The sequence below is a fragment of the Urtica dioica genome, chromosome 10, assembly GCF_054948205.1.
Source record: "Urtica dioica subsp. dioica isolate 48M chromosome 10, U.dioica_male_clone48M_v1_H2, whole genome shotgun sequence".
NCBI classification, from domain to species: domain Eukaryota; kingdom Viridiplantae; phylum Streptophyta; class Magnoliopsida; order Rosales; family Urticaceae; genus Urtica; species Urtica dioica.
The window spans coordinates 22,505,171-22,649,349 of NC_142765.1; the positions used below are offsets into that span (position 1 = coordinate 22,505,171).

Genomic DNA, 144,179 nt, shown 5'->3' on the forward strand with positions numbered 1-144,179 from the left:
TTTATCCCAAACAATTTTATTAACTTAAACAATTATATATATGTAGATTGAAAAGCTCTCGATTATGGCATGAGTTAGGGGGAGTCTTTAATATATATATATATATATATATATATATATATATATATATATATATATATATATATATATATATATATATATATATATAAAATATTTATGATGTGTATTTTTATCACTACAAATGTTTTGGATATATAGATCAATTATTGGTTGTTTACCTTCTCAGGGATAAATAACATTGTTATGTTTTACATTTTTGCCTAAATAGAAATGTGTACAAGCTTTGTTATTGTATGTTTGACATGCTTGCATAATCAAAGTATATAATGTACTTCAAAGAATGCAGTCTATTTTCAGACACTGGGTCAGTGGAAAAAAAAAAGTCTAAACCTGAGTCCAAAAAAAAATCCAGAATCTTTGTTACGAGGTCAGCCTAATCGTAGTCTAGTCTTAAGTTTGATCAGCTCTGTATTTTGGTCGAGATTTCTAAAGAGCTATCTTTGACTGACTTTTTTTTTTTCTTTTCAAAATTTTATACCGAGTATATATTTCCTGCCACCAAATAAAAAAAAATAAAAAAAAATAAAAAATTCAACAACACCAAGTTTAGTATTGGTAATATCAAACAAGACTCAGTCGACGTAGTAAAGGGAAAACTATTTGCTAGAAAAAGAGAAGTCACGAAGATAATGCCGTTTTCTTTTTTAAATTATTTTAAAATGTGCTCCCTTGGTGTCTATGGTCTCAAATCTCAATATTCAGAATTTTGACGTACAAACCAATAATTAAGCACTTCATTTTCGTTGACTTCCATTTTATAGTTCTTTAAAAATAAAAAGCTACGTATGTCCTGTTCTTGCTGAGCTTTGCAAGTTATTTATTTTTAATTTATGTTATTTTTCCACTAAAAAAATTGTCGGCTTATTTGACCTTTGAGCTCAATCTTTGAATTCATAGATTAGATTAGAATATGGTGAAGATGCATTTATGAAAGAACTGACCCAACCTGAGAGTCAAAGTATTTGTGGAACTTAACTTAGTAGCGCCTTTAACGCAACGCAAAGGTCAGTTCAATTCTTTGCTAAAAAGTATTTCGTGGCTTTCAAAAAAGATGACGTGGCATGACTCAATTGTATAGTAGATGAGAGATAGTATATTCATATCATGGGACATTTAGAATTCTATGGAAATGAATCATATGGCCTTAATAAACTTACGAAATCAATTCAAATAAAGTTTTACTTTCGGAACGGTGCTCTAATTTTATTCAAATCGGAACAATTTCATTCAAATCGGAATGCAACATTCTATTTTTGGTAGTTATCGAACTGCTCCTGAATAATAAAAAATTTAAGTAAAAATAAAATTTATTATTAAAAAAAAAAGTAAAAAAGAAATCATTGAACAGTATTGGAGCAATATCAGGATTATCTGTTTTGTGAATAATTCTGGAACAATATCGAAATTCTCTATTCTGTGAGTAGTTTTGAAAAATTCCGGCATCATTTTTAGGCTGAAACAAAACAAAATTTTGATTTTGTTATGTTTCAAATGCACATGATTATTTGTGACCTATAAGGATTTAGTGTTTGGTATTTATAATATCCAATCACGAAGTGTGAGGAACGATCTTTGATAACAAAAATAAATAAATAAACAGAAAAATGTCATGCGTATCCATTGAGTTTATTGAAATGATGCACGCATATTTTTGGTTTTCACAAATATCACGTTTATTTGATTTGTTTACTTTTTATTTAAATTTTGACCTTTTTTTTTTTTACTTTTGATTAAAAAAAATCCCCGAAAATCCTAATAATACACTTATGTATGTTCTAGGTTATTTGAATAATTTAAAGGATACAAAAAAAAAGACTAAATGATAGCGCATTTTAAATAATGTCATATGGTGCGATCAGAGATGAGAGGGAATGCACCATACTATAAGAAAGGAATTGCCTCTCATCACATCATATTGCAGCATAAACTTCGAGTTGGCGGGTCTATTCCTTAGTGTTCGTCTGCCCCAACGTCTATACAAAAGATTACGTATGGAAAATATTGAAACTCGCCTTTCCAGTAGTATCACTGCTATCTTTTTTGCGGCTTTTGTAGTTGCCGTAACTATGTGGTATGGCTCAACAACGATCCGGATTGAATTATTCGGTCAATGTACTTCCACACCACCAATAGAACCAATCTCTCCACCACTACCAACAATCTCCACCACCACTCTCTACCGCCTCTCCTACCAACAACTTTTTGGTTAAGAGGTTGTGAACGAGCATCAGAGAGAGACAAAAAGGGTTCCTTCAACTTCCAACGATGTCGCTCATCTTTTGGTTGCGAAACATAATCTCTTCCACGCCAATAGGATTCTGACATGAAAAGAGAGGAATTCCTTGACGTACGGGGTGAGATTTTGGCCGATCCGCGGTGGAGAAGGAGGAGAATTCGTTCATGTTCGATTTGAGGTAGTGGAAGTACCGTCGAGCTTTTTGAAAATCTTATCGAGGTCGATATTCGTGGATCAACGACATTGATAAGCTTGTAAAACGGCTTCCTTTCTTCTCCTTTTTCGTGCTCTTCATTGTTGCACTTTTGAATTTACATACAGAAACATAAACGCTTCATTTTAATTATTGTATGTGTCATGCGTCAACTATTCACGAAACCACATGTCAAGCCATTAACAAAGTTAGAACTTAGAAGTGATTTAGCTAGTTATTAGATAGAGCAATGCTATTTGGCACGGTTCACGACCTCTGACGATCCACTCAGAGGTTGACACGTGGATGTTTAATGCCACGTGTCAACCTCTGAGTGGATCGTCAGAGGTCGTGAACCGTGCCAAAAAGGATTCCCGTATTAGATATGTTGTGGATATATATTATCAATGATAGTTGCTTCGAAAGAAACACTCAATAGTCATTAACATTCATGTAAAGGCTCCTACTAACTTTGACGAGAAATACATCATTCTTTATTGGAATTACTTCAAAAGTATAATTAAATGGAAGAAATTTTCTCATTATTCATTAATAAAGTTTTTTTTTCCACTTTTAGACCACACATGTCATTAAAAATTGGATTTAATAATAAATATGTTACCGAAAAATTATTTTTATTGACTGTTATAGTTATAAAAGCGAAATAAAGTCATATTAGATAGTGAATAATGAAATAAATGTATTCAATAATAGTAAAGAAAAACTGAAAATATGTATTCTAATTAGTCATACAATAATTTCGTTACCCTCTACATGCTAAAACTTAGAAGTGTTCTAAGAATATCGCCAATCTCTTTTTCTTAAAAAAAAGGGTTATTTAGTTATATAGCCACACGGATATAGTGGATTGAGATATAGCACACCTTTGGTTAATTTCTTGTAAATAACCAAGTAAACTTATTAACAAATTAATAAAAGCCTTATTTAACACAACCAAACATATATTTTAGGTAGTTAATAGGCTGCCACGTATGCAAGTTGGCTATTTACAAATTATTTACCAAAAGTTGGCTAATTTACAATTCATATAGTTTAGGTGGCTTACGTAGCCAATTTTTTGTAAAAAAAATACATAATGAGATTCGATCTGATCTATTTGTTCAGCTATTTATTTATGGGTCCTGTGGCTATCTAGTCATATGAAACGTTAGAAATTTCGAAATAGTCAACGTTTCGTTAATTTTTTGTAAATAACCACGTAAATCTATTTACGCATCAAAATAATAAAAATCGTAGAGTAAATTTCTAGTAAATACGACAATTTACAAAATATTTACAATAGTTTTTGGTTATTTACAAAAAATTTACAAAACGTTGGCTAAAACACAAACACTTATGTGTACATGGCTTATATCGCTAAATTTTTGTTTATTTATTCCACATTGACCCAGCCAAAAACTTAAATATGGTTAATACGCAAAAGAAAGTTTAGAAGAGGATAATTTGTAAAATTTTAGGATAAATAAAATAAAAATAAAAAAATTGGCAAAAATGTAAAAATAAAAAATAAAAATAAAAAACAAAAAAAATGTATTTACTGTTACTTGATGTCTCGATGTTTTTAATAAGTTATGTAACACCACTTAATTTACCAAATTAATGAATAATGACAACTGTAAATAACGAGACAAAAAATTGGTAAAGTAGTTCGGCAAATCGTGCTTACAAAATCTATACATACATATATATATATATACATACATACATATATATATACATACATATATATATATACATACATACATATATATATACATACATATATATATATATATATATATATATGTGTGTGTGTGTATATGTAGTGGAGAACGATTTGAATCCCACTTTCAATACTTTCGCAGGGAGTTTGAGAGCTTGTCCATATAGAATTACAGATAGCCACTTGGAAGGTTACATAAATTAATTCAGAAACTAAAAATATCCTATATTGTCCCACTTTACGTGGACGTAGATTTGTAACATAAAGCTGTAAGATAAAGCACTAGAATTGTTGTTTTTAATACGTGTGGTAATGATGGTGGTTCTAAAAGGCATTTTTCTTAAAAAATTTAGAACAAGCACGCAACTTATTGGATGTACAAAGGCAAGCAATTCAACTGTGGGTATATGACAACAGAACAAAAAGACCATATTGGTTCAAAAACTCTAGAGTGGTCGGAAGAAAAAAAATATAGAGTTTTGATTTTTAGCGCCGTCATCTTTTTTAGGTAATGGGATTCTAATTTTTGGTCTAGTATTTTTCTCTCTGTTTTATTGATATTTGTTGAGGTCGTCGTCAATATTAGAGATTTTTCGACAGTTTGCGATTGTTGTCCAAAGCTCAAAAACATCACCATCCTCACCACTGAGAGCTCATCTTTGTTCTCAGATTTACAGATAAAAAAAAAAAGCTTTACATATTTGTTCTCATTATCACCCTCTCTAAATCGGAGTTGATCTGACTTTTTTGGAAGATGGTCTTTACCAAGTAGTGAATGGCATTGTAGTTCCTTGAAAACTTGAGCATAAAAGCATAGATTGCATATTGGAGGGGCTAGCTAAAGAGAGAGCAACGGCTAGGTAGTCTTCAATTTCACCTTAAAAGAAGGCCAATTTAAAGAGAAATTAAAATAAATTGAGAAATCATATTTAGCTTGGTGTTCAAGATCGTGAAAAACTAATGTCATTCCTACACACATCATCATCTTTTTTTGTACGTTAAACTACATTGGACATAATAATAAGTTAAGTTTATGTACGCTCGAAGAAGATCGGGTTTGTGTCCTTAATTGCTCGCTCGAGTACTGTGTGATCAGGGACTCTTTAGCTCGCAAGACTCAGATAATTTCCCATTATAAGGCAACATCTAAATTCTATTTGCCTTGTCATGCTGAGACTTGGTGTGGTTAGTGATATTTCTAGATATATTCATTAGAAAACAACTAAATATACACCAATTAAGTATTTACTTATACGACAAACAAACATATAATTTTTCCGTGATATAAATTTGATTAATTAATCTTTTACATATCAAAAGTATTTAAATTTATATATATTTGTATTTTACTCTCATAAAGTCCAAGAGCAATGGGTTGGCACTCCGATCATTAATATAATATCTTTACACGTACCGTATCAATAAACTAATTCATGTTTGTTATCATATACATTATATAGATATCAGACATAATTAATTAATTAATAAAACAATATAGGGGCGGTTAAAGATACTTAAGCCTTAAATATACATGTGAAACGTAAGGGGAAAAATCTTATTGATGTAGCCTTTTAGGTATCAACCTGATTGATTAAATTAATTATATGAAAAATGTAGCACTGACTTCATTAAATATTAACTTGTAAAATGTAGCAAAGATCAACTTGTAAAGTGTTGCAACTTGAATAACGTCAGGAACTCATTGAAAAAAATATTAGTAACCTGTCATGAACCATTAATTAATATTTAAAAATAAATTAAAATATTGAAAAACTCATGCATTAGTTAATAATTTGACTTGCACTAGTTTTTTTTTTTTTTTCTCGCGTCATGAAAAAAGGTATCTAAATGACTTGCATTTTCTTTTCTCTTCCTTTACTCATTAAAGCCAAAAATAGTTTTTTTTTTCCTTCCCCCAATTTCTTGAGCTTCAACATCTCAAAGGAAAAGAAGTAGAAGGCAAGAATATATATCTAAAGAAATATTTGCGAAGTTTCCATATCGTATCGTAAGGTATGGATTTTGAATTTTTTCCATGTTCTCACTACTAGTTGATAATGAACAGAATGTGAAACACAAGTTAGACAATTAAACCCAAAAAATGGACCAATATGTAAACTGTAACTGAAAATACAGTAAAAGAATTTTTTATTTATTTTTTATGTTTTAATCATTTTCTTGATGTATCAAATGAATTAACCTTGAATTAGAATTGAGTTTTGATACCCGGAAAATATTTATTACTTAGATTATTATAAAAAAAAATTGAAATAATAATTTTTTTTTGGACAAATAAAAAAAATAACAACTAGAACTAGAAAACAATAATAAGTTTGAAGTTATGCTAACTAAATTTTCCTCAATAGAAAACGAGTACTCTATAGATTTTGGAAGCTTTTCTCTATCAGATACGGAAGTTAACACTACTTGATAGTTTTTTTGTTTTTGTTTTGAAGCACACAACTTGATAGTTCAAAGTCCAAACAGAAAAATTTCAAAACTCTCTCTCAAATATTTAATATATAAAAAATCAAAAGTAAAGTGCGTATGCATAAGTAATGTATTGTCAGTTTGATAGTTTTGTTTTCTAAACAAATAATACTCCTAAAGAAGTTTCGTTGATTTAATTTATACTAAATATGTTTTTTCAGAGAATTTGGAATCAACTGTAACAATAAATTACAATATATCATTAAATACCAAAACTATTAGTACTGCGTTTCCCTGGCATGTATTATGAATCATCTTAAAACATAATTAATTATAGCGTGGAATTCTTTAGTGATACGTACGAAATCACCATCCACAACCACAAGTGGCCAAGAATATTTCCATTTCACACTCAAACCCAACCACACATACAATTCCCTCACAAGTCAGCAGAAGATTCACACCAAAAAAGTCTCACATTCCTTATTTCTCTATTAAAATTAAAATAATACCACAGAATATTATATACATATAATTGTAATACGTGTACGTACATTTATCAAAACTACAATTAAAGTTTAACAAAATCAACACAAGACCGTAAATCAAAAGCGGGAAGCCACCACGTCAACAACGACTCGGTCGCCCACCCAATCACATCACGCCACGTCGCAATCAAAACTGGAACCTTGAAGAAGAAAACGGAAAAAAGGAGCGAATCCTGGTGCGTGACCCGCGGGTGAGGATAGCAAAGACGGTCACTCAATTCCTGACTCGGTCGAGGTAACTCGGCAGAGGACTCGCTCTGGGCGAGCGAATCGGGAGCTCCCTCATCTGCTTCCCGTCGGAATCGTAGTAGATCACGCCGGAGAAATCCAACGGCTGACACTTGTCGCCCATCAGGATCGACCTCTGCCAGACGCCTCCGTCGCCGAAATCCTCCTCCGCCGCCACGTCATCGTCGTCGGACCTCCTCTTCCCGTGGACGAGCGTGATGGCCTTGTTGCTGATGGTGGAGAAGAGCTTCTTCGGCGACTGAGGGAGCTTGAAGTTGTTGCTGTTTTCCTCTTTCAGGAGCGCGATCCGCTTCGGCTTCGGCTCAGACGGCTTGAGCTTCTTGGAGACTCGGCTCGCTTGCTTCGAGCACTTGCTCGCGAACGCCATCACGGACGTCACGACGGCGCTGGTCATGCGCTTCCCGGCGTTTATTTGGCGCTCAGGCGTTTTCGGAGCAAACGTCATGGGTGAGAGAGAAAGATGAGAATTCTGTTTGGTTGTTTGTTTGTTTGGCGAGAAAGGAAAGGAAAGAAAATGAAATGAATTTGGCGGGGAACGAAAACTCTGTGCCTTACAAAGAAAATGAACTCTCTCTCTCTCTCTCAATGAAAGATGAAAGAGAGTAAAGGCTTGGTAACGTGTATATATAGAGAGGGACTCGGACCTCGGTACGGGTGACCGGTAATTTCATTTTCATCCAGTATCAATAAATTTATAATTAAAAAAAAAAAGAGAGAGAGAGAGAGAAAAGAATATGAGATATAGTAAAAAGGTATTGTTTTCTTTTTCTTTTCTTTTTTTGGTAATTTTTTTTCCTTATGGGTTGAAGTCTCTGAAACACGAAGTAAGCATGATATGATACTGTATTGTTTATCGTGTCTTTCTCTCATTACGTTGATGTTTCTAACTAGAGAAATACAATAGATGTCGATGACTAACTGAAAAATAATATTAAATTGAATTTCTAGGTCAATTACCATAATCCCAATGAATGTTAGCTAGCCTACATTATGCTATGCGGCATAAGTTTTTATTTATTTTATAAATCAAATTAAACTGTTAAAATTATCCAAAGCATTATTTTTGTTATTGAAATTTAGTTAAAAGTAATCATTCGATTAGTTATAATTGACTAATTATCGGTTAATTAAGCTTAACTTAGATATTATGGCTGATAAAATAAAGAGAATATATATTTATTTATAAAATTACATTAAGTAATTAAATTTTAATTATAACCAACAATATATTGAAAACGTCATATTTAATTAACTCTAAATTTATAAAAAGGCTATTTTCAAAATTATAAAAATTAATTATATTGATTTTCGTTAATTAAAACAGGATACCTTATATTCCAAAATAAATTTGTCAATGAAGCACGATTTAAATAATAAAATTTAAAAGTCGCATATATGAGATGTCATCCGAAAATTTAACGGTGATAATTATATATATATATATATATATATATATATATATATAGGGATAGCTTTAACTTAAAAAGATATATCTACATGAGTATGCGTAGACATGGAATATCCTTCAACTTCCATTCGAATGTGCCTTCCAAAGCTGGTTTCCGGTTTGGAGTAAAAAAAAAACTCACTTTTAACACTGACATTCAACGTAAAAAAATAAATAAAATAATTCAGTAATTCTTTATGAAAAACATGTAAAAAAAAAAAAATCGAAAGTTCCGACTACTTCCATCCTATTTACAGAACCAAAAGTATAGGTATCAAAACTTCAGTGGAAGTTACAACGGGTATGGTTCAAACTAAAATTTTTGGTTCCTTCTGATTTCAACGCCCAAATTTAAGTATGAGTAGTCCATTTGCAAAATTTAAAAACCAATAATGAAGATGAAAAAAAAAAGTAATTTGCCAAAGTGATGATGTTGCCATAGCTAAGTGCAATAAAAACAGAGATAAGAGATAAGTTTTGGGAAGATTGAGAGAGAATTTCTCAGTGTATTTTCATTGATTCTGAATGTATATGTTATTGCTTAAATACATTGATTTGATACTAACTGGTAACTACCACTAACAGCTTTGCTAACAACCTAACAGTCTAATTAACTCGCCAATGGTCACATGCTATCTTCGTGTTCATTGGCTGATGATTTTGTTGACTTGACTGCTGACGTGGCTTATGCTAATATTCCTATTAATAAGGAAATGTTTACTGAATAACAAGGAAACGAAAATACTTTTGGGTGGATATATGATGTGATCATAGATACCCAAATGGTATGAGATCTATGTAATTCGGGTGCATAACCTACGAATCTTCTTATCCTAGCTTTATTAAATTATTTTATTCATTCAGCTTATGTGATTCTAGTGGTTTTCTAGCAAAAATCATATTGGTTCTGACCTTTTAAGTCATTTAATGAACGACGATAAGTATTACGCGTCATCCTATATGTGTGGGAAAAGATAGAGAAGTTAGGGACGTTACAAATAAAAGTTCAACGGCACAAAGCGAACGATGGTCCAAACAATTGTGTGGTGGTTAATAATTTGATTACAGAATTAATAGATAAACAATGGGTTTTAGAATATATCATATAAAGTTGATAACAATAAGAATATATCTTATAAAGTTCTTAGTTTTTTATTAAATGACATAATTTCCTTACATGCTTTTGCTTTATAACGCAAAAATACACCCTCAATAACTTTTTTTTTGTAATATAACTATATAATCTGAATATTGTTGGTTTTTAGAATCCAAAAAATATGTGTATAACAATAAATATTATTAATGGTAAAATAATTGTTTTCGTTAATAAATAAAGACTTGAATACAAAGGTTTTTAAATCACAAACATATAAGACTCGGAGAGTTTTTTTTACATAGAGCGTAAAACACAGCGAGAATTGTATCTTTCAGTAAAATAAACTGAGGTTGTTTTATGATATAGTTCAAAAGACAAAGTAATATTCACATGATTAAAAGTCGGGTTAATTTGGTGATATATTATTTTTTTACATAACATTGAAAGTAGTGCTAGATAGTAGTATTGATGTTTCACCACTAAATGGGTTAATATTAAAAAAAAATTATATTTTTACATAATTCAAAATTTACATATATAATTAAAAACATTGAATTAGAGCATACCCACTACACTGTTACTATCATTACAACTTATGGATTTCATACACGCTAAACATATGTAAAAGGAAAAATTTTGGTGGCTAATTCTTTCCATTTAAAAGACAGGCAAAAGGACAACTTAACGTAGTCCGATTATTAGTAATATAATATTGATATAATAGTGAACCAGTAAGAATTTGCCGTAGTTGATCTACAATCATATTATCATAGAACAAAGCTAATGGGCAGCAAAACATGAAACGAATTAAAACTCTATAACATTGGTCCACCTACGTTTCTATCGTAATGGGATTAGTGCTACTAATAAGAAATCAGCGTATAACCTTATTCATAAAATTAAAGAGTGGGTTAGTAGCTATCCCGAAAGAAAACAAAAAAGAAAAAAAAAAAAAAAAAACTTTATTAGCCGGCCAAGTAGAAATAAGAAGGAAATGCATGTAAACTTGAATTAGTAACTTACTATCTAACTTATTAGTCGCTAGAAAACTAAAACGTGTTTATGACCAGATTTGCCGTGAAACCTACCTCAGTGGGCTGCGCCTCCACTTTTTTTTTTTAGGAGGACTTGATTTACTTCAATTGACCCAACCCCCATAATTATTATTACTATTTAAAAAAAATGGGAGTTTTAAAAATTACGTACAATAGTGCATGAAGTTTAATTTAAAAAAAAATTATTTTCAGAAATATAAAAACAAGGGATAAAAGGTGTGCATTTTGACCAAATCCTTCCTCTAGTTGACCATAGTGTTGTTGCGGTTGTTTGCCGTCAACTATTACTAATTTAGAAGTTTTAAGGTTAAAATTCTTTCATTTGGAAACTATATGACTAAGGGAATTTAAATAAAACTTCATATATATTTCGGATTTTAACTTTTGACACATATAAATCGAATTAAATTAACTATTCGACATAGATTTCAAAATTTCCCAAACATAACTACCATTATTATATATAACAATATCATCACCATTGTGTATAAGATATGGTAGAACGGAAGGTTATAATTATTACAGTTTTCAGTCAAAACAACCCAAATCTTTTATGGCTCATCCATAGGGGATCACTCGTTTGAGCTTCGACTTTCCAAGACATGGCATTATTTTCGTTTTTATTCCATATATGTTTGCTAGGGTGGGTGACTAGGGTTTGAAAAAAAAAAAGTTGCCAAGTTCAATGTTTTTATCTTTCTTGTAAAATAGTGTAATGAGAGAGATTGGGTCACCGTAACTGGAACCGAGTTTATCAACGATATTAGTAATTTGTAATTGGAGTCGGAGCCGGAGTCACCTTGAGCCCAGAAGGGACAAATGTTCCCCTGAATTTTTAGAAATTGTAATTTTTACCTTAAAATTTTTAGCATTTTTTACAATCTTGGTCCAATTTGCCACATAGGTAGCAATTATCTTCTTTTTTTCACTAAATACTTGTATAATACCTATGGGGTAATCAATTTGCATGTAAAATCCTAAGGTAACTCAAGCCTCCATTTAAACCGTTATTTTCTCATCTTCTTAACTACGTAAATGGCAATGTTAACATACGCGGGGCATAAATAATTAATAAAAACACATGGGTCTATTTGGCACAATATTCAAACAGGTCATTTCATTCAAACTGTCTCCATTTAAAATGACTACAAAATTGACCATTCAAAATAGCATTTTAAATTAATGTTCGGGACCATTCAAACAGAAAATAAAATAATTCACGTTTGGTAGCAACCATTTAACCGGTATAAAATGCATTCATATTCACAATTTTTAAACATTTTATCAATATCATTATTTTCAAGAAAAATGTTAAGTTAGAAATATAATAAAATAAATTATCATACATAAAAACTTAACTAATATGTTATAAAGATCGTAAAACCCTCTAAATGTAATTTTTTGAGATCTAATATATATAGTTCTTCGATAATTTGTTTTAAGCATCACTGTTATATTTACTTATTTCTAATAATTAATATCTTCTATTTGTAAAAGTTAAAAAATCAATATGTATGGATGATATTTTAGTAAACTAGAAGTCCTATTTTTTTTTTACTTGTTGATAAAAGAAAATGGTTTTTATTTATTTAGCACTACGATTAATAATCAATTTATTCTAACCTATAGTTCTTCAGCTTATATTAAAATTGAGTAGTTACATATAATTCATATATATATTCAAATGAACAACGATAAACTAATATATTTGAAATGGTGGACATTATAAATGAGTTTAATTCACCTATCTATTAGAATAAAAAAATAATGTTCAAAATCCCATTTGAGCCCACTTTTAATGGCTTGAATGATTTTTAATTTTTTTTGCTTAAAAACATAAAATCATTTAATCAATTTATTTTAATGATAATGGCCCATTAATATCATGCCAAACACCCTAATAACCTATAAAAAATAGAATGTCCAAACACGTTCTTATAGAAATCTGTTTGCAAACAATTAAATTTATACATTTGTTAGCTTTTGTGTCTATGACCACGTAAGTAAAAAGAGGGAATATATTTACCATCAAAATAATATGTCATGTTCTTCACTGAAAGTGACAGCTTGACAACATGGAAAGAACGGGATACCAGTCCGTTAAATACCCCGAGAACTCACTCGGAGCGATTTTCTTCTTGTTCAAGCTAAATCTCAGATACAATGTCACTCTGCTCCAACCAAATAATGACTCCGAAATTCTACACAAGGTGAACTCACTAAGAAATACATCACTATAGATCATAAGAATTTTCAAGCTACCGGTTAATAAGACATCGTAAAACACACAGCAACGGACCAAAAGAAGACACCAAAACACGGAAATAAAACAAGCAAAAAATTCATATAAATATCTGTCTTCTTCAAAGAGTATTTTGATCAGCAAAATACACGTAATTGTACCCCTGAATTGACGGTCAAGATACAATACTGAACTTTTTAACGATCAATCTCCGCTCGCACAGCCCTTGCAGCCACAGTGAACACACTCGATGACCTTCTCTTGTCTCAAATGCTTAGGAACACGACACACACAAGTGGTAGCGAAGTTATGGTCTCGGGGCTGCATGCATCTTAAGCAGCACAGGCGTTCATAACCGGGCTGGAATTCAAACACAAAAAGTAAAAAAACATTCGTGAGTTTATATTGAAATATATATATATATATATATAGGAGTTGATCTAAACACGAACTGTTCACGGTTTCTTTTTTCTTGATGCTATTTCACTTGTATTTATATCATTTGCAAGGCAATAAAGAATTTGTGACGTTTAACTTCATGTTATATAAGTTAGAAAACAGCCCCCACTAGTTTATCTGAACACCAAACTATTATCGATATCATTGAACATATATGTAGCACCGTAAAAGCACACTGTTCTTTTTTTTTTTCACTGCAATGTTTATAACCCAAAGTTCAGATTAGGCTTTTTATTACTTACAGATTGCTTCAGTATAGCTTAAAGTTTTACATACATAGTGCCAACGAAAAAAGAAGTAGATTTCGGGCGGGACTAACCTTTTTCCATTTTGCGATGAGATTACGGTCAGCATAACCTTGGTCCAGACAGTACTCAAACAGCTCCTTTGATATTTCTTTCCGGCGATGGTAGAGATCGAATATGTAACGGCTCTTCTGATGGGCTATCTTGAATATAGGCCACAAAGCCTCGCACTTTCTCTTACCGTCATGAGGGTCATTCTCAGCTGCCAATGAAAAAAAAATAGAGATAATCAAAAACATTAGTCCTGCCAAAAGGGAGAGAAACTACAAAATCAGTAGGAACTAGGAAAAAAAAAAAAAAACCTTCTCTCATCTTTGCTTGTAGCTCCCGGAGAGTAGGCTCAATCAATTCCCATCCTTCTGGGGTTTTAACACGATTCGTCTTCACTTTCGGCATTCTTTTCAATTACAAACAAACTGTCCAAAACAAACTGTCCAAATCAAACTGAAAATCGTAAATTTCCAGCAAAAAATCGAAAAAAAATAATTAGTTATAATATGGCAAAAGCCTAGCAGACTCAATCAATATTTTCGATTTTGTATTTTCAGGGAAAATTCCATTAATCTAGTGGTCATAATACTTCAGTACGGTGATTCACATTATAGAAAATCCCCAATTTGTCAGACGAAATTTTCGGAACCCTAGAATAATTTTCAAGTGAAGATTCGGACCCGAACACATCAAAATCAAGAGAGGAAATCAAAATAAAGAAGCTACTCTACCATCAATCAAAACCCTAGAATTTCCACACTTGGATTTCGAATAGAAAAAGTATGAATCCGAAAACGAGACACTGGTTTATGCTCAGTGGATATTCTTCGACCAAGGGGAAGAAGAAGGCCCTAAAATCCTTACCTTGGATGAGAGACGTACACGCGAGCACCTTCTTCTTCTTCGTTTCTTCTTCGATCGCTCTTTCTCGCTCTCTATCTATTTCTTTCTTTCTTTTTCTGTTCGAAGCTCGAATGAGCAAAAGGGTCTTAAGTGAGTTTTTTTCCCTTGATATTTGGATAGTAAGTCCGCCTACAAATATTTCTCTAGTTTTTCCAAAATAATTTTGCTTTCAATAAATTAGGTAAATAACCGATTAAAACGTTTGAAATTATTATATAATCAATGTTTCGTAAATCTTAGATAAATAGTCATAAAGATGACGTGACTTAATGAATGAAAATAGTTATTTATCTAAGATTTACTTCTGTAAATATATAAAAGTTATTATTTACTTAAAATTTACGAAACGTTACCTATTTAACAATGTCAAATTGTAAATGTGATTATTTATCTAATAGACCCCCTTTTTTGAAGAACCTCTAGTTTTTATAACTTAAAAACACGCCTTTTACGATTTTGCCTCTTAAATTTTAAAAGAATTTGGTCCAATATTTCTAATAAATTTAATCCAAAACTATTATTTTCACCCTAATTAACACGTCTATGTAGTATATTTTTTTAATAAACTAGTAAAAATACACTACAATAAATTTTAAAATATATATTGGGTTCTCTAGAGTCTAGATACATAGCCATATATAAACATTAAAATTACTATATAATCATTTTTTATTTTAAGTAAATAGTCATTTCATTTTATTAACACATTGACGTTAATGTCATAAAATGAGTAAATAATTGTTAATTGTTAATATGTATAATTAATTGTAGGTTTTTTTTTTTTTACGAAATAATCAATTCAAACTAAGTGTTATCAAAAAAGTCAAGGTTTCATTAGTTAGTGCATTCTAACCACTTATAATATAAAAATACTAATATGCCATTAATGTTTCGATGAACCCTTTTTTTTAGGATTTCAAAATAATTAATCTAGGTTTCAAAAATTTTAATCCACAATTTTTTAATGCACTTTTATATATATATATATATATATCAAATAGTTTCAAAATTAATTTCATCGTCAAAACTAGGTAATAATTTTGTGTTCTCTAGTAATCAAATTTCTAAGATTGTTGTTTTTATTTTTTATTTATTTTAAATAAATAAATATAAGGCTATAAGACACTAATGAATAAGTATAAAACGAGGTGTACATATAAATAGGTTGAAATAGAGTCAATATCAATAAAAAGTTAATAAAAAAAATTATGACTATGTTAAAGTAAAATTTCGTCATTTTAATTAAACATAGAGTAAAAACTCCGATAAAATTAGACGGACTAGCCAAATTCAAACGTTGAGATTGCATTTTAGCCAACATTTACATTTATTTTGATAAATAGCCAATTTCGCTGATGTGGCGTTCAAGCCAATATTTTGCTTCCAGTTTTGCCCTTTTTAATTTAAAAAAAATATAATTAAAGAAAATCAAAATTGATTGCTAACATATTTATGATTTGATTGCCAAGATATTCTATTTTGATTGCTAACATATTTATGTTTATATGATAAATATGCTAACATATTATATTTCCTTACACGTCTCTCTCTCTCTCTCTCTCTCTCTCTCTCTCTCTCTCTCTCTCTCTCTCTCTCTCTCTCTCTCTCTCTCTCTCTCTCTCTTTCTCTCCACTAGAGCAGCCATGGAAGCCGCGCAGAGATCGCTCCTCCTCGAATCCTCTAAGCTTTTCCCTCTCCTGCCCAACTTCACGCCGTCGTACGGCACGTCGGGATCCCGCGCCGACACGTCGCTGCTCCGATCGACGGTCTTCCGCTCCGGGAATACTTGCCTCGCTGAGGGCGCTCAAGACACGATCCGTGATCGGGATCGCCATCACGGCGTAGCACAACCAGGTCTCTGACAACGGCATCACGATCGCTTATCCCTCCGGCGGGATGCTCGACCAGGCATGGGAGCCCTTCGCCGACTCCCTCGCCGCCGCTCCGAGCTCCGATCGAGTCGTCGAGTTCGTTGCCGAGTTCGCGGAGTCGGAGGTCGGATTTCGTCTCAGGTAATTAGTCTTTGAATTTTCCATATCTTTTTCGAATTTCAGAGTGTGAAATTCTTTGTTTTCAATCATGTTAATTTCTGTTAATTCTTGTTAATTGCTGTTTGACGATCTGGTGTTAATTCTTGTTTAATTTCTGTTAATTCTTGTTAATTTATGTTAATTCTTGTTTTCAATCCTGTTAATTCTTGTTTTCAATCCTGTTAATACTTGTTTTCAATCCTGTTAAAGATCTTGTTTTCAATCATGTTAATTTCTGTTAATTCTTGTTTTCAATCCTGTTAATTTATGTTAATTCTTGTTAATTGCCGTTTGACGATCTGGTGTTAATTCTTGTTTAATTTCTATTAATTCTTGTTAATTTCTGTTAATTCTTGTTTTCAATCCTGTTAATTCTTGTTTTCAATCCTGTTAAAGATCTTGTTTTCAATCATGATAATTTCTGTTAATTCTTGTTTTCAATCCTGTTAATTTCTGTTAATATCTGTTAATTTCAATCGCCGGTCTCGCTTCAAATTTTTTTGTCTGACTTTGTTTTTGAATTTTTTTCTCGTGCGGTGTAGGTTTGGTTGCGTGTTTGAAATATAAGCATTTATCACGGTGGATTTGTTAGATATGCATTTATCACGGTGGATCTGTTTTAGTTGGCATTTATTCACGCGATTCCAATTTCATTTCTTTCTTTTTTGGACGCGGAATCTTCCAAATATTTTGATTTGATATTATTTAAATGAAGGGCAAATTTGTATTTTTTACCGTTAATGTGGTATATTTAAATAAACCAAAAGTTGGCTATTTTGACAATTACAACGTTTGACTTTGCTATTTTGCTCGGGCTCCCTTTTTTAAAATCAAATATTAAACTAGAAATTTCATTTAAAGATAAGATATATGCACGTCATTTTTCCACAATTATATACATATATTGATATACGTGTACATTTATCAAAACCACAAATAAAATTTTAACAAAATTAAAACAAGACATGTATCAAAAGCCTGAAGCCACCACGTCAACAACGACTCAGTCATCCGTCCAATTACATCACGCCACGTTCATCTAAAAATAAAAACTTGAAGAAGAAGAGCGAATCCTGGTGCGTGACCCGCGGGTGAGGATAGCAAAGACGGTCACTCAATTCCTGACTCGGTCGAGGTAACTCGGCAGAGGACTCGCTCGGGGCGAGCGAATCGGGAGCTCCCTCATCTGCTTCCCGTCGGAATCGTAGTAGATCACGCCGGAGAAATCCAACGGCTGACACTTGTCGCCCATCAGGATCGACCTCTGCCAGACGCCTCCGTCGCCGAAATCCTCCTCCGCCGCCACGTCATCATCGTCGGACCTCCTCTTCCTGTGGACGAGCGTGATGGCCTTGTTGCTGATGGTGGAGAAGAGCTTCTTCGGCGACTGAGGGAGCTTGAAGTTGTTGCTGTTTTGCTCTTTCAGGAGAGCGATCCGCTTCGGCTTCGGCTTCGGCTCAGACGGCTTGAGCTTCTTGGAGACTCGGCTCGCTTGCTTCGAGCACTTGCTCGCGAACGCCATCACGGACGTCACGACGGCGCTGGTCATGCGCTTCCCGGCGTTTATTTGGCGCTCAGGCGTTTTCGGAGCGATGGCCATGTCTGTGAGAGAGAGAGAGAGAGATCAGAACTCTGTTTGTTTGTTTGGCGAGAAAGGAAAGGAAATGAATTTGGCGGGTATCGAAAACTCTGTGCCTTACAAAGAAAGCGAATGAATTCACTCTCACTATATATAAAATAGAGACACGGACAGGGACTCGGTACGGGTGACCGGTAATTACCTTTTTTTTTTTTTTTTTTAAAGAATTATTTATTTTGAGTTTGTTTATTAAACGATAGGTAAATGGCAAAATCTTTTCGTATAGTTTTATATTTACTGGACTCTTTTTTTAGGAAATAGTAAAATATTAAAACACATATTTTATTGGGCAAACTAGCAACGTAGCCTTTTTAAAACGTGATATTTAAGATCTAGCTCACGTTTGGTAAATTTTGTAATCTAGCAATTTATTGAAATTTACGACTATAAAATATCGAATACAATATACATTTGTGTGGTTTAAATGAGTGAAAATAAAACAGTAGTCAACGTTTGAGTCCTACTAATAAGAAAGTCAACAACATCATCAGACTTAGTACACGCTTGGATTCAAATTTGAATATTTAAAAGGAAAATCATTAATGAATATAATATAATAAACAAATTAAATATTGATTAAAATAAGTAACTTGTGAATCGTCAATAATTTTTTTTAATTTTTATTTATGCGTGTAATAAATAAACGAAAATAAATCAAAATAAATAGGCGAGATATTCGGCCGACTTTTAAACAAAAGATAAACATGTAAATTGTTAAATGACTAATAAAAATCACGTCATCAATTGTGGTTATGTTTGAAACTTAGCTGAAACGTGGAAATTGCGTTGACTATATTGAAATTTCCACGTTTCAAGTGGCTTAGTCTATATATAATTTTTCTATTTTATTTTTATTAAATTCTTACTTTATAATCAATGTATAATATCATAAGTTACTACTTCGTTTGTTTGTTGTGGCGCGAACTCATCTCCTCGTTGAGATTGTAGAGATGTGTACAATTGAACTAATCGCTCTTATCATTTTATCATTTGATATCTCAATTTATAACCAATAATCGCGTCAATTATCATATAGCATATCTTTACAAACAACTAGGATATTATTGCATAAAGTATTATAGTTGTTGAGTCAACGCAAGTAAGTCAACTGGAATTCCTCAAAAAAAAAAAAAACTGAGTGGGGCTATAGAGGTAGGTTTCATGGCAGATATGAAATTTCCAAAGTCTACGATGTGGTTGCGTTTTTGGCAAGTCTAAATCTGGTCATAAACACGTTTTAGCTTTTAAGGGATTAGCAAGTTAGATAGTAAGTTACTAGTTCAAGTTTATATGCATTTCCTTCTTATTTCTACTTGGCCGGCTAATAAAGTTTTCTTTTTCTTTTTCTTTTTCTTTTTCTTTTCCTTTGGGATAGCTACGAACCCACTCTTTACTTTTATAAATAAGACTATATGCTTAATTCTTATTAGTAGTACTAATCCCATTACGATAGACAACGTAGGTGGACCAATGTTATAGAGTTTTAATTCGTGTCGTGTTTTGCAGCCCATTAACTTGGTCTTTGATAATATGATAGTAGATCAACTAAGGCAAATTCTTATTGGTTCACTACTATTGTCCTTTTGGTTATCTTCTTAATTGAAAGGATTAGCCGCAAAAATTTTACCTTTTACATATATTTATCGTGTGTGAAATCCATATGTTGTAATGATAGTGGATCTGTTCTAATATAATTTGTTTTAATAAAATCTAAAGTTTCCACTAATAAAAAAAATATATTACTCTTTTCTCCTTTAGTAGTGAAATATAAATATAAATAGGTGGTACCAAGTTCTATTTTTTTTGTGTAAACATAACAAAAAAAAAAAACAATGTCATAGTTCATCTCTGAACTTTTACTTGCAACTTCTCTATCTTTTCTTATTCAACTAGTTGAACAACGAGAGAGAGAGAGAGAGAGAGAGAAGAAAAAAAAACATAAGAATTTAAATAAAAAAACAAAAATATTCACGTGTCACCGACTCACAAAATTATGTGGCACTATCTAGATGAAAGTTGAAAATGTGTTAGCTCTTTATCATCTATGTATAGATATATAAATGACGAGATGTAATACTTAACATTGCATTCATTAAACAATGCCAGATTAAGAGAAATAGCCACTGTGTTTTTTTCTAGAAAACCACCACTAGAATCGCAAAGGAATATAAATAACATAGTTGAGAATATAATATAAATATTCGGAGGTTGTGTACCCAATTCAATCTAAACTCAATTCTCAAAAGTCTTTTGATGTTTGTGATCACATCATAATGTTTAGTTTTTTTTATAATCAAGGAAATTTCATTCAAACTAAAAAAAACTACTAATGAACGAATTACAAAGAAATTGGAATTCTAGAATACTAAACCGACTAAATCAGTTAGAAGTGGTGTCGACTAAAAACCACTTAGACCTAAGCGCATGATTAAACCTACTCGAAATTTGCCAAAATATCTCAAAATTGGAGATAAACTCTTACAAGCCCAAAGACGGCAACGTGAAACGTCACTCAAGCAACAACGAGCCAATAACTGACTTCCAAAAGAAAGACCACCTCCCCAAGTCCGACTCTTGCAGATTAAGCAAAAATTTGCGACAAACACGCAAAAACATGAGTTCAACGAACAACCCACAATCTTCTTCTTGAGAATTGTGTGCTTGAGGATTCAAAACATCCTCAGTGCTGGATGCCGACGGAGGATGCGGGACCGAGCAGAGGATGTTGTTAAATACTTCAACGAAGACATATCAGATAGGACGCAGTCTCCAATTTGCGACATATCAGAGGATGTCGGAGCCCACTGGAGATCGGTGTCTCCATTCCTTAGGGGGAGAGCCGCGTTAGCTGCACAAAGAGAAAAACTAGAGTTTTAAAGATTTTTAAAATGTTGGCTATTTTAAAATCTCAATGTTTCAAGGGCCTAATTCATATAAATTTTCATTTAAGTGGAATGGCTAATTATATATATATATATATATATATATATATATATATATATATATAAACTCAAGTTGATAAGAAAGTCATATAAAATGTCACATTCTTACAATATATGTCAGTTTGTATATATGTAGTTATGACTTATGAGTACGTATATATATGTAGTTATGGCTTATGAGTACTTTCGCAACCGGTTGCCATTAAATAATGCCGCATAATTTGGGCTAGCTAACATTCTCTCGGATTATGTAATTGACCTAGAAATTCTATTTAATATTATTTTCAGTTAGACATCCACATCTGTTGTATTTCTGTATTTAGATACATCCACATAATGAGAAAGACACCATCAAAATTGCAGCACCATATCATATGCTAATTCGTTTTCAGAGGCTACAAAGCACAAGCAAAACAAAGTTACAAAAATGGAATTTTTCTATTTCACTTGTTTAATGTTTTTTTACAAATTTTTCAATGCTCCATGAAATTTTCAATATATAAAATTTATTTAGAATATGTATATAATATATATATATATATATATATATATATATATATCCTTTTATTTAAATTTATACAAAAGTACTTAAGAAACCTAATATGTGTTTTGGTGATGAAACATTCCAAAACTGTAAAACTATGCTTGATCTATAATTAAAGAATCTTTATCTGAAAAAAAAAAACCTCTTTCTTTTAGTATTAGTATATGTTATAACTATGCTTTTTTTTTTAATTTTGTTTCTTAAACATTTATTATAATTAATTTTCTTAAAAAGATGGACAAATTAAGTGACTTGTAGGTGGAAAAACCTCATAAAACGAGGCTTAAAATACCATGGGACATGTAGTTCACTTAATATCCCCACTATAGTCTATAATCAACAATCCCTCAAATATCATTTAGAGGCCTAAAATCATCAAGATCAACAATCAAATATGAAAATAATAGAAAAATAGGAAAAAGCAAATTCATAGCCCTTTATTCGTCGCAACTTCGACCAGTGTTGCCAAAATCAAGTTTGGTCACCCATCCACCGGTGTATCATCGTGAAATTTAAACATAATGTGTGTGACATAAAAATATATATTCTCAACTTTGAGATGTGATTTTGAGCTTTTTAACTATGTGTTTTAAGTGAAGAATAAAAATATATATTTGTGCTTCTTTTTTGTTAAAATGCTTCTAGATTCTAGTGGTTGTTGATTCACAGTGTTAATGTATACCCACTAAGAGCATCTCCAACCATGATGCAAAATTTTGATCTAAAATGCATCTTTGCATCGGTGAACAGTGTTTTTCACTCTAACTCATCTCTATTTTACATATCTTTAGAGAATATTTTGGGTATATTCTTTCTTACTTGAATTTTCTTAAAATTACAGTTTTAAACCTATAATACTTTTATATTTAACAAATTTGCCCAAAATAATTATTCTTTTCATATCACCAAATTTGTATATGTGATTTAATTTTATGTATAAAAACACATGAAATAAAATTTGGATCTATTACATCAAACATACCAAGTTATTAATTGATAAGAAAGTACATAAACCAAATCATTACATTTATTAATTGATTGTAGTAGGGTTTTTTTTAATTCATTTGTTATATTTATTTCAATTGTCTATGTAGTATTGTGGGTTAATTGTAGTATTTTTTGTTAATGTATGAGTTGTATTTAAATTGAAGTATTTTAGAATATATATATTTTATAATCTAAATTGTTTTATTAAAATATATACATAAGGGATAAAATTTTAACTACAAATTCAAATAGGGTCAATAATAGAATTATTAAAAGTTTTGTTATTAAATTTTTTTTATGTATCTATGAATAGTGGTGATCTATATTTGGATCACCACTATTGAAATAAGATGCAAATATAGAGAATGCATCAAATTATAGATCATGATTGGAGTGAAATCTCTAAATGTTGATGCAAAATGCATCACCATTGGAGATGGTCTAAAGCGAGGAGTAAAACCACAGAGTCATATGCCACTTAATATCTCCCCTTTTATCAACAATGGGTGTAATTAAGGTTCTCTCTAGTAACATTTAGAGATGTATCAACGTCATCAAGATCAACAATCAATCTCGAAATGCAACAAGAATCAAAAAGACATTTCAACCAGAAACACAAATTTACAATTTTGTCCTTGACTCAAGAGAAAGGCATTGGAAGCTAAAAACTACATATTTACCGTTCAAAACGTACTCTGTCTATCACGAAGGCTCTATTTAACTTTATAACGGTCATGCGTTGGAAGGTTGCCCATATCAAATTTTGACGGTGCTAGTCAGACCTGTTGCGAATCAAGGGGCCATGAGAATTTAGTTATTCTATTTTCTCTATTGATTTATGATATTTGAGATTTGGACAGATCTATTAGTGGTTTCAATGTTTTTGATCAAACTCAACTAAATTATAATTTAGACACTTCTATTAGTATGTCCAATATGCAATATCTATTTTAACCTTTAAATTAAATTTCTTCTGTGGTACCTAGGTTAGCCTAGTGGTAATTCCACACCACCTCCTGTGTGGAGGTCGTGGGTTCAATCCCCACTGCAGCAAAGCTGCCTTAAAAAAAAAAAAAAAATTCTTCTCAATATTTTCCTTTTTTTTCTTTTCTCTCTATTCTCTTTCTCTCTCTTCTCTCATCTTCAACACCGATCCCCACCTCCCTCAGCGTTCTCTCTCGACCAGCGATGTCGCCACCGCGGCGGCTCTCGGCCGCGATGCCGTGGCGTGGAGGCACTGTGATTGGGGTTAGTCCGCGATTGGAAACACGAGGACCTTCTCAAGGTAACATTAAAAAAGAAGAGACGATTAAAGAGGACCGAATGGAACTGATGAATGATTGTGAGAGTAATGATTTACAGAGGAGGCTTTGCCGGCGAAAGTCTACTTCACGGCAGCGTAGTGCGGACCTTGCATATTGATTTCTTCAATTTTGGAAACTCTTATCGAGCGCCATCATCGGAAAGTGATGGTTATGAAGCTTGTAAGATTCTCCATGCTCTTACCTTCAAAGCTGTATTACATTTATTTAATGAAATTATTTAGTAAGTTGCATAAAAACGCTGCTTACCTAAATCATTATCAATCATAGGTCAAAGTTTATGTAATTGTAGACATACAAAGTCTACAAATTGCTTTTTTTTTTTAGCTCATATCAATAGTATGTCTATAATTTTATATAATTGTATATATATATATGTTAATAATTTTGATAGTATTTTTGTAATTATAGATATGTACATCTGTAATTTCAATAATTGTAGACATGTATGTGTACAAATATCTAATCTGAATTTCAATAATGGTAGACATGTATATCGACACATTTATGTACTTGTAGACATATATGTCTACATTATTTGTAACTCAGTGTGAAAAAATACGAAATCGCGGCTGGTGACAGTGGAGGCAGGACCAGACGAACCTAAAGGAGAGGGTCTGCGTCGAGGTGGCTGCCGTGGCGGAACTGGTGACGGAGGAGAGGACGCCGAGGGAGGTGGAACGGCGTTGAAGATGAGAGAATAGAGAGAAAAATGAAAAAAAGAGGAAAAAAAATAAATTTAAAAAATAACATGGACATTGCACATTGAGTCTACTTATAGAAATGTCATAAATTATAATTTGGTTTGTTTTGATAAAAAAAAAAAAAAAAAAAAAAAAAAAACATTAAAACCACTAGTAGATTTGGTCCAAATCCCATGATAAATTACAATATTTCTCTCATTGTTGATCTAATAATATACAAAGGGATGGGTCTCAATGACATGCATTTGGGCCTCTCCCAATAGAAGGATGGCCCAACACATTTACAATTGCATAATAGAAATGTTGATGATAATTAGCCAGAAGAATTTAACTTAATGTTGGTTGATGAACATATCTTGGCTAACTAACAAAATGTCAGTTAAAATACCTCAACATGGCATTTCTCTTTTGTCCTTGCATGTTAAGAACGATAATTCATTGATAGCACGTAAAGTGTATATACGAAATCAGCTGATAAATTCGATGTGTTTTTTTTTTCTATCAGTCCTATTGGCGTAATATTTTGAGTTTACTTAGATTTTGTTAATGGTTGGTGTCCTGGTCACATATGAACAAGTGAGGATTGGACTTTTTATTTTATTTTTTATGGGCAAGCTTGTCTTCATGTCTTATTCAATATCCAAAATCAATAAGATAAAAACATCGATGCAAAAGTAGGCTACACTTAATTTCAGTGCTTGTTCAAAATTCCGGTCATGTAATGTTTCAAGGGCCAGGTTATATATATATATATATATATATATATATATATATATATATATATATATATATATATATATATAAGGGCCGGCCCTAATGATAGGCCACTTAAGCAAAGGCTTAAGGTCCCAAATTTTTTGTGAAAAAGGTTTTAAAAAAAGGTCTCATATTTTTGAAAAAAAGGCCTCGAATTTTTTATAAAATAAACTATGTGAAATTTGTTGTCATTAGCCCATTTTACACTTCTTGTTTGGGGAATAACCTAAGTTTCCTTTAATTAAGGAAATAGCCCATTTTTTCTTGAGAAATTGCCCCATTTGCCACCAATTTCATAACATTTTCTCACTTTCCACAAAAAGACTAAGTTTTCCCAAAATGCCACCATCTACGTCAACAATGTTGACATCTATTTTTGTCCTTCACTATGAGATGTCAACATTGTTGACATAGATGTCAACAATGTTGACATCTCGGTGGCATTTTGGGAAAAAATAGTCTTTTGGTGGAAAATGGGAAAATGTTATGAAATTGGTGGCAAATGGGGCAATTTCTCTTTTTTCTTAGCAGACAATTATACCCTTCGCGAATCAGTTAATTAATTAACAGACTGAATTGAGTTACGCTAATTAATTAACTAAATGTTTGGATTGGAAATTCACAAAAAATTTACAAAAATCAGAACTTAAGTTAATTCATATTCAAAGCATTCAAATTTCTATTCAAAGCATTCAATTAATTAACCTAATTCCTATTTCAGTCAGTTAGTAAATTAACTTTACTCACAAAAAAAAATCTGAACCTAAGCTAATTCTTAATTCAACCAATCAGTTAATTAATTATTCTAACTCAATTCAGTTAGTTAATTAATTAACCGATTCGCGAATTAGCACTGATTCAACAAAATAGCTCAACAATTCAACAAACCGATCGATCGATGGTAGATAGAGCCGTAACGGAGTCAACAGCCCATGGGTGGGAGATCAGAGGCGACTTTCTCGGTATTGCCGTTCCGGAAAGACGAGTACCGAAAATCACGAACCCAAAGACATTTTCTCTTTTTTTTTTCCTTTTAATTTAAGAAGACAATGTTAAAAATTGCTGTTAAAAAAGTCATACTATTACTTTTGAATTTTATATTTATTTATTTTTGTAAGGCCTCATTTTAATGTTTCGCTTAAGGCCTCAACAATCATTGGGCCGGCCATATATATATATATATATATATATATATATATGGCCGTAATCCTGGACGTGAATAATAAAAAAGAAATAAGGTTTATATATATATGTATATATATATATACACACATATATATAGTTCTATTTTGGGTGAATAATGGTACCTTTTTTATTTTAGTACTGTGCACGAAACGTAATTTTTGGTACCCTTCTGATACAATCCACAATATTTTGTTCAAATATTAAAGTATATTCTAGGTTTTTAATACATGAATAGTATCAAAATTAACCAGAAGATAGTGTTCTGTATCGGTTTTCCTGAAATTTTGGTATAATGTTCGGACTGGGATATTCCGATCCATTTGGAGGTAAAGGCCTGGAAGGTATTCCATGTAATTCCAAAGCCCAATGGTATGCCTTAATGCCTTGCATTTGATGCAAATCAAGTAGTTCATAATCATGCCAAATGGAAGGCGGTGCAAACAGATTTCGTGATCCGTTTACGATCACAATTCTAGTCTGCAATCTGCCTAGACCGGACCATTTAAATTTGTTTGAAAAAATTGAGACTATAAGGGACCAAATAAGAAGAAAAAAATTAATCTGAACTAAATTGTTGTAGATTGGTCCAGCTTAAATCGTTTAAGATAAAATGTTTATCAGTTTTACGAATTCAACTGAGATATTAAAACAAATAAAGTATTTGGGGTCTTTGGTTGGCCATTACCTCACCAATGTTTCTCACAAATGGAGTATCGTTATTTTACTTGGCAAGTAAAAAGTGTTTCCCAGATCTCATCGCACTCTTCACACCCCTATCAGTCGCTTTTGTACGGAGAGAAAAAGGAAAGTTTCGCCATTTTTTGGAATTTATTTTTTTGACATTTTGTACATGAGTACTTTTATTTGTTTTGCTCTTTTTTTTTTCTTTTTTTTTATTTGTTTGTCATTTTTTTTATTAGTTTTTAAGTTTTCATTTATCAGATTTAAAATAAAATTGAGAAATTAAATGATTGTTAAATCTGGACCGTTGATTTGAAGTATGTAGTAACGGTGGAACTATAACCTAACATTAAGAATTTTCGCCGACCAAAAAAAGAATAGGTAGCTAAGTGTATCTAACCCAAATCATTATGAATTTTTGCCATCATTTCCTCCAAGTTGAAATATAAACATACTACAAATTAATATATTGTCACTCAAACTTAATATATTCAATTGAGACTAAAAAAAATGCACTATAGTTATATAGGAAACAAAGGAAAAAGTTTTTGAACCAACCTGGTCTGGTCAAAACCACGGTTTTAATATTTTAACCAGACTGGACCAGACCATTTTGAGTTTTAACCACGGGTCCACTTTCAAAGCGGGCTAAAGGCTCGCTTGCAAGTATCCTGAATATTTGTTAAGTGTGTATAAAGTTATTTTGAAAATAGATTGAAAAAATTATTCAATTAATCGCTCAATCTAGCCGTTTAAGATCGGATATGACTATGACGCAATCCACTCGCCAAATTCTAGTCGAGCCGTTTTCCGGGCCCATGTCTAATAGACCAACCAAAAACTTGGCCGAGCCTCCAAAATCACTTAAACTCATATTGAAACTCAATTTGTCATATTAAATTTTAAAGCCATGTATTATGGTTAATTTTAACATAATATTATCAGGTGTGTGTTTGAATCACCAAATATAGTGAGTCCGTTACATATTTTTCCATGTAAAGTGTGAACTTTGTTCAAAGTCAAACACAAACCAACCGCAACTAAAAGTTCACATGCAACGTCTGATGAAGGTATTGATAAAATGTAAAGATTTAATAAATTAATTTTCTGAAGCACAAAATCGTATTCAAATTTTAAACTAAAGTTTCAATTAATGTTTTGCTAATGTAAATAATCTGAGTTCTTAGGTTAGTGACATTATGTGTCTAAAACTAGTTTTATTAATAGAATAATATGAAACTGTTGATTTTTAGTCCATTCTTATATATACTAGACTTAAATGTTAGATTTTATAAGTTTAATATTTTTATAATTAACACTTTCATATAAGTTTCGATTTCAAAAATTTAAATAATGAACGCAGCACATATTATTTGTGATCGTTGACTTTTGTTTTATCTTCGATTGCCTTTTTTTCTTACATTTCAAAACTAACCCCAACGACTTTGTTGACAAATCCAAATAGATGGTTAAGCTAATCAAATTATGGAAACAACCGGACTCGAATCAAATAAACTCTGTGACTTACATATATTGATCATATTAATTGTTTAAAGTTCAAACTTTGAAAAATGAAAAAAAAAAAAAAAAAAAATCCTTTTCAAGATCCTATGCTGGGATATTGAAAGCAGCTAAAAAGCAGTACTATATTATATAAATAATCATGGGATTTTCATATTCCACCGTCGTAACTAAACCTCAGATGATTAAATGATACATTTTTATAAATATCTCAATCCCTATTATATGCCGTGCCGTCACAGTCACATTTGTTGCTTTCACACACTATAAAAAGTCGTATTAAATCCCGGAAATAATTGTAATACTTATTCGCGCATATACAATAAACTAATAATAACATCTGATTCAGTGAGTTTTATTTTCTTTTATCTTTTTAATATTCTTTCCCAAAAATAATCAGCTTACATAAGGATGACCATTTGCAGTCGCGTTATTTGAAAAATGCTTTATTATTTAATCAAAATAAAATCCTATTGCATGAAAACACGTATTAACATAAGAATCAGCATCAAATATACACATGACATGAACATCCTAACCGTACATCGAAATAAAAAATAAATAAATATACGAATCGCAAAGAAATTGATCAATGACTTTTCTTTTGTTTTTGAACGATCATCGTTTCTCATTTCTGAATATGGCAACGAGTAATATACCAACGAATTCACCACTACCATTTTTTTTTAAAAAATTCATCAAAATAAAGATACTATATTACAGAAAATATACACAAATTAAAAGTATTACAAAAATGATAACCGCGAAAAATCAGTATGATTTTTCTAATTTGTTTATCATGAATATATCGTTTTTCAATTTCTGTATACGGCCACAAGTAATAAATCAACAAATTCACTACTAACATTTTTTTTTCAGTTATTGCCACTTTTGGTGAAGAGTAACTCTGTATAGTAACAAAATGAAAAAATAAAAATTATTACACCGTGAACAGTTACAATAAGAATAATAATAATAAGACCAGACCTTGACCTCTCGAGTTTTAATGGTGCAAAGGGTTTGGACCGGTCGGAACGAGACGCTTCTCAACGCCGTAAAGCGGGTCAATCTCGGGCCCACCAACCGGGTCGGACCGTTCTGGCAATTGCTGTTTCCGGTGCCGGCTCAGAAACGGCGTGAAGTCGGTTTTCGATACTAATGTTCTCCGGTTATTATACTGATTCGTAGTAGTACTATTGTTTTTGTTGAAGCTCGACCATCCGAAAATTTGGAAGAATATGAGGAAGAGAGAGAGACAAAGAATGAGTCTAAAAAAGATGTGGGAGAGCCTGATCGTATGAGCCATGGAGACTGGGGGTAAAAGTGGAAGAGAATATATAAGGTTGCATGGAGAGAGAGCTAGAGAGAGAGAGAGAGAGAGAGAGAAGTTTGGTTGATGAGAGAAAAAAATGAGAAATTAGAGAAGAGAACTGCGAAAAAGAAGAGGCGAAAAGAAAGAGTATGAAGTTAGATATATGGGTCATATGACAGCTTGAATTATGTGATTTAGTAGCATGAGAATTAATTGATGTATCAATATTTAGAGTTGACTCTCTCTCTCAGCAATTTTTATTGTTTAAGCAATATTATAGTTATTGGTTATAGAGAGCATTATTGTTTATTCCAATGATGAAACTTCCTTTAAGTATAAGGAACAAAGCTGTTCTACTGAAAAAGCAGTTTGTCAAACTATGAATTTTATATTGGGGTGAGTCAAATAAATAATCGTGCATGAAATAATATAAATGATATGGCCATTTGATAGGTTCTCTACTATTATATAACCGAAATAAAGTTAAACAAGATGAAGCGCCTAGTTTACTAAAGTTTTGTGGTTGATCAAAATAGCATGCATGCGTGTGTCCTATATTAGATTTGTAACTTATGCTTCGACCCATATTTAACCTATACTTTTCTTTCTCCATTTATTAAACTATTTTAAACACATGGTCATCCGTGTGCTTTGCCACAAAAAAAATAAATTTATCATGTTGTATCTTCTGTTTACACATCGTTTTTTTTTTTTTTTTAATTTTCTTAGCAGATAGGTCACTTCAAACTAAGAAATTTTAAAATAGCCAACATTTATCAAACGTTAAACAAATTGTCATTGTTGTCGCACGAAAATGAACAACTATTTGATGCTTCAGATAGTTCGACCTAAGGTCGGACCAAGTGATCGCACCCGAACCAACTTGCGGGAAACTTGAAAGTCACGAGTTGTCGTTCATCTAGCTCGAAGGCGTTCTTCGCTCATCCCGGAGATCTAAGAATAAGATGAAGAGAGATCAAGCTTAGAGAGGCGCAGAGGCAGTGCCTCTGGCGCGCGCTCCGACGCTCAACATTAGTCTGATTGCTATGTGAGGTGGGGGGCTGATATTCATTAGTGAATATTTAGAAAGATGGTATACTCTACATAGTAAACGGAGTGCGGAGAGTCCTCGTCAGCGTTTCAAAACTCTAGAATAAAGTAATCTTGAAAGATAATTGTCTGTGTACCTGCCCTCTATGAGGAAGGGTATTTATAGTGCTTGGGAGGATGATGAGAGCCTCTTGGTCGTTTAGCATGGAGCGCACGACATAATTTAGTGAGCGCGGGCGCAAGGAGCAGCGCGCACGCGCGTCTGCGCACTGGCGATCCGAGGTCAGCGTGTGCCGCGCGCGTGACTGATTTTTCAGGAGCGCGTGATGACGGGTTTTCCTCATCTTACAGACGTAGCGCACGAGTCTTTTGCGCTCGTGCCTTGGTGAGGCGCGTGTGCGTGCTCTGACACTCGGTCGGGCTTGAGCTTGGTTTTTGCGCCCGTTTTGAGTGGGCTTTGGCTATCTTGGGATTTGATTGGCTTTTTAGTGGCCGAGCCCGTTGGGCCTTAGGACTCAAAATTCGATGCATATCGCACTGAATTTAATGTTTTGGGTTTTCTGAGTACAACCGACAACATTAGGCTCCCAAGTTCATCGCTTGGAGGACCTGAACGATGAACTTTAGTCTTCTTACGCCGGGTGTTCTAGGAAAATGGATTTCTTGGTCTTTGCGGTTGCGAAGAGAGTTTTTTTTCTTGACGCAACGTGCCAGATGTGCGCGCACGTGAAGGACAGCCCAGTGGGGCTTTTTTCTCTTTTTTTTTTTTCCTCTTTTTCTTCTTGTTGGAGTAGGAGTAGGATTTCTCTTTTTGGAATCGTACTTTTCATTCCCTCCTATGTGCCTATAAATAAAATAACATGGCTCCTTTATTTTTCACAATTGTAAGTGCTGTCTCCCACTTTTCCATCTCTCTCAACACGAGTGCACGATGAAAATTTTATTCCCTTTCTCAACCAAAGATCCCTGAGCATGCATGAACTGATCTTTTTGCCGGAAGAAGATTCCTCTGCACGTGGAAGATGATCCAAGTGGGTTGGAGTAATGGCTCAATGTGGGCGAAGCGGACGCGATTACGTCCGTCGCTCAGCTCTGGAGCGGGAAGACATGCATGCGCCGACTAGGTGTGGCGCAGGCGAGGAAGCGAACCGGCTTGAAGCGCCGAGGGAGGGCGCGTCACACCTTGTGATTGATATGGCGGCTTGTGGCGCGCAGGCGGGGCGTGCGCCGCGCGACCAGGGCAGTGTCGAGGGGCGCGTCGCACTTGAGGTTGGTGCAGCGCGCCAGGCGTCCAACTTGGATGCTGATAGTGCACCAGGAACCGGTGCGCAATTTGTTTCGCTGATCTCCGGCGAGGTCCCGTCGGAGTTTGTCCTTGACGAGATTTACTTTAATGATATATTTGGGCCAGAGTCTGAGAACCTTGGCGATGACTCAAGACTTTTCCGAGGGGGTACAGATTCAACTATGGAACGTCCGGGGATGATCATGGCCGCTGTTTCGGCCGTCGTGGAGGGCGACTGCTCTTTTGTGGTATCGAGACGTGCTTCCTCCGAGGTCTCGGATACAGAAGCCGCTGCCTCGACTAAGTGCTTGGAGAAGACGTAGTGGTTTCCGATTGAGTGTTTTGTTGCTCCGGAAGGCTTCGCTGTGCGGAGATCGATGTTCGAAACTCAATCACACACCGCGCGTACTTCGATCTCAGGGTAGCATTTTTCCGTCCGTTTTTCAAAAGATTGATCTTTCTTCCCGAGGTATGGCTTCGCTGCGATATATGTCTTTATTTTCGATCATCATTCTCATATTTTGTGAGTTTTAGACTGACTTAGCATACCGCTTCTGTTCCGCACGAATAATTAGAAAATCAATTTTTTTTTACTTAATAATGTTGATTATTAAAATTTATTAGCAAACAAAACTATCTAATGTTTGTTAAAAAATATTTAGACGTAAAATGATTTGAAGATACACAAAGAAGTATGCGAGAGAGAATAAACTTAGTCACGTGCTGCCACTTCCTTGAGCCACGTGGTAAACTTTGTCTGTACGTTATGGATAAAAAAACACTTATTTAAACTTATAACATTTGTAGATATTTTTAGTTTAGTCTAGGGGTAATTTTAGTGAGATCTTGGGTTAAAATCGTGAGTTCAACTTCAAACTCATTGTAGTAGCATACGCACCATCAAGAAACATATCACTAAATATTAAAAGATTATGGGAGTTATATAAGGCGACAAAAAAAAAAACAAAAACAAAAACAAAAACAAACAAAACAAAAACCTATAGCGCACGTAATGAAGAAAAACCGTTGATTCAGGGGTCGAATCAGTCTTGTCTAACTTTTTCTGGCAATTTTTAATGCGATATAATCATATTGCTGGACTTCTAATTTGTCATATTGGTTTATAACCTTGCTAATGGATTCATCACATGATCACCACCACCCTGGAAATGGGTTTGAGTTTGACATAATGGCACATAATTGGCGTTTCCCATTAAGCTATTTTTTATCTGACGTATTTATTCCACATATAAAAAAACACATGATTAAATAATTTAGTCAATGATAACAAAGGTACTCTAAAATAAGTTCAGACGACCTATACGGCTTGCAAATTGCAATTATACGCAAAGTTACCGGGAAAATTATTACAATTCCTTCAATTAAACTTATTAGTATTCTTCAACTCTATAGAGTTGCTTAAGTTAAAAAAAAAAAAAAACTGACAATACTTCTCAAATATATATTCGAAATTTAATAAAATTTTCAATATTGTATATATATATATATATATTGCCGCTTGGCTATCTCTATTTTTTTATATAATAAATATGCTTGAGTTTAGCAGTTGGGTATATGTGAATATTTTAGTGGAAGACGATTCACAATCAAATTAAATTGCATAATGTCTTTGGGAAGCTTATCACATACAATAGAGAGATAATTACATGTTTATTATGCGTTTCATAGTCATATTTAGCACAATTGTACGTCACTTTCAGTAATTATGACTCTATTTAATTAGTGGGGTTTTTATTCGCTCTCAATTAGTTTGAATTCTACAATAAGCAGAAATATTTAGATAGGATATGCAAATTTGAGAATTTTGTTTGATGAGTGAAAATAAATTTCTTAATTGGTTGGTGAAAAGAGTACAAAAGATCCATTATGGTTTAATGTGCGGACACAGCCTCCAACTCATCTCTTCTTTGCATATCTTCAGGAAGTGGGAATGGACTTTGGCCTTTTTATTGCAAAAATGAGAGGGTTTTTGTCTGGTAGATCCGTAGAGGATGCCTAGCATGTTGGATTAATTCTTTTATTTATTATTTATACGAAAATTTCATTTTTTATTTATTTATTTTGTTATTATACTAGGAAGGTGAATTATAATGACTCCACCTCGCTCAAACAGTTTCACGTCTGTTATGCACCACTGTCCTTCGCCATCCCAATCTTTATGAAAATCTTAATTGAAACTTAAAAATCACGCCTTATAAAAATAAGATACTTAAAGATATATATTAAAATTAAAACAATAGCATAATGTTTAACAAATATTTCTAATAAACATTACAACAATACATTATTTTCATAAAATTGAAAAGAAAACGTGTTTATCAATATCTGTATGTTAATCACGTTTCGGCTTGACGCTTAAAACCGTCCGTAATTAGATCTAGGGCCGGACCCTATTACCGTATGTAAGTTAAGTGTGGTGAATATCATCTCTTCTCGTCGTCTCCTCCTCGTCAATGAATCTCATTCGTGTTTCTCGCGTTCATCATGCTCGCCGTTCCTCGTGTTCTTTGGATCTTCGAGTCTCCAGGTCTTCGAATCTTTCACATTCCTCGTCGATTCTTCAAATCTTTGAGTCGTTCTTGAATCTTCCAGTTCTTTGTGTTCCTCGTCGAGCCTTCAAATCCTCGCACCTTCACTTAGCACATGAGACACATGAGTCTAGAGGGACACAAAAAGTTTTTCTTCTGCGCGTCCTCCGACGCCCAATATTAGACGATCGTGTTGTCTTGTGTTCTTGGTGAACGATCTGTGACCGTCTTTGTATTTTTAGAGAGAAAGAGAGAGAGAGAGTCGTACATGGTCTCAATTATGTAGAATATTTACAAGTTGAGAGAACTTACCTTGTGTTGTGAGTGGATGAGATATTTAGGATATTTATAGGAGTCAATAAGTTTGGTGGTGACGAGTAAGTGGTAGATGATTGAGTGGTCACGGATGAATGGTTATTAATGGATGAGTGGTCATGGCTGAGTGGATGAGTGGTCATGGCTGAGTGGTCTCGTGGATGAAAGGTGTAGATGGCCGAGTGGTAGCCTTGTCCGAGTGGTGGATATTTGGCCGAGTGGTTGGTGGCCAAGTCTTACAGATTTGTCAAGGAACTCGTCTTTGAAGACTTTACTCGAGAGTCCATTTTGAGGAATTTGCTCGGGAATTCATCTCATGTGCCTTGATTTTAGAGCTTGGCGCAGGAGTTTGTGAACTCGATTTTGAGTCGTGAAAGATATATTTTTAGACGTCATCTCGAGTCGTTGCACGAATTCGAGAATCGTCTCGGACTTGAGATGAGACTTGTGGACTCGAGTCGCTTTATGTACTTTCTAGACGACTTTTTAAATTTTGTCTTGAATTGTTTTGCGGATCTTCTTTCGAGAGTTTTAGTCAAGGTTTGACTCGAGCGTTTCATTTGTGGGCTTGGGCCTTGTACATGAACTTGATGTGTCATTTTTTCTCTCGGGAGTGTCATTTTACCTTGTGAAAATGACGACATAACACTGTATATTTGAGCACGATAAAAGCTTTAAAAGAATCATGGGAACACTGTATAGTTGAGCACGATAAAAGCTTTGAAAGAATCATGGGATGGCGATAAAAGCTTTAAGGAAATCGTCCAACGGTCTTGTGCGATTCCTTTTATTTTATTTCAATCCTATTTTTCCGTTTAAGGTTTTGTTCATGTTTATTTAGTGTCATGAGTCATTTCTTTTGAGTCAAATAGTCAAAAAATTAATACATATTCCAGAACATGACAAAAATATAGAAAATACCATGTCAGCACAAGTCGCATCCAAAAGTCAATAACCCTAATTAAAATTACTGAAATTTGGTGAAGCTCGGTGACACTAGTCGTATCCAAAATTTGTCCGAAGTTAAAGACCCAATTTATCCTAGTGGCAAAGGCCTCAAAGCGCGAAGTCCAGAAATCAGGATCCCAAGAAGCCTATTATGACCCGTGGCGGGACCTAATGGCTGCGCGGGAGCCTGCCTAGCACGAGGAGGCCTCAAGGCGCGGTGGCGGGACATTAGGGTGCACGGGGCTTGCCCTACCACAAGTCTCGCTCGGCGAGACCTCAAGCCCGCGCGGGGGAGGGGGGGCACGTTCCGTGCGAGGACCCACCCGGCTTTTAATAGACCTCCATCTTCTCACATGATAGTTCTCATAATGCATGCATATATATATACATAATGTATATAATATATACAAAGTTGTGATGCATGAGCACATGTGCATTAAAGGTGCAAGTTAAAATGCTTAAAAAGGTTTGAGTGCGAGTAGCGAAAATTCTTAGGGCATAAGTGCAATAAATTCCTGGTGATCTATGGTAAATGTTTAAAAATATAAATACAAAAAAAAAAAAAAAAAAAAAAAACCATTGCTAAAGTAAAATATATATTCAAAGGGCTGTACCGTTAAAAAATTAAGAAGATACCCCGCCAAGACTTTATGTGTGTATAAAGTATAAACTCATATATATGTGTTTTTTTGTGCTGACTTACTGTGTTTGTTTGATATTAATTACAATTACAGGTGCTTTTCCAACCTTAAAAGATTCAGATTAGTTAATTTTAAATTTTAAATTTTATTTTTTTTATATCAACCTCCTCCTATCCTATTATGCGTGTCGTACTTAATATTGTTTATTCCTTTGGCTTAACGTGTTGTTTTGTGGTTGTGGATAATTTTGACCTTTGCTCATTTTTCTCTTTCTTTTTATGATAATACCCTTCGCCATGCAAAAATGTCAAAGAGAAGTCGTTGGCCATCTCGATGATCACTTCAAAGATAAAGAATATAATGATTTCCAAGATATGCACCGCGCGAGAGTAAATCTGATTCCACTGACTTCCCAGAGAGCAAGGCACTCAACGATCAAGGCCGAACTCACAATCTGATAATGTGTAGATAATTTATTGAATTTCGTCAAATTATCGACGGTTTGTGGATATTTGGTTTAAGTTTTAAAGAGCTATATTACCAAGAAAAAAAGATGTTCTTTCATTAATTAAAGGGATAAATGGGCAAAAGACTTTTCATAAATAAATTAGACACAAATTTCAAAAATTAATTAAATGTCTAATTTTTGTTATTTTTAAACTTCGTATGGAGTTGATTTTTCTTTTACTTTATGAAATTTATAATTAATTAAGCCATTCGAAACATACCAATTTTATTTGAGTCAACTTCTTCTTTTCTTATATTTAAAAAATAGCTTTTAGGCTGACGTAGCTAGCAATAACCGTGCCGAAATCCCGCTTTTAACCTTTTATTTTGTTACACAATTTTTTTTTTTAAATTCAAAACTAAATATTTTTGTTTTTAATTTATTGTAAATACTTTATTTGTTCTCATGTTTGTAGAAATAGTTTTTTAGTATATTTTTACGCTGATTGATTAGAATATCGAAATATACCAATTCCATTTAGCCATTTAAAAAAAAAGCCTTCAGGCTGACGTGACTGATAAATCAACGTGCCAAAATTCCATTTTTTACTTTATTTTTATTTTTATACTGTTGCACAATTTTGTTTTAAAACTCAGGACTATATAATTTTGGTTTTTAATTTATTGTAAATACTTTATTTGTTTTCATATTTGTAGAAATAATTATTTTAGTATATTTCTTACGCTGATTAATTTTTTATATAGTGGTATTTTTGAAGCATTTGACATTTTCTTTTAGTTGGTCCTCGAGTTTTTTTTTTTTTTTTTTTTGTACGTTCACTTTTTTTTTTTTTTCTTCCATATTATGGAGTTTTTTCTCGATGGTGGGTTCATCTTTGTCCTTGATCGAATTCGGTAGGGATGATAATTCACTTTTTTTTTGTTCCGGTTAAAAAAATTGGGTTTCTAGGCAAAATCAATAAGTCAATATAGCGTAATAGTCAATAATCAATGTAAGTAATAATCGTGTATCGATCAAGATAGGCAGAATCTTTAATAAATTTATGGGTTTATGAGTTTTAGGTTTCTTAGTAACATTTGGTTTTCCATTTTTTCCCCTTCTAAATCGCATATAGGCAATAATCGATAATATTCGTTAATAAATTTGTGAGTTTTTGGGTTTTTTTTTTTACTTCCAATTGCGTATGATTAATAATCGGTTATAATTGTTAATAATTTTATAAATTTGTATCTAACTAAGCCACCTAAACCAAGAGATTTGCTAAATAAACAATTTTTTTGTAAATTTTAAGTAAATAATTATAATTGCGATGTGACATTTTTTGGATAGTTTTGATTTCTAGATTTATCCTTATGTTTCACGTTAGTTTTGTAAATTTTATAGGGTATTTACGTCAATTTGAGCTTGTAAATAACATTTCGTGACCATTTACTAAAAAACTTACAAAAAGATGGCTAAATGGCAAAATTCAATATTTTATATGGCTACATATCTAATGGATTTCTAAATTGAGTTTGTGTAGTAACATTTGGGTTTCTATTTTTTCCTTCTTCTAAATTGCGTTAATAAATGTTAATAAATTGTTGTCAATTGTTTTACAAAAAAATTGTTGCGATTAGCCATTTCCCTAACTCTTTTTAAGATTCTAGCAAAAAATTAATTTTATTAAAAAAATAGCCCATTAGGCTCGCAGTAAATTAACTAACTAAAAAGTAAATTCAATTTACTGCGGGCCTAGTGAGCTTATTTTTTTTAATGAAATGAAACTTAGATTACTTTTTTAAAAGAGCTATGGTTGATAAAATGTTATTATTATTTTTGTTTGATCAATAATTTGAGTGAACAATTTTCAAATATTAAACAGACGTTGGCTTAAATACAATTTAAACGTTTCAACAAGGTTATTTAGCTATAATATTATTTTATTTAATTAACTACGATTAATTTAAAATATATCACGTATCATAAATAGATTTTTACTGGCGTTAAAATAATAATTTGATGAAGACATTCACATTTTGACTAAATTATTAAAAATAAAAGTTATCTCACGAGTTATATATTTTTTAAAGAGTGAGTATATGTTTATTTAAGAAAAAGTTATATTAAATAATTATTTTCAATTAAAATTTTAATTTAAATATCCAAATTTTATTTCAGTTATTTTAGTACATGCACTTTATCTTAATTTATGCTATTTTTACTGTATCCCAATAAAAAAAGGGACAAGTAGATTAGTAGCTTATCCATCCTCTTTTTGAAAAATAATTTAAATTTTATTTTATTAAAAAAATAACCACTAAATTTAAGTTAATTAAATTAACGGTTTAATTAGTTAAATTAATTATTAAGTTATGTTCAGTTAATTTAATTAACCGAACATTTAATTTATTTAACTTAAGCTCGATTGACTATTTTTTTTAATAAAATGAAACATGAGCTAAATCCCTAAAAAGAGATAGAGAATTGACTAGTTGCTTGCAACTAATACTTAATAAAAAAAATGGATCCATTAAAAAAATAGACAACTTAAACGTTTGACATTGCTAAATAACCAACGTTTGATAAATTTTAGATAAATAGTCACTTTCAAGCGTACATCTTAAGTAAATAACATATTTCATATAGCAAGCGTTAGCTATTTATCTAATATTTGCGTATGAAAGTGGTTATATACTTAAAATTTTATAAACGTTGATTATTTAGCTACGTCGAACGTTTAAGTTGATTATTATTTTTTTTTTTGGTAAAAAAATAGACTTATTATCCAAATTTCTTGTTCAAAGAATCCAATAAAAACAAATAAATTGAAAAAATTAAGTTTATAAAAAAAGAGAGTACTGCCCGAGTCGCTACTGACCATCTCTTTTCCCCTCCGATGGCGAAGCCTCGCAAACCCAAAAACAGCGATGACGCCAAGCCCGATAACTACGGCGCTGTGGTCCGACACCAGAAGCTTTGCCTCTCTGTCGATCTCGATAAGCGTCGCATCTACGGGTTCGTCTCTCTCTCTCTCTCTGCGCCTGGACTTTGTGTCTTCGCGTTTTCCATTTCGTCGTGATTGACTTCGTAAGTTTGTAATGTAAGTTTCTTGAGATGTCTATGGTTGGAGTTAGTTTTTCTCTTCGGCTATCCGTTTCAGGTTTAGGAAGTTTCTCTGCTTGTTCATCACTGAAATTAAATTTGGCGTTCGTTTATTTCGTTTTTCTTGGAGGTCTTAGGTTTTAGGTTCTCGAGGAGATTCATAGGTGATATCGGAACATTACCGTTTCGGAAATGAAGGCTTCTTCAGATGATTACGGATAATTTCGGTATTAGGTTTCCGATAATTATTTTTTCTCCTGTGACATGTTGAACATGTCGGAGTGTGAATTTCATTCAATTATAGGATTCGTAGTTCCCTTAGCTCTTGAAAATATCTGTTTATTAAACCTCAAGTTCGAAAAGTTGTTTATATTTATTCATAGTTTGGCTATTATTAACTGTACTTTGCGTTTAGGTACACTGAGCTAGAGATTGCTGTGCCAGAGATTGGGATTGTAGGATTACATGCAGAGAATTTGGGGATCGAGAGTGTGCTGGTGGACGGCGAGCCGACGGAATTCGAGTATTATCCGCACACTTATCATGATGCGGAGCACAGTGGCAGATGGAACTACGTGATGACTCCGAGCTCAGCGATGGACGCTGCCGGCTTGGCTTACGGCTCCGCTCTCTCTCGAGAGTTGGTGCCGAGTCTGCTTATAAATTGCTGTAAAGGGTTCAAGTCTGGTGGTGAACAGCAAGAGCAAGCAGTTTCAGAGACTGGGTCGCAAGTGCAACAATTGCCTACTGAGAGCAAGCAGGTTATATAGCCTCTTTTGTTGTGTGTATGTTCTGTTGTTTCCTGGTTGTGATGCATAATCTTCGGTTGATTTCCTTTTATGACAAGTCACGGTTATACCTTATGGTTGCTTAGTTGGCTTGGTGATACTTATCGAATCTTTCTGTAGCATGCGGAATTTACGGATGCAATATACTTACCTACCAAAAGCATGTGGAATTTCTTGAACTCGATATCAGAATTTCCACATAAGACATAGGCGTGTGAAATATGTCCGCACTCCGTAGGTGTGCGTTTTCTCATGTGGGTTTATGTTTCGTGCAGAATGTGAGACTGGTTCGTGTCAACTATTGGGTGGAGAAGGCAGAGACTGGTATTCACATTGATGGTAATGTGCTTCACACTGATAACCAGATAAGGCGTGCTCGCTGCTGGTTCCCTTGTGTAGATGACATTTCACAGCGTTGCTGGTACGAACGGCTTCTATACAATCTTGTCTCTGACATGGGCTGTCTTATCTGCAATCCAGGAGCATTAATTGTGGCTTTTATGTTTTTGAAACAGTTATGATCTAGAGTTTACGGTTGCGCAGAATCTTGTGGCTGTCAGCTCGGGAAACTTGCTATACCAGGTTAGATAGATAAATGTTTATGCATCACACCTAAGTTTTTTTTTTTTTTTTTGCTTTTTTGCTTTTTTGTTTTACCCTAAGAAGAACACACGATGAGCTTTTGTCATCTTCTGAATACCAAAATCACAAGTGTTTTCCAAGTCTTCCCGCAAGTAAGCCATTGTTTTTATAACTCTAAAATGGATCTTCAACAATTAATCATAAATGCAGTACATGTAGAGTATGGATGGATACATGAGCTCAGGGCTCGGTGCATAATTTTTTCAGCATTTTAATCATCCGGAAGAATTTTTACATATCTGATGCTACAATTAATTCAGGGCTAAATCTTGCAAAACTGATAAACTTGTTATGGATGCATTGCTGAAAAAATTCGTAGTTCTGCTATGTACAGAAAAAGAAATAGGTGTTGTGTCCAAGACTTGTAGATTTGAACATTGACCTAAGTATGAAATACATTTTTGAACGTACAAGTGTTACAAAGACATGTAGAAAGTAAGAAAACATCAATCTAGGTGAACGCGTGAGAGGTTCTAGAGGTATTCGTAGTTGGTTGGATGTAACGAGTTCAAGTCCTTTTCTTTAGCGGACTTGGCTAGGGATTGGTCTAGTTCGCTGTAATTTAAATCTTCTAGGGCTTTCAAGCATAGCAGACAGCCTTTGATAGTGATACTTAATAGGAATAATCCATTATCTGTCAGTAAAGAAAAAGAAAAAGAAATTCTAGAGGTCTTTTCAAGCATAAGATAGTTCTAGAGGTCTCTCCAAGCATAACGTAATTGGCTGCTTGTTGAAGAATATAGAGGCCAAACTTAATTTCACATGAGTATATCAAGCAATAATCGCAGGAATTTAACGAGTAAAACATAATCGTATCCTTCTTAGATGTACTTGGTAGTTCCTAAAAGATATCAAGTCCTTAAGTCTTGTTTAACATTTGGAAACCTTTTAACATTTGCACAGCAATTCCGATTCAAGTTTTCCATGTACTCGATTTTCATGGAAATGTCAATCCAACATAACTTTCAATACTAGTACCTACTTCTGTCGCCATGTAATGTTTGAAAATTCATTTTGAAATGTTTATGGAAGCTCAACTGGGAGAGCATCAGTTGTGCCGGGTTCAATTCCTGGTTGGTGCAAAATTGCGGGGATAGCTCAACTGGGAGAGCATCAGACTTGATATCTGAAAGGCGCGTGTTCGATCCACGCTCACCGCATATCATTGGGATTGAAGCCGTCTTAAGTTGAATTTAACTTGGTTGGTTAAAAAAATAATCTAAAACACACACACACACACACATCGATAAATGTCGACCTTTTATGTCAGCGAAAGAGCAATAGAAAGACAAGGCATCTAAAAAAAAAAAATCTAAGTTTAGAACTAGTAAGTTGGGAAAAGATAGAACTGTCCGCAATATTTACATTAACGTCATATCATAAACAATTATTACAAATAATTTTTGTTCTAGACAGCGTTTTTTTACCAAATTGAGCTTTGACTAAATCTTAACATCAATTCGATTAATTTAGCAGTTAAACCTTGAGACTTGAGTACTGTGGAGATCCAAATGATTAAACAATACAAATCTTCTTTATTGCCCTTGTCCCTTGAGCACCTTCTCTAAGAAATATTCCCGGAAATTAAGGTGAATGGAAATCCGCGATAAGGTTGTATTATTTACAACAAAATTGTAAAGTTACCTGAATTCTGATGATACTAATGCTCTACTTGGGCTGCCTATTTTTGTCCTTAAGTCAACCTTAATATGTTCTCTATTCTTCTGTGGATCTGGACGTCGAAAAAATACTTCAGTACATTATTTTCTTCATAAAATTTATGGTCTAATTTTGATTCCAGGAAAAAGAAACCTGTGTATTTTATTTTTTTTCCAAGTTAATGATAGAATACGGCTATACAATTTTTTTCCCTTAAGAAATATTAGATACCAATATATCTTAACATTAAAGTGCAGTTATGATACGCAATTCGCAGGATTCCCTTTCCTGGTTAAATGAATTTTCATAAGTTTGAAATGGTAATGAGCAACTATTTTGGTGAATAATGTACCATTTTTTAATGTCATGAGTCATGACTAATTGCAGGTTCTCAGCCGGGATGACCCTCCTCGTAAAACATACGTCTATAAATTGGATGTCCCAGTTAATGCTCAGTGGATATCATTAGCAGTTGGGCCTTTTCAAGTTCTCCCTGATCCTCAATTTTGTCTCATTTCTCACATGTGTTTACCAGTGGATTTTCCAAAGCTTAGGAATACTGTAGAATTTTTCCATAGTGCGTTCAGGTCTGTCAGCAGTTGGATGCCTTTCGAGATATCTTTTATCTCTACTAAATAAATAGGGTTTGATCGCAGCAAATTTCCTGATATTAGTGTTTTGCTTCAACAGCTGTTATAAGGACTACTTATCAGTAAATTTTCCATTTGGATCATACAAGCAAGTGTTCATAGAACCTTCAATGGCAGTGTCCTCGTTAAGCGTGGGAGCCTCCATGAGCATCTTCAGTTCTCAAATTTTATTTGATGAGAAAATCATCGATCAGGTTCCGATTTCCTTAACTTGTATATTTTGACAACTTTTATTTTTTCTGAGTTGTATCTTAACAATTTATTTATTATAATGGGAAACTCTCTTTTCTACCCGTGCTTTTTTAGTATGCATAGTAACAAATTCCTTTCGGTACGTTGATTTTGTGTGATGGTATTTTGATTATAGTGAAAACAAGGGTCTATGGTTTGCATTAAAATACTTTACTAGCTAACAAACTTAAGAGACTTTTGCCTGAAGATTATGTACTTATAATAAGTCAGCCACGTGATTTTAGTTTTTGCTGACTTTATGACTGTCCGAGTCTGTTAATAGTTTGAAGATGTTTTTGTAATCTGTTTTACAATATTATTGATTATACCATTAAGTTTTTTTTTGTTTTGTTATTTATTTATTATTTTTTTTTTAACTGCATGCATGTTTTGTTGCTTTTGCTGTCAAAGCGAAATACAAATGATATGATTTCTATTATTATTGCTAGTGCCGTATTATTTTCTTTCGATAAGTTTGCGCAGATATCCTATGGCATGTGCATTGCTCTTTAAAAATATATTTTCTTTTTCTACTGGTTTTTAATTTGAATTTGTTTATGTGATATGTGCATGTCTCATGACAGACAATTGACACACGGATTAAGCTTGCCTATGCCCTTGCAAAACAGTGGTTTGGTGTTTATATCACGCCCGAGACACCTAGTGATGGTAAGCTAAATTGATCCTGTATGCAAGAATCATACTTGTTGCTTACGAAAAATCATTCATTCTGGGATAACTATGTGAAAGAAAAAAGGAAGATAAGATATCCTCTGAAAGGTCTAATGAGCCAAAAAAAAAAAAAAAAAAAAATCTCATAATTCTTGCCATTGGAAAACGCAAAAGAAAATGAGAAGCATTTAAGCACATTGTGGACGTTAGCATGCACTCATATTGATATTGAGTTTTATTTTCAGAGTGGCTGCTGGATGGGCTTGCTGGTTTTTTGACAGATTTGTTCATTAAGAAGCATTTAGGAAATAATGAAGCACGATACAGGAGATACAAGGTATGCTTCCATCTTATTTTTCACGAGGCGTATATTATTAGTGATAAAAGCGGATTAAAAAAAGGATAACAAAAAGAAAAAAATACAACAAAAATCAGCTCACACTAAAAGGCACCACCAATAATCTCTGAAGCTTGGTGTACATAATCTCTGAAGAAGGTTAATTTGCATCTGTAACACAAAATGCTATTCACAAGTTCCATTTTTCCTGATGTGCGTAAATTCATGTCCTATAAAGTCATATCAAAGGGTTTTGTACGTCTGCGCAGCCTCTTGCAACTAAGGCAGTTTTTATTTTTTATTTTTTTTAAGAAACAAAGAAAAGAAAGCTACGGGGAGGCCAAAGCAAGATATAAACTAAAAAATAGTCATCAGTAGTTACATCAGTTAATCTAATTTATATATGACCTCTTTTTTGTTTCATATTTAAAGTCTTTGAAGATCCCATCCCTCATCCTCACCTTGTATTGGTTCTCAATTCAGTTCAAGGTCTTTTCTTATTTGAATAACCATCAACTTGGTGAAGATTGGTCTTATTATTAGAATTCGAGATATATGTAACACGGCTCTGGCCATTTTTTTTTATATATATTACATCATAAGTTTTTTTTTTAAAATTATTAGAATTCGAGCATAGAAAAAAATGATGGAATAAATTAATATATATATATATATATATATCTTGCTTATGCTTCTCTTCAAATGCAATAACTGTATGTTTGCAGGCAAATTGTGCTGTTTGCAAAGCAGATGATAGTGGCGTGACATCCTTGTGCTCCTCTGCTTCTTCCAAGGATTTATATGGTACTCAAGCCATTGGTCTGTATAGAAAGATAAGATCATGGAAATCAGTGAGTTACAAAATTAAATTGATCTCTTGCTTGGTAGATCAATATATTTTTCTGCTATCTTTTATTCTGATAATGTTTAACAAATTTTCTTTGATTTGATCTCATATTTGAAGGTGGCTATTCTTCAAATGTTGGAAAAGCAAATGGGGCCTGAATCATTCAGAAAAGTAATCATCGTTGCTATTCATTTATGTTCTATGATATTAATGATGGTGGAGTAGTGATAATTTTTATGTTGGAATTTTTCCTTCATAAGCAATCTGTTGCAATAGGGCTTGGGATAATTTAGTCTAGTTTGAGAAAAAAAGTCGCAGTTATTGGCGTATCAATTGTCCTCAATAAGCTTATAATATTTAAGGCAATGACGCTCCTGAAACATGGGTGTGGAGAATGGTGGTTTGAACAAATTTTGTATGTATATATGTTGGTACCAAAAGGGTTTTTTTTTTCTTTAATTTGCAGATTTTACAAACCATAGTTTCTCGGGCAGAAGATAAAAGCCGCTCCGTGAGATCTCTCAGTACAAAGGAAGTAAGGATATCATGCTCGCAAGTTATCGACATACAATTTCTTTTTTTTGTTTTTTGGTTTTTTTTTTGTTTTGTTTTGTGTTTTGTGTTTTGTGTTTTTTTTTTTTTTCTTGTTTTTAAAAGTTCTGTTTATTGAAGATAAAGTACTATAATTGATCATCAGAACCAAACACAAACCATAAACATAAAGAAAGGATTATTCTAAAACAACCCTGAACTGCAACACCCTTACCTATAACCGATCAGTTCAATACCATAGGTATGATGGGATTTTTTATAAGAATTTTTCTGATGAAGCCCACAATGAAGGTGGGAACTTGGCCTTTTCAAAATATCGCAGAACCCTGAAGTTTTATCTTCAAAGACCCAAACATTTTATTAGTTCTAGAAATCTTTAAAGTAGTATGTATATATATATATATATATATATATATATATATATATTATATGCATACATGTACATATATTTTATCATTCTTCATGCTAGTATCTGCTCTAGATCTGTTATTATGTTTTGTGGTAGCTGACATATGTTTGCTGTATTGTCGAAATCAGTTGAATATTTACTTTATGGTTGGTTAAATGCAGTTCCGACATTTTGCTAACAAGGTTGGAAACTTGGAACGCCCATTTCTCAAGGAGTTCTTTCCTCGTTGGGTGGAATCATGCGGGTGTCCAGTGCTAAGGTTTTTAAATAAGGGTTTACTGTAGTTTACCGAAGTGTTGTTTTAAATTTTTTACTGATTTTTTTTCTCCTGTTGCAATTTCCCATGTAAGGACGGGATTTTCGTATAACAAGCGGAAGAACATGGTTGAATTAGCTGTATTGCGTGGATGCACAGCTTCCCCGGATACAATTGCATCAGTTATTAACAGTAAGCCAGAATCTGATTACCGAGACAGTGATGGATGGCCTGGCATGATGAGTATCAGAGTTTATGAACTTGATGGTACGTTTGACCATCCGGTTCTGCCAATGGCTGGAGATGCTTGGCAGCTGGTTGAAATTCAATGCCACTCAAAACTTGCTGCTAAACGCTTTCAGAAGCCCAAAAAGGCTTTAAAGCCTGATGGATCTGATGACAACGGTGATGGTGCACCTGCTTCAGATATGGGGCGCCCAAGGTATTTTGAAATTTTTACAGGTTGTCAATATTCTAGCTGGAGTGTCATCTAATAGTCATTACCTTCTCTATGTGTTTGTGGATGCAATTATCCTTGTTCACAGCATGGAGTCACCCTTGTTATGGATGAGAGCAGATCCTGAAATGGAGTATCTTGCTAAAATTGATTTTAATCAACCATTACAGATGTGGGTAAGGATTAGATATATTAACTTCTTTTTTTTGACAAGTGTCATCATACTGGTTGCTGCATTACTGTTGCTCTATGTATTTATTCTTACTGAGAATAAAGTTCTGGCCTTGTGTTTCTTTCGTTCAAGCTGCCGAGTTTCATATTGTTGCCTGCAGACACTGCGTAGCATTTTGAACTTCAATACGTGTGTTTTTTATTTTGTCTAAATTTTTTTAAAGACATCTTTTTTTATTCAGATTAATCAGTTGGAGAAGGACAAAGATGTTATCGCTCAAGCACAGGCTATAGCAATGCTTGAGACATCACCAGAGATTTCATTTTCTATTGTTACGGCTTTGAATAATTTCCTCAACGATTCCAAGGTCAACAACTATCCTTTCCAATTCTGTATTTGAAAAGAACATGAGGAACGCAATTAATTTACACGTTTATCTTTCGGTTTTAAGGCATTTTGGAGAGTTCGAATTGAAGCAGCATTTGCATTGGCTAACACTGCATCAGAGGTATTGTGTTATTTTTTTCGTCACCTATACTCTCTTTTTTGCATTAAGATATGTTTGAAAACGAATCTTCAAATATTTCTTCAACGACTTAGCATAGAATTGTGCTACATTGGGTTTCGTGCATGATGAATTATAGCTCCTCTGATACTTTTACATGAAGCTGTAATCCTAGGTTGGCTTGGCAAGCTCGATATAACTTCACTAGAACTCGTGTTACAAGCTCACAATGAGTCACCTTCAAAGCGTTATATCTCATTTCAAAATTTCTTACGAAAGCAAGTTTCTACCATCGATGCACTCTGTTAACTAAGTAATAACATAGATTAGTAGAGGACAACTGAAAACATACAGTTGAGAAAAGTAGAAGCCATTTTATAGTTTTAAGACAAAGAAACTTGTTGGACTGTATATATGGTCTGTATTTACATGTGTGATCTACTTAAAAGGATTGATTCAAACAAAATCTATTTTGTATATATCTCTTACGAGATGTATTGTTCGTCTGTGTTGGAAATATGCAACCTTATTGATACTTTGGTTCGAGGGCTATGCTATTAATTGATCTTAGTTATTTGAATATTAGTTTGAAATGAATTTCATTTGTTTGTTAAATTTCACTGTGCCACATAAATCTCAATCTTTAATGGGATGGACATGGACCACATGGTTTCTTAATATGCCTTTCAGGAAACTGATTGGGCTGGTTTGGTTCACTTGGTTAAATTTTACAAAAGTCGGCGATTTGATGCAGAAATTGGACTTCCCAAGTAAGATTCCCTGGTTGACACTGTTTTAATCTTTATAATGTGGTCTAATCTATACAATTACGACATTATACTTTGTGTTCATGCCACAGGCCTAATGACTTCCACGATTTTGCTGAGTATTTCGTTCTTGAGGTAATGAAATGAGGTAGGATATAAGTTGTAAATGACACGTGATATAGGTTGTAAATGTTATTTGTTTGCCTAATCAATGTGTTCTAAGTTCCAACTTAAATCTGGTTATCATATATAACTTTTAGTTCAAAGATGTTCATTATTAGTGATTATATGATTAGTATGGCCATCCTTAAGGACTAGACGTTTTTTTTCAGCTAATTTTCAATCTCCACAATTGTACTTTTTCCTAATATATGAAGTGGTTTTCTTAAAATTCTGAACTTTTGTTATGCCGGTATACTCTTCGTTATGCCAGCTATATATATTAAGTTGTGGAACTATGGAAGGCTTTTCTCACGTATAATTTTTTTTTTTTTTTTTTTTTTTTTTTGTTGTTGTTGTCTTTCCTTGCTTGAGCACTTGTAAACATCTCTTCCATCTTGCAGGCCATTCCACACGCAATATCAATGGTCAGGACTGCTGATGGTAAAAGCCCAAGAGAGGCTGTCGAGTTTGTTTTACAGTTGTTAAAGGTAGTAATTGCTCTGCTATTTCTTACATCATTTGAATTGCAATACTTGGCCCAAAGTAACAATGAGTATTTAGAACTTGTAATATATTTATTTTGCTTTCTTTAATTGTTAAATTGATGAAATTTGGATACTTGTGTATAAAGTTTGTTAATCTGATGCCTGCTTCTGGAGTTCTTCACAATTCTTATGAGCTTATTTGCATTTTACGTACATGTTTTATTCCTTTAATTTTTTCTTAATATAGAATAAATGTTACATTTATCAATTCCTGATTTCGCTTTTGTTATGTTTTGATATTTTTCAACAGTATAATGACAATAATGGAAACCCGTACTCCGATGTGTTCTGGCTTGGTGCACTAATTCAGTCAGTTGGTGAACTTGAATTCGGGCAACAGGTTTGTGCTTTATCATTTTAATCTCCTTATATAATCCCTAAAAGACATGCTAAAAACTGTAGAATACAAAGTGACATGTATGTATATAAGTCCATTTTTTACTCTACATTGACCTCTAAAAAATTATGTTCCATTTCGTAACTCATTTATCTCGTCCTGCTCAGGTGGGACATTTCAGTTATATACATTGATTGCCATTTTGTTTTATTGTGGGATGCTCATGAAGTGCGAATATTTTTCACTCCTATTCCGATGATTTATGTTTTTTCTTCATTTATCTGTCAGAGTATTCTCTTTTTGTCATCCCTTCTCAAGCGCATTGATCGGCTATTGCAATTTGACAGGTGTGTTTTACTTATTTCATATCGGCCAGTGGATCATTTGGAGTGAAAATTAACTTTGGATTTATCTAAATGGTGTGTAACAGGCTGATGCCAAGTCACGGTGGGATCTTAACCGTTAGCTGCATTAGGTCTTTGACGCAAATTGCTCTGAAGTTTTCAGGACATGTCCCTCTCGTGAGTATTTCTCAATCTCTTTTAACATGCCGTTTAAATTTTCTCCGATAGTCATGCGCATAAATGATACGAGTGCTTTACCATAGGATGGCATCGTTGAACTTGTGAAACCGTTTAGGGATCGTAAGGCAATGTGGCAAGTCCGGACCGAAGCCAACAGAGCATTACTCGACCTTGAGTTTCATGCTAGTGGCATCGATGCGGCTTTGTCATTGTTCATCAAATATGCTGAAGAAGAACCATCTTTGCGAGGTTTGGCTGCATGAGTCTTAATTTTCTTCTCTCTCTTACATTGTCAATAAGTCCCTTCCTAACTCTGTTATGAGGACTGTCATTTGGTTTGATACAGGGCAGGTGAAATTGGCCGTGCATACTATGCGCTTGTGTCAGGCAAGAATCGGGTCTGATTTAAATGATACGATCAGAAGTGAAACCCTAGTGGCCTTACTCTGTTTTCTTGAGGGACGGATGTCCTTTAACAATATTTTTCTTCGTCATCATTTGTTCTGTATATTACAAGTACTTGGTGGAAGGTATATATATATATGTATACAGGCACGCACGCGTGCGCTCACACACACACACGTATCTCCGTCTATATGTATTGACCAAAATCCATTTTCAGGCCTCCAACACTGTATGGGGTTCCAAGGGATTTCAGACCATTGCGCATCGGAGACACGGAGCCCTGGCAGGAACAGAAGAACATGTTTGGTTCCTATGTCTCGGAAGTCAAAGAGCATACCGTAATCCCGGAACCTTCAAAAGACATTCTCATCATCCCGGTAGCTCTCGAGAACGGTTCTTCAGCTGCCCCAGAAGCTTCACGGAACGGGTTGGCTGTTCCCGAAGAAGACATTCAGTGTATTGTTCACGAAGCTCCAGTCAACCCTTTGCCCGTTCCAGAAGCTTCACTCGATGGCTTGGCTGTAACGGGAACGGCAACGGAAATGGCAACTTCAAGGGAAGGTTTGACTGTTCCAGAAGTTTCCAGGGACGAGTTGGCAGTTTCAGAGTCTTCTAAAAACGCTTTGGCCGCTCCGGAAACTCCCACGGATCGCCCCATGCCTGCCCCGGAATCTTCCAGAGACGGAGGCGCGGCCGCCGCTGTTTCAGAAGCTTCCAAGGATAACTTGGCCGTCCCCGAGCCTTCCAAGGAAGCCGACACGGTTTCCACGAGCCAGGGGAAGAAGAGGCCTATAGTAAAAATCCGGATGAAAAGGTCAGCCAGAACCGAAGATCACGACAATCGAACGGCCGAGGCTGATCGTGCCCACAGCAGCTCCGTCTCCGTGGACGCTCCGCCGAGAAATGTCAGCAATCTCAACGCCGAAGAAGTCAACTCGTGCCACGATCTCGGGTCCCGCATGACCGCTAGCATCGGCAGCGCCAAATTCGCCGGCGACGATCTCGGGAAGGAGCTTCAGTGCACCGCCGACTCGAGCATAGTCGGTCCTTCGTCATCGAGCTTCGTGCAAGATAATATTAATAATAGTGTGGACGCTGGTGCACAGAAGTTTGCGAGCCTTCAAGCGCTTTCGGACTCTCGGCACAAATCCAAAGGGGAAAAGAAGGAGAAGAAGAAAGACAAGGATAAGAAGAGGAAGCGAGACGATCCCGAGTACTTGGAACGCAAGCGTCTGAAGAAAGAGAAAAAGAAGAAGCATGGGAAGGAAAAGGAGATTTCAAAGCTGGTGATGAACGATGAGCAGGCCAAGGTGACGAGCAAGAAAGAGGATTTCAAGAGTGAGACAATGGTTTCGGAGGATAAACCGATTCCCGAATATGTGGGACCAGAAGTGGCCATCAATGTTGAGGTGGCCCCGAAGGAAGTTCCCCGGGTACCTCCAAAATTTCGGATCAAGATCAAGAACAGAACAGTTAACTAGGTACATTGAGGCTGTTTAGTTGAGTTCACCCAAGGGGGGAAAAAAGTTAAATGTGAAATTTTAGTAAGGTACAATAATTATATTGTAGTCTTAACATTTGTTAACTCCCATAAGCTTTACTTGGTATTGGATCATCTGGGAAAGTTTTTAGATAATATTGGTTGGTTTTCTTATTGTTAAAACGCTGAACTTTTTTTTTTTTTTTTTTTTTTTTTTTTTTTTTTTTTTTTTTTTTTTTAACATCCGGTGAATAGAAAGAATGTTTAAATTGATAACTGAGCTTTTTCTTTCTAAGTTCTAAAATTATATATATTTTTAAATGAAATATATAAAGAACTGAAAATATAGTTATGTTAATTATTGAAATGTTTCTGGTATATATATAAATCCTTTATATAAATCAAATTATAAATCCGTTTAAGCGTAGTAACATTTATAACTTTGCTCTGCTTACGGTTTATAATTTCATTTATAAAGAAAGTGACTGTTTACAATTTAAAATGTTACTATGCTAAAAAGGATTTAAAACACCTGTTATTTAAAAATATATTATACTTTTAAAAAACTCTTAATTAAATTTTCGCATGAAAATAAAACTTGTGAAGCACAGAGGAATAAGAAATGCTCTGCTAATATTTTCCAACTGGGAAAAAACGACATCCTATGCAAAAACGACCATAAAAGGCAAAAGGAGCTAAGAAGTTAAGAGTCCCAAATCGCCAAAAAATCCAAAAGAACGATATGGCCCCACCATGGAACAGCTCGCGAAAGCCCACCCATACAAAGGCTTAAACCAAGACCTTCCTCGCTAAAATGACCAAGACCCTCCTCACCCAAAATGCTCCTAACGAACGGCCCAAATCCTCTTAAGATGGTCTGCTCGTTAGGCCACTAAGCCTCCTCGAGCAAAGAAGCTCCTCGCTTGACGTGGGCCTCCTCGCCCACAAATAAAGCTCCTTGTGCGCGGCCCAATCCCCTCAAGATGGCCTCCTCGTCTTGTCACGAAGCCTTCTCGCCAGCTCATGGCTCCTCGTCCAAAAAGAAATCCCCTCGTCATGTCACGAAGCATCCTCGCTAGCTCACGACTCCTCGTCCAAAAAGGCTCCTCATCCCCTCAAGATGGCTTCCTCGTCATGTCATGAAGCCTCCTCGCCAGCTTACGTCTCCTCGTCCAAAAAGATATCTCCTCGTCCAGATTAGAGAACATGCAATCAAACCAATTTCACACTTCCAAGGCACGAATTTGAAGGGTAATTTGGGCAATTTCAAGTGGAACCCACCAACACAACCCTAGCCCATCAACAAACTTTATAAATATCTTTATAAATATCTCCTTCACTCCACCATTTTCTAAAAAAAAAAACCTAGGCAAACTCATGTCAAAATTCTCTCTCACTTCTCTCTCTAGATTCTTCTCCCATAAGAATACTCGAGAAAAAAAAAAGACAAAGATGAAAGAACACCACTAGAAAAAGAGACAATTTTCTTTCATCTCTCACACAATATCACAAAAAAAGAGAAATAATTCACTTCGATTCTCTCTAGAATGGGAGAATAAATATTTACGATTTCTCTAAAAAACCATGACTAACCAAACCAAATTATATTTTCATCTATAAAAGTGTCCAAGAGCTTAAGAAACCGATTCTCATATTCTTCACTTAATAAGAGGAATATCCCACCACATGCTTCACATTTTCTCTTTTCTTAGGAAACCGTGACAACGAACTCACTCGTGGTGTTGAGTCGAGAGATGAGCGAACTCCTTCCCGACGTGGAGTCAAGAGAAGAGCGAACTCACTCCCGGCGAGGAGTCGAGGGAAGAACAAACTCACTCCCGGCGCGGAGTCGAGAGGAGAGCAACTCACTTCTGGTGTGAAGTTAAGCAAAGAGCAACGACCGCAACACGTATAATCTCCCCTTAGAAATGTGGATTGAAGGACATTTTGGGTTCCGACCCCAATACGTTCTTTCTTTCTCGGCTTCAAAGGAGTAGATTCCACCCCCTCGGCCACGATTCAAAAACCTTCTGGATCTCTCGGACACCCGGGTTCATATCCTGATCTTCCTATAGCTTCCCAAGGTCTAGAAAATTGGCTTTGGACCCACCAAGACAAGACACGTGACCAAGTCCACCCACGCCACGTGTCCTTAAATGTTAATTCCAATAAACAACTTAACAAAAAACATAAGTGAAAGTGTAAGGTGCTGGTAAAACTTGGCAAAAAAAGGACAATTGAATTCACTAAACAATGAACGTTGATGGAGCAAGTTGTCAAGTTGGGATTGGAATAAAAATGATTCAACTGATTAAAAAGGATAAGAACGTTCATACACGATTTGATTCGGTTTTGTAGACACCTATAACATGAATGAATACAAGACACTCACATTTTAGCGCTAAAATTGTAATGGGTTTAGGTGTTCAAAGAATTAAGGTGCAAAGTGATTTTCAACTCGAAGTTAATAGGATCCGTGAAATAAATGACCTTCATTAGATAAATTTCATGCAAACAACCAACAAGGTTATAAAAATAGTTGACCTCTTCAAAAAAAATAGAGCAAGTATAAATGAGTTAATTGTGTCGCAGATGTGATGGCTCAAGAAAGAACTAATAGAGAAAGATATATAATCGTACAAATTCTAGAGCTAATAAGAATTTGTACGATTCTATATAGGCCATCGTACAAATTTTGTAAGGCCATCCAAAAGGATGTTGAGCTCCCTGAAGATCTTGTTGTCGGTCGTTCTCGAAAAGCCGAAAAGAATCAAATTCTTTGCGACTGAAAAATTCCATGTCAATGCCTAACTCAAGCCCGCGAAGACAAAAGGCCATTCAAAACGGGCCCGATCGAGCCAGTGCACGCGTGCGCCACACCACGAAAGCGCGCCACGCCTCCCTTGCGCGCTTACACTGAATGCTCGTGTGCGCGCACACCAGCCGACTCTCACGTGCGTCGTGCAATCCATGGGCGCGTCTCACCTACCACCCTGTGCGGCGCGCCAAGATCCTCAATCGCGCTCACACGCACATTATCGCGCGCGAGGCCTCTCTCGCATGCCATGGGCGCCAATCACTCAAATTTCAGACCCTCATGGAGGGGAAGACATAACATTTTCTAAAACACATTCTACTAGATTCCAGTGTCCTAAAACGCAGCCGAGAACTCTCTCCATCCGATTTCCTCTGAATCGCTCCTAAAATCACTAAAATAATCTCGGTGCCCCACCTCGACTAAACAATCAGACTAATGGCAAGCGTCAGAGAGCGTGTCAAACGCATCACTTCTGCGCCCTTTTAGCTATTTTCTTTTTCTTTTTACTTTCAGGTTTACGCAACGAACGAAAAACGTCTTGAAGCTAGAAGAGCAAAACTCGTGAATTTCGAGTTCCACATACTCGGCTCGGGCGCAACGAACGAAAAACGTCTTGAAGCTAAAAGAGCAAAACTCGTGAATTTCAAGTTCCACATACTCGGCTCGGGTGCGACCACTTGGTTTAGCCTGTGGTTGAGCCGCCTAGAGTTTTAAATCGTTGTTCAATTTTCAGCGACAACAAAACTAAATGGCATAATGGCTTAGAAAATCAACTTCGTCCGCTATATCCTAAAAAAGGAAAATGATTTCTAGACAATCTTGGGATGACCTTATACTTCGCAGATGCTTAGTTCCGCGGGAGATGAAACCTCATTAAAATGATAATGACTCAAAGTATATTTTTGGCTCAAAATACTACGGGATGCAATCGACAGTCAAAACAGTCAAATAAACCCAAACAACAAAATTCCGTATCTTAACTTAATGCACAAACCAATTTTCAGAGTCGTGAAAGGCATTTTGGTTTGAAATTGAATAGAGAGTTTTAGAATAAAACCCCGACATGCCCAACCAAAAACCCTCATTTCTCTCTCGTTTCCTTGTCGTCGTTGATCACTATTGAGGTATGCTCTCAAAGCCAAAGCTCAGATTCAGATCTCTCAAACTTTTTAGATCTGAGACGAGACCATTGAGTTAACTTCGGTTCCTTCTTTTCACGCATTTTTTTTTTGTCTTCTCAAATCACAAAAAAACTTTCAAGAGCCAGTTTTCTCTTTCACAGAGATCTAAGATTTTCGATTTCGTGTTTCTTTTTCTCGAGAATTCTGGGGAACGAAATGTACAATCGATCCCTTTCGAGTTCGAGCGTTTGTCAGCTGAGAGGGTCGACGTCGCCGTGGCTGTCGTCTACGACTTGTTCTTAGGTGGAGGTCATGATGAAGGGAAAAAGAATAGAAAAAAAAAAGTTTCGACGAACAAAGGGCAAATATGTAATTAATTCTAGGAAATAATGTATATTAATCTTATTTAATAGCTGGTTTCCCGCCGCAACAGGTTCCTGACACAATCCAGAGTCCATCCAACAACCATTTATTAACAAAATAATTCGGAATGAATATGAATATCATTTTTTTTATGGGAATATGAATATTATTTATAGGGAACGTGATTACTCTAATCACTCTAATGAGATTTTTAAAAAATGTGATTACAATTCATTACTTCGAACCAAACACGTCCTTAGAGCAATACTAAACCTAAACCATCTCGGGCCTTGTATATTTATCTCTTAATTTTTTTTAGCTAAATTAATAGAATTTTGGTGATTATAAATAGAAAGAAAAACTATTGACAAGATAAATAAATAAAACTAAAACTGTATATAGTCGTTGAATGTAAAAAAAAAAATAATGGAGATGCTCATTGTTATAGTTGGTCTAGTAAGTTTCAAACACATTCTGAACATGCTATTACAGAATATTCAACTCGGTTTAAATAAAATAAAAAACGTTTAAATAACGACCGTAACCATTGGTCATTCGCAAAATCTTATTGCAGAATTCAGGGAGATAATCTACTTGACCTGGGAAATAAAAGTCATGCCCTTTGAAGTTGTCTTCTTCTTCATCATCAATTTATTTCTTCTGCCTATTTAATAAAAAAAACATTATCTTTCCGGGTCAGTAAAATTTAATGGTGACATTGTAGCTGAGCTAGGGCTAGCTATTGGATATTATATTTTTTTTTTTGTGGGAGACTTTTAACAGCTTTTTCTTTCTCTTACTTTGACTATCTCACTCTTAGTCTTACAGGCTAAACCTACGGGGTCCCATTAACATGAAAATAATTCCAAGTGCTTCTTTGTCGTAAAGTGGTCAAATTGCACACAAAAGTAGACTAATAATCAAACTCAAATAAAAGCTTTTATTAGGATTGAAAAATAAAATTAAGAGATTTTTTTTTTTTTTGCTCTATAAACTTGGACGTATATTGTGATTAATATTTAGAACATAACCTCTTGAAATGTTTTGGGGGAAATAATTCAGTCATCCCCTAATTTAAGGCTTGAACTTAGATTTAGTTATCAGTAATGACTGGACGATTATTATTAATTTTTGTTATTGTTGAGATTTTCAGTAATATTTTCTTAGAGTCGAGCATAAATAGATAGAAAAGTTATGCCATACACTAAAAATCTAAACGTAATTGAAGTAAACATTCCATTTTTGGCACACGCAAAAAATATAAAGGAAAAATGACACATTATACCATGTATTTAACCTTTGGTTTTAAAAAAACGCGTGTTGAACTTGTATCTGTTTAATTAAAATGACGATATTATACCTCAAAATAGATAACAGTGCCAAAAATCTTCATTTTATTGATTTTTTTATTGATGTTGACTCTAATATTTATATGTAAACCCCATTTTACAACAATATCTGAATCGTGAAGAACGCAAACAGAGAAAAAGAATAAAATCCGATAGTCGATAGTCATCAAAATCACTTATTCGAGCGTGAAATTCAGGACTTGGAGTTGTAATTCGAACACAGAATGAAACCATCTCCGAGAGGTATAAATTTTATTAGTCTATTTCGATTTAGAGCTATTTTTTATTTCAAAATTGAGAATTTATGAGTTAGGGTGCTAGTTTAGGGTTTGGTTCGGTTTCTTATATCAGAGTCAATATCAATGAAAAGTCAATAAAAGATAGATTTGTAGCGCTATTATCTATTTTAGGGTATAATTTCGTCATTTTAATATTTTTGAAAACCAAATATTAAACACGATATTTCAAAAAAACACGATGTGTATATGTGAATGTCATCAACCATAAGAATTCTGACTCAATTACTAACTTTCATTTAAAGTCTGTCCAAAAACTTAGGTTCATTTTGAGAAAATTAGAGATAAAGCAATATGTCTCAATTACATGTAGTTTTATACAATATTTGGCCCTAACTGCCCCAATTCGTTTGCACTAATTTACAATATCGGTATCAAACAATCCCAAATGTTGATTTGAAATAAAATTATAAGCTTGTTATTATAATTCTATATGAGAAATCATGTGTGTACATCATATTGAAATCAAGGAAATCGATTTTCCTTGCAGAATGTTTTTATGTCCGCTTATAAGATTGACGAACGACTAAATAAAACCATAATATATACACTACTACAAAAATAGGCTTTTTAGATGCGTCATGATTTTAAAAGCAAAATGTCGTTTATATATAGAATCGATAATTGGTTTTTAGAAGCGAAATGCCGCTATCAAAATATCACCGACAATTCTCTTCTTTCTCTATATTGAGAGGAATAAGATGGCTTTCCAACATCTCTAAAACTCCAAACAAAACTTCAAAATGACAAAAGTTGTATTTTCTTCGACCCAAAAACGAACACATAGGTACAAGGACAATGTTTAGAATAATATGTACCACAACGTATTAATTATGTGGGCATGGATGAAACGCGCCATGGCTCAGGTACGGTCATTTAATGCGCAAACATTTAAGTAACTAGCCAGTTTAGACGTTTGGGATTGCCATATGGCCAACGTTTGATAAATATTTGATAAATAGTCACAAACATGACGTGGTATTCCTGGTTTGTCATTTCATTGAAATAAAATGGCAGGGTGTTTACATTAATTTAAACTTGTAATTATGTGGATGTGGCTATTGACTAAAGAATTCTCAAACGTTGGCCAGCAAATACCAATCTCAAAGTGTAAATATTGCTATATACCTAATGGACCCTTTAATGCGCATGACTTCTTTCGTGCGTATTGTGTAGCTTTTTGGTCTTCCGTCCGAATGATAGCTTGCTCTAGGTTGTCCCGAAATTCTTTGTTAAGCTCCGAACAATATAAATAATAACAAGAAACTTGAAATTCATAAATACTAAGAAAAAAATTACTAAAACCCATGCAAACATTTCCAAAATTCAATTTCTCAACCCAAAAAGATTGACTATTCGACTCATCCCAAAATTACATCAATCATCTAAATTAAATATTATCGCTTAAAACACATGGCAAAGTAAGATTAGCAATATCGATAAAACGGGGCTTCAAACGAATACCATGTAAATAACAAAGAAGCTAAATGATTCTAGAAAAAAAGAAGGAAATCAGTCAATCAATGTCGCTAAATTCGCGGGTATTAGATGTGAATGTTTATTTAATTTGGCTAAACTTTCTCAGAGTTTGATCGAGAGATGAAGATTTCATTTCACGTTTTTTTTAATAGGGATGCTAGTATATTAAATCGTTGGTTTACTTTTTTCCTTAAACAGTTCAAAGCAAGGTTTAAAATTTCGGAAAATTGCACCGAAATTGCGCTGAAATTGCGGTATTTTGAGAAGTCCGACTCGTTTACGACTATATGTGCATTTCGTCATTTTGTGTCGCGGGTATTGCGTCGAAATTGCATGGAGATTTTCATGTTGTTGCATCCATTAATGCCATTTAGCCCATGATATAAAACACACAAAATCGTGTCATTTTCGTCACAATTTTCGTCGCATTCAACGCCGCAATTTTGGTCGCGTCCAAAAAGCTGATCAAGCTAGTGCAAATTCAACAATATTTCATAAAATTGCGTGGAAATTGCGTTTATTTGTGTACATTTGTGTCTTTCAGCTTATAAATTGTAATTTTTCAATTTTTTTTTTCATTAGATGTTGTTTGTACTTATTTCATGGTGAACATATAATTTTTATATATATTTTTTTTGGGAGGTTACAAATTTTAAAGTGATGTTAATTGGAAGTTAATTGTTAGGAAATTGTAATTTAATATATGTATTTGTAATAAGTATTTGAAAATATGAAAAATGACAACTTGTTAGTGAATTTCATATTTGGGGTAGTTCATGAAATTATGAGGTGTTTTGAACTTATTATGTGTGTTTGACTTTGATATTTTCACTTAGTATGTGTGTTTATTATATGTGTCTGATTTTGAAGTTCGAACTTATTATGATTGTGTATATGTGCGTTTGTAATTGAAATGTATTATATATGTTTAAAACTTCTTATGTGTGTATGGAACGTATTTGTTAAGTTTAAATCATGCAACAGCCGCAATTTCCATATTTTAGCGTAATTTTCGTCGATCACAGGAATTTTCATTATCACAATTTTTATTTTTCTTCAAATTTCTACATTATTTTTTTTCGCAATTTCCATCGACCATAATAATTTTTTATTTTTAGGGTCATCAACGCAAAAGCGACCACCAACATTTCAATCTTTTGTTCAAAGATGGCCTATAACGTTCCTCGGAAAACACATATCAATAAATGCCTACAATTGTTCATTATCTTAACATAACAGTATTATAACTTTAGCAATCAATACAACATCTATTTGTAACCCTAAACTATTAGTCAAATTCAATGATAGATATTTTTTTTGTGTGATGTGAAATAAAGAGGCTCTTTATTTTGATACAACTATAATTTGAGAGATTTCACAAGTATGTTTTATGATATTAATATTCGGTAATCTGTACTATCTATCTATCCTTGCTCGATTTTCACTCTTGGTTCTGTCCTTTCCCTTTGGTTTCAAATAACTTTTGTTTTCTTTAAATGCCACGTATGCTTTATCATCATATATATATATATATATATATATATATATATATATATATATATATATATATATATAAATTGAATACCTAAACCGCTTAAACTATATGAATTGTAAATTAGTCAACCTTTAGTAAATACTTTGTAAATAGCCAACTTGCATACGTGACAGCCTATTAACTACCTTTTTTTTACATGTTTGACCGGATTAAATAAGTCTTTTATTAATCTGTTAATAAGTTAACTTGGTTATTTACAATAAATTAACGAAATGTGGGTTATATCCCAATTCACTATAACCGTGTGGCTATATAACTTAATAACACTCTATATATATATATATATATATATATATATATATATATATATATAGCACATTGAGCAGATCTTTTATAAAAAAAAATTGTCAGACCAGCATATTATAATAAGTAGCAACTGCAGCGTGTCAATTGTCAAACGTAAGATCTAATGACCTAAGAACTAGTAGTTGAACAATTTGTAATCTACTGGCTTTTAATTGCAACATTGTATATGTATGATCTGATGTACCATATATTATTATCCTTCAGTAATTTCGCCTTGAAACCTGCTTTCTTTTGTACTGGTTAAGAAGTTATACAAATATAAAGTACCACTTTAAATCCCATATTCCCATTTATACATTCAGAGAGAGAGAGAGAGGGAGAGCATAATCAATTGTACGAAAGTACAAGCTTAGTTAAAGAAAACAAATGTACTTGCCATTTATTGTTTCAGAAATCAGAAGAAAAGAAACGATAATCTCTCTACCTGTTATGGCCTTTTATTTCTAAATTAAGCAACTAAATTACATACGTATTCTCCCTGAATTTGGTTCAACTTCTCTCGGAACCTCAAATCCCAAAATTTCCGGAATACAGGTAAGTTTCCTGAAATTTTTATGTCAAGAATCATAAGTATATATGTTACTATAATTAGCTAGAAGTTTACTTCAAGTACACAAGGTCTTACCCTACTATTTATTTGTCGTATTTTTAAAAAAATATTTGCAATGGTGCTTTTTTATGAGCTAGATTTCTAGTCATGCCCATAATATTTCTACATGTTTTGATTTTTTATTTATCAAAGCTCCACAATCTCAAATCAAGAGCATCACAAGCTCTTTCATTTTGTTTGTTTGTTTGTTCTGTTTTTTTTTTTTTTTTCCTTCTGTATAGGTACTAATTTAAAATCTAGTAGCGATGTCATTAACGCTTAGACCATACAAATAACAATATAAGATTTCCGTATCTGGATCGTGGTGTAATGATTAATTGATTATTTTTTTTGTTGAAAATAGATAGAAATTCAAGAACAACCCTAAAATTCAATATTTCAGTAACGAAGCCAATAATTTTTGTTAATGAATTATTAAGCATTTTTCCTTGCAAAACCCTTCTGAAGTACAAGGCCCAATAAGTGAATATCTCATTTTGGGCCTGTTGTTTCTTTATGCAAACACGTTTTCAAATCAGAATAATAATTAGGAAAGGACAAATAAAAAAATCTAATTGGGAAGGTTCGAAGATTTGAAACTAACTTTGTAGCGCTCGAGTTTTGCGTATAAATAGTCACTTTTCTTGTTATTTTCTGTTTGTTTTCCAGTAAAAGAAAATGGGCGCGATTCGCTTAAATTCCAGATTCGCACTTTCCCTCTCGAATTCTCCAAACAGCAAAGAGCGATTCCGTACGTTTCTTCTCAATCTCTCACTCACTGATGCGTAGATCGCGGAGAGAGATTCAGAGCGTGAATCGCTGATTCTTAATTTTGGTATTGCAGGTTTGAGAGCTCTTGTTATCTTCTTTCTGAGTTTCCCTGTAGATTTTTTGGAGCTAAATTCGAGTTCGTAGTTCGAGGTAAATTAATTTCGCGCTTTTTCTTTTTCTTCTTTCTCTTCCAGTATATGTGAAGTACTTGTTAATAATTTTTTAGGAGTTTTCGTGTATGTTCATTGAATGAATAATTAACTTTCGGTTAATTGGAATCTGAAGCCAGTAAGCCACTGATTCTTACTCGAGAAATTCATGAATCCGATGACAGAAAAATAAAATGCAAAAACATTAATGCTGAATTTATTACGGCTTAAAACCTAATTAAATAGTGTGTAATGAGAATGAGAGTTCGATCTAGAAGTCATTTTTTAAATGGAATTATTAATTATTTATTATTGATTTATATTGAAAATCTACTCGATTTTGTTCTGTGCGATAGATATTTTAGTCTGTAGCTATATCCTATGATAAATTCGCTGCAGTTGAATTTTGAATATATATACATTTTTTTGAATTTTGATATTCTATCCATGCCTATGAACATCCTTGAAGATCTTTGTACGGTCAACAACTTAGATGATATCAGATATGAAGTCACATATTGGCTGCAGTTGAATTTTGAATATATATACATTTTTTTGAATTTTGATATTCTATCCATGCCTATGAACATCCTTGAAGATCTTTGTACGGTCAACAACTTAAATGATATCAGATATGAAGTCACATACTCGCTGCAGTTGAATTTTGAATATATATACATTTTTTTGAATTTTGATATTCTATCCATGCCTATGAACATCCTTGAAGATCTTTGTACGGTCAACAACTTAAATGATATCAGATATGAAGTCACATACTCGCTGCAGTTGAATTTTGAATATATATACATTTTTTTTTAATTTTGATATTCTATCCATGCCTATGAACATCCTTGAAGATCTTTGTACGGTCAACAACTTAAATGATATCAGATATGAAGTCACATACTTTTTGTCTATATACTGTATATCGATGAGATTAATGGATGGGCTCATGAATAGATCCACTAAAGCTATGAGTAGTTTAATTTTAATTTTGAGGGTTATTAGTTTTTTTTGGGCTGATTATTTGATGTTTCTTTGAGAAATTGACTTGTTAGTCTGTATTCTGTAAGTATCATCGTATATGATTAGAAGTTCATTTTGCTAAAATATTACTTTTTTTAATATATATATATATATATATATTTTTTTTTTTTTTTTATTATCTTAGCTACACTGTATATATAGTTATTGAAAACATATATATTGTCATAATCTTAAGGATTCCTAATCTTAATTGATAATAGATTACTTCTTTACGCATTTTGTGATATGATACCTATTACTTTGGCTATTTTGCAACTAATATATTTGTGTTTCTCCAATCGATCAAACTAGTAGCATTTCAGATTTTCTTGAATACAAATATTAACAGTTATATATATATATATATATATATATATATATACACACACACACGCACACACGTTAGTGAAATTAGGAAAAAAGTTGTAAAACATGTTATTTTCTATTTTCTGCACCTCTAATTCTCATTTATTTTTAATTCCCGGTACAAGTATATCAGAGTTATTGTTATAACATTGGTGACTTTAATCTTTTATGATACTATTTTGTTTCCCCAATTAATAATAGTCACATGTTTGGCCCATACATTACTTTCCTTGTAACATGGCCTAAATTGTCAAAAATCAGGAAGGTTTACAGATATAAATTATAATAAGCAAAGTTTCAAATTTTTTTATTTTTATTTTATTTATTTTTATTTTTATATATAAATTTGTAAAAAACAGACAAACATGATGTTAACCAATACTTCATCATTAGTTTAATGCATATATGTGTAAATAAATCATGTAATAAGTTAATAACTACTGTATTTTGAGTATATCTAGTTAACAATGTAAAAAATTTACTATTTATTTAGATGATATCTTTTACTATTAGTATAAAATTTATTTGTAAAATGACTAGAATACAAATTACAGTTTCTTAAGGTTTCTTGTCAATTAAATATATAGTTTTTCTTTCTCTCTGAAGATCTTTTTTACACTGCGGATAATAGTGTTAGTAATTAGTCCTTAAGATTCTAAACCTAAAATTAGAGCTATAGAGTCTCAAATTGCTAAAGAAAACTTAGAAAAGAATAACTAGCTTAGACATTATAGTATAAATTAATGTGATACTTCTAGACGACATGTGTACGGAAAATGAATCCAGCTACTTCCTTGTCCAACTTATAGTCTGAAATGTTATTTGATTTTAGAAGACCACTTAAAATCTCACTATATTTATAAGAAATGCAGTAGCAAAATTTTCGACAACTCCGTTTGGTTAAGTTTTTCATTCCTGTTTTCTGTTTTCTGATTCTAAATTCTAGAAAACAGTTTTAAAAAAACTGGTTATAAATTCAGAAAACAGATTTAGAATCATGTTACTGTTTTCTTTGAAATTTGTTTAGAAAACAGAAAACAATGAAAAGTTGTTTTCTATTTTATCTCTATACAATTGAATGGAAAACATAACCAAACAACATTTAAAATATTTCGAAACGTAATTCTAAATCTGTTTTTTAAATTTAAAAATTAGAATCAGAAAACAAAATTTAAAAACAGAAAACTAATTTAGAAAACTAAAACAAACGGCCCTAACTTTAAAAGTAATCATAACTTTTTATATTGTTTGTTACGCTTAACGTGGTACACACTACACACATAAAATATATATGCTCAAGCATACAACATAAATGTATTGTACGCCGTAAAAGTTTCAATATAATAATTTTGCATACTTTGATTACAATTTATTAGGCCTCTAATTAATAGTAATTATGAAATATTATTGTACTTGATATATACACGTGTGTATGTATTTTAGATATTTATAATCCGAAAGATTTAAACTAAATGTAAAACTAGTTATTTCAACTCATTCAGGAAAAAAATAACATTATAATCAAGGACGGCAATGATGTGACAGTATAGTCAAGCACATTATTTCAAGTTTTTTCAACTTATAAAATAACTATAGTGACCTTTTTTTTTTTTTTTTTTAATATATATGTATATATTACATGTATATAAAATATAATTTCTTAAAAAAAATATATCTATATATATATTATATAATATAAAGATAAGCTTATAGCTAAGACAACATTCTGGTTACAGTATTTTGTTATAATTAGGTTACATTATTAAATATATATTTTGACAGTTTTCCCAAAATCCTATCACTTCCGTATTAGTTGGAACTTCTTACCACGCTTCTTACATATGATTTTTTATTTTATTTTATTTTATTTTAAGTTTAAACTGATTAAGTGTGATATAAATTCTATAGATTATTAAACAAAAGTAATAATTCTGAGCAAAAAAAAAAAAAAAAAGAAGAAGTAATAATGGCAATTACCGACTTCCATAGTTTATTGGCTATATCCGCTTTGAGATTTTGAGCTATCATGTCTTAAACTTTTGTACTTCTTTTCATTCTTAGCCTTGATTTGTACTTTCCATTAAACGCGCGAAAGCATACCTTATATATTGCTTACGTGTCATTTCCTCTAGTTGACCAAGAGTTGTTACGAGAAAGCATAACTGGTAATTTTATGCAGATCAATCTATTAATCATGGGCTTCATAAAACCAATTTTTAAAACAATGAGAGAAATAACACGTACCACTTGAATGCTCAATCTAAAGTAGAAAATTTATGGTGTTATTTGTTTATTCTTACTGAGTAAATTACCACCACTATGCTAGTCTCAAATTGTTTATCAAGAAGTTACAATAAATCAGAATGAGACATATTGATTAAATTAAATCTTTGTATAACATATTCAAACTCAAAGACAAAGTTAATATTTTTTTTTTATGTATTATTGCTGACGAAACTGTGATGAAATTTATATTTTCTTGTAAGAATATGTAATAGTTCAAGTATAATTATTATTTTTAAATATAACTATTATACTTGGCATATCCCGAAAATAGGGATCTCTTTAGAAGTCACTGTTGTTGTTGTTGTTATTATTTTTTTTTTTTGCAGTGTAAATTATATACAATGTTTTTAAAATACCGATTTTGTAGCAAAAACTCAAACATTTGCTATTTGCCAGCTTCTTTGACTTAGAGATATACATTGTGTGCAACTTGTTTTATTGGAATCCTTTCAAATAAAATTATAATATCAGAACAATTTGAACGGTTGGGGCCAAATTGCCATCCTTACTCAAACATGACACTGTGCTTTGATATCTACATCTATAGTATAGTCTATATCGTGCCAAAAAGTGAAGACACAAAATTCATAATTAGTATTTGGTCAAATCAGCTAAACAAAACTAATTCCTCAATAGTTATTAAAATCTAAAACTACACTTTCTATTATTTTGTTTTAGTAGCTCTATACGATCGAATATAACAATGACCAGTGCATTATACCTTTTTTTTCCCTCCTTATCTCTGTCCTCTTCAAATTTGTAATTTTAATTTTCTCTTTTGACTGGTTTCTATATAAACCGACAAAATAATGAACAGTGGTAGGCAAAGCGCTCAGCTGACTTTGGTTGCTTTTTATATGAAGTTCAAATGATTTTTAAAGTTTGTTTAAATACTACAGTTAGTTTTCATAAAATTATGAAGTCATTAAGCACCAAACTCAATATATAGGTTTGGTCCTAATATTATACCCAAATTAAAAGAACCTCAACTGACTATTTTAGTAAAGAAAAAACTAGGGTTGGCAGCCCAGTTGGTCAACAAGTGTCGCGTACTCGCGTTGATAAATTAGATCATTAATGATTAGAACAAGATCAATCAACTCTGTTCATGTGTGTTTTAGAAAATAAAATACAAACACATAATTCAATTTAAACAATAAATAATTTACCCAGCTTATTTGTATTTTTTTTTACCTAACATAGTAATAATGAGAGGAAAAATAATGGAATTTATAGCTCAGCCTAGAGATAGGGACTGTTCCTTTGTAATACTTGTCGGTCTATCATTCCCTCTTCTTTCTCACACAGCGAATGTTATTATTAAAGTAAGCATACTTGTACGACGTCATCGTTATATATACACAAATGACAACTGCGTATGTATATATATCATCTCATTTCTGGCATGCATTCAGTTGTAATATTCTGAAATTTTTATAATAGAACTTTGAACGTGTCATTATCCATGTACATTATATATATATATATATATTATATTTATTATATATATATTTTGTATTTCCAAGCTTTATCCTCCATTGTTAGGTCTGAATTCCTCAGACATAATCAACGGTATATATTATATGTATTGCAGGCAAACAATGCGTGCTGCTTAATAGCATTACTCGGACCGAATAAACGAGCAAAGAGAATCTTTATTCTCCAAGGTACGTGAATTATATCCTTGGTAGCTTTTTTACTTTTTTATGGCTGGGAGATTTATTGGGCATAGTAGTTATATATGCGAATTTTTTTCATTGCTAGCTTAATGATCTGTTTTTGGTTTGTTTCTTGATTATAATTTACTTGGTTTTGCCTTCAGTTTTTCTTCTTTCTTTCAAAATCATGTGTCAATATTCAATAACTTGACTTTAAGTTATTCGATTTAGCTCTTAGATTCTGTTTCAAAGATATCATGTAGATGGTGACTTGTGTGTTTTTATTTTTCAAGTTAATCATTCGATCTGTTTGTAGCGTTGAGCAGAAAATGAATGGTATCTAAGGGATAGGTAAATGAATGTTGTTTGCAAAGGAGATATACCGTAATTCTTATATTATTATAATATCTTCAAAACTGGTAAATTAGGTCTTTAAATTTCACCACAACCATTAATTTTCAGTTGTGCTCTGCTGTTTGGGAAAGGAAGAGATTTCCACATGTCATTGATTTTCCAGGCTGCTTATCATTTTGTTTAGTCTCTTCTGCAAGTTCTCCCCAACATGTTCGTTTCGTCAGTAATCAATTACTAATCATTATCCATTTTTTTATTGGCAAATATAGTGAACGATTAGGTGATTCCCAACCATAGATAATAACTTTCCCTGATGAAAATTTGACATTTGAAGCGAAAGCAAGCTTGGCAATTAAAAATTGACAAGAAAGAGTTTCAAGGTACAAATATTCATGCCTTCTAAAACAATCTCTTCTATAGTGGGATTTTTTTTTTTTTTTTTTATAAATTATATATATTTTTTAAATAACGGCCTGCTAGTGTTTAGAAGATTGTTGTGCGCTCCTTAAGCCTTTTATTTATCTGATTTTCCATCAATTAGCGGTCATCTATAATGATTTTCAAGAATGTAGTACTTTAAGCCATATATATATAGATCTCTGTGTATCTTTTGGCTCGTTTTAAAAGTAGTACTCTTTTATTAGATCTCTGTGTTCGTTGTAATCAAGTATGGTATTCTTATTCTGTTCAATGAAGTAGTAATAAAAGAGCAGTCTAGTGTTTCAATTCCATGTTCGCTTTTGTCTCAAGTCAGTGTCTGAAATGTCTCTATCATATAGATAGGAATAGGGTTAACCAAGTCACATGTTTTAGGATCTAAATGCGTCCATGAAAGCAATGTTCCCATCATCCCATGTGCGCATCCAATAAACTCCTCATCGCCTACAACTTAAAACTTTTGATATTATCATGTTTGATCATAGGACTAGCTTCTCTTTTCGTTCAGTATATGAATATAAACAATGTTAACAAAACCTCAGGACTGCCTCTCGTTTTCTCTCATCCCTAGCGTTCTTGTGGAGTTGATGAAATAAAGAACGGTTACCACATTTATTCTGTGTGATTGTTTCATTATTATATTATTCCTCTTAAGCACTCTTCGAGTCATGATCAGAATATTTGTGCTGTTTCTCTTGCTGTGATTCCATTTTGTTGAGAGATCTTTGAATTGTTAACGTTCTTCATATACCCTCAGGTTAACATTATTCTTGGAATTCACTAAAAGTAGAAAAGCTCTCATCATTTCGTTGATCAAACCTCACAGCTACTTTCTATATCGACAAATATGTTTTGGGTTTCTCAAAGGCCTAGCTGAAATATTATAGTTTATGGTTCTAGCTAGAAGTAAAGTCATGACATAAATGTTGTGATGTTTGAGAGTACAACTTCTCCAATTATGCGACTAAACACTAAAGGAAACTCACAGCATTTAAAAATTAGAGTAGTCTTGATAAAGAGATTGGCCTACCTCTAAAATAGTAAGCCATTATAGTGAATCTCTAATGCCATCGCCAATAAATCTATTCACCAATTTAATTATTGCTTGTTCCAACTGTGCCCTAGCACATGTGCTCTTTAACTAAGACATGAATGCTCTACTCCGTCCCTCACTCGTTTGTGCAGACATTGCCGTTGAGACCGTGGCAAGGAGACTGCAAAAAATCCCGAGCCAATTGTCGCCCCTGAACTTCACCTTGTTCTACTGTGTCATCCTCGTGGTAGGATACAAAATTGTAGGCGTTAATTCACACTTCCCGACTAATCACACCAGACATCCCACACAAGAAATGCCTCAAACTACACATAATAGCCTCCTAGGGCCGAATTGGTCAAAGAATAACAAACATCCTAACAAACCTAGATTCTCATTAGGTTGAAAGAGATCCGTGCATATCTCAAAGAACTACTCCCTACTTATATGATTTTTGATCATCCATTGGAGATTGCGATACCACCCAGTGTCTTCAAAAACAAATTTTACGTGGCAAACTTTAGAGTTGTCGATGTCTTCCAACCATCCAAACAATATACGCATTTTAGTAGTCATTCTACTAGATTTATCACTTTATCGTATATAAGAAAGTCAATCTTGGCAAAGCGTTTTACCCGACCATTGTGGATCGTGCCCCTGGCCTTCCATGCCCTTTTTCGCTGCCACCTCCATACCCAGAATTGTTGCCTCTTCAAACAGTTATGTCACCCAGCCAAACATTAGCAGATGGCGCGATACAGTTCTTAGAGGGGTTGTCCTTGAACCAGGTGACCATGCTTAATGAGAATTCTATCACGACAAACTGCACCTTCAAGCACAACACAAAACATACGTCACTTGTCATGCCTGCTTAGACACGAGAAAGAATGCAACATACGTGACTGTTTGGATGCAAAAAAAATAATGAAACAAATACGACTAGTCGTGTTTGTATCTATACTTTCCCAAATATTTTGGCGCGTCTAAGCCCCTTTTTGTCCTAGTGCTCTCTTTATTCACAATGACCTTGGTGATTTTAGCTGGAAATTTGATGTTGGGATCCATGAGGTATCAACTAATTCGCTCTCGAGCATGCCAGTTTCTATAAGTGTGTCAATGGTGTATTTCCTCTGAGAGACAGTGATAGTACTCCTTTGATATCGATCTACTTCTACTCCAAGGAAGTATATCAAGTTTCCGAGAACCTTGATTTCAACTTCATTCAACTCTGTTATCTCTAGTGATGACAACATCATCACATATACGTTGAAAATGGTGTATTTTCCGCTGGCTGAGAGTAATGATGTTAACATATGATCTTCCTGACTTTGTGAGTAGTTTCTCAGAGCACACCAGTAAACTTCTCGAGCCAAGCATGCGGTGATTGTCTAAGTTTGTATAGTTTACACACTTTGCTGAGAGACTCGTTGCTTAACTCTGGGGAAATTTGCATGTATGATCTTTCGAGTTTGTCATTTTGGAATACATTGTTCACATAGAACCGAAGAAGGCGAATCTAGGCTATAACATCTAGGGAATGAAAAAGTTGTATGGTGTTGATCTTAAGAATATGTGCAAAGGTATCTTGATAGTCGGTTTCTTAGGCTAGTGTATTATTTCGCTGCAAGCCAAGCTTTGAGCCTCTCCGCAATGGGTTATGTTTGTTAGCAAACAACCATTTACACTCCACACTTTGGTTTGCTAGAGGAAGCTCAAAGCTATCATGTTATTTTATCGACAACTCGAATTTCATGTATGTATGCTCGACAGTTTGGAATTTGAAGGGCTTCGTACATTGAGTTTGAAATCTCTGCTTAGTATATTTTTGACACATATGGTTGATAGCTTGCTGAGACATTTTCGACATAAACAAAGTATTTAGTCTTATTTGGACCACATGATCGAGCAGACTTAAAGCAATTGATGTCTAATTTATGAGATGTAGGAGAAGAATTGTTACTTAGATAATTTAATTCGGTGTTCAGGACTGGAAAGGAATCTTGAGTGTGAGCTTGTACCTAACTTGGGGAACCACTTGATGCCTTGTCCGAGCTAAAATTGTGAGCCTAACTCGGAGAATGTGGTGACCTAGAGCTTGGATTGTGCCTTGAGCTAAATAAGTGAGGTGTACTCTAGTTTGGGGTCTGTAAGGCATATCTAGTTACAAGAGACGTTAGTTTGGTTCTCACCATGAGTATCAGAAGAGAGAAAGTATGGAGTTGGCACTTGGAATGTGACGCTCATTGAGATGATGAATTTCTTAATTGCTGATTCGTAATATATATATACTTTCTTAGTTTATGAGTACCTAATTAAGATACATTTAACGAATTTTGGGTCAAGCTTTCCTTGATTATAGGTGTGAACAAAGACAAAACATCCGACAACTTTTGAAGGTAAGGTGGAGATGAGTCGTGTTTAAAGAAAGGATCAGAGTAGGACTTGTGTTAAAGATTTGAACTCGAGGATACGATATAGCATGCAATTAATGAGATATATGGGATAAGGATGACTTCATTGAAATAGTTAGCTGGGACATGCGATGTAAATATTAATAGCTTGCACAATTTTGAAGAGGTGGAAACTTCGAAGATGAGTTGCGAACTAAGTCTCGAGTATGTTTATGCTGTCTATAGTAGCGACAATATGGTCAAGCTCATTAGGAACTTTTGTCGGAGGTTGCCCAAGCAGCTTGGTGTAGAGTGCGGATGATTCTGAGATAAGGATTGATGAGCTTTATCACATTTTTTTTACATTCTTCATGTTTGGCTATGGAGGAAACTGATTGGAGAAGCAGGTTCATACTACAAATTTGACCTTGAACTTCGTCAAGTTTCTTGTGGAGTTCGGATATTAGCTTGATGACTCACTTGGACTCCATGATCTTGTAGTGAAGATAGACGTCATCTGGGCGAGTGAGCTCAAGTATCGAGTGAATGACTACTTGCATTGTCGTAGGTCGTGAAGTGCACGTTCTGTCTCAAACAACTCAGATACTTCTTTAGAGCTCGAGAAGATCTCCCTTGTAGCCTCTCATATTTTTATAGTGTTGGAGTAGAGTAGGAAGCTTTCTCCGATTTTGGTGTTCATAGAATTGATGAGCCAAACATCACCATATTGTTTACAATCTTTCATTTTTTGTTTTTTGGATCTTCATTCTTTGAAACCTTTGCCACGCATATGAGGTAATGTTCTTTGTTTCTCCTAGTAAATGTAGTTATTGCTATGAATTTTGTATCTTATGATATGGTGGGTGAGCTATTTTTAGAAAATATGTGTGAGAGTACGTTATTAAATAAATATGATTAGCCTTCGTACCAAATATATTTACATGATAAAGCGTTTTCATTAGGAAAACCTTCTTTGTCTTAATTTGTTAAAACAAGAATATGCTGCAATTAGTCATTTCTCTAGCTCATTTTAAGATTATATCTAAAGTTTCATTTTATTAAAAATAATAGTCCATCAGGCCCGCAATAAATCAATTAACTAGAGAACAAATTGAATTTACTATTTAGTTAATTAAATTTAAATTTACTTTTTTAATTAATCAATTAACTGTGGACTAGGTGAACTATTTTATAAAATGAAGCTTGTGTTATTTTATAAAATGGAGCTGTGTTATTTGATTACTGATCTAATTGTCCATCGTTAAAAACTATAATAATTTTCATAATTTTTTAAATGATATCGCACTTAAAAACAACATAACTCTGAAGAACTACGTAATATTATAATTTTTTTGGTTAATCATAATAATTCTTATATGATCAATTACCAGTTAAGAATTCTATTTTTATGTTAAAATATCATGATGTATATTTGAATAACAATTTATTAGAGTAAACCAACTTTAGTTTAATATATATTAAAAAAAATATTGTTATTTTTATTATTATTCTGGCCTACACCAAGTTCCAAATTAATTAGCTTGGTTAAAATGAAATTTATACCAATACGAAGGTCTTAGCTCACTGTAATTTCTAGTATAGGGGAAAATGGGAAGTAGGTCAGACAGAACATAAAATGTCATTCGGATATGTAGAGCTCTGACATTATGTGTACGAGAGTCAAATTTGCTTTAGAATGTGAATTCGGGTCAAACAAGACAACAAAGCTCTAGAATCTTGGTTTAAAAAATAAAGCTCTAGAATCTGAATGGGAATACAAGGTTAGTTAGTCTATAAAGAAGATGAAGAAGTCAGCGTGCGCGCATATAATTATTATGGTAGAACAAGACATATATAATGCGAAATTTTATTTTTAGAACTTAAAAATAGAGAAATATTAAGAATACAATCCAGAGTTGCAAAATATCTAAAACGATACTTTACTTGCATTTAAAAAAATAAAATTCTAATAAGAATAGGTAAATTGAAAGTCATATATGCCATGTTGTTTCTGATTTTCGCACTAGCGAGTAGGTAACTAGGAGGTTATCTTATTTATTATATAGTAGTATATAAGGCGGCGCAAAAAAACCGGTGGAACTAAAAATCAGATCGGATTACTAATTTTTAGACCAACGATCTGGTTTTAAACAGTTAAAAATTTCACCAGTTCGGTCCGATTTATACTTTTAAATGATCCGGTACTGTCTAAATTTTATAAACCGTAGCCCAGACCAGATTGGATTAGTTAGTATTTTCTTAAAAAAATAATAAAAAAATAAGTATAAAATAGTCTTATCTAATACCGTCCAGTCTAAAAAGGGACCGAGTCGATTACTGTTTATGAAAAATATAAGTAGAAAGTAGTCCAAAGTTAAATGGTCCAGTTCAAAATGATCTAACGGTCCAAAACGGTCCGGTTTAAAACGGTTTTAAACCGGATCCGACCGTTTAAACTGATTTGGTTTGGTCCGATTTTTTTTTTTTTTTTTTTTTTTTTCTGATTTGGTCCATTCCAGTTTTAGATAAAACCGGACCGGACCGTGTACACTCATAATAATATATATTAGGAGATTTAACAAAAATAATATATATATATATATATATATATATTATATATATATATGTGAGAAATAAAAACACGTTCGTCAAATTCCAGTTATTTTGTCTGATTTGGCTGTTTCTTCAAACTGTGCTTTAACTGCATTCACAATCTGGAAATTCTTGCTTTAATTCAACAGCGATTTTTTTTTTTGTCTTCGGCCTCAAGTATTAAGTCAACTGAAACAACATATTATATACATGTTTTTTTTTCCGCCTTATAATCCCTACTGCTGCTGCGTTTAATTTATGATGACTAGCATTAATAACATATATAATTTAAAATTTAAATCAAGATCTAAATAACGTACGAATATGATCAGATTTTTTTTTCATATTTAGATATCAACCTTGTAGTAATCGAAATAATTATGAAAAAAATAATTATTTACAAGAATATAATAATTATTCACAAATCTTTAACTATATATATATATATATATATATATATATATATATATATATATATATTTGAATTACGGTTAACAGCTTATATTTGTTAGCGTGTGAGTGTGTGTGTGAGATTCAATATATATGTATGTATGGATGTATGCATGTATGTATGTATGTATGTATATGCTAATGGGTATGTACAAGTACAAGCTTGTTTTTTTTTCCATAAAATAAATTCATGATGTACACCTTTTATTTTGTATTTTTATGTCTTTTACAGTGAAGCTAAGATAGCTAAAGAATTCGATCTATCAATCACCTTCAAGACTACATGGGAACAATAGCCACAACTTGTGCGTTACCAAAAAAAAAAAAAGATGAATGATTCGAGATATATAAAAGGTCAGTTCTAGATTTACTACTTGTTATTTTATCTTCTTTAATTTTTCCTGGGAATTTATTACATATCCTTGGTGTGCTTATAAGTCTATAATAACTTTCATAGAATATACACTTAAAAGTTATAAATGTGTACACCACATAATATCTCAATTTCACCTCTGGCGCTTAACAGTGAACTAGCCCTCGTCGCGAAAACAATATCTAAAAAGAAAAGAAATAGTAATTTCAAAATTATACACATCTTTTCATATTCGGACTTTCATCCTTTAAGTCGTATGTTTCTCATCTACTTTCTTACTCAATATATTTCATGACTATTTTTCTTTTACTGCAATAACTATAATCCAAATTTATTTTTAAGCAAAAGTGAATTTTAAATTACAACAAATTGGATGAGTTTGACCAAACCCTATTCATCCCTTTGTGTGGCATTTTGTGTTGTTTTCAAAAACTTTTCTTTGTTCATGAATTTGTGTTACTGTTGGGAACTTCACGTAGATGATCTTTCTAAATATGAGTTGACTAGTCGTTTGACTTTTAGTTTTGGATTCTATGGATGTGATCGGATTAATTGGATTTTTCAATCTTGTGCGTTATGAGAAACATAATTTTATTCTAGCTATACTCGCTAGGGACTTTGTTAACTAATTATTCATGTTAAATTCATTAGCGGCAACTTTTATCCTCTCAACTTCATCGGCTTTGTTGTTTTATTGTTTTCCATTGAGTTGGAGAGGAAGAACAATATTTTTTAACTCTGCACTGGCATATGATTATTGGTGTGTTTTGTAGTTAATTCCTAAAATCATTGGCAAATGTTTGTTTTAATATCGATCTCCATACTGAGTAATGAGTTGATTGCTACAAGGTTTGACATGGAAAATATAGTTTTTGTTTCCGTTCATGTGTTGTCTTGGACATGAATATGTCGCAACGTTTTTCCCTCACGAATGATTGACATATATAACTAATTGACCCATTAATCAGGACTCTGGGATCTCGCTTTTCTTAACTTTATTTATTGGCGATGAACTTGAAACAACACGGATTGATGCTATGAAAATAGAGAGAAACTGGATTCCGATGTTAATATTGAAATGATGAGAAACTACATAAGCTTATACAATAAGAAAATACAATAAAAGACTAATCTACCCTCACATAAATAAATGCTAACATCTTCTCATAAACTCATGATACTACGATAATAAACATCGATAGTTTGTAAAAAAAAAAAAGGCGCAAAAACTAGAGTGAGCTTTTGTAAGCAAATCGGTAATCTGCAAAGAAGAATGAACACAAAGTAATGTAATTGTGTCGAGCTGTAGATGGTGGGGAATGATGTGACAATCAATCTCAATATGTTTGGTTCTCTCATGATAGAGTAAACTAGATGCATTGTGAATCGCACCTTGATTATCCGAGTACGACAGTGTAGGGTGGGAAAGACTAACACCTATATAATCATGCAACCAGTGGAACCAAATACAATCGCACATGTAATCGTGGCCATGACACGATACTCGGTGTTTGTAGATAAAAAAACAAAAAACTTGCTTCTTACTCTTCTACGAGATGAGAGGATCACCAAGAAAAATGTAGAATACATTGTTGGACTTGCGATACGTAGGATCACCAGTGCAATCACCATTCGGGTAAACATACAGCTCTAAGGATGACATAGATGGAAACAAAAAACTTTGAAACTAAGCAGTACCTCAAAGGTGCCTGAGAATACGAATGATGGCAGCCTAATGAACTAAAGTAGGAGCAGTGACGAATTGCCGAACCACATAAACAACATGCACAATATATCTATACGAGTAACATTGAGATACCGCCTACCTCTACACGATATAAGCTGGGAGAGGGGGGCCCATCAAATGGAGAGTATTGAACGTCGGTTTCAAAAGGAGTGTCAACAATCCTCTTGTTAGTGAGATGTGCACGCTCAAAGAGATCCATATATACTTTGACTGAGATGAAAGATAACCCTTCAGGGAAGAGATCACCTCAATACTTAGAAAATAACGTAGCCAACCCAAGTCTTTCATAGCAAAACCTTGAGCCGAGTCACATAATGATTCAATTATATCATAATAATCACCAGTAATAGTTATATATATCATCAACATACAAAGATTTGAAATACAAGGGTCCGAAGATACGACTTCTATTTGTACGCTTGACAAACAAGGTGTAATCGTGATAACTAAATAAGGAAATCAAGAAGGTGATCACAATGAAGAACAACTCAAACCAAGTTCGGAATTTGTTTGAGACCATAAAAAGCTTTGTGAAACTTGCAAACACGCTCGGGGTTGATGTGCAACACTAGAAGGAGGTGTCATGTAAATTTCTTTGTGAAGAGCACCACATGCATCTTAGGCACTTTGCTATTTCCTTCACAAGATTGGAGATTTTCTTACGTATTTAAGAAAACACTACAACAAATCTCACTATTACCGACGATTTTTTTCGTCGCTAATAACCCGATATTCGTTGCTAAATATATTTAGCGACGATTTTTATCGTTGCTAAATGTCCGTGCCTAAATATATTTAGCGACGAAATAGTCGTCGCTAAATCTTTACCGACGATATTAGCGACGATTGTTTCGTCCCTAAATGTTTAAACGATGAGTTTTTTTTAATTATTTAGCGACGACTTTATCGTCGCTAATTTGCGCAGACTAATTTCGCGCGCTAATTAGCGACGATAAAGTCGTCGCATTTTTTTTTTCGATTTTTGAAATTATTAATTTTTATCGTCGTTAATTATTTATTTTTTTATTTTGTTTTCTGTTTATGAAATTCTAAAATGAAAAATCAAATAAAAATCAAATTATATTATCGAAATGAACTTATATATAAAATACGGTTACGATTTCGATTATCGTCAAATATGTAAATAAAAATCTACCATATACAAAATATGTAATAAAACACTAGTCGCGACCTTTGCTTCGTCGTCCCGCCGCTCGTTTTCCCCCGCCTCGACGTGAAACGCTCTTCTGGTGGCGCTGAAACTCTGCATGGTGCGGCGGGATTACAATTTGCTCATCGGCCGACTGACTCGTACCGCCGGGCGTCGTCTGCTGGCTACCATCGGGAGTCCTCTGCTGGCCGCCCGTCGGAGTGTGGACGCCTGACGTCGGAGTCTGGACACCGGCCGTCGAAGTCTGGACACCGGCCGTCGGAGTCTGCTGACTGTGGGTCGACGGAGCCTGCTGCGAACTTTGTGGAAATTGAGGCATAAACGAGCTCAGGTTGAGGCTGGGCACCTGACTCTTTATTGCCTCGGCGAACGAGGTGAGGGTCGACGTGAACACCTCCTGGGAGATATATCCTGGATGCGAGGTCCCAGCCTCCGAACTACCGTAGACTTCGGCGATGTCAGCCGCCATCCGTGCTCCCTGTGGCATCAAACGTCCGACGCCGGTCAAGTGATCACTCCGCGAACCCATAATATCGCGGAACGCCTGCTGTTTGAACTTACAGGTGGAGATAAAGCTTGCTAACATTTTCATAGGCAATGGAAAATACAAAGTTGACGACATATTCAAGTTATTACTACGGATAAATGTTTTCATCTTCATCCCACCGAGCTTCAAGTTACTTAACACAACACCTTAATCATCAGTTTTTGTGGGAGCTTACCATGCTGTCAGAACGATCCTCCACGCTTTCTTAAAAATATCCTTAGTAGTGCATTTTTTTGTGGCCTTGTAGTAGCCATAGTTGAGGTCATTGAGCAACGGCGGATGCGCAATATATTGTGTCCTTCCTTTATAAGATTAATTAATTCCTCCAAGGTCTAAGATCCTTGCACTTTTAAAAATGCCATGTTTATTCTTATTTTTTATTATTATTTATATTAAATGTATAAGTTGAATTTTCTTTTACATTAACTAAGTTTCCTTCAATTAAAAAATAAGTTAATAAATGTATAGACTTTATGTAATTTGTCATTTGTTTAATTATCAAGGAGAATACATTTTTACCCGCGTTCAAAGTTTTGTTTATTTTTAAGTAGTAAACTACAATTTTCATCTTTATATGGTTTTTTTTAGTTTTAAGCCTTATAAGCCAATTAATTTTTTTGTTTATATTTATTTATCTATATTCTATATGTACCATGTATGCCATCTATTTTGGATCTTAATATTGTTGAAGAAAATTGGAAAACTATATATAGGTTTTCATTAAAAAGAAATGAAAAGGTTTCTTTAATGATCATATTTGAATGAAATAATAAAGAATGATGTTCTTAATTATATAACGTATGTGTGGCTACGTCATCACTTTTGGTCACATATGACCTAATCTTGATAACGGATTATGAATAGTAATTGGTATTCAAGCATCAAAACTGGTCAAATGATAGATTATAAACTTGAAACGATAACTTCTGAATTAGATACTGATTGTAGTTGCAGGACCACACTAGTGATAATTATTGTAACGTACGATATGAGCTGTGTGATGTTTTCTCATATATCTTGCCCCACACACACACACACACACACACACACACACACACACACACACATATATATATATATATATATACCCTATATATATATATTTTATGAGATTTTGGCCGGAGTTCAAGCCCTTACACTGCCCCTTCCAACAATAATTAGAGTATTTTTGCTTGAAATTTCTAGTTTGACATAGATAAATAAAAGTATTCTGCAATATAGATACTTTTAGATCACATATTTGAGCATAACGTAAATATGAGGTTTATAACTCCTGGATTAGGTCTGATGTAGACACGGTTAAGTATTTTATATATAATTAATGGTTTTTATTTGATAATGGTTATCTAAAATTTCAGTTATTGCTAGGTTAAAGCATTTGATGGCTACTTATTATTTTATTAAGGATATAGATGAATCTCAGTGGAATTGGCTAGCTAGAACAAATGTGTCTACTCATTAGTCACCCTCACATAAAGATAAGCAAATCAGGTCATTTGTCACTGTACAGCATATTATTAGCATTACCTCACACATTCAAGATAACCCACACATGGTCTTTTATTCTTTCTTTCCCTCTTATCTTTTGGCTGGATTAATTCAAATGCCTTCCCATTGATAACATAAATAATAATAATAATAATAATAATAATAATAGAACTTTCATAATTGCGTGATAATTAAATGACTAGCTTAACGTTAACACATATGAAAGTTTATCAGCATCTCAAAAGAGAAGCAAGAGAAACAAGACACATGGGTAGAGATCATGACAGAATTAATAGAGAGAAACACAAAGCCTCTTTAATCAGAGCTAAGATATTACACAAGACACAATTAGCATCAATTCTAAACACAAAACAAGGATGAAATTGTTGTCATTTCGAATGACATGCCAATATCATGAAATAAATCATCTGGTAGTGCCATCAAATTGTCAGCACAAGGTATCAGTTGCTGTGGCTGCTCATGAAACCCACCCACCAACGATGATCCCATGCTTTGCCATGAATTATTTGACGCTGCAATAATAACTAAATATCATCATCATCAAACACACATATGATACTATCTATATGTGATCAGCAAATAGGTATTAATTAGTACCAGTTGTCATCCTAGATCGCTTGAAAAGAGTCCTGTCTCTCGCTCTCTTCCGAGCCATCTCTCTAGCCGCCTTGGCCGTGGCCGCGCTGTAAGTCGATCTTGACGACAAGGACGACGATGATCGGCTTCTTCGATATTCCTTCTTTTTATTCTTGCCAGTACTACTCGTCTTCTGGCTTTGCTCGGCGGGCTCGACGTCGAGGCCCGAATCGCCGACGGCCTCGCCCTCGGAGTTGAGGCCCGGGTAGCGCTCGCGGCGGAGCTTCGTGATTTCGGGGCGGGCCAGGCGGAGGAGCCACTCGACGGCCTTGCTGGCTCGCTCGACGCGGAGCATGTCTTGGAGATCGAACAGCTGTCGCGCCACCTCGATCGACAGCCTCGTCCTCCGGTGCCTCAGCCTGTTCTTCACCGCTATCTTGCTGTGCCTATCGCTCGCCTTCTTCTTCTTCTTCATCTTCGTCTCCTCTTCTTCATCTTCTATCGCAGCCGTCGGATCGTCGGTCACGGTCGACGCTTGGTGGTGGTGGTGGTGGTGGTAATGGGGATTTTGGGCGTGGACGAGGGCAATATCGTCAAGATAATTGATGTGGTGGTGATGACTATGAGGTTGGAGGTGGAATGATGATGATGTGTTTTGAGGGTTGAGAATAATGGAAGAGTCGGCGAAGGAGCTGGGAAATGTGGCCTCGTGAGTTTTCCAGCCATAGATCAAGCTAGGGTTCACAGGAAGGTACTGAAACATTGTTTTTTTTCTTTTCTTTTGTGGACGATGATGGTTTATGCGTAGATCTATACAATACAACACTATGAACCTTTCAACACCTCAAAGGTTTGTGCAGATATATAGTGTTTTGTTTGTGTAAAACCTAAATGTCAGCTTCTATGAGGTATAGGGGCTTAAATATGGCTAGAATATTATATACATTTATTTTTTTGTGGAGCTAGCCTGACTCTATGTTGTGTCTACAGTACTTTTTCTTTCTCTCATCTGACCTGAAAACCAGTACACTAGCTACTAGAGTAAGCACAGAAACAACATTTTGATATTATGTAATAGTGCTTCTTTTGGTACGTATGCGTAGCTCGTACCCACACACACACACATATATATATATATATATATATGTATATGTATGAATGTATATAGCTCCCTGTGTGTTTTATGTTTTATCTAGTGTGGAATTGTGTGTACTGTGAGAAGTGGATTTATGGTAAAGTGGGACAACTAATTGAAGAGCCATCTTTTCTCAACCTTTTTACCCAAAAGTTTTTGTGAGTGTTTTGAGAGAGAGAGAGAGAGAGAGAGAGAGAGAGAGAAAGAGAGGTTACACATGTTGTGGGAGCTGAATAAAGATGGGATAATTATCAATTTATTTAAATTTGTTATTCCGTATTTATTATTTTACTTTGTGATTTTGAGTCTTAAATAAATTTAATTTCTTTACTTCTTTCTTTATTAACCGATTAGAACTGTTAGATTTTTCCAGTTATATAGAATATATACGGTTTTTAAGAAACTTTGCTACATATGTATTATCATATCTCTATAGATTTGTAATAGTTAAATCGAGGACTAATTATTGATTGATTTTACGGGTAGGGTATATTGAGAATAATTTATTGGCATATGTAGCGCCTTGGTTTGGATGTGAACCCTAGGAAGCAAGTAGATTTATCCGTAAAAACTCATTTTTCTTGAGATTTGATTATTCTAATCTTTTTAAAATCGAGTATGAATTTAGAAACTAGTTTCAACATAATTATGATTTTAAGAACTAAATAACCGATTTCTTTTATATCTGTTTTAAAATTGGATCCGGATTTTAAATAAATCGGTTATTTAGTTCTTAAAATCATAATTATGTTGAAACTAGTTTTTAAATTCATACTCGATTCTAAAAGGATTAGAGTGATCAAATCCTAAGAAAAATGAGTCATGTAATTATGTCCATAATTGTACGGATAAATCTGCTTGCTTCTTAGGGTTCACATCCAAACCAAGCCGCTATATATGCCGATAAATTATTCTCAATATACCTACCCGTAAAATCAAACCATAATTACTCCTCTGTTGATTTAACTATTACAAAGCAATAAAGATATGATAATATATATGTAGCAAAGTTTCTTAAAAATTGTATATATTATATATAACTGGAAAATTTAGCAATTCTAATCAATTCATAAAGTAAAGAAGTTAAATTTAGTCAAGACTCAAAATCACAAAGTAAAATAATAAATATCGAAATAAATTTAAATAAATTGATAATTATCTCATCTTGATTCGTCTCCCACAACATATGATTTTAAGAACTAAATAACCGATTTGGATAATCGAATATTTGGATAATCGACTGTCAATTTCGGAATAAATTGGAGCAATTATTGGACCAAATATTTAAAATCAAATTTTTGGAATTTGATATTAAAAATGCCCAAAATCAAACCGTCAGCATAGTAGAATCAACAAGATAATTATGGTTTTCTTATGCGGAGATGCTTATGGATAGTGAGGATAATTGATGGGAATATATAGCCCCAGTTTGGTTACAACGTACTTGTATCTTTGATGGGGTGTTTGTGACTTAAATCTAAAATGTTTGATATTATCTTTATCGATATATTTAGAATTGCTAATATTTTCCAATATATATCATTTCTGGTAAGTTTTGTTTCTTTTTTTTAGATATTTTTCTCGGCACACAATAGCAGAATCAATGTGGCTAATTATGGTTAGATTTACGGTGAGGGCATAGATATTGATTGACATATACAACCCTAGATTTGGTTGTTCAATATAGAGACTAGGAGTGTTTTTGTACAATTACCATATCTTTGCCTTTGTGTGTTTGTGCAACTTAAAACCTTTGCTATTTTTTTAATCAATTAATTTAGAAATTGCTATTTTTTCCAATTTTTGTCTCTATATATATAACATTTAAAGGAAATTTTGTTTCCTTTTTTTTTTTTTCATTGTTTTCCTGGCTATAATAGTAGAATCAACGGGGTGTAAATGTGTAATTAAGGTTTGTTCTGTGGCATGCCGAGATAATTAATTGGCATGTATGTCCCTAGTTTGGTTGCTAGACCCTATAGAGACAATGATAGTTATTTGTACAAGGATGGACAGTATTGCCCTTTTTAGATATAGACATTTATGTCCTATTTCAAGTTTTCTTTCTAAATTAATATTTTTTAATATTAAATTTTATGTAAATTTACTAGAGAAAAAACATAAAAATGGTAATGTAGAGGGAATTAATGACATTTTTTCGTACTTATAATATATATATATATATATATATATATATATATATACCGTTTTAATTATTGAGTGTTTCTGTCTTAACTTTAAAATCTTTGTTAATTTCTAAATACATTAATTTATAATTTCTATATTTACATAAAGTATATACGGTTAGGGTAATTAAATAGCATATATAGCCCTAAATTTAGCTGTTCCTGAGTCCTAGCAAGACTAGGACAATTATTTGTACAATTGTCATAAGTGTGTTTGTGTCTTAATTTTATGTATTTTTATTATAAATATCGATTTTTCAAAGTCGTTTTCGCTAAAAAGTGAAACCCATCACTCATCTCTCTCCTTGTCTGTCTAATCCATCTACCACCAAACCAATGTTAGAATGTTGTGAATTCACTACCATGCGTGCTTATCTGTTACCCCCACCAAAGTGCTCTCTCTCTCACTCTCTCTCTCTCTCTCTCGTACTTGTCACAAACTGGAAATTATTGAAAGAAAGTCCCTGTAAGTCCAAGCCCTAACCAATCATTCAACGCCACAACGACATCATTTTTTTTTTGCTACAGAAAATTGACAATTAGTCTTACATGCTTTTGAAAGCCCATGTATATATTATATTCTACGCTAGCTTATAATCTTTCCCAAAATGCATGCCGCTTTATATTAACAATTTCCCCTCACCCATTTTTCTCCTTCACATAATATACACAATAATAAACTTATTTTCTTATATGTGGTAGCGGTATAATTGTTTCAATTTAGTGTGTGCGTTATTTGATTCTTTCATTGTTTGTCTCTTTTTTATGAGGACCACAAAGCAGGGATATATCAGAGTTGCTTTCAGGAGGAGATAACTATGGGCAAGTCTTTGTGAAAAGGGTGATGAATGTACAAACACACATTTTAGAGTGGAGTGGGTGACAATGAGATATTGCATATATTGGGGATTGAAACCCTAAAAGTCATGTTTACTCAAGTACACGACTTTTCACTTCCTCAATACTATACTTGATGACTTCTCTTATTTCACCTTCGTTTTTGGAAAAGAGTACAGTGTAAAAAAAATTATATCAATTTTTATTTATTTATATTCAGCTACTCTAGGTAGTGATGTGCCTGATTTTCTTCAGGATGTATGCGTCATTATCCAAAGACTTTGACTGCTCAACATATCCTTGGAATTATTGGCAAATTTATTGTGAATATTACATTAGATTGAATTGAAATTAATTCCGGTGTAAAGTTGATGAACAGGGGAGAGGAATAGAGTCTATTTGTTGCTTTTTATCCCTTGTCCTTGCTGCTGAGAAGAATATACCTTTATCAGTAGTGTTTGTGTATATATAATGATATGAAATCAAGCATATTTGCAGGACCATTAATTTACCATGTAATGTGGGCCTAGTTTGTGATAAAACTAATTTATGTATACGGTTTTCATTTCTTAACTTATACTAATTAAGTATTTGATAGGGGATAAAAACAAGGGTACGAGTACATCATGATGTTTGGAACAAACTTGGTATTGTTTGACTCTTCAGTAATTTGACACGACATTTAGTAAGCATAGATGTAATTATATAATTAGATCTATCAATAGTTAGTGAGTATCTGTATGATTAAATTAAATTATAGATTTACTGTATCAACAAAGACAAATGTGCATAATTTAAAATATTAATTCATATAATTTTGAATATTTTTACTCATTTATGTTGAATATTTAGTAAGATATTAATGAATTAGGTTTAATAATAATATTATTTAATAAATTTATACATGAAAAATGATGTTTTTTCTTTATTTACTTCTTCTAAAATGTTTATATATATATTTACTAAATAGTCATCTGCACGATAAAGAGAAATCTTCAGACTTATGGATCATGACTCATGATTAAATAAAAAAAAGATCATTACATTTTCAGGACCTTCTGAAATAGTTATTTACTTTTTTTTTTGTTATGTTTTTCGTTTTTTGTTTTACTTATTGATTTGAATCGGTTGATACTTTAATTTAAGTCAATTTTGGCGGAGATAAATATTTTCTTCCAATAGGAGCTATTATGATTGCAAATTAGCCTAATGCAATTGCAAACCACATTAATAAAAGAGCTCTGTTTTTTTCATGTGTTTTTTTTTATGTGGTGGCCGAATATGGTCAATTTTAATATCATAAAGGAATCGTAGTTGTGTTTTTTTTTTCTTCATGGTTAATATAATTTGACATTTGCATGTAAGAGTTATTATTACATTGATAATATATAGCTGATTTAAATTATAGGAAAAAATGTGACCTCATGTTTTGCAACATTTTGTGACATCTTTTTTGGCCAGGATAGATCACACAAGTTACGATTTTGCGTCAAGTTTTTAGGTGACTACCATTTTGATTGAAAAAATTATTTTCGCAAAAAATCCGCATCGAATACCTTGTACGTGTTGCATCAATATAGATACTATGCCATTAGTGGTTTTTTCTTTATGTGTTGTTCGTTTCGAGCTTGATAGTTTGTGAGAGTCAAAAATTGTTACTTGGGTTGATGCCATTATTTTGTGTTGTTAGCTTGTCTTGTTCTATTCTATTTATTTGTGAGTGACAAATTAATATTTATAGTTTGTACATCGTGATTGTGTATTCACATTAATTATGACCGTGTACACTTGAAAGAGTGTTTTAATGAAAGTGAGTAGACCTTAGTTTTCAAGGGAGTTTGAGTTAAAATTCATAGTAATTCAGAAAATCTATGATGACCATCATTTAGTTAAGGTTGACATATACAATTATCAGATGGAGGTGAATTTGTACAAAATTTCATTTGAGCCCACCAGATGTAGGCTGGGGTATGCTTATTAATTACTAATTACTGAAATTGGATTAACAATCTAGTCATGCATTTTGTTCGAATATTTTATGTGGCAACTTGGATCAGAAGACCAAATTTCAATAGTTTTGATTTTATCAGTTTTTTAGAGAATTTATGAAAAGTTTTAAATTTCAAAAAGTTTAGTACCTATTGTGTATTTAGATTTTAGACACGTTAAGAACTATCTTACTAAATTCCTGATAAATGTTTACCTACGTAAGTTTTGCCCATATTTTTTTAGCGTATTCTTGCTCAAAGGCAAAAAATATGAAAAAAATAATTAAAAAAAACTTAAGGACCCATATTTTGTTATGGCTAATTTCCGAATGTGATAATTCCTATAAAGGAAAATTACTAACATATCAATTTTTATTTTGTCTTTTTATCGTTACATTTTTATCATTTTAAATTTGTTAAGTTAGCCCAGTTCCATATATATATATATATATATATATGTATATATATATATATATATATATATATATATATATAATATAGAGAGAGAGATAGATAGTTATGTGAATGTATTTTAAAGTCTTTAAGGACTTAAAGTGACTTCCTAAATATGTTGAGCAATAATTATCTTTCTAAAGTTTAAGTTTCATATAATCAAAGACCATAATTAAATAATCTCCAACTTATATTTTGTGTTGGAAACAAAGGGAAAATGATATATATATATATATATATATATATATATATATATTAATATTACTAAAGAGAGTGGTCATTTAGACATCCTACAGTATAATTTTAGATTAACAATTCAATAATTTTGAAAATCTCTCTAATTAGAATAAGACGCATGCGTAAACTTTGAAAAAAATAGAGATGATGAGCTGTGACATATTTTAATATTTGAATAACTAGATTATAATATATATATATATATATATATATATATATATATATATATATATATATTGATTTAAAATTAACCTATCTGTGATTCCAAAATAACATTTTGCTGAATAACCTGTATGTAAATAGAATGCAAGCGTATCGAATTTAAAGTTTACGAATGAGCTCTTTTTGGGTGTTCTAGCTAAATATATAGCTAATTGAAATTAATGGATTTAGAATATATTCATGATTTAGATTAGTGAAATAGTTAAAATTTACAACCATGTGCAAGTAGGTGTCAATATTTCCTTACATTGTTAATAATTCCTTTTTATACAGTTATCCATTAATTAATTGTTTAAATACAATGGTCAGTGATTTTGTAGTGTAAAAAGATTTGGACATCTTATTTTGTTAAAAATTTAAAAGTCCGACTTTTTTTTAAATAAAGATATGTTATTTTAACGATTTTGCTAGATAACCATATACTTATTTTGTGTATGTTTTTATATGATAGGATAACCAACGAAATAACCTTATTAGGAAACGGTTATCCGATCCCGGAAAACACTCTTTGATAGTGAGTTGTGTGTGTAATATAAAGCCAGACATCATTGTCTAAGATAATAACCAAATTAGCATATATGCGATTTGTATCCTTGACATCAAGTTGTTCTTGTACTTTATTATAAAATAAAATAAAAATAGCAGGCTAGCAATGAAAAGTTAGGTCGTTGTCTGTACTTAGTTTGGGTCGTTTTATGCATTATATATAAAACCTAAATGTGAAGTTGACATTTCTTTTCTGTATCTGTAAGCAAGCATTTGAATTTTCTAGTTATTTTTTGGTCCTTAAATTTATCTTTTTGAATTCAGAACACTGAATTTTCTTACAACATCTACATCTCTACTAAAAATTTGTTGAAAATTTCAGCGAAAAGTTGCATGTTTCAAACAGAGAAGTGATTTTTATTTTAGCAATATCACTTGACATACCTGTTATTGTGAATGAATTAGGGAACTTTTAAATAAAAATACTTAATAAGTAACACCGTGATATTATTATGAGTGGCCAAAATTGCTTGTCCAAAAAAAAAAAACTACTATTTAGATATTACAAACACTTAATAACCTTGAATATTTCACGTGAGACACCTTCTCACACGAAAAATCAATGTAATTCATTTAGGTCCGTCCACACAAGGAAGTACAAAGCTAGCTACGTCTCCTCTGAATTTTTCAAAATTAAAAATTTTACCAACAATTTAACAGTTTTTATAATATTTAGTCTAAAATTATATGATTTTTCATATATGCCCAATTTTACAATTTTTATAATATTTCATCTAAAATTATATGATTTTTCATATATGCCCCCCCTGAGTAATTGTTTTCTTACACACCCCTTTAAGAATTTTGATTTTTCTTCTAATTGCAAATCTTGACTCCTCCATTGAACACAATCCACTGCTTGATCCATGGATTTTTAAGAGCTCAATATATAATGAACACAAGCGACCGCTTGTCAATGCTCGTTTTCTTGATCCACCGGCAACATGAGCATCCTCAGCCACTGTTGATGATCTTCAACAACATCAATGTTGAGGCTCCATTTACAACCTGAAAAAGGAAAATGGAATCTCTAATTTTTTTGTGTGGTTTTGATGGAAAAAAAATATAGAAATGAAAATAAAATATGAGGGTAAGTATGAGGGAAAATATAGCACATGTGTGGATTCCATTTTCCGTAAAATATTGGGTGAAAAATGGAATGCATCCAAATTTATGCATGAGGGGGACTATAATTGTGTCTATTTTCTACTTTATCCTCTTATATCCCTCCTATTTTTTTCATAACTTTCAAGCACAATATAATTTTTTTTTTATTTTCTCTCTTATTTTCCATTTAATTTTTGTATTCCCTCATATTTTAATTTTTCCTCGCACTTTCCAAGTTTCAAACCGAGTCTGAGAGATGCAGTGAAATTACATGTTTCATACCCAGATACATTCTCTAAGCTTAAGTTTTCTACAAATAAATATTTAAGGACTGCAAATGCAGGTAAGCCATATGTCCATAGTCAAAACATCCCACATTGGAGGAAGATAGAATATCATACACAGAAATCGCAAGAATATTATATCATGTCATAGAAATATTTCTAGAAGTTACCGGTATAGTTCAAATATGTATAAATTATGTCTCTCGCAAAATGGCACCTGAAAATGACATCCATAAATATAATGATTTTAAAGTTAAAAATGTAATGAACCTCTTTCAAACGACTATAAAGACCCAATATCTATATATATATATAATTCCAAGCAGGAAACCCAGCAATAAATGAATAAAAATAGATAATTTGAATAAAACGAATCTTAAAAAATGTTTGTCTAAGATTAATAAAATAGCTAAAATTTAAATTTTCGTAAAAATCATATTCCAATAATTTTATGTCCATCTATATAAATGTTTATATAAGGTAAATATTTTATATCCAGGCTTTCAATATATTTATAACATGGTCAACTTTAGAAGGAAAAAAAAAACTTATAACTTTGATTTTTTCTTATAAATAACAAAACATTTGGCTATTTTTCTAATTTATTAGTTTCGAATAGTTATTTTGTATAATGTTTTGAAGAAAATAAACAGGTACATCAGTGAGTCATCTCCAACTATCATGTAGCATTTTTCTCAGCACCAAAACCATTCATTAGACTTAAAAAAAAAGGGGGAAAAAGACGGAGAAAATAAACATTACCTCTTTTAATGTATATGCTCAAACATATTATTAAAGAAATCTTTAAAACCTTAAAGTGGTAGAGATACACACATTTTCAGCTCTCACACGTGGAGCTGTCCCAGAAAATCGATTGTACTATGCTCCAACTTAAAGGTTGACGCATTTCATGGTTACCACACTCAGCTTTATTGTCTTCCACAACATGCACTTATTTATCTTTACATCACCATTAAATAAAGAATATCTACATAGAAGTCATAGTCCAGACATGAATATGCACTGAACTTTTATACTCAGTCAAAGTTTCGTAAACTACACGCGAGATCATAACAAACTTGTACAGCTCAGTTGAGACTTATGGCACGTAAGCAATGACAGCTCAGCAGAGCTTACGCTTACGCTGACGTGTGTAACCACTCTCAGCACACCTCCTCAAGCTAAGTTTACTGCAGCGAAGAGGCAATAGACGTTAGCTTTTCACAAAGTGCTTTGAACTTGGGAATTGACAATGCCTTGGTGAACACGTCTGCTACTTGATCTTCAGTGGAGACGTATTTGATCTTCAACTCCTTTGATAGCACCTTCTCACGTACAAAATGAACATCAACCTCTACATGCTTAGTCCTAGCATAAAACACTGGATTACCACCAAGAAACACACAGTACCTGTAGTTAAACGTCTGTCATCCACATAGCTCGCCCAATCAGCATCAGAGAAGCACTCAGCTATCAGAGTTGATCTTGGTTGGAACAACAAGCCTCCGTCTAGTGAGCTTTTGAGATATCTCAGAACTCTCTAATGTGCACTCCAATGCTCTTGTGTGGGAGCTTTTAGAAATCGAATTGTTCACAAGATAGGCAATTGCGCTTCTATACAGCTGAGGATGCTCAAACAACTCACCTACTACAACACATAACTTCTTACTCTGACACGTTGGAGAATGACAAGGATTGACACTCATCAATTTTTTCTTAGTAAGAATATCAGTGATGTACTTCCTCTGTATGAGATGATGGGACTGACCAGACTTATGTGCTTCAAATCCCAGAAAGAAATTTACAGCACCAAGATCCTTCGAAGCAAACTGAGAGTTGAGCTAGGTTACAGTTTGCTTAATAATAACCTGATTACCAGCAGTGATGAGGATATCATCCACTTACACTTGAATGAGCATGAGATCTAGACCACGGCCTTTTTAGAACAATGAGTGATCAAAAGAACTGTGAAAACCAAGTCATTTGAGTGCTTGTTTGAGTTGTTCAAACCAAGCCCTTGGAGCCTGTTTTAGACCATACAAAGCTTTCTTGAGCATGCACATGTGCTCAAGATATTGAGGATCCACAAATCCAGATGGCTGAGACATGAAGATTGTCTTCTCATTAAGGTTGTCATTCAGGAAGGCATTGTTCACATCAACTTGTTGAATTTGCTAGCCAAATGTTGTAGCCACATTGAATAAATCTCTGATTGTTGAATGATTTTCCACTGGGTTGAAGGTATCAAAGTAATCAACTCCTTCAGTTTGCTGAAAACCTCTTGTAACAAGCCTGGCTCTAAACTTGTCCAAAGAACCATCAGAGTTGAGCTTAGTCATGTACACCCACTTATTAGAGATAACATTCATATCAGGAGTAAGTGGGACTAGAATACATATACTATTTCTCATCAATGTCTCATATTCATGATTCATAGCACCATGTCACTCAGGGTTAGAGATAGCTTCTGAGACTGTTTGTGGTTCAGGAGGGATAGACTCAGAGAAATTCTGAACTGTGAGGAATTTTGGCTTAAAAATGCCATATTTGGCTCGAGATGTCTGACTTAAAAATACCATCTTTGGCTCGAGTGGTCATGGAATGAGTGTTTGTGAGTGGAATTTGGTTAGGAAAAGGATTTGGATATGGCTTAAGTTCAGGAACAATGACACAAGATATGCATATTTTATGGTTCATTAGGCATATTAGAGGAGGTTGAGCTTAGTGAAGGTGATTCAGAGTGGTGTTGCACTGGAAATAGGTGATATGTAGTGGGAAACATGTGTATGTGAGCATGTGGCATATGGTAAAGAGTGGAATAAGACGATGTGTGTTGTTGATGAGAAGAAAATTTAGGATGAGGTGACTAGTATGGAAACTCATATTCATCAAATACAACATGCCTAACAATATAGACATGGTCACTAGGATGTAGACATTTGTAACCTTTTTTTATTACCTATTAGACCTAGATACACGCACTTAGACGACCTATAATTTAGCTTATTAGAGTTCTAAGGCCTTAGAAATGGAAAGCATGCACAACCAAACACTCTAAGTGGGGACAGAACAAGTTGCTTGCAGTACAAGACTTCATAAGAGGACTTGTTTTTCAAGACTGGTGTTGCAAGAGCATTTATGAGAGATACATCTGCGAAGAATACATCCTACCAGAATTAAGAGATACAGTTGTGAAGAATGCATCCCAAAGCCAATCCGAGCAACTTCAGAGTCTCGAGGCACAAGTCGGGCATATCGCCGAGGATCTCACCACTTGACCACAGGGGACGCTCCCGAGGAACACGGTGAGGAATCCGAAGGAACAGTGTAGCGCCATCACTCACCGGAGTGTTGCCCCTGAAAGCCCAAAGATGGTCAACCATGATTCCACTAGTCCGCATTTACACGCCACAATTCCTTATCCGAAGGGTACTTCGTGACACTGAGTAAGGAGTGTAGCGTGCTTCTCCAACGCGAAATCCAGCCAAAGATGAAGGATCCGGGCCGATTCAGGATTCCATGCGCCATCAGACAGGTCTAATTCAACCACGCGTTGTGCAACTTAGGTGCAAGCATCAACCTCATGCCGACATCCATCTTCAACAAGCTTGGAATTGGTGAGCTAAAGCCCATGCACACCTTATTACATATGGCAGACAAGTATGTGAAATATCCGCTAAATAACATACTCGTCAAGGTGGAAAATTCATATTTTCTGCAGATTTCCTCGTCCTCAACATGGAGGTAGACCGAGAAATTCCAATAATTCTCAAAAGGTCTTTTACGGCCACTACGGGAACACTAATTGATGTAAAGGATATGAGCTGAAATTGCGGGTCATGCCCGATGAGGAGACATTCAGGATCTATGACGCCCGAAGGTGTGCAAAGTTCAAGGAGGAGATTCGTCGACTCAGACCGGAGGAAGCCACACTCCTAAAGTCTCCTTGACCATCACCAATACCTCCCGACAAGACAATGAAGGGCGATCTGAGCCGAGCAACAATGAAATCTCCAAATGCACCGTAGTTGGAGGATTGCTCATAGTTCACATGAGATAACAGTAATTCTCTTCAAAATGGTATTGATCATCATTAATAGCACTCTAGTATTGATCTTGATCAAACTGAGTGATATACATGTATTGATCGTCGTACTAAAAGTGATGAGCATGATGTCATTGAGCTTGATACTATACTGCTGAGATTGACCTTGACTTTGAGAGAATTATGCAAGATCAAAATTAACATCAAATCTATGAAAGCATTTGATGCCTAAATGTCCTAATCTTCCACAGATTTGGCACTAAAGTCTTCCTTTGTCGTTGTTGGATCCGCGACCCCATCCACTTCCTCGATATGAGAAGCTACCACGAAAACCACATCTAGAATTTCCTCTGCCTCCACAAAAACCTCCTCGATTTTGATGACCTTGATACACATAATTTGCAAATATATTTCTCACCAAGCCATGAGATTCAGATATTAGGTTTGAATTAGTTTATTCAAGCCTCATCTCTTGTGATTCAAGCATGAATTGAACCTCTTGGAGATTGAGATCTCCTTGTCATGAAGTAAGGTTAATCACTACAAACTCATACTCGGGTCCAACTCCTCTGAGTGTATACAGGATTAACTCATTGTCTTTGATGGTTTGACCAGAGGTATTGATGTTAAAGGCAAGATTCTTCATCTTTAGAATATAATCCTTAATGGTTATAACTCTTGTCTTCGTTGTTTGCAGAAGAAAGCGTAGTTGAAGTGCTCGAGATTTTGACTGATTGGAATTGAGTCTCTCAATCATGAACCAGTCTTCGGATGAAAATTCACAAAGATTCACGTGTCCAAGCATCGTTTAAGAAATGGAAGAGAAAAATCTCATTAAGAACTGATCATACCTCAACTAGTTATGAAATTCTGGATTTGCACGTCGGATTGGAGGTTGACTTGGACCTGGCCGCATCTTGACGAATGAAGCTGGAATTGGTGTTGTTCCATTGATAATTTCATCAAATCCGTGCGCGCGAACTGTAGGAATGACTTGAAACCTCCAGAGGACAAAGTTATTGCGATCGAGTCTTATTGAGAGAGGATTGAGATGTGGAGAGAAATTTGGAGTAGCTTGAAACATTGTTGACGATTTACTACATCCAGGAACTAACATCGGCAACGCATCATTGAGCAAGGGCGATCACCTTTTAAGTTCTGATACCATGAAGAACTTTGTATACTAGAAGGAAAAAAGATAAATAGGAGATTTTATTCGAACATCTCAAATGATGATAGTCTTTGCACTTAGCTTTTATACTTAGTCAAAGTTTCGTACACAACACGCTAGATCATAACAAACTTGTACAGCTCACCTAAGGCTTATTCCATGCAGGCAATGAAAACTCAGCAAGGTTTACGATGACTTGTATAAGCCCTCTCAACAGTATGTAACAGGATATAGTTTCCCTTTGGCTAGTAGCTAATATAATCAACAGGCGGGTGTAAGTGTAAATATCATCTCCTATAGCATGAATTTCTACCACAATAAAATATTGAAGACTGCTTGAAGTCACGGTAGTCTAATAGATGACTGCCAGACAACAAGACCGTCAAAATCACCAAGGTCAAAGTCTACTTGTGCGGTATGATCCACCCCCCGAATCGAGGCTTGGACAGCTAACTCCAAGCACTAGTACAAAAACTAGTTTGAACAACGTTTAAAAACCATCGTCTAAACTTTTCACGACTGTCTTTTTTCGTCGTGGTAAGTTTTCACGATGATTATGAAAGCCGTCATGGTAAGTTTTTCCACGCCGATCTTTTTCTCTTGTGGAAACATAAAATTTTAGTCATTTTTTTCATTTTCCTCGCGGCGGAAGTCAAAACCGTTGTAGAAACTTGGAATCTATCGGACCACATAGGGAAAGCATGGTGATCACCGCAAATCTTTGATGTTAATCTACCTAACTAAAAGCTCCCAATAGGAGAGATACATGTGGCATCACCTACAAGGCTTGAAGATTAGCCAAGGAATACAATGATGCTCCTAAATTTCTCTTGATGGTTAGGACGATGCAATTAATGTCTTCCTCATGTACAAACCCATGAGGAATCTCGACAAGCCATCTCTCCCCGTAAAATCGAGTCCCTAACCAAAGGCATCACATTTATGGATGAAGCAACAAATTGCATTAATCACCCTTATGAAGACCCTCTGGTCAGCTGGGAATCATATCCAATAAATGTAGAAAAAGTAATTTTTATCAAGATACTAATCTAAAGGATATATTGATAAGGATTTAGTTTCTACGTGAATGTCACAGATGATCGATCACTGATGCGGAATCTTTCAAAAGTGACCTCATAATTTTGAGGCCTCGTGGGGCCATAGTTGTTGATACGACCTATTAATCGAGGAGTCTAGGTGGTCGTTAATTAGAATTTTTCATGCTTAAATGCAAAAAATTAAATATGTGCCTTATTATTTAATATCATGCAAACTCTAACTATTATACAATCGATGGCTTATGAACAATAATGACTATAGAGATTATTGAAAACTTACTTGTTTGTTTATTCCCCACGCTGATGTGTGAATTTGATGGTTATTTTCTCTTGGATTCTGAAACACTATTCTAATTTCCTAGGCACGCAAACTTTATTCATTTCTCTCAATTATGAATTCCCGTATCTGAGGTTTTCTTTTTCATGAGACTCTTATTTCTAAATCTTCAGATATTGAAACCAAGTACTCCAATCCATTTCACGAATGAATTGACACCAAAGTGTGGACTGACCGTGTCTTTTTTTATTAAATAAACAAGAGGTTCATCAAAACATTAAAAAAAACACATTTTAGGGAGAGGGGAAGTTCTAAAATCTCAAGAGAGAGAGAAAGAAATTCGAGTTCTTCAAAAGTAGTGGTCTTCATCAAATTTTACCTCTACATACTCCCTCTATTGATAGTATTCCAGATTCTGAGAAGACGAGAACAATCTCAAACACTTTATTTTTATTATGTTTTGTATTATATTATTATGCTTCCTAGAATCAAACATAATCATGAATACTATACTCTTGTTGTATAATAAAATAAAATGTAAACTAACTCGATCTAAATCTATTCATAAATGAGCGAACATTTACTCTCTTTCAAGAGAGCTAGATTATGTGTGCATTCATAAATCTTTTTCTCAACTGATCATATTTTTAACTCTCAAAACATAAGCATATAAGTACACGTAATTAGTTGAATGAATGAATCAAATGACCAGAGGATATGACCTTGAATCTCATAACCACTTCAGGAATTAGATTGACATTCAAAGTCTAGCTAATCATGCATACACTAATCTCCAACCATATTTAAGCGTTCTAACTTGATCAAGTATTTCATATCCTTACACACTACTGCAAAAAAACATCTTTTAGAAGCAACTCCCATTTTAAAGCGATATGTTGCTTCTAATCAGAAGCGACAATTTTGATAGACCTCAAACTTTGTCATTCCTTTTTGTAGCGTTTTTCTACTTTCGACTATTATATATGTATGCATGTTTGTACATTTGAACCGTTGGCTTTTCAAGTTTTAGACCACCTCAAGAACCAAAAAAAAAAAAATACGATTCCTTAACCATAGGAATATCTAGAGTTCACGTATTAAGCCATTGACATGTTGGAAAGGATGTTAACGACTTTGTTACGCTTAGTAAGGCATTTGTTATTGTAATCAAGGTTTGACATACCGGAGTAATCGGTGGATTACCGCGCGGTATACCGTGAATAGCTAGATCCGGTAAAAACATACAATACTGTGAAATATTAGAAAAACATGAGGTTTCCCCTGCGGTACGGGTAGCGGATCCGCGGTGCAAACCACTGGCTCGATCCAAATAAAAATTTCATGAAAATCGCGATAAAATCGGGGTTTCATTTATCTAATATTTACCAAACATTCGCTATTTAGCGATTCCCAACGTTTAACTTGGCTATTTTGCTAAATTACCCTATAAAAATGAATTTAACTTGGTTATTAAGACTTGATAACTTAAAAATTAAGATCAAAATTACACCAAATATAATGTTTTCAAGACACTTTTTTTTAGAAGTGGCATTACTGACCAGGATTACATGATATGATGTATTAACATTTAACAGTGCAAGCGCAGGTGACATGCATTAAGCTCAAAGAGGATAAATCTTCCAAGAGAATTCGAAATCAAGACTTTTTCATCGAAATATATGTGCGATTACCACTAGACCAAATTAGCTACCAAAGACCTTTTCATCGAAATATGTGTGAGATTATCACTAGACCAAACTAGCTACCACATGTTTTCAAGACTTATAAATGAAATTATTAGTTTTGTTATTTCTTATCCTCAAGAAAAAATCAAATAATTTTTTTATTATACAATTAAGTATTGTATGAAAGAATATTACATTCAAATTTGTATCTTAATAAATATATATATATATATATATATATATATATATAATTCATTTTGTATTTATATGTCATTGAAAAATCCATAATATGAGTCCCGGTCATGATAGTGTAATTCAAACCTTGATTGTAATAACTCATCACAAGATCCGTTTATATTTAAAAAAAATAAAAAAAACTAATAATGAGAACTCTTAAACAAATCTTCATATGAAATTACTTTTTCGTCTTTGTTACTCTTTATTCTCTAAAAGTTTAAGAGCAAACTTTCAATAATTGAAATCTCTAAACATGCTATGTATGTATATATATATATACACATGCACACACATAGAAATTTCAATTATTGCAAGTTTGCACTTAAAAGTTGAGAGAATTTGAGAATCAGAGAGAAAAGTATAACAAAGACGAAAGTAATTTCGTATGAATATTTGTTTCAGAGTTCTCATAATAAGTTTTATAATTATATATATATATATATATGTCGCTTTCTATTTTCTTTATATTTGTTCATATTTTCCCACGTGATTGCTTACTTTTCAGAAATTATGGTACCTTGTGAGAATGGAAAGGAGTTAGAAGTACATCAAAATATCTGAATCACTGGATAATGGGCGGTCGGTGTGTGATTTTCTTTTTCTCTCAGTCTTTCATTACAAGAAGTTTTGTTGGAGAGACTCTCTCTCTCACTCACTCTCAAAGCTCAGAAAACGCTATTATTAATAACACACAAAATACAAGATTGGGTTTTGTGGTGCCATTGAGCTGTCTCTTTTAGCTTTGGTTTCACCTTAGCAACGCGATGTGATAGAACACGTACGATCAGTCGTTGTCAACACAAACCCTATTTCGTTTAACTTTAAATTTCTCCAACACACACAAAGCCATCATGAAAAAAAATAAAAAATTAAACCGCCATTCAACGAAACCAGACTTCTTTTTCACACCTTCTGTGGGCCGTAAATAAAATCAGCAGACAGTTACACTTTTTTTTACGTTTTCCTACTTATATCTTGAGGTTTTTAACCAAAATTGAGCCACGCTTCCACTTCCCAGTCTCAGCTCTGAAGTAGTCTATCTTTGTGTACTAATTATCACTGAATGTGAGGCCTTCTTCTCATGTCTCTCTCATTGTTTGCATTTACTCAACAGACAAACTTTGCTTCATTAAATTATACTCACCCAATTCATGTCATGAAAGATTGAAATCTAGGTTTTCTTTTCTGTGTTATTCTAACTTCCGTCGGTCCGTTAAGTACCATTTCTATTAGTTCGTGTGCAGCACAATACATTACATGTTTTTTTTTTTTTTTTATGACATCTCAATACATACATTTTATGCAGTCGTTGTCAAACCTGGATACAATCCATGTTTATTTTGCCAACCGAGAAGAAATAAAATGGTAGGTGTGAAAAATAACAAATGCATACTTTGTCCATAGTTCATTAAAAATATTCCAAATTGATTAGTAGGAAGGAACAAGCTGAGGCGCGACTCTATATAGAGAACAAGAACGCCCGTCGATATGAAGTGTGATACAACCATAAAAAAAAAAAAAAAAAAACATGGTCCTCAATGAAGATGAACCGTAGACAGCCAAATACACGTCGACAAAGCGAAGTAGAAAAAGATCAATTCCGGACATTTTTCAAAGAAAAAATAAAAAATTCATTCTCGTCTCTAGGCATTCTCTCACATGTGCTGCCATTAAAAGCGACACACAATAAGAATAGTTTTTCAAAACCCTTGTAGCAAGGACAGGTAACCCGACAATGTTTTTTTTCGAATAACTGGGCTTCTATTGTGAGCTAGAACTCAACCGGGTATTCCAGACTTTGACGAGAACATTCGGGAATAGTGGGGCAACTACAGAAACAAATTTATATGGGACTCGGAAGAAGAATAAAGAAGTTACACAACACAAATAATTATTGCTCAACTTTTTGAGATTGCACATGTAAAGATATGGTTCTCTTAGAAGTACTTGTATGGCTTCGGATGAATGCCGGAAAATGAAGAAATGCTAAACCTTCAACAATGAAAATAGTCACAGATCCAATGTCAAACCAAAATTGCAAAATTTGTAAATAAAATAATTTATATGTTAATGGTTGCTTCCCAGAGCCTAAGAAGTCCGTTGCGACCGCCACTGCATATCCTTTTCCTCTCGAGATCCGACGCAACACATCGCACCTGCATTCGATCATTTCGAAGAATAGGAAGACCAAAAAAACAAGATTTATTATTTCTCATGCGATTGGAGATGTAATAATAGTAATAATCAGAGAATCATACACACCATAGCGACTGTCTTTTGGGGGGTTCTGTAGAGTTGCCAGCCGGCCATTTTCGAGCCGGGGCTTGAGAGGCCACCGAGTCTCTCTTGGGGCCGATGGTACAAAGACATGGAATTGTCGGCCGCTCCGATACCCAGCCAATGTTCACCGGCGTTGATGGACAATATCGCAGAACTGTGAATTGTAACGTTTTTCACACATCTTATGCCTCCTGGGATTCAGTTACAACACAGTATCAGATTTATGATCTCTTTTCATGTTTATCGATAAAGACTTGTTAACTTCTGCAAGAATCTTGTCATGTTTATGACACATATGGAACGTACTTACCAAGATTATCAGTTACTGGAAAGTATAAACTGATTAAAGAAAACCAAAAATTAAGAGAAAAACTATTCATAGAGTGATGTTGTACTAACGTAGTCCACATTACTCACTGATAAATCACTCAAACTAGTAAACTATAAGCAACAGATCAACCCAGGAAAATCAATAATAAAAACTGCATCGAGTAGTAGAATGCAAAGTTATGGGTCAAAATACTCTCACCGTCTTCATTTTCCCAAAACCGGAGCAGGCCATCAGTTGAACCTGAAAAGGCCATTTTACACTTAAAAAACACTCTTGTGCATGAAGTAGTAGTTGAGCAGAATAAGTACCCATGACATCTAAAAATAAGAAAACAAAGGTTCAAGAAATAAATGGTGAACCTGTTATTATTCCTTTATCCACTACGGAATACTCGACACATAATATTGGGCCAGCGTGGCACGCGAGAACAGCATCGCATGTTCCTCGAGAAACTGACCACATTCTTGCAGTCCAATCATCACTACCAGTAATAATTGTATCTCCAACCATTCTGATCGACCTGCACACAAAAAAGAGCTTAGCCTAAACCGACTAGAAGAGTGTTATACGGACGGTTTTCTGTTTTATTTACCTTATCCATTTTGTGTGCCCCAAGAGCTTGTGCATCTGTCTTCCGGCGCGAATATCCCAAATGTTTGCCACACTAAAAACACAGGTTGACACCAATTTCTTCGGTTTAGCCCAAAGCTTGAATATATTTCAAACGTTCCAAGTCAAACAAAATAAACTTTTGAGGTACGATATACATACGCATCTCTACCACCGGCAGCTAAAATTCCTGTCGAGTCGTCATATTCCATGCATAGAACTGCACTGGAGCACCGACCAACAGTTGCCACACAAGCATCAGTTCTGACATCCCACATCTTTACAGTTCCATCATGAGCAGCAGTAAGAACGCGTTCGCCGGATAACATACGGACACAGCTAACCTAAAAGGGTAGACAAAAGAACTTGTTTTTACAAAATTCTAAAAAAAAGTGCTTCTGGGAACATCACAAGGGTGGTATGTCATACGAAGTTTTTCATGGCATAAAAGAGGTTTTTTAGGGAAATTTTTCATGTAACATTACTCCACTATTGTCTCGGAAGAGCTTTATTTTTATTATTATAGAGTTCCTAGAAACCTGTGCATCGTGGCCTTTAAGCTCTTCAAGGAGTTGAGTAGTTTGTTTGTCCCACACCAAAACAAGCTGATCGTCAGACCCTGATACCACCTTTCCTCTGTCAGAACTTATTGCACGGACGGTTCTGTATTTGAAAGCCAAGAAGAAAGTGTTCAAAAGATATAAACTTAGACATAAATCAATTCAGCGAAAAGGATGCTTGTGAAGAAGCAAGCAGAGCATAGGGGGGAAAATTACTAAATAACATATACATACATAAATACATGTTTTATAGTAAATATATATTTTATTAAATAAACCTTGTATGTCCTTTTAAAGTTGCCCGAAGTTCAGAACCACGGAGACTAGGATCCCAGATTTTAACCTGAAACAACATCAAAAGCAGATTAATATATGGACTCTTATCTTATGTAACGTATAATAACATAAAAATGTACTGGTATATGAAAAATTACCGTGCAATCTGTGCTTCCACTGATAAAGAAACCTGCATCTTCACGGTCCCCCACGAGATCCCAAACTTCTCTTCTTGTAACACAATGTAGAGCAGTTACACTGCCACTGTGGCCCCTAAGCACGCGAATGCTTGTTTGAGTTTTCTTTTGCCCCAACGATGACAAATCTTGCTTCCGAGGGCTTCCGCCCTCATTTGCAGCTGATCAATATAAGTCATGTAAGATTAATTCGATTTTTTTGGGTTGGGGTGGAACAAATTATTTTAATATAAAAAGAATATTATAAAAGGATGAGGAAGTAAAATCATAAGCAATCATTAGAAACGGAAATACCTGTTGAGCCACTATCTGTCCATCTTCGTACACGACTGAAAGAATTGGTTCTTGCTGATGGCTCTCTGCTAAACATACTTTGAACCCAGCTCCTTCCAACTACAGAAGCCTCGGCAGTTTGCTGAATCTCACCTGTAGGGGAACGTGGAGAGGCCAATCCATGAGATATCGATTGGTTCTTTGCAGAAGTTAATCCCCAGTAACCAGTACGTAATTGTTCAACGTGTGACAAAAACCCTCTGAGTTTTATCTGAAGAAAAAATGAATTCAACTTTAAGCGATGCAATAGATAAATCACTTTAATTTATCAAGGGAAGGAAACATATAATGCAATAGATAACTCATAAATTCATGTGACCCAGTAACCTAAAAATAGCACTCCTATATAATACAGCTATTGCTTAGACCACGATTCCAATGAAGGAACGTAATTTTGTTTAATTGATTTGAAAGTGACAGCCACAAGCAGCACTACTATTTAAGAGCCACTCATTATTTTTTATTTTTTGAAAAAAGAAACAAGGGACTTTTATTGCTAACGGAAAACCGAAAAGATACAGAAAACAGCAACGAGTATAAAAGCATACTCCTAAATTATTAATTTGATGAAATCACAGGATGATAACTTAAGCTTGTGCATCATCAAGTACTGAAGCAATTTAACTTACGAATTGCTTGTAGCCAATGTTGTTTTTATCTGCTATTGTTTCAATCATGTACCAGGCATCTGTATCAGGAAGCCCCAAGCCAGCCTAAAAAGAAAAATGAAACATTATTAAACAAGTAAACAGAAGCATAATAGTTATGCACCAGAGTTAAAATTTAGCCTGACCATGTGTGATGCCACAATCAACAGATGAGCTGTCACCAAAGATGCATAGTTTCCTGACCTGCAAAATAAATATTTAGAAAATTGCAAACAAGTTCTTCCAGGAGTGAGAAGTTTGTCTACGAATTTGAAGACTGGCCTTAAAGAGAACCCAGAAAGACAACTTATTAAATTGCCACCTAGCCAAAATAAATAAATAAATAAATAAATAAAAGAGGTGTCCCTGAAGGCTAGATATGTGACAGCATTCTTTTTCAAAAAACTACATAGGATAGAAGACTCACCGTTATATTAACGATATAGTAGTTTCTTAAAAAAAAGATGACAGACAATAAAAATATTAACAATCATCAAAACTAGGATGAAAATGGGGATAATACAACTTGTCATTGGAAACGCATTATATAAACAAAGAAAATACTGGAATGGAACTGGGAATATAACAGCTAATCTTGAAGGTAACAGAATACTTACTTATTTGAAGAGCGCTCCATCAGATAGTCAAAATACCCTTCCCAAAATCTGCAAAAATAAAATGTTAACAGAACTCTGTTCTAAATTATTGACTTCTAAAGGGAGGTTAAGATTTGGTCTGGAGTGCGTTTTGCACTCCCTTTTTGTAAAGTGGCTTTCAGCCTGTTAATATAACCATTCTTGTTTCAAAAAAAAATTATTGACTTCTAAACTACTTAAGTATTGAAAAGCAATTGGTTCTCGTTGGTGGACAGTCATGTTTAATGTAATATAAGGTAATATTGTGCGTTTTCGATTTCATCTTACACAAACATTATTGGAGCACGATGTCTGTTCTACACCTTGTATTCTCTCTTTTTTGTTTACTTGTCTGTTTCATGTTGCATCAAATATATTATATATTGAACACTAGGTCGATACTAGAATGACTATTTCATATGAACTACAGCCAAAGCGCTTTAAAATAAGATGATCAGGAGCATATTAATCTTCCGTTCTCCTACTGTTCAGTTATAAAATAACAAAAATGAGTTAACAAAGATGACCTCTGACAAAAACAGAGTAGACAGTTTCTAGCCAAATCATACCTACACTTTTTGTCAAACTATAGTAAAATGTCAAGTCGCATCCAACACGACTTACCGATAAAAACTAACTGCATAAATTATTAATGTGAAATGCATCACTTTTCTTTGTTTGAATAACCACAGAGAATCAGTCGGGACAGTGATCTCTTTCCATGGAAAGACGAGTGTAAATTATAGAAACTGACTTGCTATAATGGTTAACCTACTGAACAATGATCTAGAATGCTTACCGTAGCTCCTCCCAGATCGATAAAGATATAAGGTGCCGTTGTACATAGTCTGAAACATTATTTGCATCCTTCTTAAACATCTCCGCTGACACTTCAATGGCAGCTCTGACCGTGGGCATATCATTGCGTGAAGTTGCACGGCTTATTGCTGTCTTGAGCTATAATTTATTTTATTTTATTTTATAAGAAGAAAAGAAAGCAAAGTATTATTGATCATAAAGATTTGATTACATGGTAGGAAACAAAAGAGGACAAACACGGGTATAGAAAAGCTCGCAAAAAAATTATTACATGGTAACTGCTGCCCAACCTTGTTTACTGAGCTACATTTCGATACAATTTTCATTCAACAATTTTTCTTCATTCCACAATTAGTGTGGTAGCGTTTCAATGTGATACCGCATCATCTTAAAAAGCTACCATTTCAATTGTTAGTGATAATCACACCGTTCCCCAAACATGTGATATCTGATACTCAAGTTATGCTAGACTGACAAATGGAAAAAGTAAACGGAAACACTTTATATATATATATATAAAGTGTTATATATATATATACATATACATGAGAAACATATTTGAGACTTTCGAAAATTCGTTAATCTGTGAGAATAAATTAATGATAAAAAAATGCTTAAACAGCCTATTCTAAGAAAGGAGCCATAGTGCTACTGCTATCGACATACGTAAACAATGGATAGCAATCTAGTTCAAGATCGTTTTATATCAGTAAATTTTTGTTCTACTAAGCACTTCTGCACCAGATTTATTCATGTAATATACGCTTACCAATTCTTTAACTGCAATGAACTGCTCTTCAGTCAGTTGACAACGCCATCCCTGCGTAAATGATTTTTTTTACATTAGTACTGACACAATGCTGGATGAAATGTTAAATATAACAATGTTTGCCTCTTATACATACAGAATGTATGTGCTCGCTGATACATTCAACAAAACCGCTGCCACCAATCCCCTCAGCATCGGATTCAATTAAAGCTGAAACGAAAAAATGGGAAATGTATTCCATGTACGTGGAATTTGAAAGCAACATTTTCTTTAATATCTAAGATTAACAGTATAAACACATACACGGCATCTATGAAAAACAGAAATTTGGTTTTCTCAGAATACAGTTTTGTGGTGTTAGATTCTATGTTCACGGAGGAAACACGAAACAGACATACCGAGGATTGTTCCATATTCGAAGGATGAAAGAGGATCATCAGTTGATCCCAATTTGAGTAGACGCAACCATAAGCCCTGTTTAACAAAAAATAAAAAATAAAAATAAAAAAAATACTACTAAAACCATTTTGGCAATCTCCACATAAGCACAAAGAAGCTCCACTTTTTTAGAACATTGTACTGAGCTATTGCATGTCTAAATGCAATCACCAATAAGTGATACCACTTTCAGAACCCATATGCAAGAAAGATAAGTACAAATTTTCACATCCTTTAGCAACTTAATCACTGTTAATCAGAACAAGAGTTTTACCTGCAACTTAACCTGTATGTCCAAAACCATGCGGTCCCTTTCAGCCTGTTAACAATAAAAACAACCAAAGTAACGAAAAACATTCAGCTATGTAAAACATATAGTACACTGGTAATAAGATCACCGTGCATGGAACTTACTGCTCTCTCCAAAGGACTTAGGCTGTCCGCTTTAGAGTCTTTGCCAGGGAAAGAAGGTGAACTGGAAAAAAATAAATTAAATAAAAAAAAAAAACATGGGCTGGATAAAAGAAAACAAAAATTACAGTGCAGGTGTGACAAAAAGCCAATGCTTGTTTTGTTAACAAAGAAAAAATAAATCATTATTCATTTTGAAGCGACTCACTACAAAACAATTAAGATAGCAATCTTTTGTTTTTTCGATGGAGTTTCAACAGTTATTAAACTATGTTTATATATACCTAGGAGTGTGCTTTCCTGAGTACTCAAATGCTCCACTTGCCGCTGCGAGAATTTGTCTCCTTTTTTCTTCTTGGTCTTCAGTTCTGATGTTTGCAGGGAACCTATCATAGGAATATTTAGCACCAGAACCTGGAAATTAAAGGGCATGAGAAAATACATAAGCAATTATCATATTATTAGTACAATTTTAAATCGCTAATAATTTAGTGAACTTATACGATTGCCAAAATAAGATTTACCAGATATTTTTCCATCAGGATCTGAGATGGTTATAATCTCGGGCTCAACTGTACTCGAGGCAAAAATCGAATAAGGGTTCTGACCCCTTCCAATTGCATCTTGTAACTTGTCAAGGAGATTATTGTTCTTATCATCAGAACTCATACACCTCTCCAAATAATCCATGAAACCATGTGAATCTAGAAATTGTGCTACCTGTATACACCAAGAATTTAATACAACAAGACACGGTACGTTTTTTATTTTTATTGTAATACATAGATCTTGGGAACAAAAAAAAAACAAAACAAATCCTAAAAGAACAATTTGACTCGTCATCAATTTTTTTTCAATAGAATAAACTCAGAACTCTATTAGAATTAGAAGAACGTACAGATTAGACTCGTTAGGTGTCAGCATAAATAAGACTGTACGTGACTGGATCCAAGGGATAAAAGAAGAAATACCATGGGATCTGGTTCTGATTGGTTCGTTGACCGACATCGCTTTTTCAAGAAGGCTTGGGTGTTGAAGACATGATTAGCAGAAATTTCCTGAAAAAATATTTTACCAAATACAATGAAAAGAAGAGGCGAATATAATATCATTCAAAAGAAAACTCAAAACAAAAATATATATAATATATACATACAATAAAGTTGCGATAGCCACTTAACAGGGATGCAAAGAACTTTAGGAATACCAACCTGCAAAGCCATAAACAAAGACAAACTAAGTATAATCGCTAATGTTTCACTATAATGTATTAATACAATATTTAAGATTTACACCTACTATGTACATATACAATTTTTTGTAATCATATGATGAAAACTGTGCTTGGCAACTGTCAAGACACCTAAATACAAAACAGAGAAGTACAGCAGAACCAACACAACTTATCGAAGTTATATTGTGAAGTACTGTTTAAGCGATCGCAGACTACAACATTGTGCATACCATTAACAATTTGGTTGAAAGAAACTATCCATAACAGAATAAAAAAAATTAAAAATAAAATAAAAAAAGTTAAGGAATGCACGAGTCATATAAGAGTCAGGTTATCACCTAAGTTGAAGATCATGATCCACTCCCCAAGGTTTTTTGTCACCTTTAAAGCATTGCTCCGATGCACTAAATGGACCCGCTCTCATCTGATCTATAGCAACAATGTTGGGAGACAACAGTTGCATAATATCTGCACGTAAATTGCTTAATTCTGGCTCTGGAATTAAGGGAATTTCTTCTGTTGTGGTGATGCGATTATAGTCGAGGTCCACAACAACTACCTAAAGAGAAGAAATATAAAGGTAAGGGGCGACAGATTCAGGACAGCCAAAGCAGCACAAGTAATACAACCCACGGATGTAAGCAACAAGCAATGGGCAATACAATTATACTTCATACAGCATTTAGCATATAGCAATGGTACTATTTGAAGGGAAAATAAGACGAATGAAAAAGAATTTGGGAACATAGAACGAAGATCCAGCATACACTAACCTAATAACATGATCTCTACATAATTCTCAGCTAGGAAAATCAAAAGAAAATTTGAGTAATTGAGTCACAGCAAGAACGCAGCTTTTAGTTATATCCTATATACGTTTCTAACAAAGTCAAAAGTTAGTTAAACTTCTGTATGCCTGACTTCAGTCATTATATTTTTTATTCAAAAGAGTATGATGCCTGGCTGGTCACCGGGCATCGACTAATAAACTGCACCTATCGGTCCCCCAAATGACGAGTGTTCTTTAAGCACTACGTTCCTTTATGTATTGTCTTTTTTGCATAAAAATCGAACGCTTATTGGTTATTGGCTTGATTGAAAGAGAATAAACAAATTTCCAAACACAAATTACAAAATACACGAAAACATAGAAGAACAAGACATGTTATGGGAATTTCAAAGACTCGTACATATAAGTAAATTTTACACAATTACTTACACCATCCATAACCAGATTAGATGTATCAACACCTGAATGAAGGCCCATCATATACGGTGTCGGAGCATCAATGTAGTCTACTCCACTAAAAAAGAGTAATGGAATATAGACATGCTTCAAAAAAAAAAAATAACAGTTTTAGATTGAAGGCTCTGGTCCACTGAAAAATAGAAGATTATAAATCAATACTATCACTTTATCGCAAATACAGCATATTTGAAGTGATTTTTGCAGCCTTTAGATAATAGAAAATCTACCTGCCATCGCAATGGGAAAAGTAAATGGCATATAGCCTCTGATACAATGGTTAATATGGAATATCTGCAAAAAAAAAAAAAAAAAAAAAAAAAAAAAAAAAAAAAAAAAAATTAATAAAAAAAAAAAGAATAGCATTAGATATATGTCAAAAAGACACTAAAAACAATCACTAAATTAGGAAAAAAGTCATAGAAAAATACTTGAGAAAAATGTTTTTAAAGAACATTTAACAAGAAAATGTTTAAATTATAACGTCAATATTTTCCATTAAAATAAAACGTTGCATTTATTTTTATTTTTATGTTTTATTAATTAGTTTCACTTTTTAAACTATCCATGCCTCCATGCCAAAGACAAGGTTTCTCTCTGAGATACATAAGATACTTGAGAAAATAGAAATGTTGGTAGTTTTTGTCGATGCATACTTATTAGATCGGAGCAAAATCCTCCTTTCAAGCAATACGGCTGTGAAAAGTATAATTAAGTTGTCAACACCTAAGCACTGTACCAACGGCTGAAATGATATCTGCACCATCATAGAGCGCACCAACGATTACGTCAAGTATATTCTAGCCATTGGGAGATAAAAATGAAATAAATAAATAAAGATGTACAAAAAGACAAAGGGCAGAGAATCGTACATCAGCATGAGGAAGCCCATCCTTTGGTGGAGCCTCCACACATAGTAGACAATTGTCAATAGCAAACAGAACTCGGTCTTTTCCAGGTGTAGGCAAAGGTACATTTGACACAAGATATGCTATGATATCCCATAATGGTTTGCTGAAAAATTTGCAATTCTAAGACCATGAAATGCAAAAAGAAAAAAATACGCTACCACAGTGCTATACAATAAACGTTAGTCAGCTCCATGAATCACAATATATAATATAAAAAATAAAAAATTTAAAGGCCAATAAGTTTTACATGACTTCTGTATGTGAATGCATGAAACGTTAAATTGGAAATTTTATACAGGAGGCTTTATTGAAAGAAATGTAGATTATCACAAGAATCGTTACCTACTTCCACTTGGGGAGAAGCAAAGTGTAAATACTTCCTCTAGGGCGCTCCTAAGTACACGGAAACTTGGGGAGCGTGAAACAATACAAATACATTTGTCAGCAAATGAATTTGCAGGTATACGGTAAGCCTCAGCGATATCTTCACTGACTGGATCTCGAAAAGCAATGCAGCTGACAAATATTTTTGACCCGTCACCCTCTGTACAAAACAATAATGTATCATACTCATGACTTCAACATTCCCATGATACATATATCAAGAAATCCATGTAGTCGATGAAAAAGCAACAGCAAACATTTTATAAATAAATAAAGTAGGCACCGAATAACAAAATAAAATTATAAGAGCTACAATGAGCTTCTGCAAGCTAAAGAGTTGAAACAATTTTTTCTTTTTAAACTAGGGGTTAGTCCCTGGGTGGGCCTGACCCCACAACATTCGGGGAACTGAAAGCTAGCAATTGCTAGGTGAGAACTTTTAGAAAGGTTACAACCTAAGACCTCTTTGAAATAAACCATGGGTCTAATCACTAGACCAACAACTCTTAGGTCTTATAACAGTTATTTTCTAGAGACAAAATGATATACTGATCACGCACAAGTACACAATAAAAAATGGAACCAGAAAGCGAAAACATTGCTAACCACCATTACACAAAACTACAGCCCATCCCTCACAAGATCCACAAATTATGGGAATGCTTTATTTTTTTATGTAAAGCGATAAAGCAGTCCCCACCTATTTATTATATCTTAAAGATAACCAGGCGATTCTAATTTCTCTTTCAAAAGCCTTCTGTTTCTTTCCAGACAGATTAAGATGTGCACAGTTTGCAGTTGCTGCGTATTTATGGTTTTGTCCTTCGCAATCAGGAACCTCATCAATATCATTGTGCTGATATTAAATATCCAGAGAATGCCCAACTTTATTAACAGTAAATCCCGTCAGCCTTAAAAGAAACTGTAATTGAGAAAGGGATTATCTGTTGACTCCCTGTTCTCCTTGCACAAGACACACCCCCGTTGTGTTTATTCCCGATGTGTCTTGACTCTCTTCTGAGCGAAAACCCAACAGAAGATAGAAACTTTGGACAGGGTCCAAGATTTCCTTTAATTTAACAAAGCGAGGGAAGGCTTCCTAAATTTTATATAAGGAGAAAACATAATATTTTACTTAGAAATATTATTGGTATTGTCGAATCAAGCATCGCCCCCGTAAGGTTAAGAGCTTCGTTCAGACTCACGAAGTTTTAAATTTCATGGCAAACTGAGATTCCATAAAACTAGACTGAAACCATCATCATCAATAAACTGACCTGATTGGGCATCAACTAGAGGTGAGAATCTGTATAATGCTGAAAGAGGTTCGCAAGAGACTTCACTACACCTCATGCCCTACAGAAAACTAATATAGATTTCCTTCTCAACTTAACAACGTTTTGCACAATTGTAGCATCTAAATCCTAACTTGTACCGTCTTTCAAAATGACCACAGGCAACACACAAGTGTGATGAAAAGACTGTGTATATCGAGGGATTCCTAGACTCGTATCCACTTATCAAATAACAGACGTCGATGAAGAATGAACAGTAATTCTCAAAATGGCAAAGAATTCAGACAGTTACCAGTGAGAACAATCGGGTACGTCCGCGGAAACGTGGCAGCGTCGTTGGAATCGAATCCGGACGAATAGAATTCCACTCCGGCCGGCAAAACACACTGCGAAATATATATATGAATCAATCAGAAAGAGCCTCGTGAGCTCGAATTCAATCGAAGATCCAAATCGCAGATCAACTGGAGAGAAAAATAGCAATAGACTTACAGTGGAAAGTTGTGGAGGTGGGGGAGGGTAGAGAGAGTGGTTGAGAGGAGGGAATTGGTCGAGGAGAGAAGGCGAGTACATGATTCCAGTTCCATGGAAGCCCTTATCTCCATCTAAGGTTCGGAGTTCGGGTCCGATCCCGCAGACCACGAAGTACTCGAAGATCGGAGCCATGGATTCAACAATGGCGGTCAAGAAGAGACTCTCTCTCCCCCTCTGGAGAGAGATCTGGAGTTTCGCTAGGGCTCTTTATTATCACAGTTTGGCAATGGCGATTGAGGGCTGGTTGGGAATTAGAGCATTCTTCGACAGTGCTTCGTTTTTCATGTCATCGAATTTCTTGTACAGAGAGACGCTCCGATCTTTTAATCCGTGGCATATAAATTTACCCTGCATTTTGCACCGTACTAAACTTCCTTCGGACCGAGGAGCGTAATTAATTGTGATGTTAACTATTTATACAAAATCATTTACGTTTGAGAAAATAAAAGATAAATTTCACAAAACAACATAAAATTCAAAAAATTATGTAAATTGTCTAAAATTTTAATCATACATGCATTTAAAAAAAATAGCCTTAAACATAGTAATTTTAAAAATTATAACTCATCTTCTCTTTTTCCTCTCTCTCTCTCTCTCTATTTGCACAACGTTGTTTGAAAAGTCGAGAAACTTTGACACTTGCCCTTCAAGGTTCGTCCATCTTAAAATCCGAGTTCATAGTTTATGATGTTTTAAAATGATTTCTTAGTAAGAAACGATAATTTTGATATATTATATATAGAGTTTTATGAATTTCTTGTTTTCAAAAGACGGATTTGAGATTATGAACGATGGTTTCAAACATTACAAAGACCACAACGAACCGCATCACTCTACATATTGCACACGATTATATTCAAATAATTTATGATGTTTTACAAAAATTATAACAGAATTATATCTTAAATCTTACCATTTTCAATATAAACACTTCAAAAATATGTAATATTGTATACCAACGAAAAAATATGTATCCATTACCAAAGAGATCTTTACGTACACTCTACTACCCGAACTTTGTTGAAGAAGTTGATAAACCATTTAAAAACTAGTTGTAACTTGTGAGTTTTTTAAATGAGAGGAATGGAATGATACAGGTTAAGGAGTTTTATATAGCTCAAAAATGATTGATGAGAAAAAGAATGACATAAGATAGAAGGATAATTTAGACATAAGGGCATTTTTGTAACGAAATGCACATATTTTCTATTTTTTATCGTTTTGCACGTTTTTTTAATAGGTCTAGTTTCACGCAAAGTTCTGAATTTCTTTTCTAAAACTTCTAAACACAAAAATCACTTCATATTTATTTGAAAAATTAGTCCGACTAAGCCACTTGAAACGTTGGCATTGCAATTTAGCCAACGTTTCGGTTTCTATTCTAGCAAAAAAATGATGACGTGACTTAATCATTTATTTAGAAAATTACTAAATTATCATCTACTAAAAATTGGCTAACATCAACATGTAGCCAACATTTTTCAGCCAAAAAATGCATTTAATACACGTGGCTACTGCTTCCTAAAAATAAAAATAAAAATTCATCGTCATTCAAAGATGCGTGATACAACCAACGTAATACAGTCAACATTTAATATTCGTTATTTTCCATAATATTTTGACTTTTCTAATTTGTAGTCACGTCTAGTGAAAAGATTATAATATTCGTTATAATCAAGATAGTTGTTTTGATTTTCAATTACTTTCTATTATAATTTAAACTTGTATACCCCAAGTTCTTTTTTTCTTTTGTATCGTTTTATCAATTTTTTGTTTATTTTTATGTATTGCAAGCTTTTTACTATAATTGTGATCGATGACCACCGATATTTCAACTTTTATTTATTTCTTGTATTATATTCATTAATATTTTCCTTTTAAATAATCAAATTTGAATCCAAACGTGTACTAAGCCTGATGACGTTGTTGACCTTATAAGAAAGACTCAAACGTTGACTACTGTTTTATTTTCACTAATTTAAACCACACAAAAATATATTCGATATTTCATAGTCGTAAATTTCAATAAATGACTAAATTACAAAATTTATAAAATGTGAGCTAAATCTTAAAAATCACGTTTCAAAATGACTACGTTGCTAATTTGCCATATTACAATCATATTCAGAAATTGGTCATTTTTCTACGGCACGGAGGCCGTAAATATGAGCATAGCTGTAGCAGATAGCACTTCGTAATGACCAAACACTCATCCCTTTGGCAAATCCATGCATCCACGTCAGTATTTAATTTTTTATTCCATAGTAATATTGACCATTTAATGTTCACCTCTCGGAATCTGTTTCTCCCATAATCGAATTAATTAATTTTTTTTAAAAGGAGAATTAATAAAGTTACAGAGCCTAACCACTCGTCCACTCCACTACTGCCAATCACATGGCTAAATAAATAGATAGCAATGTAAACATCACCATTCACCAGATAGAGCCATTGTTGAATGTACAAATAAATGGTCTTAACCCATAACCCCAAAAATTAAACCATTCTTCATTGCTACTAAAAAGAATTGAAGAAAAACAGAACTGAATCAAGTAACAAGGAAGGCATAATTTTCTATATAGAACTGGATTGCACTTTATGACTATCGTATCATCACCTAATAGAGGCCTGAAGTAAGGTATCAAAACTGAAAATAAAAATAAAAATAAATCTCTAAAACTCGAGTACATTATCATGTGAACCTATAGCTTGTGTTATCATATGGCACGGAATGACTGTAAAATAAGTCTGGGCACTGTGATCACATGTTAAGCATATTTACAAATAACTGTTTTAAATGGGACAAAAAAAAGTAACTGGTTTCCTTTAAAAAAATTCCATCCTTCTAAGCAAAATACTAAACACCATCGTTATAACAGAACTGTACCAAAAACTAGCTCCATACTAACCTTCCATTCTTTTGCCAAATACGCATTAAGAGAAGAACTACCATAATCATCGATGGACTGTACCAGATCTGGCTCCGTCTAAGGTTAGTAACCTCCTATATTCACCCGATTATTTGTCTCATATAGAAGCCGGGATTAAGTTAAGAGACTTAAACATCATATACAGGCAAACGTTCCTCGATAGGAACACGGCATATTGGGCATCTCTTACACTTGTCGCAGCAGATACTACAGCAGGGAGGGAAAGAATACGATGACCATCGCAGGAAAAAAAAAATAATAATAACAGATTTATATTTCAATATTTTGTGAGTGGTATTTTGGTCCCCAAATTTAATGAGTGAAAATACCCACAAACTAGTATTTTTGTAACTTCCATAATTATTTTTAAAAACTTTTTTAATGGATCCAACACCTATACAATCAAAACATAATTAGAAACTTAAATAATTGTTTGTATTAAAAATATCATTTAAACAAAATCTTACTCTAAAAATCTGAAGTGTTTTTAAGCTTTATTTAGTGTTTTTGGTGTTAGAAATGATCTTATTAGTTTCTTTTATAAGATAATCAAATTACTTAAGTTAGCACGTTTAAAAGTTTCTTAGGTGATAGATTTCATTAAGAGCTTTAATTTTGTTATTATTATATGAAAATGCAACTAAATCAATATTTGGGGACCAAATTGCTACTCACAACTATTTGAGCCAAAAAGCCACAAAAAGGGTTATTATTACAAAACTATACCTGCAAAGTACTCGATGCCTACAAGGCAACAGGACTACAGTGATCTCTCTCTCGAAGCAAACCCTGCATAAAACTTTTTCCTGCCCAGCAAAACAAGACGGCATTTATTTCACATGAAGCAACAATGCAGATCTTTAAGAGTTTACGTGGTGAAGATGGTGTCACGTAAGCACTGCACGTAAACATCACTCTACTACTAGCACTTGAAAGGATTAAATTAGCAGTATTGAAGATGGAAAACCCTTGCATCCGAGTAAATTAGTAGTTCAATAACAGAAGCGACAAATAGTTTATTAATCAAAACAGATCAAACACCATGCAGACGAGTTCGTTGGTGCTTAGCATGGAATCTTAGGCACTGCATTCATGACTGTTATTTGTGTTCAAACCGACATCTCAAAGATCTTATTATTTGACTAGTTTTTATATGTCATCAAAGGCCTGTTTTAGAGACCTCTAGTGGCTGTTCTTCCCTGAATTTTTTGGGCTGGCGTGTACGGTAAATATTTTTGGGGTTCTTTCAGCCTAGTAGTACTGTTGTAATTCGTCTCTGCTTTGCCAGGCTTGTTTTTTTAGTTTATTATTAATATTATCAGTACCATTTCTCAGTTAAAAAAATGCAGGAGTAGGACTCAAAACAGTCTCTAAAACAGAATTTATTGAACAAAGGATGAGATTATTACATTCTGAAGTCTTTCGTACTCCTGTTGGCTGTATTTAGTGATTTCAGCCTGTTCACCGAGCGCTGCTTGAAGTCTCCAAACCTGAGACATTAGAGAGGATAGTGATTAAACACAATTTTCAAAAATAGATATGATCCCATAGACAGATGCTACATATTTGCAGGCCAATGCTAAGAAGCAAATGAATGATAGTCACCTCCTCAGCTAGGTCCTTTTTAGGCATTTTCTTCACTATTTCAGGAGGGTAGCCACAGAAAGTGCTGTACCTGCATAGTTCAGTAGCAAACATGTTTGTTTTCAAAACAGAAACTGATGATATGCAACAGAAACTTCACGAAAAAACCAGACTTTTACAAACAACGTGAAAGCAAAAAGCCAAAGTTCCAGACCCTACGCACACAAGTGTTCAGTACCAAACATGATACACAAACATTAAATTTAATGGTTGTATTTTTTATAATTCTTCGATGTTGTGAAAGAAGAATGCTATTTACATATGTCAAAGGCTAAACTACCATAGGAATTGGTCTCTTTTGACATTTTTTTTTCCTGACGTCGTCCTACTTATTTATTCTTGTATGCCATTTGAACCGAGGCAAAGAGACCTACCACCAAAACGGGCTTATTTTCGTTTGTAAGAAGACTTATTTGATAAACAAATTTTAGGACAAGAAACAGGGGAGACATCTTCCGTGGAAGTAGTGTTAGCAGGGTTATGGACTCTACGGCTCCGAAGGAACAGATGTATCTTTTAAGGTGAGGATTGGAGCATTGAAGCTTTACAGGAGGCTTTCAATCTTAACATTGCACTCTGGCTCCACAGTCCACAGTTTGTGCAAGGAGTTCCAGTTTTACTCTTTGGCGGAGCTTCAGCGTGATTGGGCTACTGCTATATAGTTTTGGGATCAGGGCTTGGGAAGGCCATTTTTCTTTAGGATTTGTAACTTGGTATTGACGGAACTCGCTTTCGGTCTTTTTGTGTTCTATATTCCCCAATTTTTTACTTTGACCGATCTCCTTTTTTTGTGGGAGGTTATCTTTCGGTCTTTTTCGTGTTTCATATGCCCCATTTTCTGTAAGTAGGCTTTTCGGCCACTGCTAATACAAAGGATTATTGTTACCCAAAAAAAAAAAAAAAAACTTCCGTGAAAAAGTCACAAAACTGAGGCACATGCCTAGACAAATCTTAAATCTGGAAGCATTTCAAGAACTTGTGCATGTAGTGAATTGTGAATCCATGTGATAAGAGAACATTAGATATTGTAAATTCTATCCTATATGACTAGACGATGATTTAAGATCATCAAACATCTAATGATCTACAATAGTCAACTAAGCAAATAAATCAGAGGTAGTCAACTACATATACCGAAAGCAATGATGGACCTAAAATAACACTTACCCTGAAGTACCCTCGTGAAATAGTTTGGCCTGCTCTTCACAACTTCCTTCATCAATCGACCACCACCCAATGAGCCTAGTTTACAATGAGAACTTACGAGTTAGCTCAAAGTACTTGAGATTCCTGAAACACTAATAAGGATTCGGAGCTAAACATGTCTCCCTATAGATCTCCTGATATATAATATAATAATGATTTCTAGTATAAAAAAAAAAAAAAAAAAAAAAAAAACACGAAACATGGATACAGGGGAGAAGCGTAGCAGAAATCTATACCTGGATCCATGGTGCAAGAAATCCAAGCAATCATGGGCCCTAGAAGAAATTCTATTATATAATCCTGTGCTAGCTCCACTACGCAGTAGGCGTATGACTTTCTCAATCAATCTCGATGCAGCAGCTATTACACCAACACCTTGGAGTAATAAAAGTGGAGAGAAAAGGATAGGAATTGGTATCTTTCTTGCCCTTTCAGGGGTTCCCTGGTATATGAAGCAACGGCATTGTCAGTAACATTCCTCTAATATGGAATATACAGAAGCTTTGTTAACAATTACAAAATACCTCTAAGCGCATACAAAGCAGAATTTGGAATCCAACTATTGGGATTTTCATAAGATGCCCGCCAATGTCTTGTAGGCCACATAGTCTATCCTGCTCCTGGTCATCCTCTGCAGAAACTACTAATCCACTGTTCCAGTCAAGATATCTAATAGATGTTGAAGATGAACTGGGTTCTCTTGTATCGGAGTTTCTATGAATCACAGGATTAGACCATTTTGTGCAGACAAGGAATGCAAAACACTCTGCAATGCTGCATAAAATAAATAATTAGTTGTCATCCCTAAGCATATACATGAACATTCATCTATACATGCAAAACACATACCCAAAATTTATGAACAAGTCCCACCAGCCAAGAGCCCCAACATCTCCTGCATTGAAAAAATGAACTGTCAAAACAGTAGAACTTAGGACATACCATATAAAAGTTGAGATAGCAAACTTAGTAAATGTAGATGACTTTACTATATCTTTAAGCCAATTACAGGAGATCTAAATTTCCATATTCTAGAAACAGGGCTGATAATGCATTTATTAATACTGTTAACAGTTCCAGTGATTTAGTTAGAGAAGAGGTTACCGCATAATTTAAGCAGGGTGAAGATTGTGGCCGCAACAAAGAAGACCATGGAAATCGCGACCCAAAAGTGCTACGAATAAACAATGGAAAACAATACTAAGTGTACAAAAACAAGTAATTACAATCCCGGGATGAGAAATTACACATAAAAATGAAAGCCCACAAGAAAGAATGCAACCAAGGATCGCTACAGAGATTTGGACTTTGATTTGATGAAAGATTTAGACTTAGTCATGGTACGGCAGTCAGTATTCATAACCTGACGAGGTACTATATTAATATGACTTACAGGAAGTGTTTCCCATATTGCTTCATCACTCATGTTATCATCATCTCCTGGCATTAAAGACCTACACATTCTGTAAATACAAACGGCTGTCAAATAATACATGAAGCATAAGAAGAAAATAATGAAGTAGAGAAGATAGCAAAAGAGCGAAATAAAGTAACGTAGATTTTTCATCCCTAATCCTCTATGAACAATGAGGGACTTCTACTGTGTGTTATCAGTGATACTAACATTGTTTTAAAATTTGAGGGCAAGGCAATTAAAACGAACTTAAAAAATAAATTATATATTGCTTTTTCCTTCTTAAACACTCGGAGTATCACATACTAAAGATCCATACATCAAAATGAGTGAATCGCTTAGTATAAAGACAATACTAATAATCACCTAGCTGATGGCCATCTGATAAACACAACCAAGGAATTAGAAAACATAATAAGCGGAGAAATACCTGAAATTGTCAATTAGAATAACTACTTCAAATGCCAGTAAGGGGAGAAATACGATCTTCAAACTTACGGCTGTAGACTGATAATCTGAAGAAGAAGAAAAAAGAGATTCAAAACCATTTCAGCCATCCAACCTTCAGCTAGAATGGGAAAATACAAAGTTTCCCGTTTCAGCACTCATAAACAATCATCAGGAAATGCAGAATTAAAAAATAAAAATAAAACTTTTAAAACAAAGTCAACAGTAACAACGTGAAACTAAAAGGTGGAAATAATTAAAACTGTGGCAAATGAAGGAAAAAAAAGGCTGCGCCTTACTGTTAACACTCTCAAGATATATACAAAGAAGTAGTTCAAATGCTACTAGCAATGGTGTTGCAATAACAGCATGACATGGTGCCCACTGTCAAGAGAAACAAAGAAGACGCGAAACTTCAAATTATTGACAAAATTTAAAAAAAAAAAATACGAAAGCAAAACAGGAAAAAGACCAGTAAATCTCATGTATAGATCATTAGAAAGTATACATGACGGTTATGTGGAATCGATGGAGCAGGCAGTGAGAATCTTCCTCGTGAAACGACTGCATGGAAAATCCATATTGGAAAGAAGATAACCCTGCATGTTAAGCTTTCTGGTATCAAAATAAAGCCCGAAATAGGGATAAATAAATATAATTTTGAAAGAAACTCTCTGATTATAATACATGGGTTGAAATGAATCTCAGAAACTACAACGCCTACAGGTTAGATCTAAACGTAACTTCAATAGTGAAGTTCTTTTATTTGTTTCCTTCATTTTTTTTTTAAAACAAGAATCGTTATATTAACAGGCTGAAAGCCACGTTACAAAAAGGGAGTGCAAAACGCTCTCCAGACCAAATCATAACCTCCCACAACAAACCGGGAGGTCGGTCAATATTTATTTTCATAAGCAAACATAGGAACCGGCATGATATATTAGGAAATAGAATGTCCAATTGAGATGAACTTCGTATATAGAATCTTTCTATAAAAAAAAATAAAAAAATAAAAAAGATGACCTTCTACCTAGACTACACTTATTTGTTAAACTTCATGTATAGAATTTTTCTATAAAAAGGGTGACCGTCAACCTAGTCTACACTTATTTGTTCGAACGATTCATCAATGGCTGGAAAATAGTATAATTCACTGTCACATATGCTCAATATTCTACGGGGATGATGTTCTGTTGTAACTAACATCTACTTATTTCATAATCTCATTTACATTTCCATTTTCACCGGGTAGCAGGTCTTGGTCTACTATTCGCAACCCTTGAGGGGTATCACGGCGTGTTCGCAGACCTGTTTTCTATATTACAGATGAAATTTGGTTAAGGGTACATTATTCACTTTTGGGAGGACGTATGGTGCAGCGATCTTCCATCAGCAATCCTGTTCCGTTGGCTCTACAGACTGTCTTCCCTCGAGGGTGTGACAACAGTAAATTTTGTAGATGGAATTGAAGATAATAGCTTTAGGCCGAAGAGTTGAAACATCAACTCCCCTCGTAGTAGCCGTTGAAATTTCCAGCTTGTTGAACGACTCTAAGACATTCGCACCAAGCCGGGAATCAGCAACCGCAGTGCTTGGTTAAGCGACTCCAAAGTGGTTTCAGACTTTCGGTTAAAGACCCTTGTGTCCTAAGATGCTCAGTTACCTTTCCCTCGACCCAGCTAAAGTGTCGATTTTTAGCTGAATGCTTGCACATAAGCGAGTCAGTACTACTCATGGCCAACTGCAAAGCCGGAACCCGGAGATGCAACTTCTTCCGGCTCGATGTGTTCTGTGCAACAAGGACAGTGAATTCTAGAGATTTTGAAATTTAATACTGCCAAAATTTACAAATTCCTCGACCATGAATTACAAAACTGCTGCTGGATTACTGCAGCAAGCTGCGCTATTCTACCATGTTTTGGGGAGACCTGGCTGGGCTGGGCAGGAAAAGGCAACTTTCCGAAGATAAAGAATTCACGCTAGAGACAGCGTGGGTCAAGATAAATGGCTCGATAGTGATTATTGTCAATAGTACCACTTGTGCTCAGTGTCAATTTGAGAGATTGGGCAGCTATTTTGATATAACCGGGGGTGGGTTTTTCCGTATTATTTTCTTCCTTTTTTCCCTCGTTTTCTCACCCTTCTTACCATTTAACTTTATATTGATAAAAAAAAGATTTGTTTCCTTTTAAAAAAAATTACCTTCTACTACTCTTCCCTAAAGCATTTAATATTATAATGCTGCTGATCAATGAGAAAGAAAAAAACCTAGCAACCATATTAACTGCTCAGCCTATCCCACATTGAACCAATTGACCTAGATTCACATGAAGTACGATTCACTATCGCCTCTGATTTTTTAAGTAGCAAACAGTACAATTGCTCATCAAATCCCTGTACCGAGGAAGTCCTCTTGCATGAAAACATGTAACTTTATCTCTAAAGCCCAGATCTCTTCCCATAACCATAATTGTAATGCGTCAAACAACGCTCTTTTAAATATAAAAAATTAGTGCGTGATAACAATTGCAAATTAAATCTTTATCAACAGCAACCCAGGGTGAAAAAAGAGTACGAATTCAATTTCGTCGCGCCTCTTTTGATTTCCAATCGAAATTTCTTGAATCTCTTCCATTTATAACTCTACGTAGAAATTTAAAAAGCAAAACCCGCATCGGTGCGAACAACAAACAGATAACGAATTCACAGCTCCATAGCTAAAATTGAATTTAAAATTAGAACATGCACGAGAGAGAGAGAGAGAGAGAGAGAGAGAGAGAGAGAGAGACTGACCACCATGAGTAAGAGACGATGCGATCGAGCTTGAGAACAAGGAAAACGGTGAACAGAAATAGGAGGCTATGAGCAGCTAGGGCTTGCACCGACTTCAATACTCTTCGCCAATTCATCGTCCAATTTCCTAAAAAAGACTACGGTCGCTATCTGCTGCGATATACAAAATATATATACGTATATATAGTCCACTTATACGTAATTATTATTATATATATAAATATATTGTTTGTCTGAGAAATTTGGAGGAATTTATGCTTCTCAGCACTCTCTCGGGTACAGGGTGGCTTCTTTAAGCGCCATGGAAAAGGGAAAGATGACTCTCTCACTTCCTCTATCTCTCTCTACCCTTTCTCACTCTTCCTTTTTTTTATTATAAGAAATTATTTATCATTCATTAAGATTCTCTTTATTTATCCTTTTTCTCTCTCATACCCCACTGCTTGCTGTTCATGAATAATAAAGTATAGAAAATATCGTTAATGATATTTATTTTTGGTTTATCCTAATTTGCAACTTCCCTTCAAAATAAGGCTTAGGTCGGCTTTTTTCCTCATAGCGATGTGCTCAAAGCGTGGACTGGGTCAAATTCCTCATGTGTTGAGAATTGAGATCAAGGATTGGAACAAGGAGATAGTTGATTGAAATAGTGAGATGCTAGGAATTAAAAATTGATATAGTGAGATAATGTTGGATTCCACATCATCGGAGATTCTCTCATATCGACTGTTATCCCGTCCACTTGAATTGAAGTTGACCAAGTTGGAGACCGATGGAGAGGGGACTGAAACGAGAATCTTATCTATGCTAGATTCATAGAGGATGCTTTGGAGGTTTTAGCATCTCTTGGAACATATTAACTTTAATGGACAAACTGAATTGGAATCATAAAACCGATAGTGAATCTTCGATCTTGAGTGAATTTCGAGCAATGATGAATTTCGAGAACGATAAGGGTGCCTTTCGATCTTCAGTGTCGGCAACAGAGTTGTCTAAATGTGGGACATCTTGTTACCTCGAAAGGTCAACCATCGGAGGCAATGCTCTCGAGCTACTACGATGCTGAAAATCCCCCAGAGCCGGCCCAAGGGGAGGGCGAGTGGGGCATACGCCCAAGGCCCACTCCCAAGGAAGGCCTCTCTTTTAAAAAAAAAAAAAAAAAAATTCTACCTGGGCTGCGAATTTGGAGCCCTAAAGCCCATTTTTGGGCTGTTCTTCTGAATCAAATAAAAGCTCAGCGATTATAACAGCCACATGATTATTTGGTGCGATTTTTTTCCCAAAGCAATTATTTGGTGCGATTATCAAGCCTAAATGGTTGTTTCTAACGTTAATATTATTAAATGGATTATTATTGAAATCTCAAACGTTTTTTTTAACCGTTATACTTATTCTCCCTGTTTCCTATATATACATCATTGAAGTTGGAAGAAAATTAATTCCGTTTGTAAAAAAAAAATTATTTCCAACTCAAACAACACAACTAGTTCAACTTCAAAGAAGGCTTTATTTGACATCAACAGACCCTGCGACCCTGCATACCAAAATTGTTCAGTAAGAGCATTTTCATCAAGTTATTTCTTTCTTATTGTTATTAACTAAATATTGTATTGTTATTTCTTATTGTTATTTACTAATTATTATAATATATTTTCAGGTTTATTAGAGAAAGAGAGATAAAGAAATCAAGCTATTTCCATCAAGCTATTTTCGGGTTTTATCTTTCTTTAACTCTTTTTATTTTTAATATTATTTTGCTTTCTATATGTTTTGTTATTTTTTTCTTGTCTTTGTTGTGTTTTTTTTTCGATATATTAGTAATTAGTATTAGTCGATATGTCGAGTAGGAAATACCTATCGGGATATGAAAAAAAAAAATTAAAAATAGAAAATTTTGTTAAATCTCAAAAAGGAGCAATTGAAAATTTTGTTTTATGCAATAAAAAAGATCAAGCAAATTCAAGTAAACAATTGAATGAAGGAATAAATGAAGAGGTACTAGGCGATAACAATGATCCAATATTAGAAAATACACAAAAAAATTGAGAATACATTAGATGATAACGAAAATCAAGAAAATAACGATGACATGAGTCGTATTTACGATCCGGGAAGATGGAAAAATTTAGATAGCAATTCAAAAATTCTAGTAATAGAGAAAGGTCCAATACGAGAAAGTGATATAAAGTTTCCCAAAGATGAAAACTCTAGACACTTTGCGATTTCTCATTATGTAAGAAACTTGTCAAATGGAGAGAAACATGATAGGAGATGGTTAGTTTATTCTAAAGATTTTGACAAAGTGTATTGTTTTTGTTGCAAACTATTTAGTGTTAAACAATGTATGAGTCAACTAGGAAATGAAGGAACTAGAGATTGGAAACACCTTAGTTACAAGTTGAAGAGTCACGAGACAAGCAATGAACATTTGATTAATATGATTGCTTAATTGGTTTGATTTTGAGGTAGGCTTGTCTAAGAATAAAACAATCGACAAAGATGTCCAAGAAAAAATTAATAAAGAGAAGGAACATTGGAAGAATGTCTTGGTAAGAATCATAGCCATTGTGAAAAGTCTAGCAAAAAATAATTTGGCATTTCGTGGAAGTAACGAAAAAATTCATCAAGAGAACAATGGAAATTTTTTTAGCTTAATTGAAATGATTAGTGAATTTGACCCAATCATGAAAGAGCATATCCGTCGTATTCAAAATGGTGAAATTCATAATCATTACTTAGGACATAATATTCAAAATGAATTGATTCAATTATTAGCAAAAGAGGTGAAAAATACAATTTTGAAAAAAATAAAAGAAGCTAAATACTACTCTATTATTCTTGATTGTACTCCGGATGTAAGCCACCAAGAACAAATGACTATGATCCTAAGGTATGTAGATATTTCTAGAAATCCTATTATGATTCAAGAATATTTTTTGGGATTTTTGAATGTTGACAACACTTCCGGAAAGGGACTTTTTGATGAGCTTGTAAAAGAACTTGAATGTTTAGGGCTCGATATACAAGATGCTAGAGGTCAAGGATATGATAATGGATCTAACATGAAAGGAAAAAATCAAGGGGTGCAAAAAAGATTATTAGATATAAATCCTAGAGCATTATATACTCCTTGTGGTTGTCATAGTCTTAATCTAGTAATTTGTGATGTTGCAAACTCTTGCGTTAGGGCCGTATCTTTTTTTGGAGTTCTTCAACGAATTTATACTTTATTTTCTTCTTCTCCCAAACGATGGAAAATTTTGAAAAATAATATATCTACTCTTACAGTCAAGTCACTATCACAAACTCGTTGGGAAAGTCGTATAGAAAGTGTTAAAGCAATTAAATTTCAAGCTCCTAAAATTCGAGATGCTTTATTTGAGTTGGAAGAAACAAGTGAAGATCCAAAAATAAAGAGTGAATCTAAATGTCTAGCAATATATGAATTGGAGGATTTTGAATTTTTGCTAGGTATGATATTTTGTTTGTTGTCAATTCGGTTAGCAAAAACTTTCAAAGTGAAGATATTCATATTGATGATGCTATAGATCAACTAAAAGGTCTTGTTTCATTTTTTGAAAATTATCGTGAAAAAGGATTTGAATCTGCTTTGACTTCGGCAAAAGAAATTGCAATTGATATGAATATAGATCCTATATTTCGTGAGAAAAGAGTTATTCGTAGAACAAAGCATTTTGAAGAAAATAATGTTGATGATAACATAAGATCTCCCGAGGAGTTATTTAGGGTTGAGTATTTTCTTTTTATGGTAGATCAAGTGATAACTTCTCTTAGAACTAGATTTGAACAATATCAAGTATTTGAAAATCTATTTGGTTTTTTGTTTAACTTTAAAAAATTAAAGCTTTTAGATGAAGATACTTTGAAAAAATGTTGTTTAAATCTTGAATGTTTTTAAAGGTGTGATGGAAATTCTGATCTAGATGGCTTGGATTTATTTTCTGAATTACAAGTTTTAAGGGAAGTTTTTCAAAAAGATGATAGTAACTCGATAGAAATACTTAACTATATTAAGCACATTGATTCTTTTCCTAATGCTTATGTTGCTTATAGAATAATGTTGACTATTCATGTTTCTGTTGCTTCCGCAGAGAGAAGTTTTTCGAAGTTGAAGTTGATAAAGTCTTATTTGAGATCATCCATGTCCCAAGAAAGACTTAGCGGGCTTGCTATTTTGTCAGTCGAAAAAGAGTTGCTAGACAAACTTGATTATAAGGATTTAATTTTTGAATTTGCATCTCGAAAAGCAAGAAAAGTGGATTTTGTGTAATTTTCTTACTTTTTTATTTTGTTATTTGTTTTTTTAATAATTAAATTGATTGGTCTTGTTATTTTATATTTTGTTTAATGATAAATTTATAACATATTATATTTTTAAATTAATTTAAATATAATTGTAAAAGGCCCCGTTTTTTTCAATCGCCCAAGGCCCAAAATTTCGTTGAGCCGGCTCTGAAATCCCCATGACAAGTAGAAGTTTGGTTAACCACTCTTGACGGATTGAGGTTATCGAAATTATAGAAAAATTTCGACGGATTCCTAGTGCAAGATTATGGACTCTTTCTTGGGCATATTGTCACAAGCTCGCCTAGCTGAAGTTACCTTTTCGCGAAGTAAAACTCCATCTTAAATTAATGGGAAAATAATTGTTTGTTGTGAACACATACACAATGGGATGATTCTTCCGGCATCTTCATCTATTACATCAAGGCCTGAATCATGTTTGCAGCTCAAATATTGTTTTGAGCTTGAACCCTCAGGTATAACATTGTTGTTGTTTCCGAGACCTCGAGTTTCCATTAAGGCTGCTTCATGAGTTCTTTTTAGTTGAATTGAGAGATCGATTTTCATCATGGAATAGAGAAATCAATTAATTACCATGGACCACCAAGCATTATTGATGTAAGATACACATCTTTATAGTCACGAATATCTTGATAATAATTACACTTTTATTTTTTACGGGCTATAAATGTCATCCTAAAAAATTGATCAATCTTTACAATAAATAGTGAGGATAATAATGCATCTATATAGTCATATTGAATAAAGAAAAACATAAACGCTATAAAAAAAATCCTTCATGGATATAAAAAAAATACATGGCGATGAGCTCGCTTACAAAGAGAATAGATTATTCGAGAATAAAAAGTAAATATTAAAAATACAAGTTCAATTTTTCTTTTTCCGGAAGACATGTCACATAAATAGGTCTTCTCCAATAGCTTGTGACAAATATATCTATCAAAACTTTCTTGCTCTAACTTCCATATCCACCTTGTTGCTTGGGCAAGATACATTGAGTTTGGTACTATGGGACCAACATCGCTTCTTACATAAATCCGAGCCCGATGGGCCTTACTCAGGTTCATGGACTGAGTTCTAGTGCATAATACATTGTGGAATTTGCTGTTAAAGTCACAACAAGCACATTATTTCATCTGTATCACAAATAAGTCTAAATTGCATTCGTGTTTTTTTTTCTTCATATTTGTCACATATACAATATCTTAATTACTCTTCTATTTTATATCAAACAAGAATTCATATCCACACTCAAACCCTAATCTCTCATCAAATTCCGTCCCAAACCATAATCTCTCTAATTTAAGCTCCGATCACCGTGCCGATCGCCGCTCCGACGAGGTCATCGCCGCCGTAAGCCTTGCCGGAGCTCTCGCCGGAATCACAGATTTAGCCTTTTAGTCTACTTTTGTTTTGTAAATATTTAACTGTGGTTCTACTTTCTTCTTTTAGTCTACTTTTGTTTTGTAAATATTTAATTTTGATTCTACTTTCTTCTTTTAGTGTACTTTTGTTTTGTAAATATTTAACTTTGATTCTACTTTAAGGGTATTTTGATCTAATAATAAATAAGAGTAACTTACTTGCAATACTTTTTTTGATGATGACATTGATGCAATTTTGTTCATAAGAAGTGACTTTGGTGCAAATCTCTCTAATATATTTGAGACTTAATTGTTTGCTTTTAAGAAGATGACGAAATCCTATACCAACATTACAACTCAATTCTTCGACCAACCAAACACTACAAGCATAGAAACAACCAACGTTAAAACTATTTTGATGTTTTCGCTAATCCACACACAGCCTACTACCTTATGTCATTTGCCCATTAATTTGGTTGTCATGTTCCTTGTTTTGATCTTTCACAAATTTCAAGGTCAATTTAATGAGAAATAAATTTACAACCACCCCCTCTGACTGAAAATAGAACGAAAAAAACATGAAGTCAAAGAATGTAATTTAATCTTGTAGCAGTTTATGAACCTTCTCCCGTGATTAAGGTATGTCCATGATGTCCTCTAAACCCATGGTACCCCCACATCACGCGTATCAAATTGCCACAAGATGTGGCTACCATTGAAGAACTTAATTTCGTGGGAAAAAATTAAGGCAAGTTCGTTTTATTCGTGGACTTAGTCTGTGTTTTTTTTAGGGATTGTCTACCGCGATGTGGGATTTAAGTTCCCATTAAATTTATATAATTTTTCTTTCAAACAATAATAGAATCGGTCTCTAAAATCACGTGTCCCGCTTCAAAACTTAAAATCGGTAAAGAGGTTTTTTGTACCAAGTAACCGATTAAAGCAAAATAGCCAAAATTTTATAAGTTATTGCATTCTAACCACTTATAGTGTAAAATATTAATATAATCTTAAATGTTTGAGTGAACTCGTTTTTCCAGGATTTCAAAATAATTAATTTAGGTGTCCAAAATTTTAATCCACTATTTTGTTAATGCATTTTTTATATATACCAAATAGTTTAACAACTAATTCCATCATCATAATTAGGCAACAAATTTTAAAAAATTTAATCATCCCTTCAATTTTGTTAATCCAGTTTCAAAACACTCAAACAAGTTAAGTGAAATTTGTTGTAACTAGCCAAGTTTGTCATTCTTATTGGGGAAATAGCTCAAGTTTCATTTTATTAAGCAAATAGCTCATATTTTCGGCTCAGACCATAACGCCCTTGGTAAATTCGCGAATAGGTTAATTTAATTAACCTACTGGAGTGAGTTAGGTTAATTAATTAACTTATTGGTTGAATATTAGTTTAGGTTTTGATTTTTTTGTGAGTAAAGTTAATTTACTAAATGATTGAATTCGGAATTAGGTTAATTAATTGAATGCTTTGAATATCAATTGACTTAAATTATTATTTTTGTAAATTTTTTGTGAATTTCAAATCATTCACGAATCAGTTAATTAATTAACGTAACTCACTCCAGTAGGTTAATTAAATTAACCGATTCGCGAATTGTTTCTTCTTCTCCACCTCCAGCGAACCTGAGGTTAGGGTTAGGTTTAGGGCTTTGCTTCGCTGTCGACTTCTGAGACCTCAGGTTCGATCGTGAAAGCAAGGCAGTGGAGGAGCCAAACCCTCCGCGCCATCTCCGAGAACGATCGGAAGAGCTCGGACGACTCGAGGCCGTCGCCGGAGAAATCTCCTGCGAGGATGAGTGTACCTGCGAGGACGAGCGTACGGACATCGAAACGGTACAGCGACGCCATAGCCATCCTCGACTCCCCCGATCGCGGCCTCTCCGTGCGCGCGCTCCGCCGCCTGAGCGACGGCGACGCGGTGGCGGTGATCCCGAAGCACCCTGACCGTGAAAACCAGCGGCGCAAGCGACCTCGTCTCCGCCGCGGCGCTCGACGGCTACCTCGGGCTCTCGGCGGCGATCATGTTCGAGCGGAGCCTCGGCGACACAGAAGAATATGCTGAAGAGAGAGAGAGAGAGAGAGAGAGAGAGAGAGAGAGAGAGAGAGAGAGAGTTGTGTGAAAGGGTAATTTAGGTAGTTTAGATTAGTTGGGCTATTCCCTTAATTAATTGAAACTTTGGCTATTCTCTTAATATTAATAGGTTGATTTGACTAGTTAGCAAAATAGCCCAACAAGTTAATGTGCATGATTTTCACTTAAAGTACATGATTTCAAAAAATTTAATCGTGCTTTCAAAAAATTTAATCTACTTCTATAGCAGGAAAAAAAAAACTTAGCTAAAAATTAAGTTTGAATCTATCATCTAAACAGTAAACAAAATGTTTGAAGTCTAATCATCTGCAACGAGAAGGCAACAAAATGTCAAAATACTTAATCATGCTTTCAAAATATTTAATCCACTATTCTATAACAAAAATATCGAAATAGAAAACGAAAAAACAAGAAGAAGAAGAAGAGTGATGGCGGTGGTGATGACGATCGACGACGATATTGACCATAAAGATCAACGACGATGGATATGGCAATCGAAGACGAAAGTGATGGAAATCGACGGCGGCGGGCTCTAGATCGCCGACCTTCGATCTCTGTCGCCGGCCTATGGATCGCCGCCACGTTAGCTCCACCAGAACCTCGTCAGACTCCACTGATTCTGCAACGATACGAGAGGCCTCGTCCTCGTCTACGACTACATCCCGAATGGAACCCTACCTAATCACCTACAACGATCGAGAGGCCTCACGGCGATGGAGTAGATTGATGGCAATGATGAAGGATATCGATGGTGATGGAGACAGAGATCAATGGCGATCGCGACGGAGACGTAGATCAATGACGAAGATCGATGACTATGGTGATGGAAATCGATAGTTACAGGAATCAATGGAGACGACGAAAGAGATCGATGACGATGGTGACGAAGATCTTTTGTGGTTGGTTAGGGTTTTATTGGATAGAGTTTTATGTCGATTTATGGACTAGTGTTTTGTCAGACAGAAATCGGAGATTGGGCATTAGTGAGTGAGGATATTTTTGTGATTTTACTTTGCCTTAAATTTAGAAAGTTAAACTATTTTGCCAAACTTATTGTTTAAATCGGCTAATTAGGTACATAACCCAATAGAAAGAAGAAAAATAAATTAGGTCTTTAAGCATTAATAAAGAGATCCTCTTATTTATAATGCCAGATCAATGTATATTTTAATATTATAAATGAAAGATTTTATTATGATGGTCGAGAAATTATCAACGAGGATGAATGACCGAGATTCAATTTTTAAGATTTCATTGTCTAAAATATTGGATAATGTTATAAATATAATAAAGGGTAATATTCTTGTCGCACAACTGAGATTTTGATGAGATCCGAAAATGACTATGACTAAACATTTACACATGAGATAAATACAACCGAAAGTAAGTGTCCCGCCAAAAACCAAGTCCGTTTGGGATAAACTTTCCTTAAACAAGGCTTATCAGATGAATTGCTTGAGCCATTGCGAGCTCTCAGCGTCCTTCTCTATCCCGTCCTTCATCTTGCTTACCTTCTCCAACAACTGCTTCAGATCCATCTTCTCCAATGGCAATTCCGAAAATTCCTTCAAGAACCGATGTGCACACGCCGCGCCTCGAGACATGTCGTCGCTGTCGCACTCCCTTTTTCGCTTCAAACCCGCCTGCGAAAATCGTATTCACGGTTTTTTCGAACATTAATATTCGCTTACTAATATACTCTGTTAATGATAATAATTGGCAAATTATTGGTAATGTGTGTCTATAAATAGAAGTTTCAATATATGTGTCACTCTGATCTTAAAATACCAAGACAATCCAACATGTGCCCCGAAAATCTTGTGATGACAACCAAAGGACTATACCTCGGGCTGAGAATCATTTGAAACCATTGTGGAGGGTGAGAAATCTTCCAATTCAGAAGCTTTTTCTCTGGCAAGGGCAACAACACTCGCCGGGAAATTAGCGAATTCGGCGACATGAATACCAAAACTTTGATCACAAGCTCCTGGCTCAACCTGAAATGAAATGGGGTACACAAATAAGATATAAAAAAGTGGAATAATTTTTTAACGCCTTTATGCTTGACAGATATTCGAAGCTTACCTTGTACAGCATGGTTAACTTGCGAGTTGAGGCATCGATATGAGCGCTAACATGAAAGTTTGCTACACCACCGAGGTGCTTAGTAATATTGTTGGGTTCACGTTCAACGCTTTCATGAGCTAATGACGTCAGTTCGTGAAAGTGGGTTGCGAACAAAGTAGGAGCTTTGATCACTTCAACTAGGTGCTCACATATTGCCCAAGCTAAGCCTGACCACCAGAGAAATGTTGTGGTAATGACAAAAAATGGGTTAGCATAACGCCTAAAGCAGAAAGAGACATTCTAAGGAAAGGATGCTTGTTTCTTTTGGAGAATCGTACTACAGTCAACTAGGAAAAGACATTAACTGGTTTTCGTTTATTTTAATTGATTAGATAGAAAATGAAAACGAACCAAAGCCGTCATAAGTTGATGTTCCACGGCCCAATTCGTCGATGATTATCAATGACCTCTCTGTTGCGCCTTTCAAAATGGATGCGGTCTCAAGCATTTCTTGCATAAATGTAGAAACTCCACGTAGCTAACAAGGGAGACAAACATATATTATAACATTTTCCCATTCTGATATGTGCACTTTTCATGGAGGAATAAAAAAAGTATTACTGTGAATAGCAGCGGACACAAATTTCAGATTAAGAAAGAAGAAAAGATTCAGCAGGTAATGAAGTAATATACATCAACTTAAATAAATGATGTCAGAATAAAACGGCAATGATTTCACCCAAACACGTTCCTTCATAAACATGCTTGCGTCATAGATGAATTTCACAATAAAAATGGAGTGTAGTAAAAAACCTTTGGCTGCCATGAAACCCCAGAGTAAAGATACTAATTAAAGAGGGCTTCCTGGTTCTATAGTACAAGGGAAGTACTTTTTCAAATTTACACAAGGTCCTAATAACTGAGCCTAGATATGATACTGTTGCCCCACCAAATATTTATTTTAAGATTAGTATCATGCCTCTGATGTTCAGTCTGAAAATCTTATCTGGGAAAAATGGGCTCAAACTGAATGTTCAACCTATTTAAGACAATATAACCGTTATTTATTTGATTTTTCTCACTTAATATCTGAGACAACTGTTAAACTGTTGAGGACATCAAGTAATCGCAGAAGTATAGAAAGCAGAGCTCACTTGGCAGTCACCAGCACCGACACGAGCGAAAATGCAATCACGAACAGAAATGCTAGCTTTGTCGCACGGAACAAAGCAACCAACTTGGGCCATCATAACATTTACGCCAACCTTAAATTCCAAGCAAGTAAGAATCTTTGTATCAAATTAATAATACGAAAAACTGCAACATCTCTTTAGCATCTTGGTTAAGAGCTAATAGAACCCAAAATGCTATTCTTCTCAATACATGCTTAATATGGTGAGTAACATATCTTCTAAGCAAGGGACAGACACCATATTGCTATAATTTTGTGGTTCCCAAGTGGGACCATTATTATCTGATGTGACAAACTCTTAAAAGACGAGAGAAAAATCATACCTGCCGAATAAATGTGGATTTCCCACCCATATTAGGCCCGGTGATGATCTGAAACCAACTTTTACCTCTCACCTAACATTTAATTATTTAGAGTATAGTAAGAGTGGTATCAAGCAAAAAAATCAATCAGAAGAAAAAGAACTACATAAGACTATAAGAGTACTCACCAAATGACAATCATTAGGTATAAAGTTGACCCAGTCCTGAGCTTCAACACAAGGGTGTCTGCATCCTTGTAATATGATATCTCCATCATCCTGTTGGATTGGATAGATCAGTACAATAACCAGTCTTTTAATAGCTTTCCATGTAAACAAAACGAAAAAAAAAAAAAAAAATTCATTACAACTGAGGAGTTACCGGTGTAGTAATGTCTGGCCGAGTGTAAGGAATCGGAGAACAAGTAGCCAAGTCAGCGAAACTAAGCAAAACATCCATCTCAGAAAGCAACCCAGCCAATGAACCGAACACCTACATGGTTAAATTAAAAATTCTTCAAATAAAAGAAAGAGTGAGATTAAGCATAAGAAAACACCAAGTAAGGGTACCTCAGAGAACGACGCCGCTGTCTGAACTACTCGGTTAACCAGTTCCTTCTGACAGCTCTTGTACTCCTCGAGGATATTTTGATACTTGTCCCCAAGCTTCTTAAGCTTTGTGTTGGTGAATTTAACGCCGTCCTTTCTGGTTTCTAGGATGATGAATTGGGTGGTAAGCTTCTTCCTTACTTTTGGCTCTTCTTTCTTCGTAATCCTGAATACGTGTCCAAATTGTGAACCTTTATCTAATTTCAAAGCTTTGTCCACTGGGAGATCAAGATCATTGGCAGTTTGTTTGTGCAGATTGCTGATTTCACGTTCCACTGATTCTTGCTGAACTCTCAATGAAGATAACGCAGCGTCATAACTAGATGCTATCATATATTCTCCATTTTCAAGTTGGTCAAGGTCAACAGAAGTTTCAACCATAGCCGTGAATTTGTTCAGGTGTTCATCATCAGTCAAAACATCTAGAGGATCCAAGTACCTTTCCTTGATAAGTGCGGCGAAGTGGCCATCATAATTTTCTAAAGCACCTTTTATGTATGGAAGTCTTATGCATGACTGCATTTGGAAAAGAAAAATACTACGTTAACCACCAAGAACTGGTATGCTAAATTCAGAAACCTATGCAAAAAAATGGCAGACTATAATTCAATTTTTTTCTCCATATAAACAACAAGTTAAACATTCTGAATATATCTTTCAAAATTACAAACCCATAAAACATAAGTCAACCAGCATTTGAACGACAGATGTTATTTATCAAATTGAGAGAACGAGGTTGAAAATCAAAAAACCTGGTAAAGCTTAACAATGTGTGGCAAGCCAGCCTTTCGCTTCTCAAGGTTGTTTGTTAGTCGCTCGATATCTGAGATTCTTTTGAGATGCTGCCGCAAATCTTGACGAAGTGCAGGGTCATCGACAAACGTTTGAACTAAATCCAGCCTAGTATTGATGTCATTCACATCTACCAAAGGCTGCTTCAGCCACATGTTTAGCAACCTCTTACCCATTCCAGCAGTACAAGTTCTATTCATTAGCCCGAATAAACTGAAATTTTTGTTTGCATCTGATTTGCTTTCGAGGACATTAAGTGCCCCCATTGCTGCAGAATCTAGCCTCATGTAACCGTCAAGATTGTATTTTCGGATGGTAAAGCTACCATAATTGTTTTCGTCTCCAAGTAAATCCACATAAGAGAGAAGAGCACCCAAGGCGCAAGGAGCGAACTCAAACCCCGAAACTAAATCTCGAACAGGCTCAATTGAACCTTTGACAAGCCTACCAAGATCCTGCACCAAATCCCTCATCTTAAACTCGGACTGTTTTCTCTCAGTCAACATCACTCCACATCTGCTCAGTGAATCCTTTAACGTTCTAAGTTCAGTCGATTTTCCACCGTCTGCAGGGAAAAGACATTCCTTGCAACCAAGAGCAACCAATGCCGATTCAACATTTGTAAAGTGGCTATCATCGAGAAACTCGGCGAGCCCAAGTACCCTTTTGGTTAGGTCAACATAAGCAAGCCCGAAAGTGCAGCTATTTTCTCGAAAGTTGGGCAGTAGCCCTACAACAACTGGTGTATCTTGCATCTCATTGTTAGCAAATAGAATATCTTCGAAGCTGCTGATATTCCCAGGAGTTCCACTTTGAACGAGCCTCCAATTCGAGCCACTTCCCTCGTACAGCTCGATGGAATGGTCTGTTCTCTCCAAGAGAAGATCACGTGTGATAGTCTCAAACATGTTTCTGCTAACGCTTACACTAGATAGGCTATCCGAGCCACTACCAAGCTGCCGTAAAGCTGTCGTAGTACGATAGTAGCTCTTTGCGATGAAAGTTGCATTTTCTCCATGGGCAGTGTAGTAATCCTACATGTTTTTTTGGCTGTTAGTATTACACCTCGATCATAGACAATAAGACAGCACGTTGATCGAAAACTGAAATCAAATTAAATTCTACGTATGAGAACAAGACGATAGAAACTAATCTTGAGGAGCGACGTCAAAAAAGACTTGCAATGTCAAAACTGATCTCAAAGAGCAATATCAAAACTAGTAGCTCGTGGCAATGAAAGTTGTATTTTTTCCATGGGCACTGTAGTAATCCTGAATGTATTTGGCTGTGCATTTTCAGTTCAATTATAGAAAGAGAAACAACATGTTGATAAAAATCGAATTAAATTCGACACATAAGAACAAGACGATAGAAACTAATCTCAGAGAGCAATATCATATGAAATGTAGGCAGTTGGAAGTCATTGAGCATAGAGCACTTTAAAAGCAAAAAAATATGAAGAAAAATAAGTGAGATGTTTTCAAGCATAGCATTTTAGACAATATATATTAACTTATCCAACAAAGTTGATATTAAATCCGAAAAAAGCTCATAAAGTGATCAAATCAATATCTCACAGGACATCATCAGAAATATGCATCCATTAAAGTGACAGAGACTATTTGGACCTGTAAACTCATTCAGGGGGAAACAAATCAAACGGAAAAAAATAGCCTGAGAAGAATCAGAAACCAGTCCACATTAGCAACACAATATGACAGCCATAAAATAAACTGAACTGACCCGTCGATCGAAGAACCGAATTGCCCTTGGGTCCTGAAATAGAGAAGAAACAACAAAGAAATTTTTATGATAACAAAATAATTTGTCACTGATAACAATCTCATAAATCGAATAATAAAAATAAAAAATTATCCTTTTCTATTAATAAATCTCCTCATATTTCTCAAGTGACCAAAGAGATCCTAGACAAGATTTCCATATTAATAACTAAATGATTAAAAAAGATAAATAGAAGAAAATTAAGAGTTTACAAAAGCTTCTCCATGGAAGAAAAAAAAATAACACAGTTCCGTGAAAATGAATTCTTTATCATAACATTTTTACCATTTCCCTCAATTTCACTTTCTTCTGTATCTCCATCAATCAATCAGAACCAACATATTTCAGCATTCAAACTGACAACCAGGATTATATGCGAAAACTCAGCATTCAAAGAGCCAAAGCGATTCGTAAATAAGAAAGCTACCTGAGGCAGTCTTTTGAAGAACGAAAGAAAACCCTGCGCTTGCTTCGCATCTGCAAAAATAAAATAAAATAAACACGTATAAGTCTCCGATCTTTTGACCACGAAATCATTTAAATTGATCGAAATACAGAGCTAGGGTTTTTCGGCTGTTCACCTAATTTAAGCTCTGGAAGCTTGTTCTGCTCATCGAAACTTTCGTCCATGGCTTCTTCTCTCTGGCGAAATAATAAAAGAGCTCTGTTTAGCAAATTTATTCCGGTCTGTGTGTATAGTTGTATATATACACGAAGGTGTTTGGGCGGGAAAGAGAATGGCGGGGATATTGGGAGTTCCAGCGATTACACCACGCGCCGCAAGTTATTATTGTGAATTCCGAGGAAAATCACGCGCTGGCGCGTGTTATTTCTACTTACACAGTGATTAGGCCGAGGACCATCGACCTACATCGTAGGCCCGTTGAAAGCCCGTTCAGCCCAAAATTACTTGAGCCGCCTTGTCACCTCGCGCTTGTTTTTATTCTGACAATACTTCACTTTTATATCTTTTATACAGAAAAATTACATAATTAACGTAAACCGTATATCACTTTTCATATCTTAGTCATCTCACTCATGTATTTAAATATTTCAGCCGTATTCATTTTTTTTTCCCGATAAAAAAATATCATTATGTTCCAAATCGGATCAAGTTATTGAAATCTGATTAACAGTTATTGAGATCTGGTCAGAGTTATTGAAATTTAGTCAATAATTATTAAAATCTGGTTAAAATTTTTTAAAATCTTGTTAATAGTTTCTGGAACTTGGTTAATATTTATTGAAATATGGTTAAGCTTTATTAAAATCTGGTTCAAAATATTAGTATATTGAAATATGGTGAACAGTTATTGAAATCTGGTTAACAGCTGTTGAAATATGCTTAACAGTTATTGAAAGTTTAACCGTTATTTAAATTTGGATAACATGTATTATGGGAAAAAATACACAATTCAAAAATTAAACCGATTATTTATGAAAAATAAAAAGTTTAATGGTTAATATAAAAAAAATGAAAACGTAAGCTATTTCCACTTTTTATACTGAAAGTACTTTTTTTTTTGTCTTGTTTACAGTTGTATTACATTTATTTATTTTAATTTCTAAAGTTTCATTTCAATTTTTTTTTTTTTTTTACATTTCCATTAAAATATCAGAAAAATTATATGAAATTAAAATAAAATGAGATATATAAAAATAATTTAAAAATTCAAGGTATTCAAAGAACCATCTTCAAATGAGATACTTGTGAAATTTCCCCGAAAAATGACCTGCCGAAATAAAATGCTATATTTTTTTTTTTTAAAAAGTGACATGAGCTACTTATTATTCAATATTTTTTTTAGAAATTTAAATGTCAATATTTATTTTTTAGAATTGCACGGAGCTTTTATTATAAATAGGGTAAAATAGTTGTGAATATAGGAGACTATAATATTAATACAAATGATTCAAATACTGTTACTGATGTCATACCGGGACTTAAATTCTGCTGGGTTACCGGTAGATACCATTGGTTTACTAGAGTATCCAGTGAGAGTAATGGTAAACTATACTGATGAACTTACCGTTGCCGACGTGGTTTAATGGCAAATACAGAACTTATCGAATGGGTCTCCAATGAACAAATATTATCTAAAAAGTATTTTTATATATTTCTTATATATCTTAAGATCAACTAAATGGTGTTTAGATAAATGATTACACATAATATAATATTATATTTGATTTTTTGATGAATAGTTATCATATTATTAAGGGCATTGTAGATTTGTAGCTAAAACTAAACTATAAAATTGAGAGGTATACAATGTTTGCAAACATTTAGGAAAGTAGCCAATGACAATTATATTTCACTTAAATATCCTTATATTAAGCATGTTATAATTAACAAAAAAAAATGTTAATAATTTAAAATTTTGACAATTAATGTACCAATAGTGAACTCCGGCAGAATTCTATAGTAGTAGACATGATTTTTTCATCTACCAAAATGAATCTATTTTTGAATATCTCCTCGCCACGAATCCGTATGATTTGGAATCACTCAATTTCGAGTTTATATGAGGAAGATATGTATTTTTGAAGTTTTGATGAAAAAAAACAAAAACAAAATAAAAAACAAAACAAACTCTATTAGAGAGAAAAACTGGAAAGACAAAATGAAAAATTTACCTAGTGTTTGGTAGTTAACTCAAAAAGTTTTTTGTTTTCTGTTTTCTAATTTTTGTAGTTGTATTGAAAAACTGTTTTGTAGTTGTTTTCAAAAAGATGTTTGGTACAGTTTTCATTTTTGTTTTTGAGAAAGTGAAAAAACTGAAAAAAGTGTTTGGTATAGTTTTCATTTTTGTTTTTGAAAGAATGAAAAGAGAAGATGAGGAGAAAGATGAGAGAAGAGAAGAAATTTTTTTTCAAAAACACCTTTTATTTGTTTTCAGTTTTCTTTACTTTTTTCCAAAACAACTTCAAAAATTTTTGAAATTTTTTTTCAAAAACACCTAACCAAACATGTTTTCAATTTTGGTTTTCAATTTTTTCAACCCAAAAACTAGAAAACAATTTTTGAGTGAAGAAACAAACATGGAAGCTTTATTCAAGTCTCACCTCATCTATTTGGCTATTTTTTTTAATAAATTTCCAAATGTTGGCTTTATTCCAAACATGATGTTTGAAATGACTCAATAAGTTACAAATTTCTATTATTAATTAATTAGATGAAAAACTTAAAGTTTGCAATTATTAAATTTATTAGTTATTGATTTGTGATAAGATAAACTAAATGATATATATTTGTACTATTATCACCTTCTAATATTAAATGACCACACATAATATAGTTTTTATATTTGATTTTTCGATGAGTAGTTATCATCTTATTAATTAATTAGATGACAAATTTAAGAGTTTTCAATAACTAAATTTGTCAGTTATTAATTTTCAATCAGTGTTGAAAGGTTCATAATAAAGAATAAAAGAGAATAAATAACAATAAAAAATGAAACAGACTTCGTAATTCTCATTTGGCTTTGAATAGTGCAATATAAGCTCAAAATGATACAGAAAATGACATATATTGCTCATATTTTGAGATTGGTAAGCTTCTATGACACTTTCATATTTTCTTCTTTTTTTTTTTTTTTTAATATAACGGATTTTTCCATTAAAATTGGGTAAAAAGACCCATCAATACAGAAGAATAGCACACCTTAGTACATAGATCACGAAGACCTAAGTCGAAGTGAATCTAACACTAAGTTCCGGTAAAAGTACGTTATGTGCAAACTTCCGACAACGGGAAGAATTACAAGCACAAATAGAGCACACAAGAGGCTCGTTAAAAACCCAAAGATCGGCGATGGAGAAATCCAACCAACTTCGATCCGATAGCCACGACCAAGATGGCTCTTCAACCTGCATAGATCAAAACCTAACAAGAAATCCACAACGGGAGATGAGACTACGGCTAATCCGAGTCCAAAACAAACCAAAAGGAACCAAGCAGAAAAATAAATACAATAATCCATATTCAAACCAAGAACACTAAGGCTAAACTGCAACCTACGCTAACAACCAGGAACCTGAAAGTAAAAACCCACAACTTCACACAACCGTCAGCCGCTTCCCGCATCAGCCATCTCACGCTGCATAAACTCGAAACCAGCCTTGACCACCCACCTCTCGCAGACGGAAAGGCAGAGAGAAGCCGAGGCTCCGAGGCTCTGAGACTCGACCCAAAAAAAGGAAACAAATCTCAGTCAAAGAATGGACAGATCAAACACACGACGCCGGGGGTAGGACGTCGCCGGAAGAAGTTCTCCGACCAAAAAACGTTCCCTGTCTTGGATCGACTTCGGGTAAAGATCGATGAGCCACACCAGGAGGGAGAACCGAGAGCTTGCCGCCGACTCCGGGGAGGAAAGACGCCGGGAAGACACCGCACCACGGAGGACCGATCTACGCCGAAGAGCTCCCGTCTCCTAGCAAGATGAACCACGCCAAGGCAGAGCCGCCGAGAACGGGGTGAGAGAACTGAGCTCACACCGACGCCGCGGGGGGGAAGACGGCGCCGGGAAGAAAAACTCCACCGTGGTCGCACTCCGCCGTAGCAGGGTCCGATGTCGAAGAGAAGAACCGACGTGAGGAGGAGCTTTGGTTGGTTTAGGGAAAGAAAAAACCGAAGAGAGAGGGAGACGGGAAGGCGGAGGTCCTTCCAAGCTTCCCCCGGACAAGGCCCGCCGCCGATGGCTCAGGGCAGAAATCGATGTCCGGGGGAGGCAGCGGCGGCGCAAAGATGGAGCCCTGTTTTTTTTCAAAAGAGAGAAAACCCTACTCTGTGTTTAGAGAGAGAAAGCTTCCTGGGATAACTTCATATATTTTATTTTACTCCGAAGCTCCCTCTTCATATTTTCTTCTTTAAAATACATACTTTTACATAAAATTTTACACTAAAAAAAGCATGAATTTGGAAACAAAAATAGAATGGGGCATAGATGCCTACTGCTAAAAAAAATGGGGCAATTCAGTACATTTTTCAAAATGATACGAAAGAGGTCAGACATGCACTACAACTAAAACAAAGCAATATTATTCACTAACAAAAAGTCCCACATTACTAGAGGAGTTGAGTTATAAAATTTTTAAGGTACTATAAATCAAGGTTCTAAATTCCAATGATTTTTCATCGATTTTCGGCGACAGCGCCGCTGTCAGTGGGTGTCTCGCCGAC

General features: G+C 34.0%; 9 protein-coding genes, 1 long non-coding RNA gene and 1 other non-coding gene across 14 annotated transcripts; 3 read left to right on the forward strand and 8 right to left on the reverse strand.

Annotated features, from left to right (window-relative positions):
• Positions 1–7,133: 7,133 nt before the first annotated feature.
• Positions 7,134–8,048, reverse strand: LOC149384100 (uncharacterized). The gene has a single exon (XM_089629097.1). The coding sequence runs from the start codon at positions 7,903–7,905 to the stop codon at positions 7,426–7,428; it is 480 nt and encodes a 159-aa protein (XP_089485223.1). The 5' UTR covers positions 7,906–8,048; the 3' UTR covers positions 7,134–7,425.
• A 5,086-nt stretch (positions 8,049–13,134) lies between these two features.
• LOC149384101 (protein BUD31 homolog 2) lies at positions 13,135–15,089 on the reverse strand. 3 transcript variants are annotated; one of them, XM_089629630.1, is made up of 4 exons: positions 14,920–15,089; positions 14,367–14,480; positions 14,079–14,266; positions 13,135–13,660 (listed from the first exon to the last, which is right to left on the reverse strand). In XM_089629630.1, exons 2-4 carry the CDS (start codon positions 14,458–14,460, stop codon positions 13,505–13,507), a joined length of 438 nt encoding a protein of 145 aa, XP_089485756.1. In that variant the 5' UTR covers positions 14,461–14,480; positions 14,920–15,089; the 3' UTR covers positions 13,135–13,504. The 3 variants fall into 3 exon arrangements, with proteins under 3 accessions (XP_089485756.1, XP_089485757.1, XP_089485758.1); XM_089629631.1 differs by having other exon boundaries at positions 14,367–14,494; positions 14,920–15,073; XM_089629632.1 differs by having other exon boundaries at positions 14,367–14,508; positions 14,920–15,073.
• A 2,727-nt stretch (positions 15,090–17,816) lies between these two features.
• LOC149384102 (uncharacterized) lies at positions 17,817–18,694 on the reverse strand. The gene has a single exon (XM_089629206.1). It carries the CDS (start codon positions 18,586–18,588, stop codon positions 18,103–18,105), a length of 486 nt encoding a protein of 161 aa, XP_089485332.1. The 5' UTR covers positions 18,589–18,694; the 3' UTR covers positions 17,817–18,102.
• Positions 18,695–30,142: 11,448 nt separating this feature from the next.
• Positions 30,143–30,650, reverse strand: LOC149384103 (CLAVATA3/ESR (CLE)-related protein 13-like). Its single transcript, XM_089629556.1, has one exon. The coding sequence runs from the start codon at positions 30,573–30,575 to the stop codon at positions 30,273–30,275; it is 303 nt and encodes a 100-aa protein (XP_089485682.1). The 5' UTR covers positions 30,576–30,650; the 3' UTR covers positions 30,143–30,272.
• A 10,018-nt stretch (positions 30,651–40,668) lies between these two features.
• On the forward strand, positions 40,669–53,532 carry TAF2 (TBP-associated factor 2). The gene is made up of 25 exons (XM_089628541.1): positions 40,669–40,835; positions 41,338–41,683; positions 41,986–42,131; positions 42,226–42,292; positions 44,399–44,598; positions 44,702–44,855; positions 45,477–45,561; positions 45,810–45,901; positions 46,627–46,752; positions 46,866–46,919; positions 47,215–47,283; positions 47,871–47,968; positions 48,060–48,407; positions 48,511–48,598; positions 48,836–48,961; positions 49,046–49,102; positions 49,790–49,869; positions 49,959–50,001; positions 50,430–50,516; positions 50,824–50,913; positions 51,199–51,257; positions 51,341–51,431; positions 51,518–51,683; positions 51,781–51,964; positions 52,057–53,532. The coding sequence occupies exons 1-25, from the start codon at positions 40,717–40,719 to the stop codon at positions 53,318–53,320; spliced, it is 4,239 nt and encodes a 1,412-aa protein (XP_089484667.1). The 5' UTR covers positions 40,669–40,716; the 3' UTR covers positions 53,321–53,532.
• On the forward strand, positions 43,440–43,512 carry TRNAS-UGA (transfer RNA serine (anticodon UGA)). The gene has a single exon. It is a non-coding gene; the product is annotated as a tRNA-Ser (tRNA).
• Positions 53,533–62,915: 9,383 nt separating the features above from the next.
• Positions 62,916–77,836, forward strand: LOC149384106 (uncharacterized). Its single transcript, XR_016301897.1, has 5 exons — positions 62,916–63,140; positions 63,865–63,946; positions 64,040–64,116; positions 69,388–69,460; positions 76,941–77,836. It is a non-coding gene; the product is annotated as an uncharacterized LOC149384106 (long non-coding RNA).
• A 4,361-nt stretch (positions 77,837–82,197) lies between these two features.
• BRC1 (TCP family transcription factor) lies at positions 82,198–83,738 on the reverse strand. 2 transcript variants are annotated; one of them, XM_089629180.1, is made up of 2 exons: positions 82,653–83,738; positions 82,198–82,579 (listed from the first exon to the last, which is right to left on the reverse strand). In XM_089629180.1, the coding sequence occupies exons 1-2, from the start codon at positions 83,392–83,394 to the stop codon at positions 82,395–82,397; spliced, it is 927 nt and encodes a 308-aa protein (XP_089485306.1). In that variant the 5' UTR covers positions 83,395–83,738; the 3' UTR covers positions 82,198–82,394. The 2 variants fall into 2 exon arrangements, with proteins under 2 accessions (XP_089485306.1, XP_089485307.1); XM_089629181.1 differs by having other exon boundaries at positions 82,198–82,567; positions 82,653–83,732.
• An 18,280-nt stretch (positions 83,739–102,018) lies between these two features.
• SCD1 (stomatal cytokinesis defective / SCD1 protein (SCD1)) lies at positions 102,019–114,386 on the reverse strand. Its single transcript, XM_089628457.1, has 31 exons — positions 113,967–114,386; positions 113,767–113,860; positions 112,138–112,339; positions 111,757–111,898; positions 111,541–111,641; positions 111,115–111,178; positions 110,858–110,971; positions 109,977–110,197; positions 109,561–109,615; positions 109,376–109,462; positions 108,929–109,124; positions 108,689–108,818; positions 108,408–108,468; positions 108,268–108,312; positions 107,954–108,029; positions 107,692–107,765; positions 107,556–107,606; positions 106,767–106,924; positions 105,950–105,997; positions 105,479–105,536; positions 105,315–105,398; positions 104,647–104,896; positions 104,314–104,513; positions 104,158–104,222; positions 103,859–103,982; positions 103,482–103,663; positions 103,303–103,374; positions 103,070–103,230; positions 102,909–102,950; positions 102,362–102,570; positions 102,019–102,255 (listed from the first exon to the last, which is right to left on the reverse strand). Exons 1-31 carry the CDS (start codon positions 114,138–114,140, stop codon positions 102,160–102,162), a joined length of 3,636 nt encoding a protein of 1,211 aa, XP_089484583.1. The 5' UTR covers positions 114,141–114,386; the 3' UTR covers positions 102,019–102,159.
• A 2,272-nt stretch (positions 114,387–116,658) lies between these two features.
• Positions 116,659–124,825, reverse strand: LOC149384109 (uncharacterized). The gene is made up of 14 exons (XM_089628841.1): positions 124,443–124,825; positions 122,158–122,248; positions 121,949–122,033; positions 121,633–121,717; positions 121,182–121,251; positions 120,893–120,962; positions 120,638–120,683; positions 120,313–120,562; positions 120,025–120,230; positions 119,750–119,824; positions 118,544–118,613; positions 118,348–118,428; positions 117,665–117,744; positions 116,659–117,145 (listed from the first exon to the last, which is right to left on the reverse strand). The coding sequence occupies exons 1-14, from the start codon at positions 124,556–124,558 to the stop codon at positions 117,067–117,069; spliced, it is 1,404 nt and encodes a 467-aa protein (XP_089484967.1). The 5' UTR covers positions 124,559–124,825; the 3' UTR covers positions 116,659–117,066.
• Positions 124,826–133,454: 8,629 nt separating this feature from the next.
• On the reverse strand, positions 133,455–139,786 carry MSH2 (MUTS homolog 2). Its single transcript, XM_089629409.1, has 13 exons — positions 139,573–139,786; positions 139,419–139,468; positions 138,953–138,985; positions 137,170–138,243; positions 136,379–136,933; positions 136,191–136,301; positions 135,998–136,087; positions 135,831–135,902; positions 135,470–135,580; positions 134,727–134,853; positions 134,334–134,542; positions 134,093–134,245; positions 133,455–133,891 (listed from the first exon to the last, which is right to left on the reverse strand). The coding sequence occupies exons 1-13, from the start codon at positions 139,619–139,621 to the stop codon at positions 133,691–133,693; spliced, it is 2,835 nt and encodes a 944-aa protein (XP_089485535.1). The 5' UTR covers positions 139,622–139,786; the 3' UTR covers positions 133,455–133,690.
• Between the last annotated feature and the right edge of the window lie 4,393 nt (positions 139,787–144,179).

Coding starts and splice junctions, on each gene's coding strand:
- LOC149384100 (XM_089629097.1), bottom strand. CDS start 7,905: ATGACGTTTGCTCCGAAAACGCCTGAGCGCCAAATAAACGCCGGGAAG.
- LOC149384101 (XM_089629630.1), bottom strand. CDS start 14,460: ATGCCGAAAGTGAAGACGAATCGTGTTAAAACCCCAGAAGGATGGGAA. Junction 14,267..14,366: donor ACAAGCAAAGATGAGAGAAG/GTTTTTTTTTTT, acceptor TTTCATTGGCAG/CTGAGAATGACCCTCATGAC. Junction 13,661..14,078: donor TCATCGCAAAATGGAAAAAG/GTTAGTCCCGCC, acceptor TTTGAATTCCAG/CCCGGTTATGAACGCCTGTG.
- LOC149384102 (XM_089629206.1), bottom strand. CDS start 18,588: ATGGCCATCGCTCCGAAAACGCCTGAGCGCCAAATAAACGCCGGGAAG.
- LOC149384103 (XM_089629556.1), bottom strand. CDS start 30,575: ATGGCTCATACGATCAGGCTCTCCCACATCTTTTTTAGACTCATTCTT.
- TAF2 (XM_089628541.1), top strand. CDS start 40,717: ATGGCGAAGCCTCGCAAACCCAAAAACAGCGATGACGCCAAGCCCGAT. Junction 48,962..49,045: donor ATTTCCTCAACGATTCCAAG/GTCAACAACTAT, acceptor TTCGGTTTTAAG/GCATTTTGGAGAGTTCGAAT. Junction 50,002..50,429: donor CTGAGTATTTCGTTCTTGAG/GTAATGAAATGA, acceptor TCCATCTTGCAG/GCCATTCCACACGCAATATC.
- BRC1 (XM_089629180.1), bottom strand. CDS start 83,394: ATGTTTCAGTACCTTCCTGTGAACCCTAGCTTGATCTATGGCTGGAAA. Junction 82,580..82,652: donor GCGATCTAGGATGACAACTG/GTACTAATTAAT, acceptor GATGATATTTAG/TTATTATTGCAGCGTCAAAT.
- SCD1 (XM_089628457.1), bottom strand. CDS start 114,140: ATGGCTCCGATCTTCGAGTACTTCGTGGTCTGCGGGATCGGACCCGAA. Junction 107,607..107,691: donor TCAGCGAGCACATACATTCT/GTATGTATAAGA, acceptor TCATTTACGCAG/GGATGGCGTTGTCAACTGAC. Junction 102,951..103,069: donor GGATAAAGGAATAATAACAG/GTTCACCATTTA, acceptor TGGCCTTTTCAG/GTTCAACTGATGGCCTGCTC.
- LOC149384109 (XM_089628841.1), bottom strand. CDS start 124,558: ATGAATTGGCGAAGAGTATTGAAGTCGGTGCAAGCCCTAGCTGCTCAT. Junction 119,825..120,024: donor TTCTTGCACCATGGATCCAG/GTATAGATTTCT, acceptor ATTGTAAACTAG/GCTCATTGGGTGGTGGTCGA. Junction 117,146..117,664: donor AGGCATCGAGTACTTTGCAG/GTATAGTTTTGT, acceptor TCCCTGCTGTAG/TATCTGCTGCGACAAGTGTA.
- MSH2 (XM_089629409.1), bottom strand. CDS start 139,621: ATGGACGAAAGTTTCGATGAGCAGAACAAGCTTCCAGAGCTTAAATTA. Junction 138,986..139,418: donor TCTTCAAAAGACTGCCTCAG/GTAGCTTTCTTA, acceptor TCTCTATTTCAG/GACCCAAGGGCAATTCGGTT. Junction 134,543..134,726: donor ATCAACTTATGACGGCTTTG/GTTCGTTTTCAT, acceptor TCTGGTGGTCAG/GCTTAGCTTGGGCAATATGT.